This window comes from Pelecanus crispus, chromosome Z (assembly GCF_030463565.1).
Source record: "Pelecanus crispus isolate bPelCri1 chromosome Z, bPelCri1.pri, whole genome shotgun sequence".
NCBI lineage: Eukaryota > Metazoa > Chordata > Aves > Pelecaniformes > Pelecanidae > Pelecanus > Pelecanus crispus.
Window position 1 is genome coordinate 75,948,940 of NC_134676.1, and position 144,179 is coordinate 76,093,118.

The 144,179-nt window shown below is 40.2% G+C and overlaps 2 protein-coding genes across 6 annotated transcripts; both read right to left on the minus strand.

Moving 5' to 3' along the window:
- Positions 1–34,828: 34,828 nt before the first annotated feature.
- SUSD1 (sushi domain containing 1) lies at positions 34,829–84,151 on the minus strand. Its single transcript, XM_075726035.1, is given in 18 exon segments — positions 34,829–35,944; positions 40,888–40,981; positions 43,406–43,448; positions 43,451–43,494; positions 43,902–43,941; positions 48,455–48,710; positions 49,800–49,893; positions 58,658–58,844; positions 59,979–60,073; positions 61,059–61,248; positions 62,822–62,916; positions 73,111–73,290; positions 75,318–75,497; positions 77,954–78,130; positions 79,429–79,581; positions 80,823–80,978; positions 82,194–82,325; positions 84,067–84,151. Coding segments are annotated over 18 exon segments (2,340 nt in total). The 3' UTR covers positions 34,829–35,805.
- A 20,098-nt stretch (positions 84,152–104,249) lies between these two features.
- PTBP3 (polypyrimidine tract binding protein 3) lies at positions 104,250–130,280 on the minus strand. 5 transcript variants are annotated; one of them, XM_009482588.2, is made up of 13 exons: positions 130,241–130,265; positions 127,130–127,299; positions 126,094–126,240; positions 120,532–120,696; positions 117,538–117,648; positions 114,429–114,603; positions 111,135–111,212; positions 110,344–110,483; positions 107,734–107,767; positions 107,003–107,095; positions 106,219–106,435; positions 105,092–105,169; positions 104,250–104,401 (listed from the first exon to the last, which is right to left on the minus strand). In XM_009482588.2, exons 1-13 carry the CDS (start codon positions 130,263–130,265, stop codon positions 104,269–104,271), a joined length of 1,566 nt encoding a protein of 521 aa, XP_009480863.2. In that variant the 3' UTR covers positions 104,250–104,268. The 5 variants fall into 5 exon arrangements, with proteins under 5 accessions (XP_009480863.2, XP_009480864.1, XP_075582022.1 ...); XM_009482589.2 differs by having other exon boundaries at positions 127,130–127,297; positions 130,230–130,265; XM_075725907.1 differs by lacking the exon at positions 111,135–111,212 and having other exon boundaries at positions 130,241–130,280.
- Positions 130,281–144,179: the final 13,899 nt, after the last annotated feature.

Genomic DNA, 144,179 nt, shown 5'->3' on the forward strand with positions numbered 1-144,179 from the left:
TTTTTTATCACAAACCTAGGAGGACACTAAATTATAACCATGCCCAGTAGCTTCATGTTCTTTCAGCATAATCAAACACATTCAGAGGTTATCTGTGCTCTGAAAAGAAAAACACAAGCTTTCTGTTTTTGTTGTTTCTTCCTTTAGAGTTCAAGCTCCTTCTTCTCCAAAGTTGTTGCTACCAAATTACTGCAAGGGATGCCGGGCTTGATCTTGTATTGGCATAATACCAGCTACTTCAAAAGTGGTGGTGTCCTTTCCCATGGGCTCCAGTAAGGAATGTACTCATGCCTTGTGCTTCTTTTCAAAGTTGTCAGCTTAATATGAAGGTCTCCTTAAGCTGTAGAGGCTTTCCCCAAGACTTACTAGGAACGTGTGCTGAAGAGCATCTTAAAATGGAGACTGCCTTCCCTGTCAGTTTCAGTCAGCCTGGTCATCATAACTTTAAATACAGATAATTCAATTACTATTAGCTGGGCTGTTGCAGACAGTGTGGGGCTCCCCTTTTACCCAAACTTAACGGTCCTTGAATTACAGGCAGCGGAGAACTTGAGCTAAACTGGGACTGTACAATCTGCTTGGCTTAACCCTCTGTACCCTATGTAGGTTGCAGTTTTAAATAACAACAGCAAAAAATAAAGCCCAAGGGTGTGGCTTTGCAGTTAGGGAGGCAAAATGGCTGTGTTCCTTCATATCTACATTCGTTTGGATAATAGTGACTGCAGACTGAAACATAAGAGTGACCACTGCAAGCTCCAACTAGTGCAAGTCACAATTTTTCCCGTCTTGTTTCAAGTGAGTTAATAATTTTTTATTTTTTGATCCCTCAGTTTTTACAAGTTTACGAAGTTCATTCCTGCAAGCAAGTCAGTATGGTAGCATAAGGGCAAGCTTGTTTTTTCTATTTCCTGTAAAGTTTAAAGAAATTATTCTCTGATCTGTAAAGCAAAATAAAGCCCCTTTTGGAACTTCTGACACAAACCAACATGTGATCAGCCCAGCAATAATCTTATCAGGCTGCCATTGTACTTTGCACAAGCTCCAGCAAAGAGGGGCAGCTGGCATTTATTTTTAAACTTAAAAATGATCATGAGAGATGGAAGTGCTTTGGGAGGAATTAGTCATGGTTCACAATGATAATCTTTGTTAATGAAGCTCCAAGCAGGCGTCTATCCAGAAGAAGCAAATAATGAGGTGCAGAAATATTTACAAGCCCATAGAGAATGTATTAACGAAGATCCTCTAGTAAAAGAGCTGAAGGAGTCTGCAGGATTTGAAGAGCGATATTTATACCAGGGACAATGTTAAATGCCAGGCTGGCAGTACACGCGCAGGCAGGAGCTCAGCTCCTTAGCAGATTGCTGTCTTGCTTGTGAAAGTCTTGCATTCCCCCAAGTGCCCTCCTTCTCTGCCTGTTGAAGGAGCAGGAACAAGGCAGGCAAGCTTGTGGCTGAAGTTACCTGTGACTTGGAAAGCTCTGCAATTATTTCCTCTGTGTCAATATCACTGTGGTCTCTATGGGTGTCCCCCAGTGCCAACACAAATGCACAACCTCACCTGCAATTGCAAGTCTGCGGTGTGAGGTTTCTCCATGAGAGCTGCTTCCTCCTGCCCTCATTGCTCAGTGATCAAGAAATCAAGCCATCTGTGACACCCCAGCGGCCACCACAGAAAAGTTATGGAGAATTGCCATCTGCAAGTGGATCACCACCCAGGTCAACTGATCACAGACATGCATGAGTGGTTGTTTCTGAATAGCAGCGGCGTACCCACTTTACACAGGCATCACAGAGGCCAAGTGTATGTTCACACCTGGAAGGTTAAAGCTATTCCATGCCCTGGGCTAACAATGACAGAGGGGAGATCTTCCCAAGGGGCTCATGGAATGTGAGGGACAGCACACTGCAGAAGCAAGACATACTACACCTTGGAAAGTCAGTTGCTGCTAAATCACAGCACATAACTATGGACTCCCAAGCCTGCCACAACTGTGAAGGATCATGGAGACAGAGATCCCTTGATGCTGCCTCTGTTTGTGGCTTTGAGGAAAACTCAAAAGCTGTGTGAAATGCAAGGGAATGCATGGATTTCTGTGTTTCTTGCTACTCAAAAATTGGAGGTACTGAGAATGGTTTGGCTGGCACAGACACACAGCACTAACAAATGCCCCATGCTGCATTCCTTCCCCAGGAAAAAACCCTTCCTGAAGTCTAAAGGAGTTTTGTCCGAGGACTGACTGAACACCAACTTCCAGTAATTTCAAAGTGCCGTGGCCAGTGCCTAAACCCTCTCTAGCAGGAGCGCAGTGATTTAGAGAAGCCAGGCACAGCTCTGCCATGTGCAGATGTTGGATCCTGGGCAGGGGAGGCAGGGGAGCATCAGATCCTCTGCAGCTCCTTGCTGAGGAAATGCCTTACAAGCAACATTTATCTTTCCTCTCTTGCTCGTACAAAGGATCTGCCAGCTCCTAAGCTGAGCTGAGACTACCAAGGATTTGAGCTTTTTTTCCTCCTGTTTTCTGTGAAGTCTCTCACATTTTCTAGGCAGGAATGATTACTGTATGCAGGTGACTGCTTGGTCTTGCAGCATGGGTACAGGGCCAGCATCAGCATCCCCTCCCATGCCCTGGCACTGGCAGCTCTCCCTGCTTGGAGGGCTGCTCGTGCTCATGCACAGTGTGATGCTGACGCAGGAGATCAAGGACGTGTGATCTGCCCTTGCTCGCAGCAAGGGACAGCATTGCTTTGACATGTGGGCACTTTCTCTACCCTCCTGAAGGGATGGTACTAAGCAAGGGTATAGACAGGTGCTTCTAGCCAAGGTTGCATAATGTTGCTATCCAGACTTTCAGCTGAGTTTTACCTTGAATATCTTCAACAGTTTTATGACTGTATGAGGGCTGTACAGGCAGAAATACAGCCAGAGGGTTGATGGCAGTGATTACTGCATTCTCTGCTAAACCTAAAGAAGGATTATCAGAAGACAGAGCCAGACTCTTCAGCAGTGCACAGCAAAGGCAACTGTAAAAAGTTGCAGTAACAGAAATTCTGGCTAGATGCAAAGGCAAAATAATTTGCCATGAGGAGGGTGAAGCAGTGGAGCACAGTGCCGAGAGAGGCAGTGCAATTTCCCTCCTTGGGAGCTTTCAAAACCAGGCTGAATAAAGCCCTGATCAATCTGACCTGGCACTGAAGGTAACCTAGCCTTGTACAGGAGGCTGGATGAGAGGTTTCTAGTGATCCCTTTCTGCCCAGACTAGTCTATGTGTCTGCACTTTTCCCTCCTGAAAGTGTAAGTAGCTGCAATAATTCCTCTCAAGAGATCTCTTGCACTGGGAGAGGGGTGTGTTAGGAATTATGATTTTAAACTAGAAATGCCAGCTTGCAGCAGATTTACTTGTTTAGGAGAAGGCAGAAAATTTCCAAAATTTCACAAAGTTCTTGGGGCCATTTCCGTAGCGTATACAAATTCAACATAACCCAGCTGCCTTTTGTTTACTGTGGGTGGAGGTCTGGTCCCTCGGGTTTTTTTGCAAGATTGCTTGCCTAGATTCTGTCTGAAATACACAAGGTTTCAGAAGTCCACCACCACAGTTGTCAATATGCAACTGGTCCTGAATGAAGTATTTAAGGGAGTGATTTGCTTTGCCTTCTTTTTTTCCTTTCTTTCTTATTTCTTTTTTCATTTCAGCCTTCTGAAGAAGTTTCTTAGGCTTGATGGTATTTCAATAAACACTTTAAAATAAAAGAAAGATATTGGATAATTGCAGATGACGCCAAATGGGAGCGGACCAGTCAATATCCACAAGATCAGGGCTGCTGTATGGAGGGGCTAGGACAGGGGGAGGAAGGGGCCAACGGGGCCCCATGCACTTGCACAGGAGCAAAGGGCAGCCCTGCCCTGGGCAGGCAGAGCCCCAGCAGTGATGCCAGTGGGGCTGGAGGCATCTCTGTGCCCTGCATGCAACAAGCCGAGCAGGGCTAGGGAGGTGGGAGGCAAGTGAAAGATTTTTCTCCACACAGACAGCACAGTGAGGTGATGCTACCTCCATCCTTGGAGATTTCCAAACCTCTGCCGGATAAAGCCCTAAGCACCTTCTTCTGATCTCACATCTGACCGTGCCTGGAGGAGGAGGTTAGTCTAGAGACCCCCCCAGCGCCCCTTCTCCTCCCTGCTACTTTTGTTTTATTTTGTTTGTTCTCTTCTTTGCAAGTCTCTGGAAAAGGTCATTACAGAGATACAGAAGATATGTAAGCCTTATCTTCAGGCTGGGGTGGACTCTTTTTTCAAAGACCTTGTTCTTCCAAGGCTTTGTCAGATGTTCACAAAGAACAATAAATTGAGGAAAAAAGGCCTCCAAACTGTGGTGTCCTTCCCCATTCAAGTCTTGTTTGTTTTTCAATAGCATTGTATTGCAGTACTCCTAGTTCACTGGACATCTGGAAGGTGCTAGAAGCAATGGGCTACACAGATTGAATTCTACCCCTTTTCCAGAAATATGCAAAAAGCTCCACATGTAAGGAAAAAGAAAAATCTATTTACTTCCTCCTACAGGAGACCTTTAAGAGCTGCATCTGGACTTCTGTAGCTTTTATGAACAGTTCTTTTCTCCAAGAGAACAATGTTACCTTCACCTTTCTGTTTAAGATTTCCTTTGCCTTGTCTCCCTTAGGATTTTATGCAGAAAATCCATCTTGCTGTAAATCCACTCCTACACACACAACTTTTTGCACAACCGCTAAAAACGCAACAGCAAGTTGCTGGAGCTCTGCAAGTATTTTAAGATTATTTTCAGGACATGATTGCATTATTATCATGGCCTCTGTCAGAAGCGTCTTTGAGGAGTTTTCAGAGCTTTATTCAAAGTGGGAGGGGGAATATCCCAACTGGCTGTTACCCTGGCAGCTGCTCTTTCCATCTGAAAAGTGGTAAGTAGCTTTTTTCTGTCGTGCTTTGTTCTCTTTTGGTGGTTTGTGGGTTTTGTTTTGTTTTCTTTTTTTTTTTTTTTTTTTTTTTTTTTTAAAGGCGTTTGTTTTGCACAGCTCAGAGGCTGAATTGGAGAAGAGTAAGACCAGGGAGTGTTTCTGCCTGGCCACAGGGTGTATCTCCAGCACTACACCAGTTTCCAAAGGGTACCTCCCACTCTGTCCCATGCACTGCCTCTCTGCTCCCAGAACCACTACACTCATATCCTGCACAGCCTCGATGGCAGGGCCAAAACCAGGGTTATCTTCCTGGAATGCAGATACTTTGCAGCCACCAAGACACAGTGACTTTGCCTCCTTATGTGGGTGCTCAGAGCTGCCTGTGCCCTCTTGTGAAATATTTAGCAACATTACCATGAGTGCACTTGCCAGAGCGCTGCCCTGGTTCAGTCCTCCTCAGTACTTCCTACAGGCCACAGCATTTACTCCTGAGATAAGTATGAGCACATGGCAGTCCTCAAACAGCAAAACGTGATCAAGCTAAAAGTGGATACACAGTTTGTGTCAGGAGGAGGGAAAAACTGAAGTGACAGACCAAAGCTAGAAATCTGGAAAAATCAGCTGCAAACTAGCTGAGTTAGCCAACATCTGCTGTGCTGCTGGGTGCTGGAAATAACACTGCTGAAATAAACCGAGTCCAGTGGATCAGCTGGTGTAAGATGGAAGCAGACAACAACTACAATAACAGGATGCAGCACTGGCAGGCAAGCTGTTGAGTCAACGCTTTTCAAAGGTGCAGCCATCACAACCTTGTCTTCATGTCAGGAAACAAAAAAGAAAAGGCTTTGATGTGGAAGCATCAAAAATGCTGAGACAGCTTGCTCCCCCCACTGCGGGAAGCAATAGCAGCAGCGCTGAGATGCTGGTGGGACATAGGAGTGTAGGAAGTCATGGGAAAACCAGAGAGGCAAAACCAAAATTGTCCCTCCAAGCCTTGGCTCTTCCTAGGTTAACAGCTCTCATGCCATGACTGCACACTGCTGTGAACTGGCATTGTATAGTCATTGCATTAAATATACGCTTTGGGACATGACCCCACCAGGAACACGAAGAGTATCTTCAGCCAGCGAGCTGGGTGTTGACAACACACAGCTATTGTTCAAGGGCTGCTAAAGATGCTGCAAACATTCCTGCCTGGCCATACTTACAATTCTCACTTATTTATTCTTACACATTGTAATACTAAGAAACAAAGGTTAAACAGAATATCTGCTGACTCTCCTGTTCAGCCAGTTCAACGGAATAGGAAACCATGGATGTTTTTCAGCTATTTACAGAGCTGAAAGCTCATAGCCTTCATAGCTGCTCCACAAGGTAAATTAGATACTTCATATATTTTATGTTAATGCTTGGTCTGCTGACAGCTATTGGGTGATAATTTGTTAGCCGTTTAATATAAACAGCACTGAAAAGCCATCCCAAGAAGTATGACAACTGCCTCAGCAATTATTTATGCTTTAAATCTCCATTATTTCTGCAGAGAGGAAGTTTTTTTTTTACCTTGATTACTCAGTGGGTGCCTTAAGGTTTGCCTGATCTTCATATTAATCCCAATTCTTATAAGAGAGGATTTAGATTTTTGTTATTCTAAATCTAATGTAGGGACAGCAGCTCTGAGGGTTGGATCAGCTTCTTTGATTTTTTCTGGGAGTTTTGATTCTCTACATGAGACAACACATGAGTTCAGCCGATAACACCGGTTTAAGGCAAAAATTTGTTATGGGACTCCTAACTGCTTGTTTGAGTGTAAGAAGTTAGTTTCTGGTCAGCAGCCAGAGAATTCAAGCTGTCCTGAACACAAGCAACTTTCTCTTTTTTCCCAGTGTATTTCTCTTTTTATCCTCACAAGACATGGTTGAATCACTTGACTGTCTGCAGACAGGAAAGGCTGTCCAAAATACAGTATGATACATTGCAAGAATGCCCCTCCTGGGAGCAAACGGCTGATCCGTAGATCGTTCTGTGCTGGATGTTGTTTGGAAACCTGCTAGCAAAGGCAGGCCAGTTTTGGAGCAGGGACTGCTGCCTCTTACACGACCAGTGGATTGTATAGCTCATAAATTTATAAGCACTGCAGTGCCCAGCTTGAGCCTGAGCTCAAGCTATACTGTGTAAGCCAGAGCTGCCTGGAAATCACAAAATCATAGAATAGAATCATAGAATCGTTTAGGTTGGAAAAGACCTTTAAGATCACCCAGTCCAACCATTAACCTAACGTTACCAACTCCACCACTAAACCAATTAAGGGTCAAGTAGCAATTTCATGTTTCCTGGCTTGGTGGCTGGATGATTTTTAATGAAAGTAAAATCTAGGCATCATCAAGATTGGAAAGGACCTCTAACCATCAACCCAACACCACCATGCCCACTAAACCATGTCCCAAAGTGCCACGTCTACCCATTTTTTGATAGCTTCCAGGGATGGTGACTCCACCACCTCTCTGGGCAGCCTGTTCCAATGCTTGACTACCCTTTCCGTGAAGAAATTCTTCCTAATACCCAATCTAAATCTCCGCTGGCACAGCTTGAGCCCATTTGCTCTCATCCTATCGCTAGCTACTTGGGAGAAGAGACCAACACCCACCTCACTACAACCTCCTTTCAGGTAGTTGCAGAGAGCGATAAGGTCTCCCCTCAGCCTCCTCTTCTCCAGGCCAAACAACCCCAGTTCCCTCAGCCGCTCCTCATAAGGCCTGTGCTCCAGACCCTTCATCAGCTTCGTTGCCCTTCTCTGGACACGCTCCAGCACCTTCTTGTATGGAGGGGCCCAAAACTGGACACAGTATTCCAGGTGTGGCCTCACCAGCGCTGAGTACAGGGAGACAATCACCTCCCTGCTTCTGCTGGCCACACTAGTCCTGATACAAGCCAGGATGCTGTTGGCCTTCTTGGCCTCCTGGGCACACTGCTGGCTCATGTTCAGCCAGCTGTTAACCAACACCCCCAGGTCCTTTTTGGCCAGGCAGCTTTCCAGCCACTCTTCCCCAAGCCTGTAGCGCTGCATGGGGTTGTTGTGACCCAAGTGCAGGACCTGGCACTTGGCCTTGTTGAACCTCATACAGTTGGCCTCGGCCCATCGGTCCAGCCTGTCCAGGTCCCTCTGCAGGGCCATCCTACCCTCCAGCAGATCGACACTCCCACCCAGTTTGGTGTCGTCTGCAAACTTACTGAGGGTGCACTCAATCCCCTCATCCAGATCATTGCTAAAGATATTAAACAAGACTGGCCCCAAAACAGAGTTTGTTCACACTTGTTCTGGAGAACACTGCTCGTGACCGGTCGCCAACTGGATTTAACTCCATTCAACACAGCTCTCTGGGCCACCTGCTGGGTTTTGATTCGGGCTGCTCCCTATACTGACATTGAACAAATTTTGCCCAGTGTTCTTTAGAGTTTACCTCCACAGAGAGTGGAAATCAAGTCATTGATTTACTTTATGCTGGTTATCACTGAATTATTTAGCAAATAGTTGGATATGAAATACAGAAACGTTTTTCTTGAGCTATTATTTCTATTCCTGAAGTTATGAGATTTGCTATTTCTTAGCATCTCCTTGTTGATCAGGAGCTTTATGCTTTTCAATTTTACATGGTACAGACATTCTTGAGCTGCACAACAAGCAAGAGTTCTAGTTCTGTGTGGTTTTTTTCTCTATGTCCTCATCACTTGAATTTTATTTCTGCATTTTATGTTAAAGAAAATATCTAAATAACCTTGGGGATGAATCAAACAAATCCACCTTGACATCCTTAAAATAAGGAAAAGTATCCATGGTCTAGGGAATGTGAATTTAGAATAACAGAAAAATTTAACATCATTTATTACAACTCCAGAAAAAGGAGTGAAAATGAAATCTGGTTTGTTTGTCTGTTTGTTTGTTTGCTTGTTTGTAAATATTTATTTATTTCTAGGTTTGGGTGACATATGTCTTAATTTGGCAAATCTTGTATTTAACTTGAGGCCCAGATGCTGGTTTTTAGAAATGGAAATGGAATTTGGTGCAGGCTTCATATCTCTCTGTACTTAGTAATAAATTAATAAAATTGTAAATAAACACTATCTAATGTATAAAAGGAGTTTTTTTTTTTTCTGACACAATTCACAGTTCTAAGAAATTATTTGATTTAAAAGTGCACTTTTCTTTTACAAGTTCTGTGTCTTCCTGTTAACAGAGCAACAGAGGCAAGGTTTGGTCCTTTCTACTATAACATTTTAATAACTAATATTTAGTTTCAGTAAGAAGCAATGCAAAATAATGTTTTCTATTACTGTTCCAGGAACTAATCAAGTTTGTGTTTGGGCTGCATGTATTTCTTTATGATTAAGCCCTTTCACTCTGAGGAGGAATATGTTTAACAAAAGATGTAGGAAAATTACAATACTGATTTTCCAAGAAACACTAATTTACTGTTACCACTTGCCTGGAAAATAAAGTACAACTCTTTCTCTTTTAAAATCTCTAGTATATCTCCCTTATAAATCTCTCCAGAAAGAGTAGTAGCCATAGCATTAGACCAGCTAATAACTGATATCCCACCTGCTAATAATTTCTACCCCTCTGCTTGAATTAGTCCATCATGAGTTTGATGTACAGCTGGAATATTTATTCCTGCTCATGACAAATATTCTCAGGGGTTTTTTAACTTCAATATTTTTGAAGTCTTCAAAGTCACACCTGACTAGTGAAATCATGTTTAGCACAGGTTTGGACTTTATAAATTGTCTCATGTTGGATGAGAAAATCAAAAAGATGGTTTCCAGAGGATCAAAGCTGCTTTAGACATTCCTCTCACTAGTACAGGCAGTGGTTACAGCATCCAGCTAAATAAAAGCATTTTTCAGGTATCACTATGGATGATTTGTGCAGTAAACTTAATTACTTTTTTTCAAGTGGGCATATAAATTTTATTGACAGCATTACACAGTTTTTCCAACTTTACAGAAGAAGCTAGCCCAGGCTGTGCAATGGCTTTATCAGACAAAGTGTTTTCCAAGTCCTGTCCCTTTCAATACTTTTCAAATAATGATTTAGCTTTCTGAATGCCTCTCTTTGGTCTTTCAGCTACCAGACATCTTAGAGATGGATAACTACCATAGAAAGATATTGACCATTTCTAGCTCACCAGTGGTCAAAATACTCTAGCTCTGAATGAACAGTGCAATCCAGAAGCAGCAGCTGAGGTCCAGCAAAGACCTCAGAAGTAATTTACCCTAGGACTCAGCCTGCAGACAGGAGGCCCTAGTTCTCACCACCATTTTTTTAAACATTTTTTAAGGATCTCATTGGTTCTTTTTACCGTACAAGACCTTTGAAGTCAGTAAAGCATAGCTTTCCTTCAGTGCCCACTAATTGTGTGTGAGATGAACAGATCTCTCTGACAAAGGATAATCTTTCATCAGAGCTAATTTTAAGGTCAAAGTGCCCCTTTGCTATAGGTGAACTCTAGCAATGACTTCTGCAGTTACACTTGATTTCTGCAGCATTATCTTATACACAAATCACCAGTAACACTGGTTTACATTTAATTTCGTAATAGGCAGCTATCTTGCTATTCTCAGTAGCAGTTAAATTTGGGATTCACACTGTTGGTACATTCCTGCAGTTTATTGCTTATTAGAAGCTCTTCTATGATCTTTGTGCTTGTCTTTTTCTTGGAAGTTCTGCTTCAGTATCACCTTTTCCCCAGGCTTTTTCAACACTTTTGGTATAACAAGCTCTCTGTTCTGTACTTTAATAAGAGTGACAGGAACTGGGTTAGCTTTTGATATGGTTTGATTGCCATCTGTATAAAAACTGTCTGGTTTCTCCAAACTCCATGAAAGACTGTATTTTGCCCTGTGATTTGGCAGTTTATCTGGGTTTTGGTGGGTTTTTCTTCCCCACCTTGAATTACAAATTATTCTCATTTACTATTATCTTCTCCCATTTTTTAAAAACAGCCTAAGAGAGTTTTTAGCCAGTTTGTAGCCAGTTTGGTAGAATGGTATTTGCATATTTTATCACTATACAACCAGAGGAGGTGAAGCTAATATGTTACTAATTAGGCAGAAATGGAGCGAGTGCTTTGCAAACCCAGTTAAAATGTGGAAATAGTACTGATGGGTTTTGACATCCAACTGCATTGTTACAATACACATTGATCAACTCAACATAGAGAGGTGACTGCACCTTGAATTATTTAAAATAGCAGTGGCTGCACAACTTTCTAACTATATTTAATGTGCATACCATGCCTCAAATATTTTATTCCAGCATTGTAATAACTCATGTTAACAACATAAAACCTTTTAGCATGGATGAAGATCTGTGAGTGGTGGGTAGGACAAAAATAGTTTTTTTATTTTGGTAAATTAGTACTACCAGCGCCACACTGGAGAGGAATGTCACTGTATAAAATTGTCCTTGGTAACAAAGATGGATTGTTTCAGGCTGGCTTCATTTGTCTGTAAGCTAAAGATGCCATCCAGGAACACAGTCTGATGCTGGCCAGCGATCCATCTTTAACATTACTCAAAAGTACATATTTGATTGGACAACATTGTGTGTAAGTGTTAAATTAAGTATCTAAAGACATACACAAAACCAGTGTGAAAGACTCATGAAAAAAACAACTGTAACACCACCATGTGTTAGCTATGCACCAAACCAGAGCTGGAGGATTAGCAAAACTCTGAAGGATCTTTCCTATTTCCATAGCACAGCGGACAGGAGACTAAACCCTGGAGACCAGGGATACTGAGTGAATTCATAACTGGATTGCTACTTCCGAAAGCATTTTCTAGAGCTAAGGCACTGCAGGTCTCAGCTTTGGGGTCTAATAATTCAGAGAAATCTGGAACGGCAGCTGCAGTCAGATCAAGCACAACATCACAGGGATTGACAAGTGACACCAACCCTTAGTCTCCCATTATCTCCCATGAAATCCTTTTGGTCCAGCAAAATAGTACTCATAAGGGGCAACCTATACTCTTCCATGCTCCCTTGCTGAAACAGTAATCCGGTTGTTTAGCTCTAAGTCCTTTGAGAACCGGTGTGTGGTTTTGGATATACTGGCTATCTCATACACATAGGCTGTATGTGTATTTTACCACATCTATGTATGAGTAGCAAAATCATATTAATTTCCTAGTTGTGTAATGATTCAATGATGTATTAAACATATCCCAAGGATGTTGATATCTCTGCTGCTCCCCTCTGCCCCTCTCTGAAATGGTGAAAAGCATCACAAAATCCTTCAGAGACATTTTTCAAACTACTTTCTGGCAATGATAGGATCACTCTGAACTTACAGAGAAATACTACTATCTCATGTACTTTGATGTCCTGGTGAAAGAGTCAGGTGTGTTTATAAACTGTATCTTCTCAAATACATACAACTTCATACAGCTGAATTACCACTTCTTCAAGGTAAAGCTTTTTATCTTAGATCTGCAGTCATGAAGCAATTTTTCATCTCATGATACAGATCACACAAGCAGAAGGTGTGACCCCACTGGCTCTAAAAAACTAAAATTAGCCTCCTAAATCTGTGCATTATTAATTTACCATGTTTGCCCAATTTAACATAAGCTAGAGCATTATGTGATGAGAGGCAGCTGGTGACATGGCAGCATTTGCCTAAATCTGATGCAGGGAGGAAGCACATTGCTGTGCCAGCCAGGCACTGTACTCATGGGGGACACAGGAGCCACATACTGAACTTTCTTCCAGTGGTTTCATATCCATGTGCTCATACAGTTAATATCATCTGCCTTTCAGTCTCTCCAGCAGCAGAGCAAACTGGAGCAGATGGAAGGCTTTAAACTGGAGGAAGTGAGGGGGAAAAATGCAGAAGCAATAACAGCATGAGAATTAAACTAAAATTGCTCCCGCTCCTGAGCTGGGGCTTGAACTTCATAGCTTGGTCAAGCCATGTGAGATGTGACTAGAGCCAGCATAACAGACATGAAGAACAGGATCTGAAAGTCAAAAGACATGTGACTTGTTTGTGAGATGCAATAATAGCTGTCCTCATCTAGGGCCACATTGCTTCATCCCCTAAAGAGACGTTTTAGGTCTTCTGATTGCACAGTATCTTTAGGATCAACCTTCCACCTTTTATAAGGATGGCTCAGTGCCCTTGTTTTTTGATAATCTTTTAGACAGAGTAATTTTGAGGTGAAAACTGCATAATTTCTATTTATATCTTTTTGCTCTCCTTGAAGAAAGCCTAGATTATTCTGGAGGGGAAAAAAACCCCACTCTTCACTCTGATAGCAACATCCATGGTACAGGTTTCCTAACATTAAGGTAAATCTTATTAGTGGAAAAACACTGTGTTCTGAAGAGAATTGCTAAAAGAGTCTTAAGACTTTGAATTTTAGTAGGATCTTCTTGCTTTCAGAAATATCCTAGTATCTCTAAATATTCAAAATCTGACTCCAGTGCCTACTAGGTCTTTTTATTTCAGAAGAGTTAAGGCTCTCTTAGAACAGTTTGAATAGGAAGTTAATTTGTCTGTAATTGCTTCTAAACTTTCCCTGTAGTTCCTGTACACAGCTTAAATGGCAGCTAAAATGGCAGCTCCTGGGTATTGGGTTTTTGCAAGGACATGATGTTGCAGCTATCAAACTTAAGGTGTGATTTCTTTTTCTAATGCATAAAGATGCTGGCATAAAATTGCAGTGTTTACAAAATCTACTTTTTAGTATTAGCCACAAGGCCCTGATAAGCAGTTTTTCTTCTGGCTGTGCTGAGCTATATGCTGGCGATTGCTGTTCTGATGAAATCTATGAAACACTGCAAGTCCGGGGATGTTGGGATTGGGACATATGCCAAATTGGCTATCTTTTCCCTTTTGGTTTTTTTTTATTTGAAATCTTGAGCATCTGGGGACTGGGAAAGTTTGCTCTCTGCGGTTGGAAGGCACAGTGTTCACTGTAGCAATTAACTGTAAAGTATTACTAACCTCCTCTCTATAGAGAGACTGCTTTCTTTCAGAAATTGGGATGGGAAGGGGAGACAGCCAGGAACTGAATTTGCCTGATTTAATTGGGACTGGTTAAGAGATCAAGGAAGCAGAAATAGTCCTTTTTTTCTACAGTATTTCTTCTCCTGAGCTGAAAACATGACCTGCACTTCTAACGAACCTCCGTCTTGTTGGATCATCGTGGTCCAGCCACCTGCCCCCCGCAGCAGCAGGAACAAGACAAATCCTCGCAGAAATGGGCTGGCTGGTACCTCCCGCATGGTGCTCTCTCACCCGCTGATCCTTCCCACCCACCACAGCACCCAGCGTCCAGGGCCATAGTTACTTGCATTACATTGCAGCGTCCACGTCAGAGTTATTTGCATTAACTCCTTTCTGCACTGTTTTGAGACCTGCTAAAGAAAACCAGTTAATTGGGAATAGCCACTTACAGGGACCTGATCTAACTCGTCATGTACCAGAGGCAAAAAGAAGGAAGTTTCTCTGTGTTGATTTGAAATAGGATTTAAGAAATCTAAACCTTTTTTTGTCCTCAGAAAACACACAATTGTTTTGCTGTTCTCTTTCATTTAACGTTTTAATTGCTTCCAGAGTCAAGAGCCTTGATGCAGCTGGAGCCTGGTGTGCTTGCCCTATTTACCTGAATGGCTTCAGGACAAAGAAAGTCTGCCACTGACTGCAGCACACTCCTGATCTTGTGTCACTACGCTCTGGCGTACATGAGGACTGATCATGGTCATGAACTAAGCATAACGCAATGTTATGGGCTGGAATTTGCTCAATCTCTCCATGGCATTTCAATTGTAATATTAACCTTTCTAAAGCACTCATTGAGTTTCTACTCAGTTAAGACATTTTAAAATAGGTCTATTTGTCTACACCATGTTTCAGAAGTTTACAGTTTTCTTTCTTTTCAGCATCTTTTCCCAAACCGATCGATGCAAGACACAACTAACAAATCCATAAGACTCTCCAAGTTGACCATATTTTTACTTCTCCATCAAAGTTAGAAGTACTGATATTGACAAAACCTTTGGACTGTGATAACTTTTCTGCAGACATTACTTTGGCTTCCTGCTCAACATCATAATTTCTTACAAAACACTTCAAAACTCTGGGGTGTTTTGTCTCTTTTTTTATCATCTCCTGAACTTTTCCTACGTTTGGGATCTTCTGGAAGGGAGCACTCTCATGTGTCTGCTCCAGTCTCTTCCTGAATTATGCCTTATATATTCTTTACAAAACAGGTATCAACTATTAACGAATGCATTGTAAACTGATTTCATTTATCTAACTCAGGAAATAATAGCCCCCAAACGCCACAGAGCAACAAGGACAAAGTACTGGAAGGCCACAAGAAGGTCTCCCTGCAGCCTTCTCTTCTCCAGGCTGAACAACCCCAACTCTCTCAGCCTGGCCTCACAGGAGAGGTGCTCCAGCCCTCGGATCATTTTTGTGGCCCTCCTCTGGACCCACTCCAACAGCTCCATGTCCTTGTGCTGAGGGCTCCAGAGCTGGACGCAGTACTCCAGGTGAGGTCTCACCAGAGCAGAGTAGAGGGGCAGAATCACCTCCCTCGACCTGATGGCCACGCTTCTTTGGATGCAGCCCAGGATACAGTTGGCTTTCTGGGCTGCAAGTGCACATTGCCGGCTCATGTCCAGCTTTTCACCCACCAGTACCCCCAAGTCCCTCTCCGCAGGGCTGCTCTCAATCCCTTCATCCCCCAGCCTGTATTGGTGTTGGGGGTTGCCCCGTCCCCGGTGCAGGACCTTGCACTTGGCCTTGTTGAACCTCATGAGGTTCACACAGGCCCACCTCTCCAGCTTGTCCAGGTCCCTTTGGATGACATCTTGTCCTTCTGGCATGTCAGCCGCACCACTCAGCTTGGTGTCATCTAGCTGATGACTTATACCCCAATAGTTTACTAAAGCTAAATTGCTCACAGTTACACTTTCTGTTTTGCTGAGCTGCTGATAGTCCTGTCTTGCATTGTTTTTAATGTTACCTGTGTAATAAGGCAAGACTTATTAAGCAGTTAAGAATAATAATAAATCTAAAACATATGTGCCCCCCTCCTTTGTGAGGAAGCAGGGAAACACTTTCTGTTTACACTCTGTCTTGCTCTAAAAACTGGTATTCACTCAGGAAGCTTTGAAATGTGTTGTTTTTCAGCACAGAGGAGCGGAGATCAGATTTGAATTCTCAGCAGGGAAGGAGCAAACCATCTGGGCAGTTGTTGCAGTTCCCATGTCATTAGATCTTACCAGCCTGCTTGCCTTCATGTCTGCCCACCCCGTTGTGGAGCAGTGTACCATGGTTTTTCCCTCCTGCAGCTTACTCCCAGGTGTCCCCCTTGCTCCTTGACCCAGGGTTGCTGTGCTAGGAGCTCCATGTCTTGCAGCTCTTGCTGTATGAAAATGCCATTGCCAGTGAGTGCCTCCCTGTCAGTTTGAAAGCTGCAACCAGCAAACTCTTCAACAACCTGCCACTACAAGGAATTAAACTGATTTCCATACTTTTTACTTTGGGTGGATGTTTCACAGACGAGAAAAAAGGAAAAGAAAAAAAGAAGTGGTGTATTTCCTCATGCCTCTTAGTTGAAAAAGCACCTTGCTGAGTTTTCTGTGACCAAATTTTCCTTCTCTCCCACAGCCAGGTACTGTGTCAGCGCCTTTGGCTTGGTGCATATGATCACCTGCTAGTGCCCGGTTCCACAAGTCCCATCTAGCCAGCTCCAAGTGGTGCAAAAGGTGCCTGAGCTCTGCCGAGGCCAGGGTGGAAGACAGTGCTGCAGAGCCATAAGCACAGGCAGGGGAGGTAGGAAGCAACTGCCATTGCAAGGCTGGCTGCTCACCCTGCAACTCCAGCACAGCCTGCACCTCTCTGCCTACCCAGGCGAGGTCCTAACATTGGCTTAGGAAGCAGGGCGGGAACAGTGGTGGCTTTGCAGGATCTCAGCACAGACCTCTTCAGTTGAGGTCAGGATGCTGTCACACCAGGTCCACACCTGTGAAAACACTAAGTGTGCCCCTAACCCAAACACCCTGGGCAAACAACACCCAGCTCCCATTCTGCTGGCAGACCCTGAACACCTCTCACTGGGCCTGCAGAACGGCAGGAATGAAAACTCAGGTGTTTCGTAGGTTGTATTCTATATGTTAGAATTTTGTTCCTAGAGATCACAGTGGAAATAGGAGCCGGCAGTGTGCCCAGGTGGCCAAGAAGGCCAACAGCATCCTGGCTTGGATCAGGAATAGTGTGGCCAGCAGGAGCAGGGAGGTGATTGTCCCCCTGTACTCGGTGCTGGTGAGGCCGCACATGGAATACTGTGTCCAGTTTTGGGCCCCTCCATACAAGAAGGACATTGAGGTGCTGGAGTATGTTCAGAGAAGGGCAACGAAGCTGGTGAAGGGTCTGGAGCACATGCCTTATGAGGAGCCGCTGAGGGAACTGGGGTTGTTTAGCCTGGAGAAGAGGAGGCTGAGGGGAGACCTTATCGCTCTCTACAGCTACCTGAAAGGAGGCTGAGGGGAGGTGGGGATCGGCCTCATCTTCTAGGTAACAAGCAATAGGACAAGAGCAAACCACCTCAAGTTGCACCAGGGGAGGTTTAGACTGGAAATTAGGGAAAATTTCTTCATGCAAAGGGTAGTCAAGCATTGGAACAGGCTGCCCAGAGAGGTGGTGGAGTCACCATCCCTGGAGGTATTTAAAAGATGTGTAGATGTGGTGCTTAGGGACATGGCTTAGTGGTGGACTTGGCAGCACTGGGTTAACAGTTGGACTGGATGATCTTCAAGGTCTTTTCCAGTGTAAACAATTCTATGATTCTGTGATTCTATGATTCTATGATTCTATGATTCTCAGAAATGTGTCACAGGAAGAATGAGAGGAGAAGACAGCAGATGACAAGCCATGGAAATGTTCAGGTAGCAATGAGCTAGGACATATGGATCATACTGGCTCACATAAACACATGGCAGCAAAATTAGATTAAAAAATCTTGTGTAGAGTGAATAGAAACAGGATGACAGACTAGCTATGCACTGGCTTTCCAGTCCTGTATTGGGACTGCTCTGCACCATGCCTCTCCTGCAGACCTGGGGTTTCTGCCTGCTGGGCAGGGCACTCTGCATTTTCCTTTTTTTTCTGTTTTGCCGCTGAATATCAAAAACATGAGCAAGACTTATTCCTGCCTGGCCATCTGTTAGTGTTTCTGGTCATCTCAGGGCAGTCACCAACTGATGCAGTCCGGCTCTGATCTTGCTCTGCTTTTCCTTGGCTGGCTGCAAGCCCCGTCCTGCCTGGGTCAGCTCATGGGCTCTGCCCTTGGAAAACTTAAAAGCATTGCTCTACCTTCTCCTCTGCCTCAAGGGCAACACATGACAACATGCAATCTAGAAATGGCCTGTACAAGGAAAAGCAAGAGGTAGGTGGATTTATTTTTAAGCGAGCTGTCTGTGGCAGCTGAAGCAATGCTAGCAGGCTCCAGAGAGAACTGTTTAAATTTGTGACAAATCAGCAGTGGTACTGTGGCAACTAAACACTCCCTGACTCATCCTCTTTCATGTGCTAGGCACAAGCATTCAAGACTTGCTGCAAGGCAGGCCCTCAGCCTTGGTGCAGGACTTGGGTCAGATGAGGCACCCATGTGTTCAGCTGTGATCCTGTCCCTGACCCTGCATCCCACCTAGGTGCCCCCAAAACATACCCAGCATTTGAAACTTTCCTGCAGCTCCCTGACCAGAAGAGTTGCTGGAAAAAAAAAAAATCTATGTGTGGCTAGGGGTGCTCTTCCCCTCGAGGGAGGCTCTGGTTTTCAGTTTCCCTCTTCAGCAGTCCTGGGTGACCTCCCTGGGACTGGCTGTGGTCCTGGGACCTTGCTGCTGCAAAGCCACAGCAGTGACTGCATGGTGTCATCTCCTCTGGGGAAAGCCTGGGAATGCTCAGCAAGTCACACCATTTATAGAGAAATTGCTAAGAAAGTTCAAATGCCTTTATATAATTATTGTGACATGAACAATTCGGCAGTTCATTTATCTTCTCTTTATTTTTTTCACATAAGCCCATATATTCTCCCTGTTTAACACTGTCAACTCTTCCTTTCATAGGAAAACTCATTAGCTCACTGCCTGCTAGCAGACACCAGTATGTAGCTAAATGCACAGAGATCTGGGTTTTAAAAGACTTCCAGAAAATACACGTTTAAAGCTTTGCTCCTGAGAGATGCTGACTGGCTCCATCTCTGAGCAATTTTAGGCTATTCCTAACCTCCTAGGACACCATGTCCATGAGCCTATGACCTTCTGTGTTAATAAACCCCAAATTATATACACCGATCAATGTATGCCAAGGCAGGCAGGGTCACCTTCTGTGCGCAAAGCACCACGTACTCTGTGCAATCCCTTTCCCTGAAACAAGCCAGCCCAACAGGGTGGCTACAGCTGATGCTCCCCTGGCCACTCCTCTGCCAAGCTGTACCACTTCCCTGGCTCTGCCTGCCCATGGCAAACCCTGACCTGAGGTGGACAGCAGGTATTTCAGTATCCTGGACGTATGAACATCTACATGAAGCTGTGACCCCAGCTTCAGTTTTGCAGCTGTAAATCAAAGGTTCTTGTGTTACAAGCACAGGGGTTAGCCTTGATGTGGAAACAGGACCAGGTGTAACAGCTCTTACTACAATTTAGATTATTTTTCCCTTAGGTGGTTAAATAAATGTTCTTTTCAGTTGTATCACTGCCTGCAGGTGCTCCCATTAATTCAGTCTGGTGACTTAGGCGTTAAACTAGGCTGAAGAAGAACATGATTTGATAGGGCACTGATGCTGCCCTGGGATTTCCCTGGGACACAGAGTTTACTTCTAGCCATAGACCCAAAGAGTCTTCGTTCTGCTTTGCCTTAGGAGAGCTATGCGTGAACAGTTTGTCTTTGCACAGCTCAAGAAAACAGCACCTTTGGCAAATACCGCACAGTATTACTATGACAGGATTTCTGAGCAAAGTCCTTGCAGAGCTCATTCATGCTGCTAAAGGACAGAGAGTGAAAACGGAATCGCTGAAGGGTGCTCAGATGGAAAGCAGCTGCGTGAAACTGAGGCTCCTGCAGGATGCTTTTGCTGTGGCTTTTTTTTCTGCTTCAAAAGGTTTCTCAGTCCTCACAATCTGAGCAAGGGAGACAGTGCAGCCCTAACATGAACCTCCTGTTTGTCTTACCCATGACATTACACAGGAATCTCCACCCCTTGTCAGCCTCACTGCAGCCCCTGGGGCTTTGCAGAAGAAGGAGCCCACAAACCTGTTCTCAGAGCTCTTCCCTACCCAGCATCCTTTCTTATTTCTTCTTGGTGCCCAGATGTGGTCTCCAGCTTGAATCAATACCATTTCAGGCCCTTGCTCTGACACAGAAAACATGTGATGGTGCATAAGCTGTCTTCATGTCTGTTGCACGACTGCAATTTACACTGACTGTGCGCATGGTTGCAGGTCACTTGACAGTATGTTAAAGACTGAGACGTCCCAGTCAAGATCCCCTAAACCACATCTCCTTGCTTTCATGTTTCCTTCCTTCCCTAGGACCATTTTACTTCAAAGACATCCTGGCCTGGGGAGTATTTTCCCTAAGAGAAAGGACCTTTTGTAAAGCACAGTTCAGTCTCAAACAGCACAGGAGCCAAACCCACGGGAGGCAAAGCACACCACTGCAAGCTGAGCTGCGCCTGGCTGGTGGCACAGCACCGGGCGCTAGTTCCCTTTCCATTTTTACTGTCTGCCTCACTGAATTCATACCTTTCCTGGGATGAACAGGATGGCGTGATATTCAGCTGCAGATCATGAAAACAAAGGCCACAGTCAGCAGAGGGAATCACATGAGTGGGATTTCCAGAGATGACCAGTTCTGTTGCCAGATACAACTGAATGTGGGCTGAGCTCTAAAAAAATTATACAAAAAGGCCCAAACAAACCAAATCCATACTGGGTTTTGTTTTCAGATTACTGAAAAAAGAGTTAGCAACTTCTGTGTGATGCTGGACAAACTGATGAAGATACAAGAAGTGTGCTCTTAGCCTTGATGCTGTAGAAAGACTAGCTGCAGTTTGAACGGCAAAACACGTGCCTATGTGATGAGCCTGAGTATCCTAATCCAGAGGGTCTGCAGTGCTGCTTTTACAGAGTTTTGCAACACATACCCTACCCCAAACATGCTTCCTATTTCAGAGTTCGTCCATTGCAGCCAGTGGGCTCATCAGCATGCTTGTATTGTTCCCAGACCTGCAGCACTGAAACAATTTTAAAAATTATGTTAGTGTTCCCAAGCTAGTGTTTACTCTATTAAAAAAACCTACGTAAACGGAAATGCCTTAACCCTGGCAGGGTCTCAGTGGAAGAACAGTCATAATCACCCATATTGCACAGAGGGGGAATGGAGACAAGTGAGGGTGTAACACCCTAAGGAGGTGAAAGCTGAAGACTCATGGAACAGTCCTGTAGTGACTGCTCTGCTGGCATAGGACTTGCAGGTACCTCTTTCTATGTGCTTTAACAATACCTGTCCTCTTCAGTTCACCTTTTTTTAGAGGTTACTTGTAAGACAATGGCTGAAAGTATCTCAGCAACTAAGCTCCCTGTATTCACTCTACCATCCTCCCTCTAGTAAGAGAGCATTATTAAGTACAGTTCTGCATCATATAGAGGTGTTGCAATGAAAAATAAACTACAGGTGCTGTGCAATCAGACATATGGCAAAGGAAGACATAAAAATACATTACATGCAAAGCTAGTACAGGACATAGGTCTGTGATTGCATCCACCATTCATCCCTTCTCCATGTAGATGTATGTCTATTAAAAGGACACTGGAAGGCTAATAATAAAAGAAGAATTAAAAAAAAAAATCACCCCTAAGCAAACATCTCTGTGGCTTGGGCACCATCCCATTGGAGCTGAAGGGAATTGGCTTTTTTATGGATGGGCTCTGGCTCACACACTTCGGGCTGTTCTTTGTTTACTTGACCCTTTCCTGCTGGGAAGTAAGTAATAAGTTATTCTTCACTTGTAACGCCAGAACTTTCTAGTCCTTTTAATTTTCTGGCTTGGGTGCAGTAGCTGTACCAGTTACTGTTGTTTTCAGTTCCTGTAAAACTTTGTTTGTAGATACCATTGCGACTTCCAGCACTTCGTTGAGAAAAGCAAAGACGGCAAAGTGGTCCAGAGGTGATCAAAGAAAAGCTATGCCACGGCAAACTGGAGTGGAAAGATCTTGTGTTTCTCAGCAAGTGTTATGTCAAACAAGAGGCTTTGAATTTGCAGGGGACACCTTCAGGGATTTTCTGGCAAGACACCAAGTTTCCCCTTGACAGCCCTGGGAGGGCAGAACAAAATGTGACGTATCTCCCACCTCCCTGAGAAACCTGCATCAAAGGACATCAGGTAATGCCGTTTGGTGATGATGTGGAGGCATACTGGAACCTGGAGCTCTCCCAGCTACCACTGCACCTCGGCAGCGGTATGCATCCAGCCCTCTCAACGGGCTTTCGGCAGCGCAGCTATGCTCTTAGGGGTGTGGTGCTGTGACGTGCTGGTAAAACACCAACCGAGGAGTTAGAAAGCCAAACTGCCCTTTCTTTTGCTACAGTTTAGATGGGTTTAGGGGTTGAAAGTCATTTTATGCAGTCAAAACCCTGTTTATGTAATGGGAAAACCTTTTATCAGAGGCAAGGAAATGCAGCATCAATATATATACAAATGTACATTTATATATGCAACTCACTGGCAAACACCTATTCTCTCAGTGCCTGTGGCTATAAAGGATTACTCATCTGCCAGCACAAACACCCATTCCTCAAGCACTTCCCTGCATCTCACAGTTTGCCTCTCCTGTTCACCAGAACAGCTTGAGACTCCGGAAACCTAATTTGTAAGGGTGTAGGTACCCAGTTAGATGCTTATGGGCATTTGCTTACTCCCCAGAAGAACTGTTAGCACCTAAACACCTTAGAGAATATCTTGTAGATAAAAAGCCCAAAAGAGCTGCTCAGGCTGGGGGCTTGCCTGTGGATGTGAAGATTAAAGCTCAGGCAAGTACAGAAGTGGAAGCGGGTACTATGAGGTTCTGAAGGGATACTTTCCTTTCTCCAGCTGTTCCCTTACATCGGGAACACTGTGACAAAAGGTGGTTTTAAATCACTTGGCTTTCATAAAGTTTTCACCTGAAAAAATGTCTGTTTAATTATTTCAGCAACCTTTCTGTAAAACTCTGTTCCTCCCTAGGAAAAGGAGTATTTTTGTTACAAAATTATCGTTGTGCTTGACAAAAAAATTCCAAAGCCAGTAGAAGTCCTTGGGTATGTAACTACCAACACTTAAAAGCTGGGAAAATAACATGAGGCTGCGAAACCCAGCTGTATCAGATTTTTATCATCTGCATTTCTCACTTATGTCAACACTTGACTAAATAAAAGTCACAGTCTCAGGGAGACCCTATGTGGTGGGAGCAAGGCCGCTACAGGTCAGTAGTGCCAAAGCAGGAGCTGGTTTTTTTGCTTCACCAGCATCTCTCCAGCAAAACAAAAAAAAAAAAAAAAAAAAAAAAAAAAGAGATACAGGAGATACTTTATTTCAAGTTACAATGTTCTCAAACTCTCTTTTACTAAAATATGTGAGCTGTGAAAGGGGAGGGGGGCTACAGTGCCAGGCACAAAATGGATGAGGGATGGTGGAGTTCCACACAGGAACACCACAAGACATTGGTCCCATGAGTGTCGGAGGCTGCAGCCAGTCTTCCCGTGCTACGCAGCACAGACTCGACCACGCAGCTGCTGTGCAGTTCCTGACCAAGTTCAGATCATGGCTGTGTTTATACCTGCAGATTGCTAGAGCACAAGCACTGGCTGTGTGCTTGGGTATAAAAACGGTACAAACACACTACTTGTTTAAAAAAAAAAAAAGAAAAAAGAAGAAAAGAAAAACAAAACCAAAAGCAGCAGAAAGCCTTTTTTCCTTAAAGGGATCACTGGGAGCTTAGCACGGAAAGCATCGGAACATGATTCACTGGGTGAATGGGGATGCACTTTCTACAGTTACTATGGAAGTGTCCAGGAGTACAGCATTCAGAGCCTTCTGCAAGGGGTGGGATTCAAGTTGAAGTTCTTGCTCTCAGTGGGCCAAAGAGAAGATCTGACTTTTGATGGATACCCAAACAACCAGGCTAGAAAGGCATCTACTGGTGCCTGCTGCCTCCTGAGCTTTGCAAAATTTGTCAAGGGGAAACTTGCCATATTTCTGGAAGGGGAAAAAAAAATCCCTATGTTTTTGGCGGAAACTATGATCTGACCTCTAACCCAAAGGCTGCTTCAGCTGTCCCCACTCCTCCCACTGCACTGCTCTTTCTCTGTATGTAAATGTTTTGCTAGGGAAATAGTTTCTCCTGCTCCCCCCACCAGCACACCCAGAGTGACCACGATGTTGCAATCGCTAGGCTCATGCTGCTGACTTGCACATGATCTGAATGGCTAGCCCCTCAAATTGACAACTAAACATGGCTGGCTATGACGGACCACAAAAAGATGGATATTGCAAAAAACAGCACAAAATGCAGAAGTGATCCATTCATCTCTTCCCAGATGCTGTCTGATTTCTTTTCTTTTATCTCTTGTGCAAGTCATTCCCCTCCTTACTCATGTTCTTGTGATAGAGTTTCTTTTCCCTGGCCTCTCTCCAAAGTTTTCTTCAGTGATAATTGTCCTTTCCCCTAGAAAATGTATTTTCCATCAGCGAGGAAGATGTCTACCTTATTCTTTTCCTTCTCAATCAAGATTTCTCATTTTTTTCAAGGGAAATGAGGAGGGAAGGGTACAGACTTATGAAAAGAACCTGAAGAAGTTAGGAGACAAAGACTCTCCCTGAGCCAGTCATGGCACTTTCAGAAACTGCAGCTTCAAAATAATAGCAGACCTTCAGTCTTCTCGTAGAATGAGACCTATTTGCGCAGAAATGCTTGGTCTTGACATGAGCACTGTTTTTTCTTAAAAAGCTCAACAATTACGCGAAAGAACTCCTCTAACGGGTGTCAGGCCACTTCCTCTTTATTTAGCTGGATCTCTAATTCTCACTGTGGTAATGCTTCCCTACTGACACATATGAAAGTTGCTGGGTGCAGGACAGCCTTTGGCAGCCTGAAATTGGAGTGAACAGAGTGGTTCTGTCATTTGCTCTACATTTCATTTGCTGATCCCTTGATTAAAAATCTATCGGTGAAGATTATCTCAAAAGCAAGTATCTGATAACTCTTTCTGCCAAACACACTAGAAAGATTAACAGCCATAAGTACTACTTGAGTTGTAGACAGTCTGTTAAGAGTGCCATGGAGAAATGCAAAGGCTAGACAAACAGCTGATCCCGTGATTCTGAAAAATAGATTCTTAAATGCAATGGCAAGCATCCTAAGAGTCTACAGGGAACCATGATAAAGGCAGATCCAATCACTGGCAGCAGAGGAAGTAATCTCTTTGCAAAATTCCAACAGCAAAACAGGCAATTCCTTTTGGGATAGTGTTCCCAAGCAGTTTGGGAAAGTTTGCCTCTTCAATGTACTTTTAAAATATGAACTCTCCCAGGATTTTTTCTTAGATCAATCATTTATTGTGAAGAATAATTTTTTTTTGGTGTCAGATGGCAAGATAAGGATTGAAATTACATTAACAGGCACTTTTCTCTCTCTCTCTCTGGTTTTCCTGCTGCTGGACATAAAGTTCCGGTTTAAAGTGTATCCATGCACCTTTTCTGCCTTGATTTGAAATCTGAGAGGGACAGTGCAAAAGAGCAAATGTCACAGCAAGCACATTTGAAATCCTCATCTCTACCTCAGGCCTTTTAAATATAATATATTTCCTAGGGGTTTAACTGATGATTTTTTTTTTTTTCCCCCAACAGAAAAGAGCCATCACTCCACCCTCCCTACACAGAGGGAAAAAATGCAATCATATGCTCCAACAGGATGTTGACTCCTTTGGGGAAAAGACAAAGGGAAATAAATGTAACTTATAATGTAGGAGAAAATGAATACAAGGTACTATAGATAATGAAGTGAAAGTCAAAGAACGGTATGTTTGCTTAAGGTTGTCAAAGGCAGGAAGAGAAAGATTTATATTGGTTTTGAAAGCTGCTTGTTTACTTGGAAAAACAAGGACTGATTATAGTGATTTGCACTGGGGGATGGCTGGAAAAAACCCCTGCTGCTTCTGCAGTTTCAAGACTTGTATCTGTAGCCTGTGATTTCCCAGCAACCGGTAGCCAGATTTCTACAGCTGGAGAAAGGCTAAGACTGAAGTGGAGACTTCTCCCAGATTACTCATTTCTCATTAAAAAACCAGGTAATTTTTGCTAGAGCTAGGCAACAGTGGAATTAGCATATAAACTGTAAGCTGCAACAACAATAATAAATTGCAGCCAACACACACAAGGACTTGTAATCAGCAGCCTCTTAATACAGACCCTTAGAGAGGTAGGTACCTGCAGTTCAGCACAGTTCCTGGAAAGAACATAAATGTGTAAGAGTGTGAATGTGGCATGAAGAGAATGGTTTTAGAGGCCACCTTTAAAAGCCCACTGTAGAAGTCTGAGACTCAAAGGCTTTTGTTAACTGAATGAATCTAATAATGATCTTGCTTCACATTTAAAATCTTCTACACTGCTAAGTTCATTGCAGCATACCTGCATAAACCTATCTGCTTCCTTTATTCATAGGAACACCAACATTTGGCTTGTAAACCTTCTTCTATGTACTGCATGTTCATTGGATTATTTGTGCTGTGTCCATCTTTCCCAGGACACCAAGCACTAGGAAAACATGTTCCTTGAGGAAGCCAGAGTCTGCCTGTAATCTCCTTCTTCTACTTACATGTCATCATTCTGGACTAGCAGCTAGTGGGTAAGACCTACTTAAGCAAAGCTTGCACTTGCATTGATTTTTTTTCTCTTCAGTTCAGAGATGAGTTCAGAGAATGTCACTGGTCTTTGCTAGTGAAAAACACTTCCATGATTCTCTATGGCAGCCACCTTCAGCTCCACTGATTTTTCCAATGCTCATAATGGGTCTTAAGAATTAACAGACTGCAAATAAGTATTGGAAAAAAAACCCATTAACTCTATAATTGTTTTAATCTGTCTGCAGAGAACAGCCTGCAGGCATGCTGGAAGAGTTTAGATAACAAGCAGTTCTACTGGGCTCAACCAAGGCTTGTTTTCCTTGGATTTGTATCTTGTGATTGACCTGAATTTCTAACAGAACTTAAGCATTGCTGTTAAATGAGCTCAGCTCTTTGCAGGCACAGGAGACTAATCACATGCAAAGCAGTAAAAGATTTTCATTGCTGCTTGCATGCAAGAGACAGAGAGAATTGACTGTGCAATGGATTCTTCCTGCATGTTTCCTAAAGGATGGACAGAGCATTTGCAGTATCGTTTACTTGTGCAGTGGCTTCTCTGCTGTCTGACAAGAATAGAGGCTGGATTCTAGTCCTTCTCAACTGCCTGCTTTCACCAAACTCACAACATGATGACTTTGTGATTCCTGTTGCTCCTGAATGTGCCCATGGGCAAAGACATGATTATGGGGAAACAGATGTTAACAGGCTCATTTCTTTAGAAAACAGCAAAACTGTGCAACAGTTATTTACAGTGAGTAATGCAGAAGGAATATTCAACTAACATAAATGAACTTGGACAAACTGATCCCCAGCGTACATATGAGGGCAGCGGAGGGCGAGGTGCTGATCTTCTCTCTCCAGGGACCAGCGACAAGACACGAGAAAATGGAATGATGCTGCATCAGGGGAAGTTCAGATTGTACATTAGGAAAAGGTTCCTCACTGAGAGGGTGGTTGGTCACTGGCACAGGCTCTCCAGGGAAGTGGTCATGGCACCAAGCCTGTCAGAGTTCAAGGAGCGCCTGGATAACGCTCTTAGTCATATGATTTAGTTTTAGGTCGTCCTGTGAGGAGCAGGGAGTTGGACTTGATCCTTATGGGTCCCTTCCAACTTGAGATACTCTTATGATTCTAAATCTTGACTCACATGCCACTCACAGTAAAGCATACCTTAACAATGGAAAGGGATATAGAAGTGAAGTTCAGGGTGAGTGCTCCACGTTCTTAAGAGACTGTAGAGATAAGATTTTCAAAAGGGACTGGAAATGTTAAAAAAAAAAAAAAAGAAAGAAGGAAAAAAAAAAAGCACCTGATATCCAGAACATGGAGGGCCAGTGTTGTGAAATAATGCCTCTTTTAGGTATCACAGTTGCCACACACTGTACCAAAGCACTTCAAACAATTTTCACCAGGCCATTATTCCTATGGAGAAGCATATTCTGACTGCAGAGACTTTACTCATACAGAAAGAGTATTTTAGGATATGACTGAACACAGGAAGCAATTACTCAATACCCAAGGCAGACTTATGAGAAAGATATCTGGGAAGGGAAATTCCAGGTACCAATGCCCGGAGGCAAAAGTGTTTCACTATCATACCAATTTACTATCATCTGCTGGGACATGTTAATGGATAAATGCAAAACAGAATGACATCTAAATGGGATTAAACTGGATCACTTCTCATATTAAGGTAGTATTCTTGCTTGCTGATATTCTACCAAATATTCTGCATTTATCACTTGTGTGATTACAAAATCACTGTCATTTAATCCTTACTTTGTCACTCTAAATGCAATCCCTTAGTGAACCTGGGCAAAGCCAGAACTGGTGCTTGCATTAAGTCATATTATCGGATAAGAAATACTTGCTATACCTTGTCAAACATGGCATGACTTTTCATTGCAAAACACCCAAAGCCAATATGTGAAAATGTGTTCAAACAGTCTGGTCTGTTTGAAAAGAATGTCAGTCCTGCTGTGGCAATTATCAGGATGTGGGATGAAAAAAAAAATTCCCAGGAGTCCCAGCAGAAAGCAGAACAGATTAACAGGATCCTAAACTAACTCAAAAAATCCTATTTAATCTCAAATGCTGTTGGGCTGACCAACAGAAAAATCTTTTAAGAAAGGAAAAAAAAGATGAAATTGCATCTTCGAACAAGAAAGGGAATGTGCAACTGGAAATTCCCATCTACCTTGCTTCACACTGACCTCCCGTGCAGACAAACAGTGGATAAATAATAGTACTGCTTAGAGAGTCTTTGGATACTGCTGTGGCCATACTAGGAAACATTCTTACAGCTACTGCTTTCAATCTCCTCGTGAAAACGCAGAATGTATTCGCCTCTCTAGTCTCCTCTTTCTGTCTTGAGTTAAAACATAAGAGCAGATTCTAAACTAATGTAAATATATATCTTTGTACTAAATTTAGAAAGAACAATGTTAAGTTGCACGGAGTGAGAACCTGGATAATTCCACAATTTCATTAAAATCTGGGGCAGAAAGTTGAATTCAGAATATCTGGATGTATGCCCAATTTTGAGCCTGTTTTATTGCAATAAAAATTAACATCTGGTAGATTGAAGCCATGAAGAATGAAGGGAATAAGGTAGTATTTAACAGAACTGGAAGAAGCCAGATTTCATCTAGCCACAAAACACTCAAATCACCGTTCTGAAACGTGCTGCATAATCACATAATAATAATTTTATTCATTTGCCAGTAAGAGACTGGTATACTGCAAAAATGTAGAACTGCTGTTGAAGCACTACTTCTCTGCCTCTCAGCAGATATTTACAATTGCTACTGATCTGGCATTCCACATTCACCTGGCTCTGTTTTTGTGTGCCTGAATGAATATTCCAGGTTATAGCAAAGGATTGGCTCATTGTACACTGGAAATAAAATACCTAGAGTGTGTCAGAGTTCACAGATATGCAAAACAAAATGGAACTTCCTAACATCTTAATTAGCCAAGAGCCAAACTGAGTAGGTCATTTTACACAGCTAAAAGGGAAAGCTGAGAACTGGCTTATACCACCCCTATATTCTTCTTATATTAGGCTTTATCCAATGTATTGGCACAGCTGATTTGTGCCCATCAGCTTGAAACATCTTCACCAGACTACCGCAGTCCATTTTGCTCTCTTCACTTATTCCAGGGTGGCTGCAGGAGAGACGTTTATAAGAACTGTCATCAAAGTCCAGCTAAAACATTCCAGGCTAAAAACTGCTCAGGAAAATCTGGCTCTCTGGAAATTACGTTCTCTTAAGAATTGACTTGTTTTTCTATAATCCTTTCCCCGTTGCTCACCAGTCTATTAATATTTTTAATACTCCTGGGAGCAGAAACTGAACTCCCCCACCTTTGCTGTGAAACCCTGACTATATCTTCAGTTACTTCTTAAATGAAATGGAAGAAACAGAACTACATATGCATACACATATACATTATACATATATAATGTATATAGTTTTTCACAATGTGGTGACCCAATGAGGACACCAGGGAACATAAAACATGAACTGCAACTGAAATACATCAAATGCACTGCCCCAAGTTGGAAAACACCAATAAAAGGTCACTCATCATTATTCAGTCGTGAGACTGCAGAAACAAAAGCAGTATTTCTGGAAAAAATACACACAAACATTTGGGGAAGGGGGCGGAGGAGGAAAAACAGAAGTTCAGAGCAAGTCCCCCTTTTTTTGTGACCATAAAGGTGCCATTTTTGTTAACCTCAAAATGGAAATAGCTCCATAATAGCCATACCACAAATACTGTCATCGCCCTCTGCCTCCTCAGACCCCACCTCTCTCAGAGCCGAAAGGAACAATCATCTGTGCTGTCCACAGAGTCATTTCTCCTGCTGCCAGGAACTGCAGTTGTGGACGTGCTTTTGCAACGCTGACGCTTCTTCCTTTCCACTAGAGCTCAGCACTGAGATCACCAACTAATTTCACAGAGTATCCTCAGAACGTGATCCGAAGGCACCTGCTCTGTCCTTGAAAGCAATGCAATAGTTAGATTTTTCAGAGACTTTTGTAACTTCCCAGCAATGCTGTCACTAGCAACAGAAGTACTTCCATCTGGGCTAGAGATCATAGATCCTGCCAGCTCACACTGGGCTCTGGCTGAATTCTGCTAGATATGAAATGGCCCTGCGAAATAGTGCAAGACCTGGGAAACAGGAATGGTGACTGAGAACAGTTAAATCTGAGACCACGCGTAGAAACAAGGAGCATATTGGCCCACATATCTGACCCTGTATGTACTATTGATTGACACTATAAATACTGAAACAAACAAGCAAGCCTGGGTGGCTTCTGGCTGTCTCTATCATGCCCAGAACAAAGAAATCTCACCAGAAGATTTAAAGGACTCATCAGTGATATGCAGAAAAAAGTGTATTTTACAATAAAAGGTTTTTCATTTTGACACACCATCACAATTAAATGCATAAATGCTGGATTTTTACAGTAACTTGCATGTTATCTCACTATTACAGAATAAAAGATAAAAAATAGTTTAACTTAAGTTTACACAGAATTGTTTATCCAGGGCTAACAATTTCCTGTTTCCTCTACAGCCAAAAACACTTCAGAGATAATGCAGACATTGGTATGTATCTAAACCACAGTTTCTCAATATAGCACCATGAATGGATACAGATTAGCAGTAAAAGCAGAGCAGCTTCAGCTGGCTTCACCTTACTTGGCCTGGGTGTGAAACACGTATCTGAGGCAGCAGAGCAAAAAACATTGGAAGAAAAAGGAGAATTTCAGTGTTAACTGATGGAATAGCAGTGCAGGATGATTAGAAATGTCTCTAGAATTTCTTGAAGCATGAGGGTTTGATTATATTAATGTTGCAATCAGTTTGGCAGGATCCTATGTATAAAATACAGAGCCACGAGATCATTCCATAAACTTGATTATATGGATTGTAGATCTAAGTAACAGAAGTACCCGTACAGACACACACTTCTAACTCTAAAGCCCCATTCAAAGTGGCACCTGCTAGGACTATCTTCTCCTAAGAAGTATTTTTGTAAATCAGCTATCTGATCAGAAGTCTGAAAGTTCGTATTTGCAGTGAAACCCTTTCTAGCATAATGGCGTATTTCCTTCTAATGAAATGTCAGAGAACTGACCTTCGTTAGCAGTACTTTCCAACCAGATTAATTTCACTGTACAAGCTTGTTTCTGTAACAGACAAAAGTAAGTACAGCCACTATAATCTCATGTTGTTCTTTTTGTTCTGTCCTGTAATAGTTGTTCGGCATAGAACTTTTAAGAACCTTCTCCAACCTTCTTCTAGCTACTTCTTAATTTCCTACTGTTTAAACCGTTTTACTTTCCCTAGAAAAATAATTTTTAAAATGTAATTGGAAAGCTTGGGAGCAACAGAGCAATGTTTCTGAAAGAGAGAGGCTGTAACAAACGGACTGTTAACATTTGCACAATATCTGAGGAGGGCAAGGCTGAATTATTTCTCTATGCTTCCCACATTAAACTGAAACAGATGTAGATGGAAGAAAGATAAGTACATGACAGACGAAGACAGGCTCACAGCCAGAGGTAGGTCTGCCAAGAGTGACAAAGGAGGCAGAGGGAAAGAGGGAAACTTGCAGGACTGTAGCTGTTTTGGAAAATTTAAGATGGCAGGGAATCCTGCCTCATTGCTTCTTCCTTATCGGTCCATTCCTGGGTATTAATATGCTGCACCGCTCTGCTGTGCGGAGATGTCCAAATGAGTTGTTAAATACATTATGCAACTCCCAGCAGAAGTGTGGATGTTTGGTAAGAAGAAACCTTGCTCTGAAAACTTTACATTAAGAAAAGACAAGCTAGGCAAAGAAGAGGCACACAGAAAAGAAATTACTTGTTGAAGGTTACGAAGACCTCCAACTTTACAACTATACCCATTGACAAGATGGACTGTAAGTTTCTGGTCCTGCAAAACGTTCTGGAACACTGCTGGTCTTAGTAAAAGGTGAAAGAAGTTTTCTTTCACAAAGGATGGCATGCCTGTCTCTTTAAATTATTTCCTGCCTCTCCAGCTCTCCCTTATTCAGGAACAGCTGCTAATGAACTCTCTCACAGGACCACAGCAGCAGAATGAACCAGAATGAAGTAGTGCAGTTTGTACGGCTATGCCAAACCTTGGCAACCTATTCCATTGAGAAAGGGAATTACAAGCAGAACATGTGAGAATGAATTCTGCAGGAGAAACTGAAAAATTAAGTAAGAGTAGCCCAGTATGAACGCTTAGGTTTTTTCTCAGTCAGCAAAGGAACACATTACCAACTCTTAGTCACTAATGTAGACAAAGGTGTTCTTACTCAGCTACTACTGAAAACTTTCTAACTTTAAGAGCAGGTTTAGTAAGCAGCAGAAATGCTGGATAACAGGAACGATATCTGCCCATATCTAAAAAAAGCACCCCCCACTTAGATGCAGCAGTTAAAATCTCTCTCATGTAAGTTTGATTACAATCGACTAGCAATGACAAAGTCTGCTCTTACACTTTAAAATCATAGAATGCTTTGGGTTGGAAGGGACCTTTAGAGGTCATCTAGCCCAACCCCCCTGCACTGAGCAGGGACAGCTTTAACCAGACCAGGCTGCTCAGAGCCCCGTCCAACCTGACCTGGAATGTTTCCAGGGATGGGGCCTCCACTACCTCTCCGGGAAACCTGTTCCACTGCTTCACCACCCTCATTGTAAAAAACTTCTTCCTTATATCCAGCCTAAATCTATTCTTCTTTAGTTTAAATCCATTATTCCTTGTGCTGTCACAACAGGCCTTGCTAAAAAGATTGTCCCCATCTTTCTTAGAAGCCCCCTTTAAGTACTGGAAGGCCACAAGAAGGTCTCCCTGCAGCCTTCTCTTCTCCAGGCTGAACAACCCCAACTCTCTCAGCCTGGCCTCACAGGAGAGGTGCTCCAGCCCTTGCATCATTTTTGTGGCCCTCCTCTGGACCCACTCCAACAGCTCCATGTCCTTCTTGTGCTGAGGGCCCCAGAGCTGGACGCAGTACTCCAGGTGAGGTCTCACCAGAGCAGAGTAGAGCGGCAGAATCACCTCCCTCGACCTGCTGGCCACGCTTCTTTGGATGCAGCCCAGGATTCGGTTGGCCTTCTGGGCTGCAAGTGCACATTGCCGGCTCATGTCCAGCTTTTCACCCACCAGCACCCCCAAGTCCTTCCCCGCAGTGGCTGCTCTCAATCCCTTCATCCCCCAGCCTGCATTGATATCAGGGGTTGCCCCGTCCCAGGTGCAGGACCTTGCACTTGGCCTTGTTGAACCTCATGAGGTTCACACAGGCCCACCTCTCCAGCTTGTCCAGGTCCCTCTGGATGACATCTTGTCCTTCTGGCATGTCAACCGCACCACTCAGCTTGGTGTCATCTGCAAACTTGCTGAGGGTGCACTCAATCCCACTGTCTATGTCATCGATGAGGATATTAAACAGCACTGGTCCCAGTACAGACCCCTGAGGGACTCCACTTGTCACTGGTCTCCATGTGGACATCAAGCTGCTGACCACGACCCTCTGGATGCGACCATCCAGCCAATTCGTTATCCACCGAACAGTCCACCCATCAAACCCATATCTCTCCAATTTAGAGAGAAGGATGTTGTGGGGGACTGTGTCAAAGGCTTTACAGAAGTCCAAGTAGATGACATCCATTGCTTTTCCCTTGTCCACTGATGCAGTCACTCCTTCATAGAAAGCCACTAGGTTGGTCAGTAAAGTAAAATAAAATACCCTTTTTAAACACCAAAAAAGGAATTACACAACCTAGAGAGACACAGTATCTAAAATTATGAAGCCATCAGGAATCAGAAATATTCAGAATTCCAAAAACAGGTATAAATTCGAAGTGGTAAACACAAAACATAGCTTGGAAATAATTACAAAACTGAGTAAAAAACAATACTCTCATTTCTTTATTTCACCAGTGAACAGAACAATTTTGCTAATATATCTCAAAGCAACTTCTGAACAGGAGTGGAGGTAATCAAAGGTACCTGACTCTTTCTTACAGAAGGAAAAAATATTAACTGGGAGCATGCCAAAGGAAATTGGTTAACTGTACTTTATTAAGTGACTCTAACCACATGTTACACACCAGCTCATTAACCAGACAATGATTTAATGGCTTTACTCTGCTGTAATTACAGAACAGATTAACAAAACTGCACTCAACACAGGTAGCTCCTTGTTTAAATTAGTTTCACATGCCATTAAAGCTACTCAGCTTTTTGGCAAACTGCAGTTTTATAGATTGGTATATTATTTGCAATTATTGCTAATTGCTATGAGCAATGATTGCAATACCTTTGGAACACATCTGTTGCTGCCACTATTTAAATGTGACAAGTTCATGGCTAACAACTTTGTATGTGTTACTGAAGTACCATTACCCATAAGTGACTGATGAAAGTCTTCTACCTTTATACTTGGAAATACAATAGGCACTTCATCTGATATAAGGGTGATCTGTATTTTCTTTCATAACGGGCCGCTTTATGCGTCCTAAGGTATCTAAAGTTAGCAGTTGATCCTCAGACAATCTCAACTAGATCAGGAGATTATTCATGTAATAAAGTACAATACAGACACTCATTATCAGGCATTCACGTGGCTGGAATAGCTGAAAGCCTGTGGCCAGCACACAGGACACATGCTAATGTCTCTGACACAAACCTGTTTGTGAGGGAAGGTTCTCCTTTACATACCACACCATCTGGAAATAAGGGGAGACAATAAACATCTCACTTCCAGTAACAAACACATTTCAACTGCCCGTGCTATAGTACATATGTGCAGTGCAGACACGCCCATACCCAACAGATGCTGGCTTTGATAAGAAGAGTGCTTTTTCATTATGCTGACTTCAGGGGATAACACATCAGAGAAGAGAAACATTTTCAGTCTCTAGGAACGATGATGTAATCCCTGTTTGTGCCACGTCCATTGTAGCAGATAAATGTACAGCCTCACAGGCTAAAGCAGCAGGCGGGGAGTGCACTGTGCTGTGGAAATAAGAGCTGGAGAAAGACAAAAAATTCCAATTTAAAAAAAACCCCAAACTTTAAAAACCATTCAAGACTTGAGCATGGACCTGACAGAACTGGCGTCACTCATATTGATGGGATAAATGACAGTTTCTAAAGTCTTTTGAAGATCTAAGGTACTGGTATAAATTCTGAACATTACAGCCAGTGTGAGATGGGTAGGAAGCATTTCCACAGGGTCTGATGACTACCTGACCTACATTAACCTTGGCATTAACAACACTCATGCCCAATGCAGATCTTCAGAAAGCTGAAGTTTTGGCACTGTCCTTATGCATCTGAATGGGCATCACATATAAAAGGAAGCAAAGGATTAGGAGGAATGGAGCAAGGTGAATGTGTGACGAGGCACCTTAACAATAACAACTATGGGCTAATGCATTTTTTAAATGAAAAATATTAATAATATCTAAGGACATCAGCAGTCAAACTGTGCACTTTGTGAATCTAGTGTCAGACTTTTACTCACTGAGGAACAGTTAAAACTGCTGTCAGCAACCACGCTAGTGGGAATTCACAATCTGTCCCACTGCGGTAATATAATCCCTGAGGCAGCAGACATGTGGCAAGCTGCTGAACGCTTGAATACAGTGGTTCTTTGTGACAGAAGCTGCAGAACAGTAAAGCTTACAGGGACCCCAGGAAATAACCCAAGACCATTCACCTGACACCATGGCAAGATCAGCTGTAGCTGTGTCATTCCTGACAAATGTTTGTTTAACCTCCTCTTGCAGACCACCCAGAAGCTATGGCTTCACAGCATTTTCAGCAATCTGTTCCCATGCCTCTCTCTCCTACTGTTCAGAAGCACATGGGTATGCTGCCCACGGATGGTACATGTACCATGGGCACAATGGACAGGAGGAAGCAGGTCTTTCTATAATGGCTTTTTGTATATTTATGTATCATGCTTCTTGGCAGTCTCTTCTCTGCCAGGCTAAGCAACATCCTAGCAGATTACCCAACTCGCAGTTGGATCAGACAGATCTCATGCCTCTTTTGTCAAGTTCCTCTGTCCCTTTCTCCAGATGGGCCACATCCTTCTTGGAGTACAGTGCCTAAAACAGGATCACAGCTTAACAACTGGACAGGTGTATTGGGTTTGCGTGGCCAGGTTTTGGTAGCGGGGGGGGGGCTACAGGGGTGGCTTCTGTGAGAAGCTGCTAGAAGCTTCCCCCATGTCCGACAGAGCCAATGCCAGACGGCTCCAAGACAGACCCACCGCTGGCCAAGGCTGAGCCCATCAGCAACAGTGGTTGCGCCTCTGGGATAGCATATTTAAGAAGGGGAAAAAAATACCCCCAAACCAAAACACTGAGACTCAAACTGCAGCTGGAGTGAGGAGTGAGAACACGTGAGAGGCACAGCCCTGCAGACACCAAGGTCGGTGCAGGAGGAGGGCAGGAGGTGCTCCAGGCACGGAGCAGAGATTCCCCTGCACCCCTGGTGCAGCCCCTGCTGAGGCAGCTGTGCCCCTGCACCCATGGAGGCCCACGGGGGAGCAGAGATCCCCCTGCACCCGGGGAGGGCCCCACGCCGGAGCAGGGGGACGTGCCCCAAGGAGGCTGTGACCCCGTGGGAAGCCCACGCTGGAGCAGGCTCCTGGCAGGGCCTGTGGGCCCGTGGGGAGAGGAGCCCACGCTGGAGCGGGTTTGCTGGCAGGAGTTGTGGCCCCATGGGGGACCCACGCTGGAGCAGGCTGCTCCTGAAGGATGGCACCCCGTGGGAGGGACCCACGCTGGAACAGTTTGTGAAGAACTGCAGCCCGTGGAGAAGTTCATGGAGGACTGTTTGCTGTGGGTGGGACCCACACTGGAGCAGGGCAAGAGTGTGAGGATTCCTCCCCTGAGGAGGAAGGAACGGCAGAGACAACACATGATGAACTGATTGCAACCCCCATTTCCTGTCCCCCTGCGCTGTTCATGGGGACAAGGTAGAGAAATTGGGAGTGAAGTTGAGCCTAGGAAGAAGGGAGGAGTGAGGAGAAAGTGTTTTAAGATCTGGGTTTTTTTTATTTCTCATTACCCTACTCTGGTTTGATTGGTAATAAATTAAATTAATTTCCCCAAGTCAAGTCTGTTTTGCCCGTGATGGTAACTGCTGAGTGACCGCCCTGCCCTTATCTCGACCCACAAGTTTTTTGTTATATTTTCTCTCCCCTGTCCCGTCGAGAAGAGCAGTGATAGAGCAGGTTTGGTGGGCACTTGGCATCCAGCCAGGGTCAATGCACCACAACAGGGCAGAAGGCTGACTTCACATGTTTTTTCAAATTACATTCTTACTCAGAAATGCATTAAATCAATGCTTATTTAAAACTAGAGGAGTATTTGTTATTTATGAACATTACAGCTTCTTCTTGTGAGCATTGAATGACCAGAATGAAGCCCTCATAGTCCAGGAGGAAGCAGTTAATGACCTGCTATGCCACCTGGACGCTCACAAGTCTATGGGGCCAGATGAGATCCACCCGAGGGTACTGAGGGAGCTGGCAGAGGAGCTTGCCAAGCCACTTTCCATCATCTATCAGCACTCCTGGTTAACAGGGAGGTCCCTGATGACTGGAGGCTTGCCAAAGTGACGCTCATCTACAAGAAGGGCCGGAAGGAGGACCCGGGAAACTACAGGCCTGTCAGCCTGACCTCGGTGCCGGGGAAGATTATGGAGAGGTTCATCTTGAATGTGCTCAACAGGCAAGTGCAGGTCAACCAGGGGATCAGGCCCAGCCAGCATGGGTTCATGAAAGGCAGGTCCTGCTTGACCAACCTGATCTCCTTTTATGACCTGGTGACCCACCTGGTAGATGAAGGAAAGGCTGTGGATGTCATTTACCTGGACTTTAGCAAAGCCTTTGACACAGTCTCCCACAATACTCTCCTTGGGAAACTGGCAGCTCACGGCTTGGATGGGTGTAGTCTTTGCTGGGTAAAAAACTGGTTGGGTGGCTGAGCCCAGAGAGTAGTGGTGAATGGAGTTAGGTCCAGTTGGTGACCGGTCACGAGCAGTGTTCCCCAGGGCTCTGTTTTGGGACCAGTCTTGTTTAACATCTTTATCAATGATCTGGATGAGGGGATTGAGTGCACCCTCAGTAAGTTTGCAGATGACACCAAACTGGGTGGGAGTGTCGATCTGCTGGAGGGGAGGATGGCCCTGCAGAGGGACCTGGACAGGCTGGACCGATGGGCTGAGGCCAACTGGATGAGGTTTAACAAGGCCAAGTGCCGGGTCCTGCTCTTGGGTCACAACAACCCCATGCAGCGCTACAGGCTTGGGGAAGAGTGGCTGGAAAGCTGCCTGGCCAAAAAGGACCTGGGGGTGTTGGTTGACAGCCAGCTGAACACGAGCCAGCAGTGTGCCCAGGAGGCCAAGAAGGCCAACAGCATCCTGGCTTGGATCAGGAATAGTGTGGCCAGCAGGAGCAGGGAGGTGATTGTCCCCCTGTACTTGGCACTGGTGAGGCTGCACCTGGAATCCTGTGTCCAGTTTTGGGCCCCTCAATACAAGAAAGACATTGAGGTGCTGGAGCGTGTTCAGAGAAGGGCAACGAAGCTGGTGAAGGGTCTGGAGCACAGGCCTTATGAGGAGCCGCTGAGGGAACTGGGGTTGTTTAGCCTGGAGAAGAGGAGGCTGAGGGGAGACCTTATCGCTCTCTGCAACTACCTGAAAGGAGGTTGTAGTGAGGTGGGTGTTGGTCTCTTCTCCCAAGTAGTTAGTGATAGGACAAGAGGAAATGGGCTTAAGCTGCGCCAGGGGAGGTTTAGATTGGATATTAGGAAAAATTTCTTTACGGAAAGGGTGGTCAAGCATTGGAACAGGCTGCCCAGAGAGGTGGTGGAGTCACTATCCCTGGAAGTGTTCAAAAAACGGGTAGATGTGGCACTTTGGGACATGGTTTAGTCTAGTCTACCCTTGATTGGCTTAGAGTAGACTTGGTAGTGTAGGTTAATGGTTGGACTGGATGATCTTAAAGGTCTTTTCCAACCTAAATGATTCTATGATTCTATGATTGTGAAGGGTCTTATCACAAATGACATCCGGGTTTTCCTTTCTCTGCCTTCTGGGATGGGGCAGCTTTAATTTCTGCCAAGGATTCTGTCTGATGTTCTCTAAAACAGGAGAACAGATTCAAGAATTTCTCTGTACTTGGGATCAAGGGCCTAAAAGATACTTCTTGAATTATCAGGTCCTGGCCCCCAGCATTACACCACACTACAGCATGACCCCTGCCAAATGTACTCAATGTACTCAGCTCCCTCAGGATGTCACCTGGGTTTTTTTTGCTCTCACTCCTTCTAAAAGAAGACTGAAATGGAAGTCTGGGACCTAATCTTCTCTACACTCATTCACAACTGGTTCATACTCATACATGATTCTTCCAATACACAGTACTGGAATAGCTTAAATAGCTATTTAATATGCCAAATAGCTCTCCTACCATTGTGACGCTAATTGATTTGTCATAGTTTTAAAAAGTATTTATATCCCTCTCTCACATTTTTGCCTGAGAAACTGAAATAACTCAGAAGCCTTTCACACCATGACAGCCCAGGGATGCCCTTCCTCCTGCAATAAGCCCTCTGCCGGGAGTGCTACTTTAGACACCAAGACAGTTGGTCCTTCTACCATTAAATGAAAACACCTCTGAACTAAATTCCTGGTGCTACTCACTGTCCAAATTCTTCCTTTATTAAGATGAGCCCCATAGTTTTCACATGTTTCACCAGTGATTGCAAATATACAGAGGGCATCAGTTCAAGCAATGGACAGCGTTAGTGGCCACTGAAGGAACTCTTGATAATAGTTTCTAACCACCCAAGAGGCCTAAACCAAGCAGGCTGGCAAGAAAAACTATCTGAAAAGACAAACATGTAAGCCTTGTGCAGGAGGACTACAAAACTGCAGTGAATAACAATACATACCGTGCCGCTGAGAACGACAGGAACAGTATAAGGCAGACAGCAGCAACTGACCCTAATGCAACAGCAGTCATGTATTGCAGAGTGGGTGATAAATCTGAAAGAAAATATCAAACAATTCAAACAACCCAATACCAAATAGTGTAGCTTCAGTCTGGTGACTGACCAACTGAGTCTGCTTGAAGCTAAAGTACTGTAACAAAACTCAGATGCTGGACTTACTGCTCAGTCAAGTAGTAATGGTAGTTACCATCCGGTTCAGGAAGTAAGTTTAAATGGTGTATATCTCAAAAGCAATTATACTTCTCCATCCCTCAGTTTCCTGTTGGGTTTTTTTTTTTTCCGGTTGGTTTGTTGTTTTTGTTTTTGTTTTTTTTAATTTAGATACTCAATGTCAACATTTTTCCCCTCTCATCACTGGCAATTTCAGTCTAAATCATATGCCAAGGTGGTCTCTGGTGCCAGAAAATCCTAGTGCTTTATTAAATAGCTCAATGCATCTCCTTCAAAATTTTTACAATCTGGGAATTATTTCTCTTCCCTGTTCTTTTTTTTCCCCCCCAAGTGACAGAATAGAAATAAACATGGCAATGACAGCCTTACCCAAGCCCATAATACCAGATGCCATGCAGGGACAGAACAGAAGGCCTACAGTGATTTGCTGTCAAAACTAGAATTAGTAAGAACTACTGGTAAAGGTACCGTGACAAAATAGAAACCAAATCCCTTCAAGCCACCTCTATCCCATTTTTAGCATTAGTCAGAGGTTACCTATTTCTTACTGGATTTCCCACAGACATCTGCGATGCCAGGATCTTATTCCTGCACAATTCCACAACACTACTTGCTGTTAAATCTTGCAAGCATGATGTTAATTAATGTTTTAGCAAAAATTTAAACTCTTGCAAACATGGCGCTTGTTCAGTGAAATTACTGTATATGTCCACGATGAGAATCCAAGTGCCTGAACATCAGAAAAGCAACTTCTGTTACTCAAATGGAACTCTTTTGGCTCATCTGAATGTACAGGCACAACACTGGCTGGGTGCTCACCTGAAACACCCTCAACAATGGATCTGAAGCACAAAAAATCATACAGAGCCATAAGGTGAACCTGACCAGTTTACCATCTTTGCCTAATGCTGCTCAGTGAAGCAAGGCTTGTATCTGTGCAGCACCTCTAACCTGTAAACTTACTGTGAGTCTGGCAAAATAAAGAATTTCAGACAGGGACCCTACAAAGAAAAACCGTTCAACATACAGGCATGTTCAGTTTCGGTAAAAGTTGTACCTGTCCTTATATCACTGTAACACCAGTTTCCATAAGCAAGTTATGCATCTCTAGAGCAGATGTCAGCCCTCCATAAAAATGATAGAACTGTCTTCCCTACACATTGTAGAGTATATTTGGCGAAACCCCCTCAAAATTCATTTTACTTATTTGTGACAGAAAGAAGCGTGTTTTTAAAAGCTTTCTACCACTCTCTATGACAATGATTTATCATACAATGTGTAGCTTTGTCTAGACTGCATCTGAAACAGATCCATTTGGTTTAGATATTTAATTTAGAGATTTGCCTTCCACACAAGTTGAATTAAGAAATACTCCGCAAAGGATTCAGTGACCCAAAAATACTCTCAGCCTCTCCAGCTGCAGAAGTACGTTAGGCCAAGGACACCGTTTGGCTAGAAGTCCATTCAATTTACAGGCAAATGGATTTACAACAGAAAGCCAAAGGCCTGACCTGTCCTATTCCCATCTTCCAATGCCCATTCTTTTCATCCCAAAACTAAAATCCACCTATATTTAAGACAGCCTCTAACAATGCTCTATAAGCTGACAAATGACAAATTCAGAAGAGGGCAGTTTTCTGTCTTTTCAGAGTTACTTTACAGCTCTTGCCTATACAGCTCTAGCAGTAGAGCCCTCAAACCTAGGGAATCCTTGATCTCAGCCGAGTCTCCACAACCACAAATTGCCTAAATTATATTCTAAGTGAATGAACTAGGTCATGAGGGTAAGCAACAAAAGGCAACCTAGAAATAAACACACACTTGTCACCAGAAGATGAGTAATAGCAATAGTCAGACATGGGTTTTGTGAACAGTGGAAGCAATGCCAATGCACCTCAAATGCTCCATGCACCGCATGATTTATTATCATTCCAAAGTACTGTCTCACTCCTCAGCGTCACTGCATTTCCTAACTCCTATTCATGAGTCTTTCAAGTCAAAAGCAGAATTTAGCGTTTGCAGGGGACTCCAGTTGTGCCACCTTCTCTGTCAGGAGAGGCAAATGTTTGCTTTTTGCTAAAACATGACAAAATGGGTGAAGAGAGTACTTTCTACCATGGTGGAAAGGAGGGAAACTTGACCTCTAGCGGATTCCAAACTCCTCTAAGGTAAACTCATTCACTAGAAACATTTCATGGTCAAGAAGAAAAACAAAGATAAAACCATGCTGAGAAATTCACTGACTTTTAAAGTCATGTCATTACACTTCTAAGAAACCGGTACTTACAAGTAAAGAAGTTAACCATATTTTTCATTTTTGTGTGGTGTTTTTTATTTTCCTAAGTTCATAGAAGGATTTAATTCTCCAAGGACCACCTGAACATACTGAAATAAATAATGTGGCTTTAATAGCTAGATATTTTTTTTTTAAATCTTTAAGCCAATGTAGAACTATCTTAAAACAGGCTTCTAAAATTTCACATCTTCTGTGCTTCAAATCCTTTGTGCTCACAAATTGCTGTAATGATTTGGATGTGATGCACAGAAAGAGTAATATTGAAAACAGGGAGAAACCAGAGAATGCATTTTAGAATGTGGTACTGAATCCATTAGAATGGAATACTGAAGTGCAAGGCAAATTTTCTGCCTCTAACCTTTCCAACCCTCAAAGTCAACAAACCATTAATGGTAAATGAAGAAACAGCCACAGCAATTATTAGTTTATGCTGCCAAGCAAAGCCATGACAGCTTCTGTTTTCTCATTAAAGGAAAAATTTACTTACTTTTAATTTGTGCCCACACAGCACAGGACTGTGTTCTCACCTGAAAATGAAAACATAAGAATCACTGTTTCTCATGAGAGAAATTTATTATCACTAACACCCTCTGCAAGAGCAGCCATCCACAACATACTGTATTTTATTACTATTGGGAATGGAGACTTTTATTCCCATGGTAGCAGCCTCTAGCTTGTCTGAAAAGATTATAAACTACAAAGATAAGATTAGAGCTAGAGCTTTGATGAAAGGCTGGTGCTAGTCCTTCAGATCATCACTCTTCCTTTCTTTCTAAAACCTCGGCACCAAGTAACATGGAAGGATCTTTGAAGCTGCTTGCATAAGAATTCAGAATTTGTGAAATGCTAAGGTAAGGCTGAATATGCTGTATTAACTCTATCCCTATGTAGAATATATATGTTAAAATAGGATATTTAATGGCATGTTTTTCAAATACCAGAGGTAGGGTTTTTTTCAGTTGTAACAACTTGCTTGTTAAGTTTTAACAATTTTTGTAGAATACTCACAGTAGTTAATGTTCACAGTAGTTGAATAAATGTTTATCAGGGGTCTGCTTTTGCAGACTTGTTTAACAAGTTTGGGTTTTTTTACAGTAAGCTTTGGTTCCTGCAGAGCTTCTTCCCCCAGCATTTCACACTCATACATACACAAGAAGTCCTATTCTAAGTTCTATTGTCTATTGTATAATTACTCTGAAGTCTATTTTTGTAGTGCTTCTATTATGTAGTTTCCTGATAAATTACTTTCACAGAATACATAAACATGTATTTTTCATGTTTGGGCAAAATATGTATTATGTTGCTCTGCATAACAGTATGTTTCTATGAAACTGAAGGCTACATTTTGAAGCATTTGCGCAAAATGACAAAGGCACATTTGTATGCTTAATCTTACTTTTGTGTGTCTGCATACTGAATTGTGGAATCTCAGTGTTTCTTAAACTCATTTTTTATAAGGAATTTTCTGGTTATTTAAAAAGACAAAAACACTGACAAAGAAAATACTCTTAGGAGAGGGAAAATAAAGAACTAGGAGTGGATTTAAAACCTCAACCAAATGCCAGACTCTGGAGGCACTGGTGGGAGTCCCATCATCTGGAAATAGCTACCTCCATGACATACCTAGTTTGCAGGAAATCAGTCATCTCCTGCCTATCAGAGAAGTTACAGAGCTCCTAGAAATCTCAGCAGCAAAGTTCACTGATCTGCACTTTATACTAAATCAAGTTATAAATCCCTTCCTCTGATGAATTAGCACCTTTTTGGAAAGTTATCAGTGAAATTACTCCTCCAAATACTTTAGCATCCATGGATCTCAAATTCCTTATGTCAACCTGGATATTCACAGGTAGCTAAACTGGAGACAGAAACCCCTTCCACAGCTGCACACTTAAAAGAGTTCTGGAGAAAAGAGAAAAGCATATATACTTTTCTCAGATTATTTTTTTATTAGGCTAATTTTAACAGACTTCTCTCACAGTAGGGGTCGTTTTGATTCCAATTTTCCAAAAAGCTTACAGCTTCTTTGCTGAAAAGACTGTATATCATCTTCATCCTTCACAATCCTGCTCTTAGTTCTGTTACATGCACAAACTGATCCAAAAAAGCTGATGCTGACACTGAACAAAGGCTATGCTAAAGAAGTTAATTTCAAATGAGTTTAAATTCCAAACACCTTTTTTAGTTCTTGCCCTTCACTATGAGCCTTGGCTCTCTGCACAGCATGGAATCCATGAAGTAATCACTGGAGATTAAAATAGGTACCAGATGGGTTTGAGTTATTTAATTAGCAGTATCCCTCATGGAGAAGGACACTTCCAAGGGTGGACAATTTGTTCCCCTTAAGTAAGGTTTTCATGATAATGACAGTAAATTCTCGTTTGTTCCCAAATCCTCCCTTGGTCTCCATCATCCCTATATTCCAACTGCTAAATTAATCAATATGAAAAATGGTAATTTCCATTATCTCCCACTTCCTAAGTGCTTTCCTTGTACATCCCCAACAATCTTTCCAGATCATCTGACCAGCCTTTTAACACATCTGAATGTCCTGCACAAATGAAATACGCATTTGAAATCCTCCACCTTGAAAAACAGAAAGTAAAAAAAACACAGCAGACACCTTTCTCAGGACCTCCAAATCTGAGCAGGGGATAAATGAACATGGACTCAATAAAACAAACAGCTTACTTAACTGCGTCCACACTATTTTATCTGAACTAATTTCCCCACCCTTACCACAAAGAAAATATGTCATGTATATTGAGGAATAATGGCAATAAAAAGTCACAGCCAAGCCATGATTTTGCAGCATGTATGACACAAATTGTACCATTCTCAGCATGAAGGGGTCCGGAGTCAGAAGGGACTCTGGAGGATGCCAGAACATAAAAGTACAATAATGAGAACGTTTGTTAGGAGTCTATGGCATACAGTTCTAATGTGTCTGTATTCAAATGGAAATGTGTTCACAAGTAAAACACACTAGAGAAATGCTGATTTCACATGTATTAATAATCAATGGCCAATTAAAAAGCAGATTTTTTAAGAAGCAGACTTTTAAATATTAACTCTTAAATCCAAATTCAGTTACTTAAGTAATCAGATTTTCACAAATTCTCAAAACCCAACAACCCTCAAGTCATAATTCTGAATTTCTGTAACTTTTAATACCAACAATTGCACAAAATACATGGGCATGAGAATTGAAGATAAACCAGTACTTTTGAGCCACAGGTCTAAGTTTTATTTCAAAGCAGCAGAGCTAGGAACCAAAGCTGTTTGGTATTTGCAATCCTAATAGTGATTTCTAAATGTTGTATGTATCTTTGTGTACTTCATCAAGTAACAAAAGCCATACAGGAAAGTGTATATTAAGGAGCTGATGCATTCTAAATGGAAGGAAGCAAACAGTGACTTCTACAAATAACAGTAATAACATTCCATTAAATCAGTGGCCTAGAAAACACATCTGGCAATGCTAGATATGAAACATCAAGAAATAATCTATATGAAAAAGAAAGAATAATGTAACTAAGAAGCAGTTTAACAAACAGCTGGCAGAGATGCATAAGCAATCTGCACTGTTCTGTGCAAGAAAAGCCTCAACACAAGTAACAATAGGAGATGTTTCTTAGTATCAGAAAATATAAGGGAGAGAGCTAGGGAAACCAATGCATAAAACCTAAGGATACATAACTGAGTTCAAGGATGTATTTAGGAGTGCTTAAAGAGGCTAAACTTGTATACATTTCCCTCATTAACAATCTTGCTCCACAGACTAAATTTTTCTGAAAAAATACAGGTTGTTGTCCAAATTCCAGGATATTTTGGGCTAACTTAACATTATTTATGAACTGAATGCCTTCAAGTGTCATTTTCCTACTTATTCTCTCACACAATTAATTTAAAATTTATGACAAACAGACTTGTATCAGGATCAGAAACCACTTCATCTGCGCCGTAAAAACTTCTTAGATGATTGTTAAAGTAGATGCCACACAAAACATACGCTGCACAGATTAGTAGATACCAGTAACAGCTATTACATGTACTTGTCTTATTTCACTCGCTTTGGTCTGTGGTTTGTTACATTTGTTACATTTCTTAATAGAAGCTGTTCTAACTTACTGAGATGTGGGTGTAGGCTTCTAAAGTTGTAGAGAATTATTTGCAGGTGACTCAGAAATCAGTTTTTGCATGCCTCCTTGCTTCATGCTGTATACAGGAAGCCCTAAAACTCTATTTTAATTTTTTTGGCTGGCAGAGTGAGGCACTGTTTAGGTGTTTTTTTATTTAGTAGGGGTTGCTTTGTTCTGTTTTTACATTTGACATTCAGGAACACGAAAAGTCTATCACCTGACCCATATGAGAAAAGCTCCTTACTGCTGAGACTTGTGTTACAAAAAAATTACAAGCTGTTGACCCCTGAGATAGGTAACAACTGGAAAACTAGTGGCATAATGACATCATGGGAGGCAACACACTAGAGCACAAGACAGCTGAGATGTACATTTTAGAAACCTTTTGTTTCTAATTGAAATATGTATGTACTTTAAAATGACAAAAAATTAATGCGAGTAATATACTTTTTTCCACAAGGCTTTCCCAAGGGAGGTGGAGTTGACATTCATTGCTACATGGAAGGTAACACACATGATAAAATATATTTTTCCTTGTCATTTCCTAGCATTTTTCATTGCCAAGGAGTAATTTTCAGATTCTCATAGTAATCTCTCTCACTAAATTCTGGCCCAATAAAGACACCCTCAATTACTGAAGGCAGTGATGGCCCTGCATTTTTTGTTTTTTCCACTGTTAGCCTTTTGGCATTCAGAGTTGCTTCTACATTACAATGACATAAATATCTGCAAGGAATTAAAAGAGTTTTTTAAAGAGCTTCAGATTTAATCTAATTCTGTCAACTAACAGATTCTTGCAACATCATGAAAAATTTAACACAAAGCTAACATTTTCCTTTTTTCCCCAGCAACATTTCGTTCAACAGAGGTAAAGAAAAGGTTTTAAAACATCCATTACCTTATTCCACTCACTTATTATTCGCAAAAAAACACAATACTCTTCTCCCAGCTTTAAAGGAGCGTTATAAAACTTCCCATAGTAATGTCTGTCTCCAAGAGCAATTGACATGTTATCAGCAACATCCTTCGCCCGAAATTCAGCTGCCACATATCCTTTAACATCAGTGGTGTTACTAAAGTAAGTTGCAGCAGCAAAGGAGTCACAAATAAAAGTGCTTTGCAAACCCAGAGGAAGCACAATCACTTGATAAAGACTAGAGTGAAACAAAAAAAGTAAACATTAGCCCTCACTTCAATGTACTAAGCATCAGACATTCAGTAATTCACATTGTCTTTTCTATCTGTAGCCTCTTAACTGCTTTTTATTATCAATGTCCAATATGAATGCTTCTTATACTAAAATATTTCTCTCTGTGTGTATTCCATTGTGTTTTGAACCAAAAGCCTGCATGCACAGCTTAGAGCTGGTTCTCCTCACCACATGCACATTAACTTTACATGTTTATTCATGTTCAGAAAAGCATAAAAACGAGTTATTGCAGGCTATCTCTTGCGTCTCTCATCTAACATGTAAGTTCACCTATGAAGCAATACACCATCGGCCTCTGAAAATGATTTGTCATTTCCCAGAAACAATACTTTTTCTGTTCAAAGTGGAGGACAGATACCATTTATAAAAAATTAATCAAATCTGTCTTCAGACTTCTCAAAACAATGTTTAGTCTATGGTACCAAACTATAGGAAGACCAATTATTAGAACTGTTACACTAGTCATTTCCTGAAACATTATTAGCTTTCAAATATTTTCTGCTTTAGTATAATGTTGGGTTACAATTACCTTTTCCTTCTATCACAAACAACACTTCAGTAAGGTATAAATCCTTTTTCTCTAGAAATGTATTTTGATAGTAATACACTAACATGAAAGCACCACGTCAGAATATGCATAAATACAGACATTGTTCACCATTTCCTCTGGCTCCTAGAAAAAAACCAATGTACTGGCTGCATGAGTTTGTTGGAAAAGAAAACTCACACAGGTGGAGCTGTGCTTGGATCCATCAATAAAAATCTACTGTGACTTCACTATGGATAAAGAAAAAAAAAAACCCAAAACCAACAGTAAAAACTCAGAATCATCAAAACCAGAATTTTGTTCCAGAAAGCAGGGAGGAGTCTGAAGCCAAATATTACTCTGCTAAGGGAGAAACAGGGAGTTACAGCTTAAGTTTTCTCCCATTGCTAACAAAAATAATCTAACCCCCACAAAAAGTTCCAATATGTAAATAACATAAATCTGCAGAATGTTTTTTGAAAGGGTAAAGAGAGCACAGAGACAAACCTGATCGGTCCATTTCGATCTTCTGCTTTCCGGAGAGTGAGCAAGGGTGCAGAACCTTTTACCGCAACAAATTCTACATCTGGGAAAGGGGGATCTAAAAAGTAAACAAATACCAGTGCTTCAGGGAGGTTTTAGAAATATTTCAGGCATGAGGGTTCCTAGCTATTTTTCCCAAAAAACTGAGCCTCAAATGCCTGGCAGCCAAAGTCCACAAACAACGTAAATAGTCTTGTCAAGAAAAACACAGAGCAAATACCTGCAAGATGGCACGGCAGCCCCAACTCAAACCCCTGTGCTGAAGTATATCTGCTAGCTGGGAAAAACAGAGATGCCCAAAAATGATGGTAGACTACAGAGAAATGAGACAGGAAAGACTTGTTGGAAGAAGCAGTATTATTTATTAGACTAACTGAAATGGTCAAGGAGAAGGAAAAAGATGAAACTCCAGGCATACAGCCCACTGTAAGAAATAAAATGGTATAAGTAAAGGAGAATCTATTAGCACCAAAAGCACTTTCAAGAAGGCAACTTCCTTAGTTCCTGCTTACAATCAGCTAGCACTATCTAGCCTCTTAAATTGAATTTCAGTATGGGTACAGAGCTCTAATTTGTTTTAGTGGGAGACTGCGTCAAGGCTAAAACTGAATGAACACTCCTATCTCTAATTTCAACGGCAGTGATGGCAGCTGCACAATGATAGAGACTGGTGCTGTGATAATGGAAATCACCACTACCAGCCTGGAAGCAAAAATGAAAAGAGCTTCAGCGTGCACAACCGAGGGGGAAGAGTGTGAAGCACTGGTACTATCTACCCCAAAAGTCCAGAAGAACTAGCACAGATATTTGCAGATATGGCTAGGCTGTTTGAAAACTGGTCTATCAAGCTGCTGATGACATCTGACTAAACAGCAAGAAATGCAGTCCTTATATACAGAAAACCAAGGCTCCAGAGCACCATTAGAAAGAATAATCAATGTCATGGAGACAAACAAAAGAAAACCAATGCAGACTTGCTGAAGTTAAGTCACATCAGGCAAAATCTTGCCAAGATGCATGCATTTTTCAAACAGCTGGAACACAGCTGCACATATATGTTGAAACACAGAAAATTATTAGTTCAGCAGGAGAAAGGCTTGGTAGCAAAACTGTGAAGTAGGTAAATAACTGCTAAATAGGGAGCTAGCAAAATACAGGATGTTGGAAGCAGAAGTACTAGGGTGCAAGAAGGTTATTGGAGGAGTTCCTCCAAGACTAAACAAAGGTAAGTACTAAGTCTGGCATTTTGTTAACAATCATGGTGCAAGATCCAGGTGTGTACAAATAAGTTTTGCTGCTCAATGTTAGACAGTGTAAAACAAAAGCAGTATGGAGACATTACACTAGAACTGAATCACCTTTACAGCTGCTGCTTTGCAGAAATGGGATGAAATTCACCAGTATAAAGTGCAAGGTGATACACTTGGGGCTACTAACAAGAATTTTTTTCTCTAAGTTCCTTTGAGTAGTAGGAAGAGCGAACTTCTCAGAATGAGTGTTAGTCACTAAAATTGTAATGGGGGCGGGGGGGCAGGCTGCTCTAAAAAGCATTAAGAAACAGATTTCTTTTAAAACTGTTAACACTAGAATAGTACCACCAGAAGTACAGAAGGCCCAGGTGTGATCATTTCACAGTGTTTGAAGTTCCAATCATCAGTCCAACACAGCTAAGTGAAACCAGTGCAGAGGATGACTACAAGAAAGCTCCAAATAAAGGAGAAATTGTCTTATATGAGGGAACCAAAAACTTTTCTTTGTAGCCTATGAAAAAGAAATTTGAAAGCCTACATGATCTCTGCTTTAAACAGATGAAACACGGGAAGGGAACAATTTAACCACAGTATGCCCAAAATAAGGACAACAGGCCATACAAGCATCCCTAGAAAGAAAAACGCTACCTTGCCCTTGGCAAAAATCATCCTCAGGTGAACCTCTTGAAAGCTTACCTAGCTAAATGAATTGCTCTGGTAGTTCCCTTTATCAGGTCCTCTTCAAAACCAGGCTGTGGGTGAACTGCCAGTGAAGAAACTAGCTACAAATGTTTAGGATTGAAATGAGAGTAAGATTTGTATCTAGCAAAGCCTTAATGTTCTACAGTGGCTTCCCTCTAGTTGAGACAGGGCAGAAAATCCTTTCAGATAGTTTTCTGAGTTGCATGGCTGCCTGCAAGAACAGGAGATGTTCTTTACTTTGGAGGGTCTTTTTAATAGTTCTGCAACTGCAAATACTGTAAAATATACAGACAGTATTTCTATCTGAACAAAATAAATGAACAAATATTTGACAGTTAACCTTTATGTCCTTTGCACCTTGCAAACCTAAGCAAACAGAACTTAAGAACTGCAAACCCTCCCTTAACTTCAATGGTTCCTTAGCACAGACATTGCCAGTGGACAGAGTGACACGAAAATACATCTGTCAGGGTAGACTCCCCTGGTATATTTCTCCTATCTTCCTTTCCTTTGGCATCCAATACCACCATGAGACACTACTACTAATTTCTTTTGAGAATTTTCCAATTTCCAAGAAGAACTTGGGAACTTCTTCTTTCCTGCCAGCCAGAATGTGCACTGCATGCAACAGTTTTGCATATTTTTTCCAGATAAGCAGCGCAAGGGGGAACAGGGGACAAAAAGACTGCTGACTAAGTTCATAACTATTACACTTTTTTATTTTCTATAATTTGACAGAAAAAATGCAAAACATGTAAATAGCTATCCAGCACTGACAGCCCTAGTAAGTGGGCTAGAGAGCAAAATCTGAAAAAACACAGAGTACTTTTAAAGCTTGGAGTCTTTTGCTATCTTTACTTGCTGGTAAGAAATACTAATTACTACAAACATCGAGCACACTGAAGACAGTCCGCCTGTTTTAATAAGAAAAGTGAAAAACTTGCAACAATGCATAGTAGTAGTAGTAGTAGTAATAATAATTATAATTATAATAATTATTATTATAAAATGAAAGGAATAGATTTCATTTTTATTTCAGTGACCAGAAAGGAAACTCTGAAGGAGTTATTCCATATGCAGTATTTGGCCACTACAAAATTTTATTAAAAGAACCACCTCTCTAACATTAAAAAAAAAAAAGCCTGCTGTGAGGTCATCATCATTTCCAGATTTAAAAATCCACATGGAGAAAATACTGACTTAATACCATCTTGAACAGGTGGAGGGAAAGGGGGAATGCTACGGAGACAGGAGGACTTGCACTAGGTGGGCTGTGAGAAGAAAGCAAGATCCTCCAGTCTGCTCAGGTGCTGTAAGCACCTGGCCTTTGTTAAAGGTTTTTGTTTTAACTCTTCACCATCAGAACAGACTAACATATCTGTAGCAGCACCAGGAAAACACAGAACATAGCAAGAAATGCAAGAAATGCAAGACTGCCACTCTAAGCACCTCCTTGTCATAGCAGTGCTATGTTACTAACGCTTGGACATTTCATATTCAGGCTCATTTTCTACAACAAGAATCCATCCACTAAGTCTGCCTCTGAACATGAAGGCAGGCTACAGGAAAGAAGCGCATGCCAGGAAGTGCCTGCCATTGCAACTGCACAGGCAAGCAGCACATGCCTCAATGCTGGAACAAAAACCTGCTTGGTGTTTATCTGTAATCATGCTTTTCAGAAAAAGCTAGCATGTTGGAAGCAGTTCACTATTATTTATCATGAAAGCACTTCACAATAGAACAGCCATGTTTCTTTGTTTAATCCTGGAAATGAGCTGTTTACTTCTTGTTTTAAAGCCCTGGGTTTTACCAATATTGTTTATGGATGCAGTCCGAGGGCTTCACAGGCAAACTACTGCAATACAAGGAATATGGCCCTTTTATAACATTCTTCAGTAGAGATAACAGGAATATTTAATGCCTTCCCTGTCATCTGACCTTTTCTACAGCTCTGAAGCTGTAAGTCTGGGACAAGACTGTGCTACTTACCTTTGGATATATAATGCAGGCAAGAAAGGTTGTAAGTTTCCTATACACAGACATGTCAAAAATGAACACACAAATCCATTTCTATCCCACCCTATATATGGATATATATGGATATATATGGATATGCACAAATCCTGTTAAACTGAATGACTTGTACCTTATTAAAAAACCTTTGCTTTGTGCCAGCATAGCCCTCTATAGCTTCCCTTCATCATAAAGCTTTAAAAATAGTAATGGAATTAAATCACAAAGTCCAAAACCACACGGCAACTCTTCCCAAGTTCAAGGAAGTCAAATCAAAGATTCCTTTTAAGGCCAACTTCTAACTGAAACAACCCTTTGTTGAAATAACACCTTTTGCGTGAGCTTCATTTCCTGCAAACAAAGGATTTTTTTAATGGTTATTTGAGGGCTTTATGTTCAAGAAGTTTTTTTACTGAATTTTAAAACAAGGGAAGTCAAAAACACTGCTGTAAAATTAAAAAAAGAAAAAAGGCAGAGATCTTGATACAAAAGAAAAGGTTTTTTACCATTTGTATTACTGCCCAAAAAGTTTACTGTAGATCTTTAACGAAGAGGGAGAAGAGATTTTTAACTTGGAGAAAGACATTACTTAAAGAAGGGAGGGAAGCAAGGAGGTTGAATAAATCAAGACCACATCTACAGAAAATGATCATTTGAATCTTCTTTAAAGATTGTATCTTAAAAATAGAAATACTAGCAGGGTGTGTGTGACCTTTTCAGGTACAAATTCATAGCTGAAAAGAGCTTACAATCTATCTTTCTCCCCACCGCATCCTATTCTTGTATTGTTTTTTTCCATTTTGCATTTCATTCATTTTACTTAATGCTAATTATGCTAACGAGCTGAGGACAACATAAAGGCTGATGCAGATACGTCACTATAAATTTGTAGATGACTACCTGAAGCAACGCTAAAGAACCCCCAGTTCACACAGATGGAAAAGACTAAAAAAGCAAATAATTTTGTTCAGCCTGTAAAGCACTGGCTATAAAGCGTAGACTGTGCCACCTATATCAAGTGCTTTTTAAACAGAATGATAGAGGTGATCAGAATGATCATGACTTCACAAATATTTATCAAAAAATTCTTGCTATGAAGAAGGTCAGAAAAATAACAGAGAAGTGGAGTTCATATGAACTTAAGTATCATGCATTTGAATAGTCTGCACAAAAATACAAAGTGCACTTATGAACATATGTATGAAAGTGTTTACAGGATTGGCAGCTAATTTCCTCCCTATATTAAAAGAAAAAAAAATCATGCTCAGGTTTTAATCACTCCCCTTTCCCCATTACATAAATCAGAAACTCCCTTCTTTGCAATACTAGTGCTCTGAAGCTGCACACTGTAATGGACTGTCTTTCTGGAGGGACATGATGTGCTCTGGGAGTAAGAGCTGTCAGATCACCACATCTCCAACAGTCTTTCACTTCCTCACTGGAAAGTAGATTTGTTTTTTCCCTCCTTTTCCAGACCTTAAAGCAGTCCCTTTACGAAAGAATGAGTATAAACCTTTTCTGTCACACAACAGAGCAGAACAATAATGTATATTTTATGTGTGTTTGTGTATCGGTGGGTGGGCAAACAAATTAGACATCACAACCTGATCTGTAATGTAGTACATTTTCCACATACCAACAGGAAAGTGCAGGGCTCTAGAAGATTGTACTTAGTATGTGATGGAATTGATTCTTCTAATTCAAGTCACTTTCTAGACTCCCGGCTTGCAAGTCTACTTTCTGACTTACATGTTCATACGAAGAAAGACAGGATACACACACAAGTGTGTGTGGCCTGCAGGTATATCCTGGACTAAAACAAAAAGAATAGCAGCTCAGGAACTGCTACAACTTCCTGAGGTACACAGGCTTGAGGTCAAACCTATCCAAACCCACTGGAAAATGCATGTTCAAATACGTAAGAAATGGCAGCATGTGTGACCAGGAAGAATAGAACAAACTCAAAATACACCTTGATTCTAAGCAAAAAATCGAGAGGAGGAAGAGTAGTAAGAAATCATCACTGAATCTAATACGAATTATTTTAGAAAAAGGAAATGTAATAGATAATGAAATTAAGAACAATGCCTTGTCCAAGCATGCCTTAATAAATGATCTTCAGAAAGGGAAAGTAACAGAGTCGTGTGTAAGTAGCATAATCCCAAAAGAAATAATGAATGAGAAAGTACACCCACAAGACACTCCCTTCCTTCCCTGGAAACAGACACGAACTCCCTTCTTGTTTGAAAGACGATCTTGCTACCATCTTTTTACAACTACAATATAATCACTGCCTAATCATTTCCCATAATTGACTCAATTTCCCATCTCAAGTAGACAGGTGCTGAGAGCTTGTCTAAAATAAGCTGACATAAAAGACTGTTCAAGATGCCTGTTACTGGAAATATGAAAGAGGCAGAATTTCAATGATCCACAAAACATTTGCTAGACTATATTTACCATCCACAAGATGCAAAACCAACTTTGTGCTCAGCACATAACTATTTTTAAAGGATGCTACTTGCCAGGGAGGAAAGCAGGCTTCCAGGTCCCAAGTTCTTGCTTTTTTTCTTTAGAAATACTATGGATATAATATATCCACATTCAGAAGATATATAGATACAGATATTCAGGATATAGAAGTAGCTTTCTTGACATGCATTTAAAAATCTTCCTTTTTGAAAAAAGACCCAAACTTATCGCTAGCATTTATAATGCTTATTGTATTCTGCAACAGTCTTTAAGAATTTACACAGATGACTATCCTTGTCAGGAAATTAAGTCTGTCAAAGCAGTGTTCATCCAACAGTCTGGGACATGTCTCTTCACAGTAGTTGAAACGCCACAGTTAAGATTTCCCAAACTCTCAAAATGCAGGAGGTGTGTGAAAGTCAAGAAGATACAACATCTGGATTTGCCCCCAGCTGGGGAAACAGACCAACTGGCTGTGCATTTGTTAAAGGATGCGGTATGAAACCTTAGACAACAAATGAGGCCACCTCCAGTACATTAACAGTAGAACACTAAGGCTCAGCTTCCTTAGAGTCTCTGTGCTTAAAGCATATCTTGCGTTTACACAGTACCATTTAGCCAGAAAACCACCAGAGCCAAAAAAACACTTTTCAGACTTAAGCTGGCAGATAAATTGAGATCATTCCACCCACCATGGAAAAACAACCATCTGGTTTAACAACATACATGATTACAAAATAACTTGACAAATGAAGAAGCAAATTATACACCTACTCTAAAATTATAAATAGTTTTTATATAAATTAAGTTGCCTGTACAGATAATGCAATTCCCAAAACATAAGGCACTGAAGTCAAAGGGACACTGCCAACAGAATTATTTTACCTGTATCCTTTTCATCTTAGACAAGCTGAAATGGCAACAAATTTAACATCTTTTTTAAATTCTCACTATTTGGTGAGCTTTGCAGCATGATCACTGTTGGCTTTTTAATTTTCACTCAACTTCAACCACAAAAAGACCTACTTTTATTTTTTGGCTTCCATTAAAAAAAGCACAACATGGAGTGTTTTGGATGGCAAGTTTTGGATGAAGAGTCCTAATGACAGAACAACACCTACCTTTGAAAAGGTGCTCACTGAAAAAAGTAACTACCAGATATAAAATAGCTTGTGTAGCAGGATCTTCTTTCAAAATGGAAATGATCTAACTTTTACGCAAAGACCTTTTCTGGGGCTATGCACGTGCATTTGTTAAGCACTACCACAGCGGAGTGGGAGGGACACCAGCTGCCAAGGCACAAATACCACTTCACACAGCACCTGCTGCAAGGTGTTCTCTAGAGTCCTGCTGAGTAAGTGACCTAATGCAATCCTGCAGAGTTTAGGAAATATCCCAGGATGACAGAGTAAAAAGCTATGCCTTTACTCTGAGTATGTATTCAAAAACTACCTCAGTCAACCAAATTCTGAGACAGCTTATTAGTTTTTACAAAACTACATGTACTCATGAAGCTTGAAAACCTTAGATTTACTATTAAAAATATTGCAGCACTATCAATTTCAAAACCCCCACAAATGTCCAGTTCTTTCTAAGCTGTCAGAAGAGAACTGGTTCCATCTAGTGGCTGAACAGAGTTACAGACAGAGAGCTTTCATGTTTCTTACCTATTCCAATTTGTGGCCCCAACGGGAAGAATGATAACAGCACTAGACACTGCACTTCACAGTGTAACAGTCATAACCTAATACAGGAAGTCTGACAGTATAGGGATGGTGCAAAACTGTTCTGAACAAAAAAATACCTAAAAAAACGACAGATCTTTTTTATCACAGCATTTTAGTGCCATATAAATATCTTGCAGAGTTTGACTCCTATAGAACCTTATTGGCTCAAATGCCTTTTATGTTTTGTACTCTACCAATTAGAGACGAAGGCATCTGTCTGAGGTACTTTCAGGACTCTCTGTACTTTGGAACCTTGCAGACTTTAGTGTCACCTGTTGTCACAAATACACATATGAAGTGCAGTTGGGCTATTATCTCCACTTCACAGTGGAGAGAACTCATACTGAAAAAGTGACTGAGCCTCTAATAGAACAGGGAATTTAACCCAACTCCCATAGATACCAATCTTGTGTCTAATCCACCAAACTATCTTTTCCCTGCTGTGCCAACACACCATACCCCCTATTTCTCTCCCCCTTCTGCTGCTGGACTGTCAACCCTATGAAATGAAAACAAACAACAACGAACAATTCTGAGCATGGAAAGAGCACTTTGACAACCCACCATACAACACTCAGATCAACAATGCTGTTTCACTTGAGCTTCTTGTGCCCAATAGGTGCTTTTGTAAATACATAAAACAAATGGCAGGACTTACCTGTGATTTGCGTTGTCATGGAAACGAGCAGTGAAAAATTCAAAGCTACCATGGAAATATTAACAGAGTAATTGGTGCCTGGCTGCAAATCAAAACAAACTTCTGGAGCCTGCTTGTGGGTGGTAAGGTTGAAGGTCATTTCATGAAAGAACTCCTTCTGATACCAACGCTGGCCTTGCACATGAAACTGTAACCAAACAATCATGGCATGGAAATTGCACTGTTTTGATATATCACTTGCATTCAGTCATGTCATGCTCTAAATTACAATAGCAGAAAAACACATCACCGCATACAGAGTGCCAAAAATGTTGGCACTGACAGTTACTCAAATTCAAATGCTTCCAAAATTTGACAGGAATTGCAGTCCCTCTTGATCAGCTCTGACATTGTCCTAGTTCTTTCACTTCTCCTCCTTCCAGTCTATCCTTTTTTATTAGTACTCTAATTTCCCACAAGTCTTGATTTCCCGCTAACATACAGGCTTCCAGTAATAGTGGACTTTCACTGTAGTATACCCTCATGGTGCAGAGTGATGAGTTATAAAAGTAAGCTCACATGAACATCTCTCTGCTTTGAGCCTGAGGATCAAGCCAAAATCAAGTCATTTGGACCTATGTCAAAATGCCAAGTACCTGCCAGCATCTGCCTACAAACACCTATGTTTCCAGGCAAATTTATGGACCCACGGGGTTTTTTTTGTTGTTTCAGCTGGATTTTCTGTGTGTTTGTTTTGTTGCTGATGTCCCGAATGATCATGAAGTTATTAACTTAAGGCCTCTCCTGATCATTCCACTGTTAATGAAAACTAAAATGCTTGCTGTATTTTAATCATGTGCTAATTTTCCTTTAAATAGATCCTGTGCCTTTAGATAATCTCTGAGCACCTCTTCACACACGGAGATTTGAGACAACAGCAGGTGGTCAAGAGTCCTGGCATAGATAGTTCATGTAGAAACACCCTGCTGAGACGAGGGAAGATTGAAGGTGTGTCTATCACAAGGCAGAGTGGACTAACTCTGTGCAATTGGAACAGAGTTGTCTGAGGCCTGAACGTGACAAAGTTGAAAGTACAGATAGGGAAGGCAAAATAGAGTAGAACAGGGGAAAAAATAAGCAAGAAACAGGAGACTACAAAAGTGTGGTGGTTTCTTTCTTTTTTGAAGGTTACTATGCAAGCTTACTCCCTGGGTTTTTATGAGCGACATTATCAGAATGAGGAATACTGCTAGCAGTGAGTGTTTGAAAAAATTACAGGTTTTTTTACATAGGTAATTGATATAAATTGTTTTCTAGATTCAAAACACAGATTGTCACTTACTGAGTATTTGTCTTCCACATCAGTTCCCCTGACATTTCTCCTCCATTTCAAGCAGGTATCATTAAAAATTAATATATTATTGAAAGCTTCCTTTACTGTAGAGACAATAAAAAAGGGAACAGCTTATTACAAAAACTTCACCACCTTCAACTTAATTGGAGTAGCTGAAAATAAAAAAAAAAAAAAAAAAGGTTTTATTTTAATTCTCTTCTGAGAAGGAAGTAGAATCTCATTTCTTTTGGAAGGAACAAATATAGTAAATAAAGCATGAACATTTTCCAGAGAAAGTGGCTTTTGGAAAAACCCAAGCATGGTATTCAGAATCAAGATAGGACTTATTTGTCCAGACCTAGGGAGGTTGTAATGACAGAAAAATCCAGGGGTTCAGACCTTCTGATAGAAATAAAGTTATCAGAGAACAATTTGTCATGGTTGATGCCCTTTAGGAAAAAGAACGTGAGAAAAAACATTTTTGTGGATTCCAAAGGCAATTATTCCCAAAGTCGGTCTCATCAAGCATTAGTATGTCAGAAGGCAAACTTAAAGTTTCCATGACCAAAATACTACAGAAACCTGCTGTTAGAACATGCCTTCTCTACAATTACTGAAAAACTGCCAAAACACTGTTAAATATAGGAAGATTATCTATAATGCTCACATCGCTTATATTATCACACAGCTCAGCAACAGGGAATTCTCTGACAGGCAGAGAATCAGTTTTGAAGGCAAGGAATGGAAACCAGTAAGCACCGTACCATGGACTGAAATTGCGGCATATAGCCAGGGATGCCACTGCACCAATCCTACCTCAGCCAGAAGACAAATCCTGAAGAAGCAAGTTTGCCAAATCCTTCTGAAGGGCACTTACAGCCACTGCTCTGTTTGCTTATAGATTCAATGGCCACAGTGAGCAGGTCTTGCAGAAAGAGGATGCTGATGGTGTCTACATGGGTGTAGTCAGCGTAAAGAATGATATAGTCTAGGAGACAGCCTGTTATCCTGTCTGCTAGACTCAAACCAGTAAACTCTGCAGCACAGTAAGTTCTTCTGTAAGCACAGAGAATACAAAACACAACCTACCCTTTGTTTGAACTGCTACTGTAACTGAGACAGTGACGTTTGTGGAAGAGGTGGTAGTAATATTGACCACGTAGTTACTGCCAGGGTTGAGATCTAAACACACCTTTGGATTATCTTCACTTGTAGTGATGTTAAATATCGCATCTTCTGAGAACGTCTTCTCATGCCATCTTTGACCCAGTATGTGAAACTATTGAAGGATTAACAAAAACGATGGTGCAATTGGTTGTGGCTCTCCAAAATTCAGAATACTAGTTCAATTAAGCATCAAGAACCTAGGATTGCATCTGTTCTGGAATATCAGCTCAATGAAAAAAATAGGCTTGTGACTAACTGTTTTGGTGACACAAGGTGGCTTAATAAATTAGTTCTTTAATTTCTTCTGGCTGTTAAAATTATGAATATTTTTTCATGTATTTCTAACATGGACCCTACAAACACCTCCAACACAAACAGTAAGGTGTAAGTAAATATTTTTTCTTGTTTACAGCACACAGATGGAAACTACATCTGCCTGCTACTTTCTCCTCTTTTTTCTAGTTTCCCCCCTTGCCCCAGAGAAGCAGTAGTAAGACTGAATGCCGAACAGTAAAAGACAAGTTTCCCTAAGATTATCCCAGTCCAGTGAAAAAGAAACCTGTTGTCTGTATGAGATAAAGGGACAGACAAAACTTACCTAGTTGAGCTCAAGGCAGTCCAGACTGTGTTCTGAACTTCACTGCATGCACCCTATGCCTACACCATCCTCAGTTTTGACTAAAGTGTCTTGCAGATAGCTGAATTCAGGCAAAAGCACATGCACAGAGCACATCACATCAGAGATCCACAGCTTGCCAGTTACCACTGGGTACGTGAAAAGCACTGGTTTTGAACTGTTAGGGTAATTGGGAACTTGCTTTTTCCATCTCAGCAGTGCTCAATAAAAGCAACTCAAACTAGAAATACATTAGTTTATAACACAGGAGGAGAAAGACAGGTTGTTTTCCAAAATTATCACCCAACCTTGAAATGTATTTTCCACATTAACCTACCCACCCTGGAGATTCTAAATTTTCTTTTTTCCCCTATTTGTACATGCTCAAAAAAACAACTTTTCTTGGGATGTCGTCATTCTCAAAACATGGGTATTCTTACCACGTTGTTTTGGCTGTCGGTAACACTGACTGAACTATTTGTTTCTGAGAATTTGTATCTTAACTTTTATTCTTATGTTTATAGGTGGCAAAAAAAAGTAGTTACCAAGGTTGCTTTCAATTTGCATGAAAAACAGTTCTAAAATGTTCACATATAAGATGGTTGAATCTCTTGAGCAAGGCACAGTATTTCAATATACCTCGCGTTTCTAAAAAGAAGTTACATCCAGTATCTGCAAGTGATACACTGTTTACTTGAAATGTTTGCATCACAGATAGGGACAGAGCCCAAGTTTCACAATGTTTTCTATGTCAATGTAACCTTGAGCTCTACAACGGAATTGCACTAAAACATAAACTTGTGCTGAAATGCTTTCTTAAGAGTTTCAAGCAGATGTTTAGGTGATTTAATGGAATGGGACCCCAACAGCTTTTGAGGTTTTCACCTAACTTTAGGACAGGGATTTGTCTCCTTCCTAACCCAGCTACCTTTAGGTTTCTAGGCAGTTCACTGGGAAGAACAAGACAAATTACCACAAAAACAAAACCCACAAAACAAATCTCCACTGCCAATGCACCAGAATTAATGAGGACAAAACTACTCCCAATCTCAAATACTGCCCCACTTACTGTGTACGCTTCTTGCACTCCCGGTCTTCCAGTTCTCCTTTGCCACTTCACACACGTTTCATTGAATATGGACAAATTACTGAATAATTCCTCCTCTGTGAGCAAAAACATGATCACAGAATGAAAACAGTTATTATTTCTTATTCAAATCTTAATATGTTTGGAGCAATTGTTTATTTTTTTCCTCTTTCTCCGTTTTTTTTTTTTTTTTTTCCAAACAGGAAAAATAACACAAGGTAGGCAGGAATTAGGTAGTAAGTTTTCCCTTAACTGTGTCAGCTCCTAAAATACAAATACAACGCTAACTGAAGAAGCATGCTCTGAGCTAATGACTGTGAAGTCCTTACACACACAGCCAGCGTTACGTAAACTACCATGACTAATGAAAACAAAATACTTTGCTAGGCTTGCATTTTAATGTAGAACAATTTTCATTCTAATGACTTTACAGATCTTGAAGAGGACATTAAAACTACATTAGTTTCCTGACAGTAAAGGAAGAAGCTCATTAACTCCGTCAGACCGCTGATATGTTCCTATATATAAAAGCATACATATACAACAGCATTGTTTCTTACACAAGGATACTCAGTATATACTGTGCTAAAGACTAGAATCTTTCATACTGGGTGACCAATCCAGGCAAAAGAGCCAATGAGAAAAGACATTTTGCTCTGCTTAGGACATTCCTCCTAATCATAGTACTTTAAACTTGTACCATGTATTCCTGTATTCCTGGTCAAAGTCTTTCACTGAAGTGTGCTTATGACAGTATTACACCACCAAAAATGAAGAGCAATAAACAATGCCCCAATTCCACTACTTCTGTCACGCGTTCTATATTCTCCTGGAACTTGGGTACCACCGTCTGGATCTTGTGACATACAATGGTCTGTCTTCTAAGTAAGAAGCCACTCACAAATCAACTTGAAGACTTTGTAGACCATTGGATCCTCATGCATTAGAAGTCTCACTAAACTGCAAGTAAAAAAGTCACACAGATTTAAAAGAGCTGTCTGTAAGAAAGAGAGGCTACCAATAAGCCAACAAACTTAGAAAAAAATTATCTCTGAACACAACAACCTGCATTTACGTGTGTTAAGAAAGCTTCTGTGTTAGACTGGAAAAGAGGGTTTTTGTAGCTGAATGAGTGTTTGGTTCATTATTTGTTTGAATTGCTTTTTAAAAGGTGTCAATATTTTTCTTTGTTTTATAATGAATAAAATTAAGTAACACAGCCACAGTAAAACACTTTTCAGAACAAACACTATCAAAAGAATGAAGCCCAAAGAACTAAGCATGTAGAGAATACAGCTTTAGCAACCAGAGATACATCCCTCAACGTTCCTGAGTCAATTTACACACTTTCAAGAGTTGGCTTATGCCTCAGAGAAAAAGCACAGCTGGGAAGCTCAACTCATCTGTTCTTTTTTTAGGCAGTTCTCTCACTGCTGTCATCAGACACAGAGCAGTTGCCTTCACATGACCAGGTAATCAAGTATCCTCCCAGAGCTAAGAACAAAGCTCCTTCTGGTCACAACTTGGATCAACAGCAAATGTATTTGCTCCTCTTCTTTCGTTCACCAGCCTTCAAATAGCCATTCCTTTGTCCTACTACCATATTTTCTTATTACGTTCACTACATGACCAAGGTCATACAACTCCAAATTCGCATAGATTCTAAGCTGAAAAGCTCTTACTAGCTGCTGAAAAAAAGAAGGGGATTTATAGGACAGCCTTGGTAGATACTTCAGAAATATTCACACAATAGTTGGTGTAATGCCCTGCTGTAAAAGTAAGCACAGCTCAGGGTGCCCTTCCTCCATATGTAAACTTCATTACCATTTCACAGGGCACCCGCTTGTAGCACGTGGACATGAAGCTGTCAAATAAATGAATACATCAGTAGTCTCTAGAATTCCTATATATAGGCAGTTATTTAGAACTGAAGTGTAACTGGTTATTTACTTTACAGCACTTTATTTTCTTTTTCCTTTCCTTTTTTTTTGATTATTAAAACTGTCATAAAACTGTTTTCTAATACTATCTCCCTCTCCCCATATTCAACAAATAGATGTCTCACTCACTAGACCAGTTTCTCTCCCAGCTAATTTTAATTCCCCCATTTGAAACTGTCATTAAATATGGAAATGTTGAAAGCTTCCTCTTCCACAGAACAGAGTAAGAAAAAGAGATTAATCCGCATGTCCTCTAAAACAAATTTCCTTACAAATGGCTGTGATTAATTGTATTTAAGTCCTTATTATTATGATAATCTATTTCACAGTAATGTCTAGAAACTCCACAGTATTAAGACTTCTGTACCAACACAGAGCAAAAGAGTATGTTCACTTGCTGTATTCCTTAAATCAGACATATTTTTATTAAAAGACCGGATGGCAAAAGTGACTCATTAGAGCACAGCCAGACGGAAAATGTTCACACATCCATGAGATCTGAATTAAAATGCTTAACAAGAAAGAAAAAAAAAAAAAGTAATCACCGAGACTGCTCAGCAAGAAAATCAGACACTTGATTCGTGAGTTTATAAAATATTCAGTAAAAAAATAAAGCAGCAGACAACAAAAAAGTGATTATGCCAGGTATTTAGGCAAGGAAAGAAATCTTATACAGTGGCTTCCTTAGAAGGAAGAAGGCAGAACTAGAAGCATTTTTTTCCTATAACTTCATCAATTTTTCTGTCATGCTTTCTGAACTTTTAGAAGGACAAGGCCACCAAGCAATTACCACAGAATAGGTGGCAGACTTTTTCTCAAAAGTTTCCACTCTAAATGGGTAGGAGTGAAAAAGGACAAAAAGCTGTAACACACACAAAGCGAACACCACAACAAAGTCCTGGGCTTTCTGAGGAGACTGCTTTTCCTCCCTTATTCTTAGTGATCACATGCTTTTTGTTTGGATAATCAAATGTACAGTAAGTGCTTGGTTTAACATTAATCCCAGTAGCATAAACACAGTATCCAGTAACAGCACAAAGCTATCTCTGAAAAAAACTATTCTCCCACCTAGAGGGAAACAGGTTCCCTGACAGATTAGTTCTCCTGTGAAATCTAATGGTGCCAGTGACTTCCAGAGCTTGGGAACTCCCAATGTGAAACATAGTATACATGCCTGGCCTCAGTGTGACACCTTAGCAGACAGCGGCATCCAGATCCTTGACATATCTGATTTTGATCAACAGCTTTCACTCAGACTCACAAATGAGAGAAGTGAAGACCCTCCATTTCCCCACACTTCCTGGAAACATTCAAGGTCAGGTTGGATGAGGCTCTGAGCAACCTGATCTGGTTAAAACTATCCCTGCTTTTATTGCAGGGGGGTTGGGCTAGATGACCTCTAAAGGTCCCTTCCAACCCAAAGCATTCTATGATTCTGTGATTCAGCAGTAGAAATTTCAACTTGTGATTAACCAAGAAGGCCACTGGATGCCACTGCTGCTCCACTGATCTCCAAGTTATCCTCACAATCTCCTCCCCATCCCAAGGGAAAGGGTCCTAGAAACACCATTCAAATGCATGGAGACCAGAGCAGAAGGGTGGAAAAAGATCCTGGAGGAGACAAATGCCAAAAGGCAAATCTGGGAGAGGGTAGAGAGATGCAAACAGCACCTAGCTGTTAGCAGCCAGGAAGGACAGGTGGTGGTAAATGGAACACAAATGGGAGAAGCAAGAAGTGAGCAACAAAGTGGTTCAACAGAGCCAGTGTGAATCGGAGGGGAAGAAATCATGTTAAGAAATCCAAAGAAATCAATTCTAAGAAGTAAAACAAGGACTGAAGGTCTCAGTCTTCTTTACTCCACTCTTAAAAGCTCTGCTAGGAAGAAGGGCTTCTCTCTAGTGTTTCAGTGTGTGGGAAAATCTTCATAGTAATTACAGTGAGTGCACAAATGCCTGTACCGTCATGCTTTTCTGCCTTAACTCTGTGCTGTGACGATGAACCTTAATCCTTCACTTATCAGCCTCTGCGAGTTCAGGTCCCAGTACTCAGTGTTATTATTTGCTGATTCAGAAAAAAAACCCTGTAACACATAGACAACTCTATGTCTAAACAGTCATTAAAACCACGACTTCTTCCACATATAAAATCCACTAGTCCTAAATTGAAAGAGCACTTGACTACCACTGACTTCAGCTTGATACATCTCATCAGTGAAGTATTTTTGAACTTGCATGAAAAAACGGTATTTACCAGAAAGCAGACAGAACCAGCTCCAATCTGACATTTCATGTTCTGCAAGCAGCTAAAAGAGCATCCACATGTGCAAATTCACTTACAGAGCTCTTCCCACCAATCCCCACACATACATGCAATTTAAGGGAAAGAAAAAATCCAAGTATTAGCTTTTTTGTATGTTTTGCCTGTTCAATTCTGTGAAAACTGTGAATGATGCTGCAAATGCCATCTGTTACTAATATGCACCCCGCATACGTTGACACAGAAATGAAATGAGAGCAAACAATATTTCAAAGAGAATTTCTGCTCAGACTGTTTCAAGGCACCTGTTGCATAGCATACAGGCAAACTCCTCTTGCACAGTAGCCTTCCCAAGTACACATGGAATTTATTTTACAAAGACTTCAGTATTTATACCTTTTAGGGTAGCATGGTAAGTTTTTATGAGTTTTTCACATTTTGAGTAACATATTTGCTTCCAGCTTAACTAGGATTGCAAAGTTTCAGAAGGTTTTCACCTTCAGCCCCAAACTTTACACAGACGAAATCCACAAAGAAACAGCAAACCTGTAGGCAGAGACAGTCATGCAGGAAGGAGCAAACAGATAGCTAATGATTTACTACTTCCTTTGGTCTAAAAATGTTACCAGGAGACAATCAGGAACAGAGTAATTCATGTATTGAACCAGACTGACAAAAACATAGGAGATGCAATTGTGAGCGTACTTACAAAGGAAAGATATATCATTCAAGGGTGTCAGACTAGATGGGGCTAGATGGGCTGGGGTTAGAAATGCCCACGATCTACTCCCCAGCTGAAAGAGGTTCCCGAGACTGGTATTTGCCATCACAAACTAGATAATTATTGATTCGGTTTCAAACAAGCAAACAAACAAAAGCCTAAATAGCCCTGCAAAAAGCTACACTTTTTTTTGTCACTGGGTTGCAATCACTTTGATCTAAGTAGCAGCACCTCCTGCAACACAGACTTTACCTGTGTTTTTTCAAGGCAATTAAAGAAATTACCAGATTACCAGATATCTGAATTTAACATATCAAATTAGGCCTTTACAAGAACTCAGGCCAATCAGATCCTTTTAATTGATGACTATAATTATCCTAATTGTTTGATGGGGTTCTTATTCCTACAGAACCATAGGTTTTGAATCAATGCCCACAGATGTGAGTGACATCTTTGCTATTAAGCTCATAACTGTTGACATGAGTTATTTACACGTCTGGGAACAAAAATTAGGAGAGTGAGAGCTAAGCCATTCATTGTTGTGTGGAAATTACTGACACTGCCACCACAGAAACATTGCAGCTGCCTTTCTGTATCACCTCTTATTGTACAAGTCAGGATGTAAAAACTGACATCGCAGAGAGATCTCCCCCAGCTAGAGGGGAAATCAGTCACTGGGAATAGGGATAAAGCATAGGAGAAGAAGGAAAAGTGAAAGAAAAGGGAAAACAAGTCTGGATTAAAAAGAAAGTAACTAGACCCTCTCAGCTGCATGGGAATTATCTTTGCTATAGGTCTACAGTTAAATGACACCTGAAGGATGATCCTGCTCTGTTTATTCCAGACTGGATTCATATTTTGCTTTTGATTTTTTTCAAGGTTTGGGTTTGGGGTTTTTTTTGCATTATGAAAGTATTCTTTTCCTCTTCTGCAATGTTTTAAAGTGCACAGTGTGGGCAATATGCTATGCCTTCTCTTCCCTGATTCATCAAACACTCTTCCTTCTAAACCTTCAAATTGCTGAAACATGTATTTAGCAAGTATCCTCCATCCCCTTCAGTGGTTAGGATTTTCAGTCCTGGCATACAACACCCATTTTCTGGGAAATGGCTCAAAACCAACACCTTATTCTCTTGATGCTTTGAAGGTACTCCTCACTACCATAACATCCAAGTTCCGCATGATAATCTCAACAAAATCTCCAGAGGTCAAGACATGCAGCTAAACTCTGTGGATGAGGAGTCACAACACAAAAAAGTGAAGCATGCTGAAACAGAAAATCAACCTTTAGTGAAAGACGGACAGTTCACATTGCATTTAGTAAGAGATAACGTAAAAAAGAGCATGCACACAAAAGGTTATGACACAGAAGCTCCAAGCTTAGGATCAGACGGGATGTGCACTGGTGTGAAGAATGATTTTTTCCCTATTTGAGTTGCAGGTTCACAGTACATTGGGACTGGATCATCTCTTCCTCTATACACCATGCACACGAAGCCTACAATCTGCTGACAGCCCTTAGCACCCAACACTACTTTGGAGGGCTCTCACAACCGACCAGTAAGATTGCTGTGCTGTCAGGCTCAGCATTAAAGGAACACAGAGGTCAATTTTCCCTTCTGACTACAACAGCTATTTCCCACTGCCTGAGTTTTGGAATGCTTTACCAATAATGCGTATTACCTTTCCACACAGGTCAGACTCACTCCCTCCTCCAGCCTTTTTACATATCCGTGGACTTTTTCCACCCATGTGAAGCAGTTGCTCCTTTTGCAACAACAGTATTTCACCTAATACATCAAAAAACACTTTAATAAATGCATCTCTAATAATATAGTGAATAGTGGTACTGGAGACTTATTTGAATACCAAGATGTTATTCTTTAATGCAGACTTGTATTTTCTTTTCCTTGGATAAAAATAAGAAAATTGGACAAACAGATTGTCTTTCTTAAGAGACCATATTGTTGCTACCCACACAAATAAATTCTAAACACATTGAATACTAACAATCTCCTACACTGAACACTAACAATCTCTAAAGAAAACAGATGTAGAGAAAGAGTTTTCTAGGCTCAGAATAATGAGTAGCAGCCAACCCAACCTATGTGCTTATAGCTGGGACTAGAGCCAATTGTTACAGAAAAGGATAGACCAGATACTGTGAAAAAGCTCTCCATTACAAGGATATCTCTAGGACTTGGGACTAGGAAATTGTATAAAGCTTGATGAATAGTAGAAGGGAGTACTCTGCAAACAGGATGAAGAGAGCTGCAGTAGGTAAAGGGACTACTTCCCTCCAAAATATCCGTAACAGTTATCCAATAAGCACAGAAAACTGTAATAGACACTGCCCCTTTTGTGCATGAACCGACTCCTTCATAACTGTGAAGACGACTGGAAAAAGTACCAAAAAAAGTTTGAGCTGCACATGGTATTAAGAGCAAGGAAACCCCATAAGCACCCTATTCACCATAACTCATTTTACCTTTCCCTGGATGCCCAAGTAGTAAGTTCTCAAAAGTTAAGCTCTGTGTGTATGTATGTGTATACATGCATGCACACACACAATCTACACATATTACAAAGGGAAAAGATTTTACCTCAGCAGCTGTGTTAGCCCTTCCTGACCTTTTACTACCAAACATTTGTATCCAAGCTCAATGAAAAACAAACCAACTCATTTACACATTTTCATTTCAGACACTCTCCAGTTCCTCTCCCTGCCCTTCTCAAAATGATACTCTTCATGGACTTGGTAACGGGTCACGATACACATTGCACACTGTGACACTTGCAAGTGCAGATTTAGGAACAAGCATCTCAGACAGCTGAGGCACAAATCACCTTTTTTTCTGGCCTTCTTACAGCCATGATAAAGAAAAAAACCATCCCTTGTCTGTGGAATCCACTCAAAAAGAAAAACGTGAGTGGGAAGGCTTCATTTTATATTTTTCACTTTGATAAAAAAATGCAACTGTAAGTCTTATGTTACCTTATGTCCCATTTTGAGCTCACACCAGAACAACCTCTCGGTAAGAAAAATATTACTACCAAAAAGGCTCAGGCTGACAATTTCTCCTCTGAAAGTCACAATGGGAAAACCAAGCTTCTTGTTTCAGACTGTCTTGTATTCCACCACTGCATGCTATAGTGCTCTATATATCCAAAGCCCTTACCTGAAACAAACTGAAACATTATTCCCACAACGGGGTCTTGTTTTCTACTCTGAAAAAAACTTCCCAGTTTTACCATGAAATCCCACCACAGCTCAACACAATTTTTGCCTGGAATAACAGCACACCATTTCTGCAATGAAAAGAAATGAAACCACACATTCCTACTCTGCAGGGGAAAAAGAAGTTCTTCCAGGAAAAGATGTACAGGACGTCCAGGCTCACACATTAAACATATTGGACAGCAGATATTTAATTGCTGGTACATTCCCTGCACTTCAGTCTCTTGAGTTTATGTATACAAATCAAGGGTTGGAAAAGGAAGACTGTAATCCAGCTGACTATTGCCAGACTGGCTTAATCCAATCAGCATCTCTCAGTAAAATTCATTTTGTTAAGCAATTTTTTAGTATTTAAACGAGCTACTATTAAACGTACTTATTTACACACACACACACAGAGCTTTACTATATACCCCAACAGACAACGCAAATAAAGGGCATTCCACAGTAATCACTGTCTAAGAAAAGAAGTGATTATTTGCCAAAAGGAACATTGTCAGGGGAAATTTTTAACTCCCTTACTTCTGATAAGGTTTTTCAGGCAGTAGGAAAAGACAAATGGTTTTCTGACTTCTGTCATAAGTTATTTTGGAATGGTACATGCTTTTTCTCTCATTTTCATGGGAATTACTGATTAATTACATACACCCTTAAGATCATATACATCTGAAAGGCACCATTACTGAAACAGAAATGTCATTTCCTTTGAGAGTCATTTGTTACCTCCAGTAAGTGTGAAAAATGTACAAGTTAAGAAGCTGAAGACAGTTGTACTAATTTCCTATTCATGATCTTTTTTTCAAAGGAGCCTGGATTAGTCAGGCTGTTTTTTAAAAGTTTTTTTCCATTCTGCTTGACCGTAACTCTAACTTTTTTGGCCAACAGCTAGAGCTGGAGTCTACATTTTTGCCTCTGGCAAAGCTCTTACTGAAATCCATGGTAATCCTCTGAGTGCAGTCTGCAGGTTCAGGCCCTTCAAAGCTTCAGGGTGCTCAAGACAGAACTCTCGGCATTGCAAAAACTGACACACCTGATTAACTTTGCCACTCTGCACAATGCTGGTTTCAAAACCAATTCAGAAAGTACAGCTATGCAAATTGCCTAAATGAAATATGAATTGACTTCTGACAACAGCAGTCCCATTTTTATTAGGGCACTATAAAAAGTGAGAGAACTGCTTTTCTGCATGCTCATTTTATTTGATGTCACGTTTTATAATCTCAGTGAATGCTCAAGACATCAAGTGAGGCAAGAGAGGCAACAAGTGGCAACTCTGTGTAAAGGCTTGATCTGTGAAGTGATAGCAGTCAAAGACACACTTTCAGTCCTTTTGAAAAACATGTGGATGTTACAAAGCTACAGGAACATTACCATCTGCAAAAGACAGCACTGCTACTTAAGAACAAGAGAGGGACAGTTGTAGAGCTATCTTGTGACACCTGTTTCTAAGGACACAGAAGAACAATAAGGAGCACAACAGCCATAGTCCAAAACATCTGTTACTGTTTTTTTGCTATTATTAAAATATCAGTACATCCTGTCTCCAAGCCCAGAGTAATGACAGCACCTCCATTACAGATCTCCCTTCTCAGGACTCATTCTTTTATAAGAAAATCCTTCTGAACTGAAATTCAGACAACTAGATCTAGGCTGGAAAGGCGACCATGAACAAATGTTACTTTGGGCCTTATGAGAGACTAAAAAGAAAGGAGTTTTGAATTCCATTGCCTTTCTTTCATCACAGTGCACTTTATAGTATTAGGCCTACAGCAAAATGTTGTTAAATGCCTTCTGCTCATCTGGTGATGTTCCCCTGTCTTTTAAAGCTGAAGGTTCTCAGTGCAGCAATGAAACTCCAGCTGCTTTAGTCCCTTTCTGTTTGAAATAAAAAAGCAAGGCAGCTACAGAAAGATCTGTGGCACCCACTAGAAATTGCTGCATGGTTAACATTCTGTTCCATGACCTTTCCATTGAAAAGTACCACCATGTTCCCTACATCGTAAATTAGAAAGGGATTTCTTGCCTTCCTCCTTCCTCCTGTTCCTACCTTCAGAACAGGAATGAGAAACTGTTTAAACAGCACACCCCATAGCAATTTCCTACAGTAATATTTACCTTTGCATACGTATGTAATATTCTCCCATGACTGATCTATTGTGCATTCTGAAAAATTCCTGTCTCCATTAAAATAATATCCTTCTTTACATCGATAGTACACTCTGCTCCATAGAGTGGTAGAGTTGTGCCAGATCATTTCTGTGTGTGGAATCACCAAAGGTTTGCCACAGTCTATTTCTGAAACAGAAAAATGGATAACAAAACCTGAAAATGAAAACAGGCAAGGCATATCAAAGTGTTTAAGGAAGAAAGATTAATTGTCCCAGCAAGCAACACTTCACTTTTTTTCACTTCCTAGTGATTTCTAGAAGCCAGGCCAGACATTTAGAACCCAGAATTTTATGACTGGAGACTTTCTAGCAGGGTGGGGCATTTATCCTTCAAAATGAACCATAAAATAGGACAGTGCCCTGTTCAGAAATGGAGAACAAGTATCTCTAAGCAAATTTTTACAAGTGGATCTATCTTACCACAACACCCTCTTACACCCCACAGGCTATTTATTCCTTTATTTTACCTATCATTAGTAACAATAGATCTGAAAAACAACACATGATCCAAGGAGTGACATGGAAGAACAGCATCAAAAAGGTTATGTTCCTTTGCCAGTGGATTTAATTCAAGCTTTTTAATTCAAAAAGGAGAAGCTGCTACAGATAAGCAGAAAGAGCACTTCTAGGGGAAAATCTGATGGATTATTCAGACCACTTTAGAGATAATTAGAAAGCTGGGCTAATGCACTTATAAATTAATTCACTTGCTCAGTTGTTTTCAGGGGCTTCATAATAAAATTAGGGAACAAAAAAGAATAAAGAGTGAACATCAAATCAATGCAAGAATATTATTTAGGGTTAAAATTCCCTTTGAAATCTACAATGAACGTTACACCCCAATAAAAGATTCTGCATCACTTCATTTATAAGAAGAAAACAATGTAAGATTAAAATCTTACCTTCACTAAAGCTTATATGCAGAAAACAAGTGCTTTTAAAACTGTTAAATAAATAATCTTAAGTGATTCTGAAATTCTGCTCAATAAAAGGAAAACAAAGAAGTGAAAAACTAAGTGTATAGAATCATGACCTGTACAACCTCTAAAGAAGTTAAATATATGTACTGCAATGGGCAATACATCCACCATCATGACTACCTTCCTTTTCATATCTCAATGTGTATGAATGTACGCATCTATTATAAATCATCAGAACAAGCTTTAGAATAACTAATGCACATGCAGAGAATATACTTAACTTATAGAAGGACAGTATGTGATGAGATACAAAAATTACTGCTGCTTAACTCCAGCTATCTGCCCGTGGGCATCCTGTAATCAGACTGAAAAGCAGAAATGCAGAAGTACATTTCTGTGTAACACAGCAAACCTTCTATATAGACTGGTGTCCCAGAATAAGAATATTAAAGAAAATTCTAAAAGTAGAGAGTGATTGTGACATAGACATGGCACATTCAAAAAAATTACTAGATTTGATTGCAATGAACAGAAGACTCAACCCTGCTGGATCAAGCTGAAAAGAGATTAATCATCCAGTGAATGGCAAAGTGAAGTTGTGCCAATGTAAAAACTGACTAAAGACCAATTATCCTGAGGTCACATTAATTAATAACATTAGCTCAGAGTAACAATACAGTGTGAATTGTGTTGGGCAAAATACTTTTTTTTAAATATACCTTTGTGTTTCTTCTTATCAAGGAAGTTGTTAGGCTATGTTCTTCCAAATCATAGTAACAAAAGGGATTTATGACTCATGTCAAGTAATAATAGCATGCTTGAACAATCAGTTTGCAACTGGAAACTGTCTGAAAATGGGAATTTTAAGGGGATGCTAACTGCTAGTAGTGGTTCAATTTCTGAGTAGTGGCTTCAACCACAGAGTAGGTATTGAGCTAGAAAAATAGCAGCAATTTCGGCTGAATTTTCATCTCATGGAAATCCCAATGCCTGACATGCATTGGGATTTTGTCCTTAGAAGGTTAACTTTTAACAGTTAATTACAACTTCATTAGCAACACAGATTTTAAAAAAAACCTGTTTAATATATGGCTTTTGTTTTCTGACTGAGCTTCGTATACCAGAACACTATATAAACTGAATGCCTGAAGATGTTTCTATTTGATGACTCTATTTATTATGGTGGCTGAAACAGTATCTACGCTAAATAAATCTGAAGGCAGATTTGATTTACCTTTGCACACCAAATCAGTAACATCCCACTGTCCTTTGGCATTGCAGACTGCAGTCTGGTTGCCACTTGCAATATAGTAACCAGGAACGCAGTTGTAAGTAACTTCACTTCCGTACGTGGTCCCACTTACAGATGCTGGATGTGCATTTAAAACAGTAGGTGGCACCCCACAATCCACACCTATGGAGAGAAAGAAAGAGAAAGGTAAACTTGTTAGTCAAGCAGCAGAAGTAATGACAGCTGCACTCCCATGAGTATTTCTTTCATCATTATCAACTAACCCTCTTCTCCTGTGGTAATCCAACACTTCCTCACATCCTCTGTGACATCCCCACTGTGACTGAGTGCTGTAGCTAGTCCAGAGCTGCTTCCATATAAAATTCCTTCTTTCTGCCTTTCTCTCAATATGGCATGCTAAATCTGTGACTTCTTCCTCAGCCTAGCTGTTAGTATACAGAAGATGTCCTGGGTTTTTTTCATCTTTAAGATTCTCCTGCTTTTACAAACCCAGTTGCAGGTGCCAAACTGGTTCTCTACCATTTGCAGTGAGCAACAGTCAGAGGGAGGCAGATGAGCAGAAACTGCCTTTAGGAAGGAAAATTTTACAAAGTGCACAAGGACCAGAGAAATGCAAAACCATAGAAAAGGTTACAACATAAAATACAAAAGCTTCCTGTTAAAGCAAGAGTCTATGTGGTGTTCAAAACGCATTGTAACAGTTGCTCTATTCACAAACATGCCAAGTTGTCATTTACAAATGCATAAAATGAAGAAGCCTAGTAGCACAAAAAAACAATGTTTGATATCCTGTCCATTTTCTAAGATAAGCAGCCATCTAAAAGGCTTTCATGTTAGCATGACACAACACTCACATTCAACAGTTTAACTACACCTCTTCACGTACATCACATCTTCCCATTAAACTATCTGACTCTTCCTCTCAAGACAATTCTTTTATTAATATTCAAAGGAAGCTATAATCTTCAAAGACACGTTACATCCATACACTTACATTTAAATTAAAAAGAGGGATCTGCTCCACTTACAGTATCCTCATGTTAGGTCACACATCTTACCAAGTTTGACCTACCTTCATTGGCCAGTTCCATTGTGACTATATAAAATAAACTCCTAAATTACCACAGGAAGGAAGACAAAAGACAAACTTACTGATTTTCCTGAAAAAGAAGACATTACACCTGGCCAAGAGAAATTCTTAAATTAGCAACAAAGACTTACCAGGGAAACTCTGAGAGTGTAAAGAATTATTCAAAGCTGCCTTTACCAATAATGAAAAAAAAAAACCCAGACTTGCTGGTTTTACAAAAAGAGAAGTCCTAACCAAAGTCCAGGAAAAGAGCTTGCAATACAAAGGGGAAATAAGCTTGTCATTTCAGACTCATGGGCTGTTTCTTGGTGTTTGATGTATTTTATTTCAATTCACCATGAGAGATGTGCTCAGAAACTCCAACCTGACCTACTGTTTGATTGTAGAAATTAAAAAAAAATCACATGAAAAAGCAATCACTGAAAAATATTAATACAAAACAAATGTACCAACAACTCACAAGGACTGCATTCCACAAGATATCTTTAGGGACGTCTTGAGACCTTGGGCTCCCCTTTTTGTTTTCAAATTCATTGTCCTTTATTTATTTTTGGGGAAAAATATTATTTCAATTGTTTTATTTTTTATGCCAATAATTTAGTATTAAATTGGTTTATCTTTTATTTCTTATGAATTTTCTAGTGGTATTTAATATTTCACTTTTCCCAACCACGCTGATTTAGCATCCTTATTCTAATTTATTCACTTCAGTAGACACACATGCAAACATTACATTTCTATCCACTCTCAAAGAAGTTAAAAAAAAAAAAGGAAAGAATTAGAAACCAATCGGGCTTTTGTATTTTGAGAGAAGGAGCTCTCCTCACTAAGTGATAATTTTCAGGATGACAATTCTCCCCTGTAGCACTGCTGTACACAGTGCAGCTTCTGTTATCTAGCACTTCAAGTGTCATTTAAATATACAGACTTTCTAACCACTCACAGGAACACAAAAATCCTGCATGTAAGCAGTAATATTTCAACAGAATGGGCAATTAGAACACCCAAGCAAGTGGAAGTTTTAAAGATGCTCATGGGAACCTTTACACTTCAGAGATGTGAAAGTGTTTGCTCATGCACAAATGCTCTTAAAATAGTGAACACTGTCCAGAGATGAGCGGTGGTTATGATGCCTCTCTTTTGCATCTGCAGTCAACCTTAGGGAAAAACTTCACAAGCTGTCAGAACAATTGTTCTTTTCATGAAAGGTCACTGATGCCTTCCAACTCAGTGGCCTTTCCCATGCAATGCTACAGAAATCTAGTTGTTTTCTAGGCCCTGGTTCACAGGCACAGGACACATTGCAGCGTCTGTAAAAATGCAAGGACCAGCGTCAAACATGTCATAACACTAACAAGAAGAGGTGGTACAATTTTATAACCTGTCCTTTTTTTTTTTTTTAAACAGCCAGATCTTGAAAAATCATCCTTCGGATTGAGGAAACAGTCTACTGTCTTTCACAAACACACTTCCCCATGCATACATCCCCTTAATGAAGAATTTAAGAAAGATCTAAGAGTCTTTTCACCTTCACAGCTTAAAGTGGCAGGTTCCCAAGTTTGATTTGCAGTGCAATATGAGAACTTTCCCTCGTTGCTGTAAAACCCTTCTTTACATTCATAGTGAACCGCACTTCCTAGTAGCAAGCTGTAGTTCCCCACAATGTAGCCGTGCTTCATTTCAGGAGGGGACCCACATCCAATTTCTGCAAAGAGACTGGGTTAAAAGATCTCACAGCACAAAAATCACATGACCAGTTTAAGATGAGTTGAACTGGATGGTCACATCATAAAATACACCCAATCTGATGAATCTGAGGGGTTGCCTAAGGGGTAGAAGATTAGTGCTGAAGAGTTGTACTGGCCACAGTTGGAGGTACTGAGCTACATCTCTACTCACATATAGCTGGAGCCATTCACAACAGCAAAAAGGAGATACTTCAGTGCGATCATGCTTTGCGTGTGCCAGTCTCGTTACAGCAATGGCTGAATGATCCTTCAACCAGAGAAAATTTCAGGCCCCAATGCAGAGCTTTATTTCCCTGTGCATGGGAAAGGTGAAGCACTGCAGACAGGCTGAAATGAAATGGTCTGCCCCTCAATTCCTCCATCTCACTGAACCAGCCTGCATACAAAAGCTACACTCCTTCAGCAGTGCTGCTTGACAGGCCTCCCCTGTCCGACTCCGCAAGCGACACAGTCAGTACAGACACACCACTTCACCACAGCATGCAGAGGGGGAAGTCACCGAGATAAGCAGGGTTATCAGCAATTCTGGCAAAATGAAGCAGAGCACTCCAGTAGGAAACACTGGACGAACTACATGCAGTGAGCTTTACTGATGGTTCTTGCAATAATTCAGAAATGAGAACTGGATATAATCAAGGCAGTTCCTTCCACCTGGGATGCCTGGGTTCATTACATTCTCTGACAGCTACAGCTTACACTGCTAGCATTTTGCATCTGTGAAAACATACACTAGAGAGGAAAGGAGGAATGGTTTCAAACTGATTTTTTTTAATGGCAAGATAAACAGAACGGTTTATTTATGCAGGTGGCACAGTATGTAATAAATAGCTAAACTATTATTTTATTATTCCTCTCCCCTAGGCTTGTTTCATTCATCTGACCTCTCTTACAAGCGATTTATCCTCTCTTCCCTTCCCCTTCATCCACTGTGATTATACAAGCAAGTGGATGATACCACACTTACTTCCTATTCAGAAACTAACTACATCACCTTCATGGCATTATTAAGCTTCTCTGATCCTGCACACCTGAACCACTGCTGCGAGCCTGCAGAAATCATATCTGGTGTAGACTCTGCCATCCAGACATCACTGACACGAACTGAACCCAAGAAGGAAAAAATCATACTGCAGGCAAAGTCTGCAGAGAGGGCTTCTGCCCTGCAGGCTTAAAAGCACAGGTCAGAGCAGGTACTACAGCATCATGTAAGTACTGACTTTATATGCTAGTAAAACCAGCACCCAAAGACTCTCACCTTTGCATGAAACTATGTTCCCATCTGGATGAAAAGAATGCTCTCCATTTTCTAATTTATAACCATCATTGCAGTAACACTTGTAGCTTCCTTCGGTATTCACGCATCTTGCATTGCGACCACACAGCCCAGACTCCTCACACTCATCTATATCTAAAAATTCAGAGAAAAAAACATGCACTTGGTAATAGGATTTTTTTTTTTTAAATTAATTAATGTAGGACCCAGGCTTAAAACAAATACAGCATTCCATGAAGGGTTCTAATTAGCTTCCGATGGCTTCTCTGGGAAACGAAGGAGCTTATCGTTGCCTGGTGTTCAAGCATCCAGAAGGAGGAGACTCTGAAGTTTGTAGCTAGCTATCTTTAAAGCGTTCCTGTTTTACCTGACAAATAGTTTCCAATGTTATCTCCTGCTACAAAAAATCCCAGAAAAATCCCATATCTGCAAATACCTTAATCAGTTACAACACTTCATTACTGTAACAAGGAACTGGCTAATCTTCTACACTTAACACAAATATGACATTCTGGGGGAAAGGTAAGTAGCATCTTATTTTCTTTAATCTAGCTTCTTTTTCTGGAAAGATTATTGCTTGACTGTGAGCAATGATTTGTAACACAGCAAAGAATGCAAAACGGAACTAATGCATAGCTATTAGAACGTAGATGTCAAGTTAAGTGTTTGCATCCACAGCAGAAAGTACTCCGATACAGTTTGTCCCGGTTTTGGCTGGGGTAGAGTTAATTTTCTTCCTAGTAGCGGGCATAGTGCTGTGGTTTGGATTTAGTATGAGAAGAATGCTGATAACACACTGATGTTTCAGTTGTTGCTAAGTACTGCTTAAGCTAGTCAAGGACTTTTCAGCTTCCCATGCTCTGCCAGGTGCACAAGAAACTGGGAGGGGGCACAGCCAGGACAGTTGATCCAAACTGACCAAAAGGCTATTCCATACCATGTGATGTCATGCTCAGTATAGAAACTGGGGGGGAGGTGGCTAGGGGGGAGCAATCGCTGCTCAGGAACTGTCTGGGTATCGGTTGGTGGGTGGTGAGCAATTGCATTGTGCATCACTTGCTTTGTGTAGTATTATTACAATTATTACTATATTGTTGTTATTATTATTACTGTTTTACTTTATTTTATTTCAATTATTGAACTGTTCTTATCTCAACCCAGGAGTTTTCTCACTCTTGCTCCTCCAATTCTCTCCCCCATCCCACTAGGGCAGGGAGAATGATCGAGCAGCTGCGTGGTGCTTAGTTGCTGGCTGGGGTTAAACCACAACACAGTTTCAGAAACTAAGTTCTAAAGTGACAGGAAAAAAAAAAGATTTGTGCAGTAGAAAATTAAGTTCTGGACTCCTCATGGTCAAGATTCTTTGTGATGTCTACCTGTACAGTTCGTGCCATCATTGGGAATAAATGTCTTGTCGTTGTTGGAGGCTCGGTATCCATCAAGGCAAACACAGTAAAAACTTCCGTGTGTATTATGACACAGTGTATGATTTCCACAGATCTTGCTGGCTCCAATCTGGCATTCATCTTTATCTGTCAGCACATTCAAAACACATCAGAAGCAGATTAAGAAAAGTGGAATATCCTTCCTTCCTCACTCATTCTTGTGTAACCAGACTTCCTGCTACTGTTTTTCTTTCTAAATTATTTGGGATGTAAACACCGCTAGTAAGCTGGAGTATTTAGATCAACAGAGGTTGCTGTCCCTGGATGAAATTGCAAGTAAAGTTTCATGACACAGCTTGAGTTGATCTAAGAGCTGTTGAAACCAGAGAGCCCTGCTCCGGCTGCAGCACCTGATGGAGCTTGTGGTGATCTTACCCAACTCACTCCACTGACAGGGAATTAACATGGCAAAACATGCAGCTCGTCTTCTCCCACAATAATGTGATAACTGAACTCTGTGCAGGGCCCAGTGGCTGCCACTGCTTGTGAAGGAAGGGGAAGAGATGGCAGTGGAAGAGATCAGAGGTGCAGGACCTGCCCCTTTAAGCAGTGGTAAGCTGTTGCATACAGCATTTGACATCATCCTTTGATTCACATATTGATTTTTCATGTATAAGATTGTATTAAAAGGACACTATCAGCTACAGTAAGAAAACAACACTGAAGAACACTTGCCAGGTAACAGATACTTGCAATTAAGAAATCTGTGCATATATGCCTATTAAGAATTGCATATTGCATATGCATTATTAAGAACAGACCTTCAACTTATGGAATTAATTTTTAGTTACCCAGTAATCTGAGATAACTAGTAAAATCAGCAAAAAAGCACTAATTTTAACTGTCAATTTTTTTGACTAGTTTTCAGTTCAATGATACATAGGTTGAGAACAATAATAAACTGAAGCCCACCATATTTAATTTTTTTTTTCTGAAACTAGGATAAAAAAATATTAAATAAATCATTCCAATACATTATATTTAGAAAGTGTTTGACAAAAGCCTACATTTTCTAAGACAAAATTAATTTAAATCCTTCATTACATAGCAGAAACTGAATAAAATAGTTAAGCAGCTAAGTACAAAACAATACTTACATCAAGTACAAGTAAAGTACAGCTCATGGCTAGCTGTTTAAAAAAAAAAAGGAAAAAACAATCCACACATATTCTAGGTTTTGGAAATTCTGCCAGGAAATGGCAAAGCTCTTACCGTGTTCTGAAGAATTCAGTAACATTACTTGAGAAAGAGCATTTTAGGAATGTACACAGTTTCTTGCCATTTTACAAACAGGCAGCCTACCTTGACAATGGGTTCTTCCATTGCCTACAAATCCATAGTTACAGATGCAGACACTTTTTCCTTCAGTTTGATGACATGTAGCATGAATGTGGCAAGTTGCACAGACACCTGGAACTGATCCATTCAGAACTGCTTAAAGAACAAAAACACACAATTACTTCTTTTTTGTTTTAAAAAAAAGGACTATAAAGGTGGTCTAGTGTGGGTAACTGGCACAGAATTTAAAGTGGAGATAAAATCCAGATTAAAACACGTAGAATAAAATCCCATCTCCTCCCATCTCATTTTCAAATTTGCAGAAAAAACACAGCCACAATGTTCAGAGACCAAAGATAAAAAAATAAACAGAAAGGATTAAAGAAAATAACTACAGTGAACAGTTTTCTCCATCCATCTATTCTTTGACAAACAGAACAGCTTTTCAGCAGCTAGCAAGGCTTACGAGACATATAATAAAAAGCTCTCTCCAATATTATTAATCTTTTCTCCACATTCATTTTCTTTCCCTTTTGTCTTTATTTTTGTCTCCTCATTTATTCTATTATTTTATTTCTATTATTTATGCATAGGCATTTGGACTGTTTATCAATCTATTTGTATCTTGCATCATCAACATGTATATGGTATAAATGCTATTCATAAAAACAATGTTAGGAATGCTCCCAGCAGGAAAATGACTTAAAGTCAAGTTGTTTTGGAAATGAATTTATATTAGAAGTAGTTTAGCAGCATATGACATGCAACCTAATCTACTGTAATTTGATAGGGCTATAAACATACATGAAACTAGAATAAAATATGAACTTATTCCCTTAGTTGTATCCATACTTTTAGTGCATTATGTGCATTTCTCTCCATTTTTGTAAGCTCTTGTTATCTTCACACACGCACTGGCTTTCCAAATGATAAACCTCAGAATGGATGGCTCGAATGCAGAAAGCGCACGTATATGCTTACACCCCTTTTACATTTTTAAATAAATAATACTGCACAAGCTGATGTTGTCTCATGGTGCTGGACACAGGAGAGTAAAAAATTCCCCACTACTAAGACAGCTAAGGTTGATAAGGACGGCGTGGCTCTTGGAGAATACAAATCTTAGTGCGTACGTAGCAGCTTTGACAAAAATGTGCGTGCTTTTATATGGTGTCTAAATACTTAACTGTACCTGGAAGTAGAGGGCAGCTGAATGCTCTCGCCAGCTTTTTTTACACACCGAGTTTACCACTGTGAGAAAGCCGCCCTTGCACAGGCACGGCGTTTGCTTTACTCACAGCGCGAGCCTGGCTGCCCTAAGGCTCGCGGGAAGCACCCCAGGTGCCTACACCCAATTCCCAAGCCTTTCATATACTTTTTTGCGCGTGCTCCTAGTAAGGGCGGAAAACAAAAACCATCAGCGCGCAATGGCGGCCAACGTAGATCAGAAAATTAAATGCGCAAACAGCCGCGGCAAGAACTTTTTCACGACGCCTCAATCTTCTGGTAGGAGGCGGGAGTGTCCTCCTCAGATTGCTGCTGCGGGAGACAGAAAAGGGTCTTCCTCCCCCCCGCCCCAGCGCCGCCGATGAGCCTTCGCGCCTCGCCGGCCCTCAGCGCCGCTGGGGTCTCGCCCCGGCCCGGAGCCGCCGCCGGCTTCGGCCCGACCAGGCGCTGCCCCAGGCGCGGCCCCCGCCGGGCCAGGCCCTGCGGGGCCGCCGCCGCCCCAGCGCCCGCCGCCCTCGACGCCCCGCTGGGGCCGGCGCTGGGGCTGGGGCAGGCGCCCGCCGCCGGGCCGCCGTCCTCCCGCCGCCGCTCCCCTCGCCCCTCCGTGCCCTTCGCGCCTTCCCCGCCTCGGCCGCGGGCCGCCGCCCTCACGGCCCGCGGCCGCACTTACCCCGCCCCCGCCCTGCGCCCGGCAGCAGCGCCAGCGCCAGCAGCAGCAGCAGCGGCCGCAGGGCCCGGCCGCGCCCCGGGCTCATGTCCCCGCCGCCGCCGCCGCCTCCGCGCCCCTGGGTGCTGGCGCGGCGCCGCTGCCGCCGCATCCCGCCCGGCGGCGGAGGGCGGGAGGGGAGCCCGGGGGCAGGGCGAGAGGCCGCGGCCCCTGGCCCAGGGCCTCCCGGAGCCCCGAGGGCCTGCCTCCCGGCGGGGCGGGGGCGGCGCGGGCCGCCCTTATCGGGGCCCCCGGCTTTCCCCTCAGCGAGGCCCCTCCCCCCCCCCCCGGGCCGAAGAGCCCTTGCCCGCAAAACCCGCTCTTTTCTTCCTTTTTTTCTGTTTCCCCCCTCTTCCCTGGCACACCCCCTTTCCTTCCCCCAGGACACCGCCTCTGCCCGGCCGGGCGAGTGGCAGCGCTGATAAGGGCTGCGGCCGTCGGTGGCGGCCGGCCCTCGCCCCGGGGCGGGGGAGAGACGCGGGGGGAGGTTATGTATGATCCGTGGGAAAGGCGCCTGAAAAGCTACACCTGTTTCATGGAATCGTTTAGGTTGGAAGAGACACATTTGTACGCGGCAGCTGCGCTGCGCCCTGCCTGCCCTTGGTTGAGGCCCTCCTACCCCAGCAGCGAACGGGGCTGCGCTCCTGGCTGGTGTCGCTGGGACTGAGGGGCACCTCCCGGCTGAGGATGATGAGGGAAGGCGGCCAGCGGCAGGTCCTTGGGCCTGCTGGGGCCATGCCGCAGCCCCGCCGCGTCTGGAAGGGGCCCGTGTCCCACCGAGAGCAAGAGGGAGCGGCGCGGCAGCTCCACGGCATGCGTCCGCAAACTTGCCTGAAGTTGGCACATCGGTTCTACCAATGTGCGAAAATCCTGAACTCTACACCATCAGGCCTCGGCACTTGAAATTAAATATCACTTTCTCCCTGTAGGCCTTTGCTGCAGTACAGGTGAATCCCAAACCTTTGTTTTTAATCCATAGCGGCAGCACTGCCTGAAGGGTTTTCTGCTGTAGGAGAATGGTAATCCTCCTAAAACCCGTGGTCCTCATTCAGGGCTGCGAGCCTGAATTTTAGAAAGCTGCATAAACTTGTATTTATCTACAACTGCCGTTGCCCAGCTATCACAACTACAATAGAGGAGTGCCAAGGAGATGAACGAGGGAAGCCTAACAGAAAGGTAGATTTAGACATCTTTGATATGCTGTAATGAGCTTCCTGAAGAAGTTTTGCTCATGTGCTATGCTGGCTTTACATTAATGCCCTTTAATGCTGACACAGTCGGGTCCTCCATCATGACTGCATTTAAGTGACATAACCTGGGCTTTTACTGCTGTGTCTGCTATGTTGTAACAGCAAAGACCAAACAATCTGTGTCTGATTTCAATGGAAAGAAAACCAAGAAAGTTTCATTAAACTATCAGCTTTATTGATTTACTTTTATTTGTGTAAGTTGGTCTGTTCCAGTGTTTTTTAATTACCATTCTGCCTACTTAAGCATGTATGCATTTTTAACCAGCTTCTGCTAGCCTTAGTCATCGTGACCAGGCCACGAAGTGACCTGATTCTCCAGCAGCGGCCAGTTACATCGCAAGCGACCCTGCTTTTGGATTAACACACTACAGATGTTGGTACTGCGTATTTCTATCTTAAATTACTGAAATTAGAGGCATGCATTCTCAATGGTGGTAAGTAGTTTATCACAGTGGGAGCAACTGTTTATAATTATAAACACCTCACAGGAAAATGTTTTTGGCAGCAAGCCTGAAGAAATACATCATTACATTTATAAAGAGAACAAGTTAAAAAATATAAACATTCTTTAAAGAAAGTATCAAGGAAGTGTATCAGTTGAAGAAAATACAGGACCTAGATTGGAAAGAAATTCCTGTTTTGTTCCAGTCTAGTATGTCTTAAACAGCTGATTAGGTACTTCAGTACTGAATAATTAAACTACACACAAAGGCTACTTCAAATTACACGTATGTTGTTTGCATACCTAAATTCAAAGCACAGTTGTACGAAATAAGTGTCAAAAGGGTGTTGAGAGGTCATCTATTCTGTTTTTCTGCTCTACCACAAGATTGACTCTACATAAATGATTCCTGACATACTTGTCTAACCTGCTCTGTACAGCGACAGTGATGTTGAATTCACAGCATTCCCAAGCAATCTGTTCCAGTACTTTGCTCTCTGTGATCTAAAAATGGCAATCTAAGCTTCAACTTAACTCTTAGTTAAATTGTTAAATATTTTTTCAGTTCACAACAGACTCCCAACAGCCTTCATGACCCAGACCCAGGTCTGAATCAGCCACTGAAGAGTCACCGATCGCTTCTGCTCTGAGGTCACCTGCCCAAGTCCCGAGCTAGTTTATTTAGAAAGACAAAGATTCAGGAGAGTAAGACAAATCAGAGTCCCAACATACTGGTCCTTTCAGGCAAATTTAGTTTATTCCATGCAAAAATCTACCTAGTGAAAATACAGGAGAATATCCACATAGATTTGCTGTTCTGGATAGGATAAGTTTTTTTAGTCTTTCCACTGTCAAACTTAAAAGGACCTAGCTTGTAATTACAATGTTTCCTTTGTCCCTAATAGCATTAAATCTCACTACCCAGAAGGCATCTGTACCAGTATTTTGCTTCCATTTCTTTTCCTTGTGATAAGGAAACAGTAGTGATGGTCAAAGTAATTTAATTCATCCAAGAGACACTTGATGACACATCATCAAGAGACACTTGAAGTTTCCTGTGCAGTTTTTCCTTGCAGCTATCTAAATGGAGATAATTGAAAATCGGAAAGGCAAGCAGGATTAAACATCTCCTCAGCCGTTTGTATTTGTTCTGTCTCCTTTGCCAACAGTCAATGTCACTGTCATCTAAATCACATTTGTTTTGTAAGGATGTTTGGCATAGATTATGTTACTTATTGACAAAATATTTGATACTAATGGCTCTTTCAGCAGATTTTTAAAAACACAGCAAACATCTTCAGCCATGTTAACAGATCACTCAGCTATTCATAATGCAGTTGAATTCTCAAACAGCTTGCTATCAAGCACTTCTTTGCAGCTGGCAATGAAAAGAGTAACTGTAACTTGATGGAAGGTTCCTTCCATCTGAATTCTTCCTCTCTTGCCTATTTAAAATGAATCAGATTAGTAACTGGTTTCTGGTTATCCACTTAATTTCTAGAATAAGCAGCAGCAATTGTTGAAGCAGAAATAACTGAAAAATTGGCTGACCCTCCTCAGCTTCTAATGAAAATGCTTCAAGCAAATATGGCGCAGAAGAAAAGCTTTCTTTTGTAATGACTTTTGCTACAAAGGAAATATTACCACTCGGGTCGTTTGCTGCATATCTGCCTGTACTCTCAGGTGCCCCTATGCCACTGTCTCAACTCCTGACAAATTAAGTCAAGATGAAAAAAAGAAATGGGATTTCTGCAAAAGATTAGGGTGAGAGATACCTGAATGTGCACCTTCAATACTGGATGCTTCTATAGTTTCCCTGGAGGTAGGCCTTGGATGAAACAGGCATCAGAGCGTGCCATACACATCTCATGGCAAGAGCATGGTAGGTGATAAAGCCTGCTGACAGTTGCTGCTAATCAGAAAAGCAGCTCTACAGAGCAAAAGGTCTGCTATCTGTGGGTTTTACCATAGGAGTAGGAGCCCAAACTGACCTTTGCCACAAACTCACTGCAACCTTTGATAAGATAACCCCTATTCTGCCTCTCTTGGCTTTTCCCTCCCACTTAATTGTGAAACTGGGATAATGTTCCTACATCAGTGTGTTGAGGCTTAATACCATAAAAATGGGTCTGAGATGATGCAGTGTAAACTTCTGATAGAAGCTTTGATGTCATTACCCCCCCCCTTTTTTTTTTTTTTAAAACATAAGGACTTATCACCAATCAGTTTATGGGGCAGCATCTTAATGTTGCTAGATCTTGGAATATCATGTGAGAAGGCTTCTCTGATGGTTCCATGCTGTTACATACAAGCTGTGTCATTATTTTGAGGGCTATGCTGACTGAAGGCAATAGTTAAGAGGGGAGATGCAGAGAGTCATAAAGGAAAAGTAAAGAAAAAAAAAAAGAGTAACAGCACCCCCCTTCATACATAACATATATAAAAAAATAGCAGTGTTGTGATTTTCTTAACTCCAGATAGATGGACAAACATCTTTTTGTTTCTGATCCTAGAATACCTGCTAGAATCAGAAGAGAAAAAAGAGAAAATCAGAACTGGGCAATGAGCTTAATGCTTCTTTCTCTGCTAGCCTCCCTGAGCTCATCCACAGGAGTGATGGCCTTACTATCGCAGCTGCACAAAACTTAATAACAACTAATAGCTAAGGCAACAATTAATGAGAATTTCTTTGATAGGTGCCGGAAGAAAACCAAATCCCACTGACTGTATTATCCTTCTCTCACCATTAGCTTTGCTATATTTTGGGGCAAGATCAGTCTAGAAGTCCTATGATCATTAAATGGGAAATATGGCAGCTTGTAAAAATATATTGTCTATGAAAATAAAAAATTCCATACATGTCTTACAAGAAAGGAAAACCAAATATTGGCTAGAGACTATAAAAGAAACATTTCTACTCAAGCTGTTCAGGCTGCTGGGGGTTCTTTTCCCACAGCTTCCTTCTCTACAGACCAACTGTATTTTGTCACCTGTCAATCTTGTATTTGCATCAACATTTATAGTGAGAAAGAAGAGGGAAAGAATCTAATAACCAAACCTTTCATAGTAAATACCTTGACCTTCACTCCCTGAGTTGTTTTGTAAACAATTCAGCTTTCACATGCTGTTTATCCAGTTTAAAAAACCTGTTGTTATCTCAATTAGATAGCACCTCAAGTTACTGTATTTTTAGACTCTGGGAACACAAAGCCAGCAGGATGAGTTGGATTTCAGATCCATAACACTATGCATTCATTTTTGGCAGACGGAGTGCCTTTGTTTGGTTACAAAAACAGCACGAGCTTTGGTCTTTCAAAATTCAGTTAGGTATAACTATTATTTCTACATTTAGTGGCAATCAGAAGAGAAATAGACCATGGGTGATGACATTCGTATGTTGTCATAAATCGTAGTAAAGATTTAAGATTGACATTTCTAGGGAAATAAAAGGTCACCAAGTCTTTTTTTTTTTTTTTTTTTTAATATTAATTGCAAAGTTGACAGCCCTGTTTATCTTCAAATAGTTTACAATATTGCCACAAGACTCTTCAAGACTATCGGTAATGCCGCTATCCAGAAATTGATTGGCAATAAGAGACCACTTGCCACAGTAATTAAAGGTTGAATTCTGTCTAGTACTAAGTATTTGTTATTGCACCATAAAAATACAATAGCTAAATGACAAAATTATTGACCTGTACTGGGACTTTGTCTACTACCTGCTTTTTCCCACCAGAGTTTGTGTTAGTCAATAGGACCTAAATAAAAATTAAGGATCAGAGATATGCTTAAAAATCATGGAAACTTCTCTATAAAAGCAAAAGAAAGTATTTTGGGGATAAGTGCTCACATTCTAAAGGGTCCTAAAAATTTGGAGAAAAAGACTCACACAACTAGACTAGTCAATTGTTCCATTTTATACAGACCCAAAATTACGGATACTGTACATCTCTGATAAAGACTCTGTGCGTGAAAATGCATTTTTGTATGTGCTGGCTTTGGAACGCTGCTTGTCAAACCATAAAAACTCAAGTATTTGATAAAAGTATTTTTTGCCTTTTAGGGAGATTTTTCTAAAGCATTGTCTATGATTAATGTATTTCCAAATATTAAAAAAATTTCCAAAGATATCTCCAAAGTGAAACTGTTCTTTAATCAACCCTGGTTTAACCTGAAAATTTAGGCAGAGAAGTGTCGCTGTAGATGGCTCAATAGCTAGGAAACAGGGAAAATGTAGCTGAACCTAAGCTATTGCTTAATTGTGATCAGTGTATGGTGAAAAGTTTGAAAAAACAAAGCACTGCTGGCAGAAAATCTCAGAGACATCTGTGTATTAGAAGTGTAGAAACATCTATAGGCATTTTTAACTTACCTTGTGCCTAAGGAAAAATAGCTACATCGTGGACATCATGAAATTTAGAAATAACCTGCTCTGCCTTTGTAGTTCTTTTTTCTCCTCTTGGCACAGAAAAAGGACCCCTTAACGACAACCAGAGCATTTCATTGTTGGTTACAATGAAATTAAAATATAGTACATATTAACTATGCTTTTCTAACAGTCTCTGAATTACAGATTTGTCCAGCCTTTCTCAAACAGCAACTTTTCCAAACCTTGGCAATCCAGATTTCTGAGCATATTTTTTACTCAAAACAGCCACAAAGAATTTGTGATCCTTCTACACTTATGACTCTGAACAGAATTTTGCATAAAGTGAACACTTGGACCTATAGTAAATATTTAAGACCCAGAGTCAAAATTCTGGGCATGCTTTAAACTTGTTATAGCTTATCTTCCTGAGGAGTGCATGGCCAACTTGCATTCTAGAATATTCCCCCAAAATTAACCTGGACAAGGCAGTCAATAAGCATACAATGCATGAGTAACTACTTCTCCTAGACTGCTTTTCTGACCTTGTAATTAAAATAAACTTTCCAGTTGCAGAAGAGGCACTGCAGTTGTGTTTGATCATGTGCAATGTTCCTCTCAAAACTCCTGTGATAGTATTATGAAGAGGGAAACTGAGACAAATGAAACTTGTCTAAATCCACAAAATACCCACAGATTAATCTGAGCAAGAAATCCACATTTATCTTACAATGCACTGTCAGCTGTAACCTTTAAATCTGTAGGCAAAAAAGTCCATACAAAAATATAATCTTTACCTAGAAAAATGTATAGAAAACCAACAACCAGATAAACACACACCACCACCACCCCCCCCCAACAAACCTTGATGTAGGAAACATATGGCTGCTATGCATCTCTGATGAGTAGTTAATGAGCTACTCCCACACTTAATCCTCTTTTTGTCTTCTTGGAGAACTTTTATACACCAGAAGAACTTGAGATTCAAATAATGCAAGTCTGTAGGAACTAAATGATGACTGCCTATTTAGTCCTGCACCAGGCTGAGTATTTCTTTCTTGCTGTGTACTCTACTGTCTAATTACGATTACTGAATTTTTAATTCCATACCCATTTAAGTACAACTATTTAATCTGTGACATTATACAGCTACATAAATCAAATATCCCGATCTGTAACTGTCTTAAGAATCTAACACTGTGCATTAACATAGCATTAAGATCCAGGTAAGTGATTTTACACTTCCTTCCAGTCTTTAAAACACCAGGAGGAGTTTTAAAGTTAGGCTGAAGGTACAGTCCCATCACTGGGAGAGAAAGTGAGAAGATGCATATATTTAAGTTTAGCAGTGTAGTTGTTAAAATTGGATCCTAGACTTTGAAAGGGAAAAAAAAAATCAAGATTAGCCAGCAGAATTTCTCAACTTGCATTCAGCATCTTAATCAACCTCATTGTTTTTATGCAATTGATCTGCAAAGTTATCAGCAATTTTCCTGTTAGATTACATGAGACAGTAAGCAACTGAGATATCCCAGGCAAGACAGGATGTTATTGCTGACATCTTATGGTTGTGTCAGACCCTTCAGAAGTAATTTCTTCCTGATCTATTTTCCTGCTGATGAGTGGCAATAATGACTGTGAAAATATTTTTCAGGGGCCTTGATTAAAATCTGATGCATCAAAATAAAAACCTAAGTGAAAAGTGTAATCTTCTCATAATATAAAGTTGGGAGAACCTAAGCCCCGCAGAATAAGCAGCTTGTATAGCAGCTAAAGATACGCAGTAATTGAACACCTTGCTCAAAGAAAAACAATTTACGCAAGCAGCAGTCATAGTCCTGCACCGAGTGCTGAATAAAGGGCTCCATAGAGAGTTCCAGAAAGTTCTTTGGGAATCTTACAAGCATATATAGCACACCCTGAAGGTGAAATTAGCCCAGGCCATCTTGTGACAGGCAGGCTGTAACCAGCAGCGCCAACCCAGAGCAGAAAGACAGAAAAATACATTTATGCCATAAGAAGTCTTAGCATCAAGAAGTATGGTGTTATTAGCTTTTATGTGGTTGAATTACCATTGAAAGATCTTATCTTGGGAGATGCTTAAACCCAACAACTCAAATAACATAATGCATTGTTGTTTACTGTTGAAACGGAAGGCACTCAACAATTGGGATAGGTCTCCTATCAAAATCTTCAACAAGTTCATTATCTGATAGACCAATGAATGCTCTGAGAAAGAAGGTAAGCTTACTGAAACACATACAGGCACGGTGTGAATGCCTTATGCTTTTGACAAGGTAATTAAAGCCTCAGCAAGAGAGAATTTGAAGCTATCCAATCACACTGAGAACAGACACACAAAAAGGGAAGGAGTATGTAACACAACCAAACTTCATATGTGAAGGAAGGTGTAGAAACAACTTTCAGTTAATAGATGTGATAGAAGAGAATACTTAGACAGCAAACCCTTTTCAGAAACATACTGTGCCCTGAAGTAGAAAAACTACTTTCACAGCTTTGTAAAATGAGGAACCTTAAGTTACACAATTCACAAGATATTTCCAAATCTGTTGAGCAGATGAGTCAAGTTCTGCATATACAGGAATGATATTTTGCTGAATGCACTGTGTTGCTACTACTAAATCTCATACTGCTTTTGGGCAATTTGGCCATGGGAGAAAATGGGAAATAAGAGGGGAGGGAAGGAAAGAACAAGTTAGAAATGGTAAAAAATCAGCCAGTGACATTGCCATGTTCTTTGGTAAGAACTAAACCTGGCAATTTTAATTTTTTGTCAATTCTTAACTGAAAGCTTTTAATTAGAGAAGAACCCACAACCCTCCCTCCAAGCACCCAGCCACATTGCAGTGACTAAAGTAGTTTCTGGAGCTACAGACGGTTCTTCCCAGATCATCAACAGAATTCATAGTGCTGAACAGAAGAGTTATCCTAATTTCTTTAGCTTTTGAGATAGCCTTAAATGTAATTTTTTGTGTTAAGATCGTATTTTTAAAAAAAGCTTAATTTCTATTTTTACCAGCAGTGATACTTACTCACTGAACAGTGTTTGCAAATACAGGTGAGTGCTAGATCCCACCACAGTGGGGTAGAAATACAAACTGCAACCACGGAGCTTCAACCCTGCAGCATTATGCAATATCCTTCAGTCAGTCCTCTTTTAAAAAGTTTCCAAGCATGGAATAATGTCGCTTTTCAGACTGAGATGGGCTCTGGAGGGGAGAAAAAAACCCCACGCACAAAACCCTCAATAAAAACTATTATAGACCCCTCATCATACAAGTAATATGCACACACAAGACAACCAGTTAAACCATAGCTGGACACTTTACACATTTAATGCAGGTACTACAGAAGGTATGCCTTTGCTTTTCAACCAAATAATCTTTAATGCTTGCATTAAAAGGTAAGATTCTCTCAGATGGACACTGACTAGCTGTACTCGAAGCAGACTGGAAATAAAAAGCAGGACCTAAAAGCACTACCCTGATAAACTGACTTAGACTAAGCAGCAAATATTAAGGAGTGGCAATGATCACTAAGGTGAGACCAAAGTATTACTCTCCTTATAAGAGCTCTTTTGGAGTCAGGCAACTCATGTTGCTACCCTAATGACAGTTACAATGAGGTTTGTCCTCATTGTCAATGGACAATTTATCTCGTTTTTTGCAGCATCTCAGTGGAGTTTATCGTCAACACTAAAGGCATTGGTCTGGAAATGGTCTCTGGGAGTATTCACTTCTCTGAGGTCTCTTTTCCCCCCTGCCTCTACCTCCCATACTTCCTCTCACCTACGTATTCCACCACATGACTTCCACTTTCATATCTTTTGTTTAGACATCCTTGTACTCACCTGCTACACCCTGAAGAACTCAAGGCCAAATATCCAAGCGCAGTTAAGAAAATGCAGGAGGGAACTTTTATTTTATTTTTAAAACATATATTATCTTGTTTCCAGGTCTGCAAATGGGTGAACCCTGGGGCTGTAATCTTTTGGGACTGATCCAAACCATATGCGATCTTATCTGTTGGCGAATTCACCAGTTACTGCCCTTTCTGTTTCAGCTTGCAAATAACAGAACAAATCCTGGTATCAAAAATTTTATATCCATGCTATTTAAAAGTGATTTTTCATTTTCCAAGGACACTTATATTAACTACTTAGGGAAAAATAATTACTTGTGATTATACTACAGGGATACAACAGCAAACAAGAATTCGAGATAGGATTTATTTTTTGGCTGAGGAGGAAGGGCAGAAGATGACAGGTAGGAATTCCACTCTCCTACCACACTACCTCAGGCAGACTTGGCCAAAAAAAAAAAAAGCCAGATTTTGGCCACCAAGAGCTAGCATTTTCTCCAGAATGATTATCAAATATTGAAGGATCAAGGACAAAATCAAGAGTTACACTTGGGGACTACATACCTAGCCTTTGGAGAATAAGCATTTTGCTGAAAGCTGCAATCCAGTCTAAACTGAATTAGATTTTTCTCACTATGAAAGCATCTACATTCAGAGATTGGTGATAGCATAGTTTGCACTAGATTTGCTCAGTGCTCTAGTCCTAGCCTCGAGAAACAGGCAGTCATTAAGTACCTGTATGAGACTGCAGATTCTTCAAAATCTGCTAGGCTTGAACTCAGTGGCAGACCATTAAATCCTTGCCAGATTGGCTGAGGATTCTAGCTCAGAAAGAGTCACTGCACTCTCTGCATCACCCACATACTTGTACCTATTGCTTTAGACTACTGCCTGTTTACCATCAATCCTGAATTTTGGATGCAATACAAGGGTCTAAATTAGTGTTGTGTAACACACAGAAGGACAAGCAGAAGAGTATGAAAGAAAAGCAATCAACAAGAAAGTTGAGAAATGGGAAGCTGAAAGCAGATCATCTTTTTCAGCGACTATTTACATTTTTTTAAATCTTTGTGGAAATGACACAAACTTGAATCCTAAGGCTAGAAAGAGTATAGCATGGTAAAAAGAATTCTTATTGATGAGGCCCTAAGGCTTGAAGTCTTTCATCCCCATCTCAAAGAATGAAGCAGTCTTCAACTGCTCTATTGGCTTAGGGTTGTAGAATAGATTTCCACCCTACTGAAAATGAGAATTTCTACCCTGCTCAGGGGAAAGTTTAGATGCTGCTGAACTTCAGCTGTTGTTGAAGATGTGCATTAGTCCTCTTAAAATACTTCTGATATAAAAAGCTTTTGCTTAGATGGCCACGTATGCTGAAGAAAAAAAACAGAAAATAAGACATTATTAGCTGCACCATTATAAGACAAGAAAAAACCCAAAGCAATAGACAAGAACACTAGAAAATTTAAGGGAGTACAGCAGTAATGACATTTATTAAAAGGCATGCTACAACAACTAGAGTTAGGAAAAGAGTTAGGGATAGATATCAAGTAATCGGCAAAAACACTAACCTAAAAGAAACAGAATATATCACAGCATAAACAAAATCAAATTAACCATGCCCTACACAGTCAGAAAATAGGTTTCTTTAATATTACATCTTCTTTTCAGTTTTAAGTCATCTCCACAGACATGGAATCCTTTCTATGCAATGCTACAAGGCGCTTTACAAATGAAAGCTGTTGCTTATTAAAATATACATGACAATTGGTTTTTTATATAAAAACATTTTACACTTTCATTTGTTCCCCAAAACACTTTTTGCCAAGTTTAAAAAAAAACCTAAACATGATGTTACAAATATGCAAATATTTACAGCATTTTCTTGTGTTAGAGGAACGTTTTAATAAACTGAAAGGGAACAGATCATGTAAAATGGGGAAATGTCAGCAATTCTTAGCCACGCTTTGTGTGTCTTGAATACAGTAGTAAAAGTAGTCTGCTAACCTTTTGCCTTAGCTCACACCATTTGGTCACATTATGGTCTCTTTTTCCACTGTGCTTCATCCACCAATAGTAGTCTCAAGTAAAGGCCACTTTGCATTGGGTCTTCCCATCAGAAAAGAGTGTGAGAGGAAACACAGGTTTTCCACAAAATATGTCTGTAACGCTAGAACAGTCAGTCTTGGTCAGAGAGTGAGGTGATGTTCTGACGCAAGAATCTGCTTGGTTACCAACCTTCGTCTTGTGCTGCTGTAGCTCTAGGGTGACCTTTTGCAGAACGTGGATAACATAGTCAAAAAGAATTGCAAACTGCTTAAAATGAAGGTGGTAGCTTCCTACTCATAAATAATGCACAGTTTCCAAGAACTGAAAAACTGGTTACAGTGATGACATTAGTCTGCTAAGGTAAAAGCTTTCTTCATCTGTCAAGGACCTTCAACTAAGTAAGCATTTCATTTCTTTGGGACTGCTCCAGGCACAACATGTTATTACTATTTGAAGGTGGAAATACGTGGGTTATGCTTGGATTCCTGCATATTGCAGTACAAAAGAAAAAAACTGCAACTGTAAAGGCAGAGCGATAATTAAATCACTTCTTGTATAGTCAGTGGACAACATTCATTTTTAACAATATAAATATACAATTTCCAGGGAAAAGAAGTACTTATTATACTTAAGACAGCAACAGATATGAAAAAACCCTACATGTAAAACTCCTGAAGGCACATAAACTTTGGTACAATTTTGTTCCTGTCTCCCATTCCACCTGCAATAAACCCCTGAAGTTAAATACCTCAGAAATTTTCCATTCTTTTTTGAAATAATTCACAGTTCCTAACTGTTAGGATTTGCTTTGAAAAGAGCAAGCAAACAGCCTTGTATATAGCAAACAAATCTTCAGAAGACAGTTAGAAGATCAAGCTATTTTAAAAAAAAAATTCTGTGCAATCTGACCAGTGTCCTTTCAGCACAACGGTAACAACACTAAGCCTGGTAGTTCTGCTCTAGTTAACAACATACCAGGGTAAAAGGTAAAAGGCAAAACAATGCTTTCTGTAAGCAGCTGGCTTCTCATTTGTAAAACAGCTGTACGTGCTAACCATATACAATGACAACTAACAGGTCCACATCCCTTATTGAAAAAGAACTCATCACTTTCCTACTGACATGAATCAGAGGAGGACAAGATATTTGATCACATAAACCACACTGGCAGTTTTATCAAAGGCAAATAGTTTTCTTGGCATACAAATGTAGGTTTGCCCTCTATAATCAGAAAATGTCATATATAGGCAAATCTCCTCAGATATGTAGAATACCTTAGGCGTAAAAGGGACCTCAATCTACCAGTGCACAAAAAAATGCAACTGACAGGACCAGCAACCAGACAAGGCAACCAAGTCAAATTATGAACCAAAGTTTCAGAAATTTGTTTCAATGTTCAAAGACATTTGAAGGAATTCATCACAGGTCCTTTGAAAAGGCATTAAACTGCTCCTGGGTTGTTAAAAAGGCTTTATTACACTTTGAACCAAGCGTGCATCCACCAAAAAAAAAAAAAAAAATGGAGCTGGAAGTAACCCAGAGCTGATTTGTGGACTTGACATATATATAGGCAGATAACTCTACCCTCAACCATTTCCAGTACCTGTAGTCAGGATACAACCACTAGTGTTTTGGAGTACAAGTTCCAGGTTACACTATGCACATTATGAGGTACTTCACAAATGATTTAAACAGAAATTAAGAACCTATGTCAAAGAAAATATGAAACTATCTTTAACAACTTAAGGCCACTGTATAGAGAAGATGTAGCCAGAATCTTCTTGGGAGTTGCACAGTTAACAGGACAAAAGGCAACAGACACAGGACACACCATGTTTAAAACCAAATTACATATTAGGGAAAAAAATTTCACAATAAGGGCAGTCAAACATTGGAACAGTGAGAACAGAGAATTTGTGAAATCTCTGTTCTTGGAAATACTGAAAACTTAACTGGACAATTCTCTGTGCAACTACTTGAAGTTGGCCCTAATCTGAGTGAGAGGTAGGATTAAGGCCTCCAGAGGCTCCCTTCCAACCTACGTCATTGTAAGAATCTGTAGAATAATCCCATTCTTTCCCAAATCCTGCTCTTTTCGCAGATATCAAGGGGTCTGCTCATATACGCTTTAGAGAATCCAGAACCAAGATACAACTGTGCTTTTGCAGCCAAGCACTAATGAGTCAAGCACGAAGTGTAAGAATTACTCCTTTTGTCCTGATCCTTCACGAACAATGCCTTATGATAAACAAGGGGTTATGTTTTTTCTTTTAATTATTCAAGGCAGAATACCGAATGAGATAAACTAGCCTTAACTAGTGCCTTCATTCTGCTAAGCAAACACTAAGATGTACTGTTGGTTTTGAAGCTTGTCTGCACTTCTTGTAAAAGCAGATCTCCCTAAGAGGTAGCATCTTGAAGATATATGCAAATCTAAAAGTTGACAAGAATAATTCAACTGCAGAAATAGAACAACAACAAAGGAGAATTAAAAAAAAGATACATGGTAAATGTATCACAAAACCGAAAAGCAAACATCATAAATATCCACCACCCAGATTTTTCTCAAACTAAAAAATTTTAAATCTCTGCTAACTTAAAACTGTAGGCTTCTACATTTCAAACTGCAAACAGTCCAGAGTTGACATTAGTTATACTCTAACATCAAATTCAAACTGAGAAATTATTGTTTCTCTTTTTGAGAGAATGTCAGAGGCCCTCATCCCTTTACGTTTAAGGTTTCCCACCTTCTGCTATCAAGAGTCAAGAAATTAAAATGCCTATGATTCACATGCGTGTATACACATATAACATATTACACAGACAGTGTACATATACTGCTCCTGATATGTGCCCATATTAGCTTTCAAATTTAACGTACCTTTTTTCCTGCTTTAGAGTTACATTCAGATCTAATGTGATTCTTCTCTTCTGTACCTGTAACTCTCAAAGAAAGTGACAAAGTTTATTTTATGGATAATGGCTCAGTATTATCAAACCAATTTATGTGCAGTAAACAAGGAACATTCCCAGTCCAGCATGATTCTCTTCAACTGGTATCAATGTGACTGCCAACAAGGTAAAACATAGATATGAATTAAAATTAAGTATCTTGGTGAAAGAGGGCCTATGCAAATGAACATACCGGGTTAAAACTGCACTTCGTTATAATCATACATGTGTAACTTTTTAATACGGTGCTCTGGCACCACACAATTACTTATTTTCATGAATTTTTTAAAAAAAGTTTTCAAGCTTTACCAAACTGAATTAGCTATTTCAGAAAGGGGAAAATGGAAAGACTATCTCAAATCCCATCACAGAAACGTGGTGGGACAACTCTCATGACTGGAGTGCTGCACTGGATGGCTCGAGGCTCTTCAGAAGGGATAGGCAGGGAAGGAGAGGTGGTGGGGTGGCTCTGTATGTTAGGGAGTGTTTTGACTGTATAGAGCTCGACAGTGGTGATGATATGGTCGAGTGCTTATGGGTAAGGATGAGGGGGGAAGGCCAACAAGGCAGACGTCCTGTTGGGAGTCTGCTATAGACCACCCAGCCAGGATGTAGAGATAGATGAAGTGTTCTACAAGTGGCTGGCAGAAGTCTTGCAATTGCCAGCCCTTGTTCTTGTGGGGGACTTCAACTTGCTGGACATCTGCTGGAAATACAACACAGCAGAGAGGAAACAGTCTAGGAAGTTCCTAGAGTGTGTGGAGGATAACTTTGTGACGCAGCTGGTAAGCGAGCCTACCAGGGAGGTGCCTCGCTTGACCTGCTGTTTACTAACAGAGAAGGACTCATGGGAGATGTCGTGGTCAGAGGCCATCTTGGGCTTAGTGACCATGATATGATAGAGTTCTCGATTCTTGGCCATGTAAAGAGGAGGGGCAGCAAAACTGTTACCATGGACTTCCGGAGGGCAGACTTTGGCCTGTTCAGGACACTGGCTGGGAAAGTCCCTTGGGAGACAGTCCTGAAGGGCAAAGGGGTCCAGGAAGGCTGGGCCTTCTTCAAGAAGGAAGTCTTAAGGGCGCAGGAGTGGGCTGTCCCCATGTGCCGTAAGACCAATCGGGGGGGAAGGCAACCAGCCTGGCTGAATAGGGAGATTTTGCGGGGACTCAGGTAAAAAAAGGAGAGTCTACCACCTTTGGAAGAAGGGGCAGGCAACTCAGGAAGAGTACAGGGATCTTGTTAGGTCATGCAGAGAGGAAATTAGAAAGGCAAAAGCCCAGCAAGAACTCAATCTGGCCACTGTTGTAAGACATAATAAAAAATGTTTTTACAAGTACATTAACAACAAAAAGAGAGCCAAGGAGAATCTCCATCCTTTGCTGGATGGGGGGGGGGGGGGGGGGGGGGGGGAACATTATTACAGAGGATGAGGAAAAGGCTGAGGTACTTAACACCTTCTTTGCCTCAGTCTTTAATAGCCAGACCAGTTATCCCCAGGGTACTCAGCCCCCTGATCTGAAATACAGGGATGGGGACCAGAATGGAGCCCTCATAGTCCAGGAGGAAGCAGTTAATGACCTGCTATGCCACCTGGACGCTCACAAGTCTATGGGGCCAGATGGGATCCACCCGAGAGCATTGAGGGAGCTGGCAGAGGAGCTTGCCAAGCCACTCTCCATCATCTATCAGCAGTCCTGGTTAACAGGGGAGGTCCCTGTGACTGGAGGCTTGCCAATGTGACGCTCATCTACAAGAAGGGCCAGAAGGAGGACCCGGGGAACTACAGGCCTGCCAGCCTGTCCTCGGTGCCAGGAAAGATTATGGAGCAGTTCATATTGAGTGAACTCAACAGGCAAGTGCAGATCAACCAGGGGATCAGGCCCAGCCAGCATGGGTTCATGAAAGGCAGGTCCTGCTTGACCAACCTGATCTCCTTTTATGACCTGGTGACCCACCTGGTAGATGAAGGAAAGGCTGTGGATGTCATTTACCTGGACTTCAGTAAAGCCTTTGACACCATATCCCGTAATATTCTCCTTAGGAAGCCGGCAGCTCATGGCTTGGACGGGCGTAGTCTTTGCTGGGTGAAAAACTGGTTGGGTGGCCGAGCCCAGAGAGTAGTGGTGAATGGAGTTAAGTCCAGTTGGTGACCGGTCACGAGCAGTGTTCCTCAGGGCTCTGTTTTTGGACGAGCCTTGTTTAATATCTTTACCAACGATGTGGATGAGGGGAGTGAGTACACCCTCAGTAAGTTTGCAGATGACACCAAACTGGGTGGGAGTGTCAATCTGCTGGAGGGGAGGATGGCCCTGCAGAGGGACCTGGACAGGCTGGACTGATGGGCCGAGGCCAGCTGTGTGAGGTTTAACAAGGCCAAGTGCCGGGTCCTGCACTTGGGTCACAACAACCCCATGCAGCGCTACAGGCTTGGGGAAGAGTGGCTGGAAAGCTGCCTGGCCAAAAAGGACCTGGGGGTGCTGGTCGACAGCCGGCTGAACATGAGCCAGCAATGCGCCCAGGTGGCCAAGAAGGCCAACAGCATCCTGGCTTGTATCAGGAATGGTGTGGCCAGCAGGAGCAGGGAGGTGATTGTACCCCTGTACTCGGCGCTGGTGAGGCTGCACCTGGAATACTGTGTCCAGTTTTGGGCCCCTCAGTACAAGAAGGACATTGAGGTACTGGAGTGTTTTCAGAGAAGGGCAACAAGGCTGGTGAAGGGTCTGGAGCACAGGCCTTCTGAGGAGCGGCTGAGGGAACTGGGGTTGTTTAGCCTGGAGAAGAGGAGGCTGAGGGGAGACCTTATCGCTCTCTACAGCTACCTGAAAGCAGGTTGTAGTGAGGTGGGTGTTGGTCTCTTCTCCCAAGTAGCTAGCAATAGGATGAGAGGAAATGGGCTCAAGCTGCGCCAGGGGCAGTTTAGATTGGATATTAGGAAAAATTTCTTCACAGAAAGGGTGGTCAAGAATTGGAACAGGCTGCCCAGAGAGGTGGTGGAGTCACCATCCCTGGAAGCTATCAAAAAATGGGTAGACGTGGCACTTTGGGACATGGTTTAGTCCAGTCTACCCTTAATTGGTTTAGTGTGGACTTGGTAATGTTAGGTTAATGGTTGGACTGGATGATCTGAAAGGTCTTTTCCAACCTAAACAATTTATGATCCTATGATTGTATCATCCCAAAGATAAAATTGTCTATTATTCCTAAGCCAATTTAGCTTTCCAGTAAATAGTACATTCTGAATATTTATTTTTTTTGTGTTGTACAGCACTTATTATAGCTACATACGTATGCAGTCAGCATTTTATACACTGTCAAATTGCACACTTTTGTTGCAGTATAGAGGTCTGGCACCATCTTTACTATGATTGGCTGCTGCACCTCTAATTAATTTACATACATTAAAGAAGGCAAGCTAGTATCTTGCTGATTTTGCAAAAACAATTTGGGGAGAAAATTTGAAAAACCTTACGTCAGAATACTCAGATCATGGCGGAAATGCACCCTTTCTTCTAGAAAGATAGAAAAATGTCATACAATTCATACAAATTGAAAAAACAAAATGAATGTGTGACAAAACATTAGAGCAGAAGCAAATTCTGCAGTAGTTAGAAGTAAATAAATGCTACATTTGAGAGTAGTACCTCTTTAAAAGGCGGTTAAGTAAATGCTGGAAAGAAAAATCTCTTAAAATGAAATTTAACTTTTAAAACTACAGTCAGAAGTCACTAAAGTTCATATTTAGTTTCAGCAGAAAAAGTAACTGCATCTCAGCTCATTCTCCAAAGAGAAATAGACATTCAGGATTGACCATTTTTTCATACTTACAAGGGAAAGAATGCTAGCTCTTCATTACTTGAAGCTTACTACTGAGAGAAAATGCAGAAACCCAAAAGAGACTATTCTGATACAGCCAATGTCTCTCAAAAAGTTAGATTAAGTTCCGAAACTGGAGGGAATTTGCTGTTTGGGGGAGGGGGGGGGTTAGTGCATTTTTCTGGGTGTGAAATTTTTTTCAGCTGAGTACTGGTATTGGAAAACTGCAACCAGGTAAATTCGAAGAATCCCTACATCATTATGCAATGAGTTAAACCTCATTCCCACCTCTACCTGATCTCTATACCAAAGCACAAGACACTAGAATTCAGAGTATTGCTTAATGAAAAAAAAAAAATGTTCTGAAGTAGCAAGGAAAAGATTTCCAAAAAGACCAAGAAGAGATTTTTCACAAAGCCCACCATGTATTGTTCAAGATACTTCAGACAACACTCTAATCTATTGTACCATAAGCGCATCGTAAGGCACATAATGAAAAATTAAGGACATACACAGTAATTTAAGTATTAGACATTATAGTGGTACAAAAACCTTGAGGTTTAATTTTTCTTCCCCCAAAGATGACCTTAACAAAAATAACTTCCTAAAAATTTGTCAAACCTTCATAGACCTGAATATTTTCCAGAAGATTGTAAACATTTTATTTTAAAGAAATGTAAAAAATTCTTCGAAATCAGGACTATTTTCTTGTCTTATTTTCTCCAAAGTACTATTACACAACATCACTTCATAGCAAAAATAAGATCTCGAACTTCCATTCTGTGGTTAAGTCAAGCTACGTCTCTGACACCACATCTTGAAGAAACTTGTCAAGTATCTTTTACTCCACAGAGAGAAGGCACTGCCTTTTCTGTAATAATTTAACCCATATGAACAGCACAGACTTTTTGTTTTTAAAAAATGTTATTTGTAAAGATTTGCCAGAGTATGAACACACACCCTGGTAATATAAATACTATTTAGAGGACAGTCACAGTCAATGCTGGCTTTTCTTCAAGAAACCCAAGCACTGTTTCACATTCAAATTAGTGTTTAATCTGTGTAGAGTAGATTTTGTTAGAAATACTCTTTGTTTGGTATACTGTAGAAGCACTCAAAAGTGTTTTGTAAGGCTAATTTGGAACAAAAGCTAAAAGGATGTTCTCAAAATGAATTTTTAAGTAGGAAACTTGATGATAAATATTGTTGCTAAAGCAATTTCACAGAACAATCTTTCTATGGATGAATATTAAACTTTGATCCCATACTGGCAGATAAAAATCAGAAAAGATCATTTAATTCTTTGTGTATGAACAAGCTTTTTCTTTTAAGAGACAGAGCTGGGCACAGTCTCTATTTGAAGATTTTAGTAAAACAGTGACACCATCTTAAAATGAGAGTTCACAGAAAAGTCAGATTGTAGATTTTGAAAAGGAAACTCGGAGGTGATGGTTTTCTCCAAGGTCATGATTGTGAAGCTCAATGAGAGCGTGAACTGCTTCTTCCACAGAGCCCAGCTGGATAAGAGCCATTTTGCAATTTTTCCTGAAGTACAATAAAAACCATTATTAATCCTAACTGAATTGTACTAGCCGACACAGAAAAATGACGCAAGTATTTTTTCAGACACATCAAACACACTGAACACTTGTACAGCAAAGAATCAGAACTAGTTATGTACCTGCTAAAATGAGGAGATAATAAAACTATACAAAATTTGCAGCTCAGCGGCTAACAGCCATGCCATTCTTCCATTACACTGCACTTCAAAAAACAGGGTGGAAACAAGGCTTGAAGACCTCTAAGAAACACTTGTGTTGTCCATATATATGGCATTATTCTAGCAGGTATGATCATGCTAAAAGAATGCTGCCAAGCAACCTTAATGAATGTTAGAGCAAATTCATTGTCATCTTTTACATGACATTCTACATATACACAGCTTGTATTTCTTTTTAAAGAAGTGTTTACTTTCCCTAAATTTATCTTACTTTGAACACATACGAATTTGCCAAAAGGCTGAATAATTTCCATTTAATTATGCTAACACAGCATCCCATTTAAAATTTTAAGATTAGAATTATCATAAAAATTGTCATAGCTGCACAGCTTTTGCCTATAGATACATGCACATGGAATTTTGCCTATAGTTATACACACATGGAATTTCCAAAAAAAGCAATTAGCCATCTTCCTCGATGAAAGCTTGCTCATAATTTTTACAAAAGAACTTACTGGAAGAATCTGAAGGCTTTCACAGTAGATCCAGTACTTGCAAAAAGGTTCTTCAGATCATCAACGGTAACAGAATGCCTATTTAAAAAAAGCAAACAAACAAAACCCCCTCAACTTGTAAAAGAGCACAGAGTTCTGTAACAGTAATAAAATCTCAATTCTGGCTTCTAAATTAAAATTGAACAGCCAAAACTATCTCCACCAACTCAAGCCATGTCAACAATTTATCCCAAGCATCTTGGCTTTGACACTAAGATTTAGCACCACAATGTGCTACAAAAATATTTCAGATACACTCTACTGCTTTTCATCCTCCCCCATTCCTCCCTCAGTTACATTCAGATTGCATAAAAATCACTTAGGATCTTAACTGGTACCTTTAGAAATACTTTCATCTTGTAATTACTGCTAGTGTGCTTCACAAATTTTCAATTTTGAAAGTTTTCTATTTTACTCATAAAGCCATTTTCTAAATGTCTTATGTGTTTTTTTCCTTATTTGGACAAAATGCCATACTATTCCCTTTTCTCTCCCTGCACAGCTGCTGAACAAAAGAATCCTGTAAAAACTTATGTTTGGCTGTCTCTCCACACATCGTTGACAACATTCTAGATAGGAAAAAAGGTTGTTTTAGTTTTAAAGAACACGCTGCTTAATACTTTTTTTGTAAAACAACTTCCCCTCTATGTAAGAGGTCTGAATTCTGTACAAACTGTTCTTTAAAAAGTGTTAGAACTATTAAAAACTGTATCTACATTAAATAACAATGCCAATGATGAATCTGATGTAACGTAACTCCAGTACATTATCTCAAAACCCATGTCTTTAATCTTTGCAAAAATTTGTAACACAGGACTTAAGTGAAAAACAAAAGCATATTCTCAAGAAAATGTAAACTGTATTAAAACTCATAAAGACGAGCATCCTATCAGTTATCCTCTTTGCTAACAATAAAAAAGTAGCAGTTAAAGGATTCACTTACTGTTTTTTACACAGCAGAATGATCCAAATTGTCAGGAAAATGTAAAAGGCCAAGGAAATTTAAAGCTTATGTCAGACTTTGTAACTTAAGAACATAACCTAAAACCCATCATCTTTCCAAGAAGATCACACATGTAGATACTCACGGGATGTTGGAGAGATGCAGGGTGGCAGATGGAGGAAAGATATTTTGGAAATTCTTAGAACCAGGCTTCTTAAAACGATGTAAAGGGCTATTGCTATAGTCCTTCGTCAGACCTTGGTCCTCTTGTCCCTCACGAGGAAGCTGAACTGTCTGATGTTTTGAAAAAGTAGCACGGAGGACCCTTCCATAAAGCCTCTGTCCATTCAAGTGGCTGATAGCTAACCAGTGGAAATATAATTTGAACAGGAATGAAGGGAAGGGAAGACAAAGGATTCTTTGAATACTGATATTGGCTTCTATTTAATGTCAGACTTCACATTCTAAATTTAAACTGCAACTTCCATGTCTACCAGGTGGGCTACGTCATATCATTATATTTAAAATAAGGATGTGATATAGCCTCCAGTCTAAATGCAACAAAAATGCATAACAGCATTTCAATAAAGAGCAGTTGATTATTCTTAAATAGCTAGATATAGGATAAACTAGAGTAAAATCGTATGATGTATTAATAAGATAAACTACAGGAAAATTGTATGTTTTAATTCTAACATTTACTAGATTGAGATTCACAGGATTTTTTTTTAAACCACTATAGGGAAATAATTTCTTTACATGAAAGCAAACAGATCATTATCAACATACACAAGGAAAAGTTTGTACGTAGTAAAGCATCCCAATGATGGATTTAATATGTTTATGCTTGTCACTGACGGATGGCAAATTACTCATTTATATCACACTCATGCTAGTTCAAAACATAACTGTGCCTTAAAAATCAGTACCTAACTGAGCCTGGGCTGCATCTGCCATCTGAACCAAAGCATTTTCTTTTTTCTTAAACATGATCTTCACGCGATGCACATCACCGTACACACCTGTGGAAATCCAGAAAGGAAATTTGTCCACAGCATTACTACAAACAGCACAACGGTAAATCTGTTCCTTTTGACGAACATTAGTGTTACAAAGAATAATCACCTCATTGAACAGGTTGGTTAGAATATTAGTATGAAGGAGAGCTTTAAAGTTTGTGTATTATTTTCTGAGGCTCAGAAATCAGGGGGAAAAGAACAGGATCTTAGTCATAAAACTGCATGCTTATGTTCAGCTTTTAAAAGGTGCAACAGTGTTGAAGTCCTCTTAACAGAGGCATATTAAAATATTACTACGCCAACAAACATTATCCTCTGCAACTAACATATGTGCCAATTCCGTAAGCCATTTCCTCTGACACAGACTTTGTTTTTTCATCTTACTTTGCTTTCCCATTCTTTGCAGCAAACAAATCAGACCACACACTGAAATTCTTCTGACACTGTAACCATTTTGCCTTTTTGGTACCTGTGGCCTACAACTACTGACTCAAATTACCATGATTTTAAAACCAGCACATTCTCTTGTGCATTCTCTGGACAAGGACAGAACAATGGAGCTTGCATTAACCAGCATGTGTCAGATAAATAAAAAGAATGCTAGCCCTGTAGTTTCTCAAGGTATATTTGACATATCTTACCAAACAGGATGAAAAGTCCATGTGGTGTGATGGCCTGTTTAAATGATAAAATGAGTATATTATTTTTAAAGCCATGCAAATAAAGAAATCTATTCCATAAGTGCATGGTAAACAAAAAGAATGGAAGAGATACTGCACACTAACACATAAACCTGTCTCTCCAAAAGCTGTTCCCTGCAATAACTACAGTGTATAGCATCCTTGTTAATATGTATTTGCTATGCACATGTAAAATATTTAAACAAGCTAACACTTCAGCTCATGCATTTTCATCACTCAAGACTCAGCCTGTCATGCCGAAGAAGTTATTAATATATTAAGCGGCTTAATTATTTGAACTTATTCTTTCCAAGCTAGCAGTTTATTCCCTGAAAAATGAAAGCTGTTTGCTAAACTAGAAATAGAAAAGAGCATTCAAGAACTCCTTTGTATTTTCCAAACAGCAAACAACACCTACAAAACTAAAATCAGTTGCTGCAAAATGTGTTTGCTTTGTCTTCAATTTTGTCCCCATCTCTGTATGTGACCATGACATACTAAAGTGATACATATACTATTTAACTGTTTATATATGAAGCATATAGAAAGTGGTATTTAAGTTGTGGTTGATTAGCAGCTGTGAACATAAAGCTAAATATTGAAAGAAATAATTTTTCTTCAGTGATTTTTAATTAAATCCTTGTGTACCAAGCTCCTCAAGCACCAAAGAAGATAATTTACACCCTAATGCAGCCAGATTTTACTCAGCTGAGGCAAAGATTTTGCCAGCAACAAGTACTAAAAGTACCTGGGTATCAGGAGCACTGCTCACACTCTCTAGCCCTATTCCTTCTCAACTCACAACATTTGAAATGTGTACCAAACATATCTAAATTACTTAAAAAAAAAAAATTACTTAAAACCAGAAGATACTGAAGCCTAAGTGTATCCTTCCGACCCAAATATTTTATTCAGCACAGAGTTTATTTAAAGATATTCCTTAACCAAATGAGACACTGCAGTATTTCTACTAAAAAATGGGGTTTGGAAGACAAAACCAGCTAATTCAAAAGTCATGACGGAATGTTCAAATGCACACTGAAACCCTGCAACAGGGGAGAAATATAAATTGAAATAAGGTCAACCAGATTGTCTATACACAGAAAAAGAAGTGACAGGGCCTAGACAACCACTACTGAAGGACAAGTGTTACACAGTTGCCAAGAAACGTATTTACAACAATTTATATTTCCAACAATAAATGTTGTACATTCTTATTTTTTACCTTTTAAGAAGTTGAGCATCATTTAATGCATTTATGTTGTATCATGCATTGCAGCACAAAGTTCTACATGACAACTTCTTGGATATGATTAGTGTTAAGTAAAGCAGCAGTGTCCTAGAAATAGCTTTGACCTATGCTTCACATATACATATTCTTAAAAAAAACACACTCTTTTAAGACTTATAGAATCATCTTGAATAACCAGCTGCAGAAAGCATATCCACAGCAATCATCAGAAATTAACTTATAAGATATACAACAAATCAAAGAAAAATTGACTTGTCTTACAGTCCTAATCTGCATCTGTTTCTTTTGATGCTTACTGTGGAATTCACCTACTAGCACAAAACCAGCAACACAGCAATTACTTAAAGATTAAAGGAACTGGTCAACAGATTTTTAAACCTTGGTAATATGAAGATAACTTCCATTTTGCCAGTAACTCCTAATTTTATCAGTTTTATGGTTAAGTGAATCTAATGAGTGTCTAAAACATGAATTTTACATTGCTGCAGTAGAACTGCTTATCAACAGTCAAGTAGAATTCTGTTTTAAGTCATGGCCTTGGTAAAGCTTGATTTTTGTTTCTTTTTTTAAAAGATGTACATTGCTTTTAATAAAGCACAGATCAATGTGTAATGTTTGAGTAACAGGAGTAAGCTTATAGAACAGTCTATGCCATTTCCACTATAAAAAGAACTATCCAAGTTATCCTTGGCAATTTTACTCCCAACATACAAAAAAGTCTGTGCGGTACTATGAAAAGTTAACATGTGTATTTATTAACTTCTAAAAATGGATTTACAGTGATGAACAGCAAAGTGCACCTGTGTTCTTCCTCTCCAACCTGGGAAAAGTTGCAGAACTAGAAAGATCCTATGAATGTTTTGAAAGCTACTTGATTTGGTATGCTTTTATCTCCTTTTCTCTTCCTTCCTGTATCTCTAACTCCTCATGTTTTGTAACAAATGAAAAATTCTTTAGCTTCTCTAATGATAAAGTAGCACCCAGAGGAGTCATATTAACAGAGATACTAGTAAATTTAGTCACAATATCTGTTGTTTACTTCTTCAAACATTTCTCACATCTGACCATAGACTTTTCTCTAATTACCAGCTACACTGCTAACATCGGTTCCCTAAAGTAAATTTTGTTGGGAAGCTTTTCACTGCTGACTGGAGTTTTTAAACCTCATCGATATTGTAAACTATCTTAAACAATAGAGCTGTCCTGTTTTTTACATAGAGATTTCCTCTCTTATTCCTTCAGCTAATGTCAATTTGCAAGAAGGATTCCAGCAGTTGGTACAAGTTGATACTTGCATCAGTTCCACCAATCAAACTTACTTCAGGGTTGAGGTTCCTGACTAGTAAAACAGAGTTTCCTGGAACACCAGTAACACTGGGAGCAGCCACATGTCCAGACAACGGAGATGTGGTGACTGCGAGACAACCAAGCGCTCCAGGAACAGACGGAACTGGAAGACCTGGAAGGGTATTTATAGTACCACTTGACATCTCAAAGTGGAAAAGACATTTCAGAAGCAGGTTACATTTCACAAAAACATCAATATTGAATAAAAAGAATGCGTTTAAGGAATTTAGTTGTTCCTAGTATCTGACCAATAAAGCAGGAAGCACCTCCCCTCCAGAGATGAAGAAATATTCAGCTACACCAACAGACCCAAAAAAAAGGGGACATAAATTGCACCTCAAGAAAGAACAGAATTCATTTAGCACAGAAGATTACCCTGTGCTAGAAAGGAAAAGATTGTTGAGTCTAGAAGACTATTTATTTTTCATTTTATAGCCAGAAAAGGGGAGACTTCCTGCTTTAGTTTTGAATGTCACTGAAGCCTTACGATTCTTAGAAAAACAGATGCTTAGAGTTTCTTCTCTTGCAGGTAATCTTTATCATGGCATTTAATTTCTTTACTTATTAAATGACAAACTACATCAGCATATGTTTTTTATTACAGAAAGTAATTTTACTGAATAATATGAGAATCAGAATGACTCAAATGAACATTGTGTTCTGACTGCTATATGTGAAAACAATTTGCTCTGAGCATAGGTGCATTCAGATAGACCACTAGCCCCAAATACAAACACCACATTTTTAGAAAATAGAAACTTACCAGCACCTTGAGTAAAACCCATGGCTGGGGCAAACCCAGCAGCCCCTGCATATGATGGGAAGATCATATTTTGGGTGCCTAGAGAGAGCAGACACATCTAATTAAAACAGATTTTAATTTTTTTTTGGAAAACAGAAGGGATTTCCGCAATGAGAATCAGCTTCCAGTGTTGCTATTTTGACTTCAGTCTGTGCTTACATCTTTTATAAAACATTTGGGTTAAACACTCTCATTGAAATCCAAGATTCTACATTTTACAAAGACAATTTTCAGGCACTTTTGAAGGCAAATATTCTGATCAGCCTCAATGTCCCTCTCTAAAATGAAGTCAGGGCAAAATGTAATTTAGACAATTTTGAATAGGAAAGCACAGCATAGATTAGTATCCGTTAAAAGTTAAGATACCTGTGGTGTGCTGTTCAACAGTTTTTATTCACACAATGGAAATATATTCTAGAAATTTTCTGGAAGTAAATACACTCAAAGACATTTTGCAATGATGAAATACCACAATTTCCTAGATACTTCTGAAACCACTATGGGCTAAACAATACAAACAAATACAATGCATCTGAGGTTCTGAATTTTACTAGCTATTGAGATGCATAAACTATATGTATTCTGCTTTTTAAGGAGATATACTTTCCCAGCTTGTGTTACTTCATAAATAACCTGTGTTTCTTATGGTTCTCCTGGCAATCACAAGTTTTAAACAGATTTGGAATATCAACATATGGGGAGCCCCAGCCTCAAAGATAGTTCAGTGATTTTCACATTAGTATGTGTAGTTAAACACTACCGGGGTAGCATACAAACTTGTGTTCTAAGAGGCAGTTAGATACAAGCCTGAGTTGTGGATTCTTTCATATGCTAGCACACTAGATTTTTTTTAAATGGGACACGTATAATCAGCAAATACAACCTGCAAACCTAGCAGTATGTCTGTTTTACTGCTCAAACCTCCACCATTGACTAAAATAGCTACATTCACTAAGTGATACTTGACAGGGATGATACAGTACCATAACAAGTATCTGTTATGAATTACAAAAACAACAAATGAAACAGACACCACAGATTAAGTATTCATGAATACTCATCACATTACACCTCCTCTTATCTGCAGCAACAAAGTGTCTTTCATATAAACAACTGAATACATTTGTCACACAAAAGCAAGTCATTGTGTTCTTGAAATACACACACTGGTGCATTATAGTGACAAGTTCTGGCAATGCAAGTATTAATCACTTATTCACAATCCAAGAATGGTAATGGAAACATTAATGAAGAAATAGATAAAGTGCTTTTATTCTGGCAAATGAGACCTGCATGTTGCACACTGATACCAAAATCAGGCATGTAAAAATTGTCAAACAGAGCTAATGCAGAAAGATCTGGAATTCTTTGTTCCATTTTTTTATGTGTAAAATAATTTGCTTCATGGCTAGCTGCTAGCTTTCAAAGCAAGCTAATTCATGTATCTCTGCTTATGCTCACTGGGTGAGGGAACTCTTTAAATTCAAAACATTCACAAAATCTGCTTTATAGTGCAGTATCTTTTCCACCAAAAGCAAAACAAAAGAAAAAAGAAAAAAAAGGAGAAAAAACCCCAAGTTTCAAGAGCAGTTCAGTTTTGCTATTAAGATAACTTCAAGTTTACAGAAAAAATTGATGTATTATTCTGATAGTTACCTGCTTTATCTTATAATTCTCCATCAAAACTGCATCCACTAATAGTAACATAGGAAGCATAAGCGCTGACATGACTCCCAACATCTTTTCCTTATGCCACACAACTGAGGACAATCAGAACATGCCTATGGCAACATACATATGTTGTTACCACTGACAGAAAGGCTAGAAGCATGCTTCTCCCAGTCTACAGCTGTTTTTTTTTTAAAAGAAAAATATTTATGGAGCTGCTTCACTGTGACTGCACTACAAACAGATTTTGATACAGATGTCAGACTCTTCTTTACACCAGCACCTCTGCTGATCTTACTATTACAGTAAATGTTCAAACTCAAAATGAGATTGCTAGCAATGACAAGCTTGGAAGAGTGAGGAGGAAGGAAATGTAGAAGCATTCATGTGTTACCTTCCAAAAGCATGCATACAATGTTATCTCTGCCCTACAAGCAAGTTTGTCCTTAATTTACTCTAATTGTACTTTCCCCTTTCATTGACATTTCCAATTGTGTAAATCTAATTAATCAGAACATATCAGATCCATAACAGCATGTTTCCATGATACTGTATGGCAAATCCTCAAAAGAATTATAAAGATGGTTGTACATTACGTAAAGATCGAATGCCTGTCTTTAAGGGGACCAGCAAAAACCATCAAGAAAGTAAGCAGCGCAACTCACTTTCTTACTCTTATCTAAGCTACCAAAGCCAGCTATCCAAAAAACAAAACCACACCCAGTATCTGCCCTAGCTACCACAGAAAACTAAAGGAAAAAAGAGAATTCTTCCCTGGCCCTTGCTACTATTCTAACCAACTGGATAGTACTTCGATACATCTTCAACAGCTGAGACAGTTCTTAGCTGCGTATTACTGCTAATGGTGGTTGTTAGAAAGAAAAATAGCTAAAGTTGCTCAAATTGCATTGTAAGCACTTCCACCAGGTCATCAGATTAATCTATCTGATGATTTGCATTATTACCAAAGTTGATTAAATGAGCATGCATGAGCTGTTTATGCCGAAAAGGCTTCTCCAGTGTGGCTTCAAGCAGACACTGCATCCTCTATGCCATGGAATTGACTTCTAAAATTCAAGAAAATTTCTAAAATTTTATCTTTTAGAAGGTGACTACAAAACATACATAAGTAAGTGCAGCACTTCAACTTTCTTATGGAGTTGTTTGTTACAGCAGGCAGTTATCCTAAACTATCAACAAATAAGAGCTAACACCCTTAAAACACGTATTTTCAAGCAGCTTTAGGAAATCAATGCCTATTTTGGATGACTGCCATTGACCATTCTGACATACAATATTTATTATACTACCTGTACCAATGGTATCATTTCACAGCGTTTTACAAATGTAGCTTTTTGACAACACTTTGAATTTGCCCAAGAGCATTCCTCATGTTATAGTTTCAGATACTAGTTTATTTTGAGTAGGACTTTCTGCTTTCCATACAAACTTTACTGGACCTAACAAACAGAAATGTATGCAAAATGTACCCTCCTATGAACCTATTTCAAAGCCAGAGCATAAATGCAACATAAAAAGCATAATAATCTTATTGTGTATTTATCACTAAAACCAAAGGTTTCTTACCAAAGGCAGCAGCTACGCATGGCTCCACAGGCGGCTGGACATCACCAGAAGGAAGGTCAATGCGCGTGAAATCTCTACTTTTGTCATTGTTGTACTTTACCTTAAGGCTAGTTAACTTGGAGAAATCAATACGGAGAGTGCAGGATCCAGTATAGATACTTTGGCCATCCAGAGCCTGAAGAAAAATAATTATATTTTCAGAGAAAAAACACATAATGGCAGCCAACACTGAAAGTTTATGGTATTTTCTGCAATTCTATCCAAACAGGAATTCATGTTCTGTTTTTAAGGTGCTGCTTTTAAACACCAAGTAGACAATTATACGGCCACTACCCTTACCTAAACATCCTGTGTAGGATACTAGTGTAGTCCACTAATTAGTAAGTATTATGTTGCCTTGTGCCAATGGACAAAACAGTTTTAAGCATGACTTGTCTTTCTAGCTGTGCTTCTAATCTTACTTGTCTCCCACTCAACACACGATATCAGATGCTAGTAGCAATACTAATTTGAAGATTTTTATTGTACGGAACTGTCTCGTACATAAACAGGTGAAGGGTCTGGAGCACAGGTCTTTTGAGGAGTGGCTGAGGGAACTGGGGTTGTTTAGCCTGGAGAAGAGGAGGCTGAGGGGAGACCTTATCGCTCTCTACAACTGCCTGAAAGGAGGTTGTAGTGAGGTGGGTGTTGGTCTCTTCTCCCAAGTAACAAGTGTTAGGACAAGAGGAAACGGCTTCAAGTTGCACCAGGGGAGGTTTAGATCTGATATTAGGGAAAATTTCCTCATAGAAAGGGTTGTCAAGCATTGGAACAGGCTGCCCAGGGAAGTGGTTGGGTCCCCATCCCTGAAGGTATTTAAAAGACGTGTAGATGTGGTGCTTAGGGACATGGCTTAGCGGTGGACTTGGCAGTGCTAGGCTAACGGTTGGACTCGATCTTAAGGGTCTTTTCCAACCTAAACGATTCTGTAAAATCCATCTTTTTGCAGCTATGCTCAGAAAGATCACTGAAGTAGTATCTTCTGCCTATACCAGTCATAAAAGAATCATGAGGGGGGAAAAAACATTCAAAAGATACTGGGTTTTTATAATTATTTAATATGTTCTAGACTGCAATTATAATTTCTGTGAAATCTTTAATAAGATATGATTTATTATTAATACTGTTCTTTAAGGAAAGATGCTATTGCTAACAAACAGGCTATAATCCCAACCACCTTTAGTAATTTCCAATATATACTTAACCTCTAAAACATAGTGAATTTATTTACCGGACTAAAGCACAAGTAGCAATAGATAAATATTCTGTGCCTTTAATTTTGAAGCTGAGAATAAAGTCAACTTCAATAACAAAAGTAGGGTGAAAGCTCCATTCACTCTAGTCTTTCAATAATTTTTTGAAAAAACACAACGCTGAATACTACTTAATAATTAGCAGGATCTATTCTTCTATATACCCTCTATTGGAACTTTCAAATTGATTTTATTTATTTACTAATATTCCAGTACCACACAGATTAAAGAGAAATACAAAGTGTCTCAGGCTTAGTGAGTGAACTATTTTATTTTCTGTCTCTATTTTTTACTTCATGGTTCCAAGTATTATAACATGATGATTTGTAACACTGCTGTCCCTTCTGCAAAAATCTTTGAGGTCTCAGCTCTTAATATTTAATTATCAAACTACTCCCCACTGAGGAAATTAACAATATTTTCTAGAAATTAAAATATTTACCTATTAAAAAGAAACAAATTCTAAAAGTTGTTTTGAAAAAAAAAATTTATTGAGTGGGAGAGGGAAAGCAGACCAGGGGCTGCCCCATGCTGGACAGAGTGAGTTCCAGCCGGCTCCAAAACAGATTCACTGCTGCCCAAAGCAGAGCCCGTCAGAACACTGGTGGCGCCTCTGCGATAACATGTTTAAGAAAGGGTGAAAAACACCGTGCAACAGCTGGGAGACAGAGGAGTGAGAAAAATGTGAGAGAAACAACCCTGCAGCCACCAAGGTCAGAGAAGGAGGGGGATGAGAAAGTGGTCCAGGCACCGTAGCAGATAGTCCCCTGGAGAAGTTCATGGTGAGGCAGGCTGTCCCCCTGCAGCCCATGGAGGTCCACCATGGAGCAGACATCCACCTGCAGCCTGGGGAGGACCCACGCTGGAGCTGGAGAAGAGTGTGAGGAGAAAGGAGCAGCAGAGACAAAGTGTAACGGACTGACCGCAAGCCTCATTCATTCCCCATCCCCCTGTGCCACTCAGGGCAAGGAGGCAGAAGGCTTGGGAGTGAAGTTGAGCCTGAGAAGGAGTAGGAGTGTGGCAAAGGTGTTTTTACTTTTGTTTTTGTTCCTCACTATCCTACTCTATTTTTAATTGTCAACAAATTAAATCAATCTTCCCTAAGTTGAATCTTTTATGCCTGTGATGGTAATTGGTGAGCAATCTCCCTGTCCTTATCTCAGCCCACAAGGTTTTTCATCTTACTTTCTCCACCTGTCCTGCTGAGGAAGGGGAGTGAGCACAGCTTGGTTGGTGTCTGGCAGCCAGCCAAGGTTAACCTGCCACAGAAAATGTACCTAAAGTAGGTGAGCTTTTCTTCATTACTGAGAATGTGCATTTTAAAAATCAGGGTACAGCTTGTTTGAAATTAAGAAGTTTTAAGGTGCAAACATTGATTACTGTAAATTTCTCACTGAAATTCAAACAAAACATGTAACATTCACCTAATCTCTGGGCATTCAATTACACTACTCTTAGTACTGAACCTCACTGAAAATGTTCCACTTAGTTTGAAAGGCAAAAGACTTTTTGGTCAGCTACAGTTACCTCATTACTCATCATTACTGACAGCTCCGATTTTTGTTTTGGTAGACTCATGCAGGTCTTGGGGTGTGTGCTATACATTCATGTTTGCAGTTGATGTTAGAGTGTTATCCTCTTAACTAATGAGGGATGTCAAAGTTATTCATGTGCAACAAGAGTGTTAGAATGATGCGAATTCATAAAGTTAATGATCAAGCTATCCCTAATGTTACTCATTTACCTGGGGAAAAACAAAACATACAAACAAAAAAACCAACAAACAAAAAAAATCAAGCTGAATGCACTACACTTACCATTTTGGCATGATATGCATATGCTGGATCAGCATACTGGAGCAAAGCTTGGAACTGATTGTTCTTAGTGAAGGTGATAATCCTCAAGACAGATCCAAATTTAGAAAAAATCTGAGAAGGAAAACACATGGACTTTCAAAAACAATGAATAATACATGCACACTAAAAACTAGCATATTAATACTTCATATAAATTTCTGAAAATTATTTCTTTTGTGAGAGCTGAACAGAAATTGAGTGAACTCAGAATTTTGTTTCAGGTAAAAAAAAAAATTAAAAAGAGGCTACAAAAGATGGGGAAGAAGGATAAAATTTCCCTCAAGTTTTAGCAATGACTGTTCAACTAAGAGCAGGGAAGGCCAGCCCAAAGAGGCATTTGTCCAGTGTCTACAGAGAAACTGTGGATAATCAAAGCTGATGTTTGAGAAATGGACTTTCACAAGTCACTTGACTTTCAAAAACTGCCTTTCAAGGTATCCACCTTTATATTCTGTACTTCAAAAAATTCTGCAAATTTGGTGACCAAAAATACATCCTAAATAGCTGATATGCCTACAAATTAACTACACAGACCCACTGTCCAAACTAGAAGACAAAGAAGGAAAAAAGCAAGACAAAGACCTAGTTTGGGACCTACCCCTCTAATTTACAATTGAATGGTATTTGATTTATTGCAAATGCAAGCATTGCAGACAAATTTTAAAAGTCTGAAATTAATCATATATACTAAAAATGAGAGTGTGCACTCCATAAGGGTGTTTATACAAAAACAAAGCCACAAAGAATGAGGACAAAAGTATAGCTATCACGCAAGTGCAGAAAAACTATGTCCAAATTAACGTGGAAGAGGAAAGGTGAGTTTGGGAAGTACTAACAGTTTTAGAGCACTGTTAGAATCAATGCAAAGTCAGGAAAGCAGAAGCCCCAAGACAAGTATCAAGCCTGGAATGGAAAGAAAGGCCAGAGATAAAGACAAGCATCTCTTGCCAGGCTATCAAATTCTAGATCATTGATACAAGACACACTGTCCTTTCAATCTCTCAGACACAAGATTTTTATGCTGCAGTCATCGTTTTGTGGTAGGAGACAGAACAGAAACCTTTTTCACAGCAACTTAAAATTAGCCATCGAGTTCCTGTTCACAAAGTACTTCCCCTTAAGAAAGGCTTAAATACAGCTTCTGAACATATGCTTTTCCATGTTTAGCCACAAGACCAAATAGACCTTTTTTAAGATAATGAAATTCAATGTATTCCTGTTTGGTTTTAAACCTAAAACCCACTGTATGTATAATTTTTGTTTCTGCAAAAAGATAACAATGAATAGTCCATTTCTTATAATAAATATTTTTAAGGTGAATTGTGTTTAAAAAAAAGGTTAGTTTCTTGACAAACAGCTATAACTTACAAAATAGAATCAAAGTTTTGGATGACAGCTTGCCTACTAGTGTTCCATATGATGCTATACTTATCAGTGACAATTTTCATTTCCATTAACCTTACCACACTTACAAAGTAATGTTACATTATGTGCTATCAGGCACAAAGTACCGCTTTAATTACAGGAGATTGTCCCCTGTTAAGAACTCCAAACAAGCTTTTCAAATGTTGCTTAATTTTCTAGACGTATTGCAAAAGCAGTTGCGCGAGGGTCATTGGACAACTGACAGACTGAAAATATAGTTCTGCTGTAGTGAAGTAAACATTACTCAAATTAAAGTAAATTAGCATGAATCTCCTCTTCTACTGCCTGCTTAGTAAAAAACAAACCACCAAACAAAAAACCCACACAAGATTAGATTCAGGAATTGCTGTTGCACTATTAAAGTAGTACAACTCCCATAACCACAGAAGTTTGTTCTCAGGTTATTCTGAGTGCACTTATAATCCTAAACAGTTGACACAGTATTTGCATGAGCTCAATAATGAGTGAACAATACTCAAAGATACAACCAAAAGTTTAGATCAAGCAAATTGCTACATCAACGTGACAACTACTATACTAGTTAATCAGTATTTAGGAGGGGGGAGATACAGAAAAAGAGGAAATATTAAGAGGTAAGAGGAAAAATAAAGTGTGGGTAACAATCAACTATTGTTTGAGATGCTAGCAAAGCAGCAAAAATCTTCTTCCAGCACTGTAGGTTCTTGTAAAAATATTGCAATTATTTTAAATCACATCAATTCAAGAAACTCATATTTGTGGCATGTTTTTTATTGCATGAATTTACTAGTAATTACAAAAGCTTCAAGTATGAAACCCTTTGCAATATCTGAAAAAGGTATTGACAAATCCTTCAGGCACAAAAAAAATAGTCTCGTAAAGTTATTGGGTTTAAACTTATAGTTCTCAACAGCATAGCACAACCCCTAGCAGGAATTACGGTAATGTCTTTCATAGCTATAGCCCACCACTATTCCAGGCTTTCAGAGCTCGTTAAAGTAAATGGCACTCTAACAGTTGATGAACAATCAAAAATATTTGTCCAAGTAACTATACTTATATATTACATCAACTTGCCTCAAATTATAAAAGTGAATATAAACCCCTAAAATATAATCCAAACTACAGAAGCTACTCAGTACAAAGAATGCTAAAATATTGGTCCACAAGTTTATAACCAGCAGTATTTCACTCGCTCATCATGTGGGCATAAATTAGAAATAACACCTTAAGTCTGTTGCTGCTTCCACAGAAACCAAGGAACTAAAAGAAATGAAAGACAACATGAAAAGCTGAGTACCAAAGCTCTGTTCACTTTGATTATTTTTGTGCAAAACTGATTCAAGCTTAGACCCCTAAACTGCAACAAATCATTTTAATGTGACAGTCCTCATTCAAATGATTAAGGCTCCACAGGTACTTTAAAAAAAAAAAAAGCAAAAAGAAAGCCCAAAAAAAAGCAAAAAGAAAGTCGAAAAAAAGAAGTTAATGGATTTACAATAGCAACATTGGAACAGATTTTAACTATATTTTTTTAGCATTCCTCATTACCTGATATAGCACGTCTAAAGTGACAGGGTAGAAAAGATTTTCAACAATGATTCGAAGAACAGAACCTTGACCTGGAAGGAGCCCACGTTCATCAGCACGAGCACTTGTGACAGCCACGCTTCCAGACTGCACAGCATTCACAGCTTGCAATGCAGTTTGGGATCTCTGAAATCATGACACAGCAGAGACCACAATTATCTTACACACATACAAATTATTCATGTCTAAATTAAGTTCTCATACAAAGAAAAGCATGTAAAATGCATTTAAAACGTGACTTTTTAAAAATGTATTCCCTTTATCTGATTATAGATTCAAATCCCATGTTAATAGGTAATCATACCTTCCATTCCCCCTCCCCTAAAAGAAGTCAGATCACACTTTCACAGAATTGTGATTTCTTTTTTAGTTAAAACTGTTACTACTTTGTAATGCCATACAGACACAATTTTGCTTTGATTTAGTAAGCTTTTGTCATTCTAGAGGTTTTCCAGCAAATCAATATGATGACATTATAATAATAGAGACTAACAACCAGCGGTGCACCTGTTGTGGTTTAACCCCAGCTGGCAACTAAGCACCACACAGCCTGAGAGTTTTCTCCCTTTTACTCTTCTGATTCTCTCTCCCATCCCACCAGGGTGGGATGAGCAAGCAGCTGTGTGGTGTTTAAGTTGCTAGCTGGGGTTAAACCATGACAGCACCAAAACCTATTTGCTCTGCTTTATTAGGATTTTATTCTCTTCAGGAACTAAGTTTTGCTGGGGATAATCTTAAAAGTTGCATACCCTGCTCTTTTTTTCTGAGCCAAGCTATCAACCACAAAAAATACCTTCAAATCCTACTCCTCAAACTGCCTCACTGGGACTTTGGAAGTCTCTACATTTGTTTTTGATGGGCTTTCCTCAAAAAGGTCTTTGGAATACCTCTGAGAGCACTATGAAGAGATGTTGCTTTCCAAATGTAGTGTTGTGACTTGAAGTCATGTCTCAGTAATACTATTTCCTTAGAAGATGGACTAAACATGGCACACGGTAAAGATGTTTCCCAGTTTCAGAAACATGTAACCCTGCGAAATAATCTCCACTTCAGGCCTGAGCCTAGACACTAAGTCACTAATGTAGTGTTCAGCTGCTCTGCTAGAGCCACTTAAATTTAAATAAAACTCAAATGTAAGAGTCATAAGGGCAAAAAATTTTTTTTAAAGTATACAATGTTGTTTTTATAGAAGGAGAATGCAAGTGTCATGCACCGAGTTGAAAATACTCTGAGAAACGGACACAAGGAGTCTTGTTTGCAAATATCAGTACAGTGTTCCAGAGGCTGTTACATATACCACATCCTTAAAAAAAATCTTCTTATTTTATTTATTTGGTATTGCAGATAACAAGCCAATCCAGCAATCTCAGATGAGCAAAGAGACTGTTGTGGTTTAGCCCCAGCCAGCAACCAAGCACCACACAGCCGCTCACTCACTCCCCCTACCCCGATGGGATGGGGGAGAGAATCGGAGGAGTAAGAGTGAGAAACACTCCTGGGTTGAGATAATTGAAATAAAAGTAAAATGGTAATGATAATAACAACAATACAATAATGATAATAATTATAATATACAAAGCAAGTGATGCACAATGCAACTGCTCACCACCCACCAACCGATACCCAGACAGTTCCCTAGCAGCGATCGCTGCTCCCTGGCCGACCCCCCTCAGTTTCTATACTGCATATGATGTCACATGGTATGGAATAGCCCTTTGGTCAGTTTGGATCAACTATTCTGGCTGTGCCCCCTCCCAGTTTCTTGTGCACCTGGCAGAGCATGGGAAGCTGAAAAGTCCTTGACTAGCATAAGCAGTACTTAGCAACAACTAAAACATCAGTGTGTTATCAGCATCCTTCTCATCCTAAATCCAAACCACAGCACTGTGCCTGCTACTAGGAAGAAAATTAACTCTATCCCAGCTGAAACCAGGACAGAGACAAATAACACTGACAAGCTTGTGAGATTTCAGTGACTTTTGTCTCAGCACAAATTAAAAATGAGCACCGATTTTTGCCCCAGTCACTACTTGCAACATTCTTACAGAAAACAAAACCATGATAGACACATCATATTACACAATTTATGTATCTAAATGGCAGGTCAATTGCAATTCATCCAAAAATCCAAACGGATTTAAACTACAATATGATGGTTCGCATACTTTGATCTTGTTGTGCGAAGAGTATTTCTTTCTTTAGAGATTAGGATTTAAATCAGTCATCTGCAATGTTCAATTCATACTCTTAAGAAATCGATGTTCAGTACTTCAAAAATACAAGGAAGAAATTAATTCTGGTGTTTGGCATGAAGTTACACATAAAACTGATGTTTTATCAGTGAAAGTATCCGTTTTGTTTGATTCTTCTTAGAATAAACCATCATCATCAAAAAAGTTAACACTATTAAGAATAAATTTTAACAACTTGAACACGATGATTTGCTATTCCTGAGTTTGGCAAAGCCTTGGAACAGAGCCAACAACACAAATCTTACAAAAGCAGGTTACACGACCCCTCACAATAACATCTGTATCTGATACTTAAAAAGCTTCAAAAGAGCTGCTTTTTGGGCAGGAAGTGGTTCATCATGTATCAGCTGGTTTTGCTCTTGCATGTGTTCTTCAGATAGCATCTACAGACCCATGATTAGCAATTAACTTTAAGAAAACACAAATATATAAAACTGAAGTGGTATGTCTTTGTGGTATTCCTGCTACTATATTATGGACACAGTAATGGGAAAAAAAATCAGGACTAATTATTCAGAGAAAAGATTTACTGGAGAAAGACGTGATATTTTCTTCATATTCTGAAGCTATTGAGAGCTGTTACGTAGTGTTAAAACTTAGGAATGGCAAAACTTCTTTCAAAACATATTGTAAGCAAGTTTTTCTAGTGTAGAATATAATAGCAGGGTCACCTACACAGGGTGCTTAGGACTGTTTCCAGTCAGGTTTTTAACGTATCTGAGGATGGAGACTCCACCACCTCTCAGAGCAACCCATTCCAATGTTTGACCACTTTCACAGTAAAAAAGTTTTTATTAAGTTTAAGTGGATTTTTCTGTATTTGAATTTATGCCCATTGCCTCTTGTCCTGTCACTGGGCACCACTGAAAAGAGTCTGTCTCTGCCTTCTTTACTCCCCCCTCACCACCTATTTGCAGACATTGGTAAGATACCCCCAAGCCTTCTCTTCGTCACACTCTCAGCTCTCTCTGGCGCTCCTTGTATGACAGATGCTCCAAATCCTTAACCATCTCCATGGCCTTTTGCTGGATTTGCTCCATTATGTCCATGTCTCTCCTGTACTGAGAAGCCCAGCATTCCAGATGTGTCTCATCAGTGTTGAGCAGAGGGGAAGGTCACCTCCCTCAATCTGCCAGTAGCGTCCTGCCTTCTGCAGCACAGGAGGCTGCTGGCCACCTTTGCTGCAGGGGCACGTGTGTGGACCCCCAGGACCCCCAGGTCCTTCTCTGCCAACCTGCTTTCCAGCTGGTTGGCCCCAGAGTACAGTGGTACCTAGGGTTACTCCTCCTCAGGTGCAGGAGTTGGCATTTCCCTTTGCTGAACTTAATGAGGTTTTTCCTGTCAGTCTATTTCTCCAGCTTTTCAAGGTCCCTCTGAATGGCAGCATAACCATCTGGGGTGTCAACCAGTGCTCCCAGTTCTGTCTTGTCAGCAAACTTGCTGAGGATGTTCCCCATCGCATCATCCACAACACTAATTAAGATGTTAAACAGTACTGGACACAGTATCAACCCCTAGGGTACTTGACTAGCGACTGGCCCCCAGCTGGACTTCATACCAATGGTCACAACCATTTTGGCCTTTCAGGTCACTTTGCAGTCTACTTATCTAGACAGTATTTAATCAGTTTGTCTGCTGGATTGTCATTTGAAACAACATTGAAAGTTGTACCAAAGTCAAGATAAGCAACATCCATTGCTCTCCTCTCATCCACCAAAACAGTCGTCTCACCATAGAAGGCTATCTCATTGGTCAGGCATTACTTCCTTTTCAAAAACCCATGCAGACTTTTCCCAACCACCTTCTTGTCCTTAGAGTTTGAAAATTGTTTCCAGGATTAGTTGCTCCATTACGTTGCCAGGGACTGAGGTAAGACTGATCAGCCAGTGGTTCCCTGGATCCTCCTTCTTGTCTTTCTTTAAGATAGGAGAGAGATTTCCTTTCTTCTAGTCCTCAGGAATCTCCTACAATTGCCATGACCTTTCTAGCATTATAAGAGTAGTCTTGCAATATCAACAAGCTCCCTCAGCCCTCATAAGTCCATCTCATTAGGGCCATGAACTCTTGTTTACCCAGTTTGTTTAAATGTTCCCTAACAAGATCCTCTTCTACTTCATCAAGACTTTCCCACTGTTCTCAGTTGCTTGGTATTCCCAAGGGCAAGTCTTACCACTAAAGACTAAGGAAAGGCATCCAGTACTTCAACCTTTTCCATGTTTTTTGTCACCAGGGCCCCTGCCCCACTCAGCAGCAGGCCCACATATTCCCTAAATCCTCCTTCTGCTGCTGATAGAGTTTGAGGAGCCATTCTTGTTGCTGTTCACATCCCTTGCTAGAGCCAACTCCATGGGGTCTTTGGCTTTCCTAACCACATCCCTGCATGTTCAGATAATGCTCTATATTCCTCCTGGGTCACCTGTTCATGATTCAACTTTTTCTATGCCTCTTTTTTATGTTTGAGTTCAGTCAGGAGCTCTTTGTTCATCCAAGCAGTCCTCCTGCCACCTTCACTTGATTTCCTGCCCATCAGGATGAACCATTCTTGAGCTTGAGCTCCTCCACAGTAATTTTACAGATATTGAGAAGTCCCTGTCTGAAAGAAGTTACAGCTAGATAACAAGAGACAGAAATAATATCTATCAGAATATGACTATTGGCGTAGTGGAAAGTAGTCTCTTTACGTACGAATGCTGTGGTTTAACCCTGGTAGGCAGCTAAGCCCCACACAGCTGCTCAGTCACTTCCACCCAGCAGGGTGGGGGGAACGAATCAAAAGGATAGAAGTGAGAAAACTCGCAGGTTGAGATACAGACAGTTTAACAGGTAAAGCAAAAAGCTGTGTGTGTAAGCAAGGCAAAATAAGAATACCTTTACTACTTCTCATCGGTAGGCGTTTAGCCATTTCCAGGAAAGTAGGGCTTCATCACGCGTAACAGTTACTTGGGAAGACAAACGCCATCACTCTGAACTTCCCACCTTCCTCGTTCTTCCCCCAGCTTTATCTGCTGAGCATGACATCATGTGGTGTGGAGTATCCCTTTAGTCAGTTGGGGCCAGCTGTCCCAGCTGTGTCTCTTCCCAACTCCTTATGCTTCACACTGGCAAGGCAGTGTGAGAAGCATAAAAGGCCTTGCTATGTAAGTGTCACAAGTGACTATGAAGAAAATTAAGTGTCACAAGTGACTATGAAGAAAATTAACTCTATCCTAGCCAAAACCAGTACACAACTCATATGCAATTCTATCATTTTAAATGGAAATATTATACTTACAGCCTGATTAGGCAGGTTGTCAGTCTTAAGTTCTCTGTGATGGGAATACTGAATATAAACAGGCTTACTGCGGAGCTGAGGTGTAATAGGAGTATAGTAGTTCACCATAGTAACAGCAGCTTCTTCAGAAGCCATTTCCAATAATGCCTGCAACCAATACATAGCGGTTTTTGGTGTTGTTTTGTTTGCAAGAGAGAACAAAGCATCAAGGCACCATTTATTCCCAATTCCACTCTCACTAGAAAAAGATCATGTGAAAGTACAGTACTGATTTGCTCAGCATTAAAATGCATTTGTGTGTGCATGTTTATGAGGATATTTTAGTTGATTTGTGGGTTTTCTTAAAAGGTTTTACATTGTAAATACAGTAAGTCATTAAAGAAGAAGTAGAATAAGTATGACATATGGGAAGAAATGCTGCTAAAAATACCACACTGCTATTAGATTCCTGAATCCAAGCACTATTACTTAGGTAGCACTTACAGACACTGATTGAAAAAGTATAAGAGGATACTAAACATCTATCAGTTCGTGCATTATATTAACCCAGCTCGGGGCTCTAGACAATTTTTGAATGAATGTCTATTATTTTTAGGATTTCAGTGTTTATTCATGATGTGAACTACCCCATCACATCTAAAAGGATTAAAAAAAACCCAAAGCAATTCATTTCACATTAAGAAAAGGACATGCCCTGTTAATTACTTAATCAGGCAGGTTATTTCAAGACATATGTTGACATCAGTAGTGACAATGTAGTTCTTTATCATCTAAATGTTCTTATATAAGGTGGATATAATGTTAAGCAATATTATTAACAAGTTACTAGTTCATGATTTAATCCAAAAGGGTATTAAAAACTTAAAATAAATATGAAGGCATCCTTTCATGTTTGAAAATATGAAAATCTTGAGCTAACAATGAAATATTTAGACATTGTTGCCATCATTTCAGCCAAATCCAATACCAAAAGGGTCATAACATCAACCAGATCTTCAGCTTTGCTGTCATAATTGAAACACTGAAAATTACATACCTGACTTTTTCCTTTCAGCATCAAGACGTTAGTTACTTTGCCAAAAGGGAGGCCTAATGAAATGACTTCTGCTTCAGTAACGTCACTTGGAATTTGACGAAGATGAAGGACACGTGAAGGGGAGCATGGTGATCTGTCTCCTTTAAATTTCTTCTTGTCATTGCCATTATCTAAAATATTTTAGGGAGGGAGATGAACAAGCAAACAAGACAAACTTATTGCAGTATATATACCAAAACCTAAAAGAGATAAACTGCTGTTGCACTACTGACATTGACTTATCTATAGCTCTTTGAATCCTAAGACAGGACAGTTCACATATAACCAAAGAACAGTTTAAGATGACCTCTGCAGCTCTTCCAAATCTCCACTGCAATGGGAGCATGTGGTGTTTTCCTTTGTTTTTTGTTTATTTGTTTGTTTTCTTGGTTTTTTGTTTGGTGGTTTGTTTTTTTTTTTTTTAAACTTTACAGAGAGAGAGGCCTGTAACTTTTTCCCAAATGCTCATGTAACATATTTACAACATGTTACTATCTACAAAATGTTAATTACACAGAAGAGAGGCAAGTAGTAATTGGGAGGTAATACATTCATTTTTTTAATTACTAACTTATCTTCCTGCATGGTATGTTTCTTAGATTCAGTTGCTACCTCAAATAATTTTTTTTTCTTTTATTAAAGAAAGCCTGCTGTCCCACAATTGTAAGTTTTAAAAAGTCTTTGAAAAAAGGACAGACAGCAGTGAGGCATAAGATCCATACAGATTCTGAAGTCTTCCACTCTGGCAAACTGCTTGCTTTTTTTAACAGATGCCTGTTTGGATCCTGTAACAGGTATGTGACCAATGGTTACAATTCAAGGGGATGACTTGGAGTCCTTGAGAGCACTTGTAAGCAGAACACCACATCTGGAACAGGCATATTGTTCTAGAAGCTATCACATTGGAGTAATAACTTAAAGTAGTAAAAATGAAATTCATTAGCCAAACTGCAGATCCCAGTAAGAGATTCTCCTAAAGCAAGCTACAGAGGCTTATAAGACATAGTGAAAAAACATATCCTAAACTGAGAGGAAAGACAGCGTATTTGATGGAAATTGTATTGGAAGTCTAACTGCATACTACTTAAGTTAAAGGAAGAATCTGCATTCTTTTTTACTTACATGCCACAAACAGCTTCACTCCAGCTAGAGAGAGAGCCATAACACCTCATGTGTTGCGTTTAGCCTTCCAAGGATAATCACAAAAGATTAGGAAAAAATATCACCTCTTCTGAATTTTACGCTCAATTGGGTGAAAGCAAAAAATACTTTCAGACAAAGATAAGAGAAGCCTTATGAACAAAGTGAAGTCTGGGGCCTCGTGGTACAAATGGCAGTTCGTCACAATCATGATTCATGACTGGTACAAATGTGTTTTCCAAGTGAGCAGCCTCAGATCAAGAAACCCAAAACATATTTTAGGTAAATGATCCACCAGACAAAAAAACACTGCAGGTGAAGCAGTTGTATTAGGTAAAGGGATGCATCTCAACAGAGATTATATAAACCCAAATGAAGTACAGAGTTATCAATAAGAATTAGAGGGTTTTGGATTTATTAGGAGACAAACATGTCTATCTTATTGTAAAGTTTAATATCATTTAGACACCCTGGAGATCACTATGAAGGATCAGTGGTTGCACTGGTAATTAATAAAAGCCACTTGATATAATACAATACAAATTTATATTCCTTGCCAGCTGGTTTCTTCACACAAAAATACCATCTACACAGGCTTGAAATACATTTCAGCTATTAAATTACTGAGTTATAAGCTAATGCTTTTTCAAGCCAAGCAGAAGCCTCTGGATGTCACACTGAATCAATTAGCAGAAGTTTGAACTATCTGACATGTGCAAGTCAAAGAAAAATCTTCAAGTTAGCTCCTCAGAATCTTCCTTCCCCTTATTCCCTATCAGAAGTATAGCAAGTAAGTCTTAGATGCTTATCAAGAGGTCATCTGCTCTGTCCCTTGCCCCATTATAAAATCAACTACTTGGAAACCACTGCTGACAGGCAATTGTCTATGTCATGAGTTAGTTAATTTACTTTACTTGAAGTTAACTTATGCAACCACGGGCCATTAATACTTCAAGCCCACCTAAGCTGAAAGTACATCTAAAGGAAGCAGTCCCAGCTTTCTCTCACTTCCAGCTTTCTGTCTGATCTAAAACTACAGGTAACCAAATACACTTACTGCACCTTTCTCAACACCAGAGAATTTAGGCAGAGCCTAAATTGCTTTGGATGGCAGTATTAGTTTGACATGTTTGAAGAAACATGTGGCTGTTGTTTCACATGGAGCCATCCCACTGCTTAAATAGAACCAGTTTCCTTACGCTCCATCTGTCTACCCAATTTCCCACCATCTCCCAAAAATCATTCTGCTGAGGAACAATCTGTGCAGATATGTAGTGAACCAGATCAAGAAAACATCTGATCAACGGAAAAAAAATAAATCCTACTGCTTCCCTTACAAAAACACTACCATTCATCTCTAACCATGGAGAGACTGGGGACAAGAACTGGCAGGAAAACATCTGGGGGAAAAAAAAAAAAGAAAAAAAAATCACAGGACTGTCTGTGCTGCTGCTCAAGAAGTTCTGGAAGTAGGACAGAAAGCAGGAACAAGAACACCCAAGGAATCAGCTTAACTCTATCACTAATCCACATAATGTGCCCTGTGTTCCACCAAACTGAAATTGATACAGGATATTCATCTGTCTCTGTAATCCTGACAGCGCTGAAATACTTCAAAACAAATTCCTTTCAAATGCACAACTACAGGAAAATTGAGCAGGCACTTGAAAATCTGTACAGAAGGCTACTTGCTTAATCATGATTATAGAAAATCAATTTTTTTTGCCCATTTCAACTGATCAGTTTTGGAGCTCATCAATACTGTCATTGAATTGGATAGACTCCAGTGGCTCTACTGTTGGAGTCAGACTGCAGTTCACGCTTAGTGGGGCTGCTCACAATGACAATAAAGGATATAAAAAAACCCCGAACATTTACAGAGAAAACACACACTGTTGAAGAACTGTGATAAAAATATTTTTTTATGTATACCTGTAGCTGGAGTAGAATTGCTCATGGTAAAAGGCCTAGTACTGATACCAGAAGAAAGCAGCTCGTCAGGTCCACACTAAAAAATAAAAGACAAGATTACTAGTAAATGCTGTTACAGAGAAAGAGCTTGATATAAAAGCACAACTCCTGTTGTAATTGTTTCTTCCCAGTAACACCTCCTTTCTATACACATCATCCACTATTGCTGTGAACTTATTTTTCAGGAAGAAAAATGCCAGCCACACAACTTTTCCTTCTGTCTCAAGACGTTAGCAAGTTCAGCTGTATTACACTTCTTACTTCTCTTATTATTTGTCCTACTACAGTTTATGTTTTAAAAGATCAAGAATAACAAACACTTATAAAAACAAATGAGCTGGCTGCAGGCTCTGGGTCTGCAATACAACATTGCTTCCAGACATAAGTAAACACAGAGCCACAAAGACAAGGTCAGCATTTGTGATTGGACACAGTGGACCTTGAGCAAAACTAACTCAAGACATATTTAAATATACCTATGGCACTTTGTTTTTTTAAACGTAATCCTTGTCCTAAGAATTTGATGGTGGATCATATGTATTTAGAAAAAATACTGAAAATCAAAGTGTATGCTTTAAGAGTACTGACAATTTGAGGATCTAACTACTAACAGAGAAGAGTTTGAGTGCTACAGGTTCTTCATCAAAAAATCAGCGCCTAGCTGCCAGTTAAGCCTGTTTATTCTTTAAGAGTGCTCTAGTATGTCAGCCAAGCATCAGCTTCAAAATGCCAACAAGAAACAAGGTACCACAGCAACTCTGAAAGGCAGTTAAGGTTCCTGAAACCCTCACCACACTCTTCCATAAAAGCATTTACATGAAAAAGTTGAGACTAAGAGAGTGGTTCGGCAAGATAGAATAAGCTGATCCAAACAGCTCCTCACCAGCTCCTCCTTGATGGAAGAAGAGGTTCCCACTGCCCTTGCCCCAGTATTCCCACCTGCTCATGGTCATGAGCTGTTTATCTTGCACCAGCTCTGGTGCCCAAGAGATTTTCCATGAGATGACTCAATCCTCCAACCTGCCAGCACTCTATGCTGAGTTAGGTTAGGTAGTTTATCAGATGAAAAAGGGGTTGAAAAGTGCCAGGATCCAGTGCGAAGAAAGGGGAAGGGATACTTGAAGAGGAGACAGGACTAAGAAAGCATCTTCTTGGCAGCAGCAAGCCATCATGCTGGCTTGTATTGGCTGTGGAGGTACTATTCATAGAGGACTGGTTTATGAACTGTCTGTGCTTAAAGGAGCAGCTGGGGTCTTTTCATCCTTGCAATTAACCATCTGTTCCTGCTGCTTCCCCAGTGTTGGGAAGGTCATTCACAACAGAAGGCTGTGACCAGGTTAGGATGCTGAAAAACCTTGTCAGCCTAATTTAGCTGCTCATGAAGGAGCACAGGTGTTAGTGTGGGATGGAGGAAAACATGACTGTGTTCAGCAGTACTGACTTATTACTGTTGAACATGAAACTGCATCTTAACACCGTATTTAAATGCAACATGTAATTGGGGCAAACACTCTGCAAAATTATTTTTACATTAAAAGAAATAAAAAATATAAAAAACATTTTAAAGACATTACAATTCTAATTGTTTTCAGTTGCCACCAATTAAATCCATTTGCAATAAAAATATAGGCTGATGTAAAGAGCAGCCTATTTAGCTGAGCAACAGAGTACAGCATATATCATATAGCCTAAGTTATGCTTCTCTGGATGGTCACATTTTAAATTAACCTTGTTAAAATTTGTCAATGAAATGGTTGCTAGATCTTGATACATATCACATTGTATTCGGATGGATACTGGAATGTAATTATCCAAAATCAGTATTAATTTTTAGTTATTAGAAGTACCTCGAGTATGCCAGCATCCAGGTATTGAATGCCTAAAGAGCATATTTTGATTGTAAAATGCATATCCTGCTAACTCAACAAAAGCAGCAATACATGCAGCTAGCAAGTGGCAAGAAAGTATTAAGGATGGTCTCTTGTTTTTATTTACTGGAGGGCAGAAAAACCCCCACTACTGCTGTAACTCCAGTTGTGGGGGCTTTTAGCTTGTTTTTAACTTAGCATTTATTCAACAGAAGAAATCTCTGCATTTTTCAAGAAGGCTGTGAAAAAACTTGGTGTTTTAGCATGTTCGACTCCGGCAGCAGGTGCCTTTTTTGAGCAACTTGTAGCTATTTTGTGTTTTCACTATGAACCCTGGTCCCAAATACATCTATTATTATTTTGACAGATAAGTTAATGTCAAGGACTTAACATTATTCTCACAATTTCATATTTAATTTTATTTGCACTGATATAAAAAAGACCACAACAGACTTTCAGGGAAAAAAAAAATTTCCAATCTCTTCTGTTTCCAAAAGTTGTCTCAGTTGATTCAACTCAGGATTCAAATAAGCGTCTTAGTGCAGAAACCAGAATCTACTATGTTGACAAGCTATGTACTTACAGTTTTTGCAGAAGTTAGGAAAATGTATAATGGCAAATATTCTGCAAATTAGTATAAGTTGTCTATGTATTAGCCTACAAATGAGAAAAATCTGTAAATTATGAACTGTTAGACATATATATTTCACAGAATTTATAATTTACAACAAAAATTATTTGTTTTCAACTTAAATTTTACTGCCCGAATCAATAACTTACAGCATTAGATACTTTGTAGGTTTGGCACATGAAAATCAACTGATAAATTTGATACTGATTTCCAGGCAAAATTCTTAGAGGATACCACAGAAAATATTAACTAACTGTGAGGATTTACAACAGAACACCATGATGAGCAGATAGGTCTTAAAAACAAATTGCAAGGACAGAACTTACTATCACAGATAATAGAGAAAGTCTGTAAGTCAACCATAATCTGAAAGACATTTCAGCTTTCTCAGAACAAGTTCTAGCATTTTCCAAAAGAAAATGTATGTAACATTCTCAAGAAATATTCATCCTTTCCAGGCCACCCCATCACTACAGTTTCATCCAGTAGTAACATTGCCTGTGGGAGAAATTTTTTACAATGAGGGTGGTCAAGCACTGGAACAAGTTTCCCAGAGGTAGTGGAGGCCCCATCCCTGGAAACATTCCAGGTCAGGTTGGACGGGGCTCTGAGCACCCTGATCTGGTTAAAGCTGTCCCTGCTCAGTGCAGGGGGGTTGGGCTAGGTGACCTCTAAAGGTCCCTTCCAACCCAAAGCATTCTATGATTCTATTGTGCTCTAAACCAATGAAGCAATTCCAGATTAAAGAGACACACATGCAGAGAAACAATTCAGATGGCTGCAGCGATCTGTATTACAACTCTCTGTAGAACTGCCCTGTACCCACACAATTGAATCTGTAGCTCGCTGCAGCACAAAATGAACTGCTCTAGATGGGGCACGAAACCCTCTTCAACATGGGAAAAATGATACCACGAAATTACAACCTGCAGTCATGACATGTGCCTGTACCTACACTGATACATCATTCAAACATCATCTCCTAAGACCGCTCCCTAGATTTTGCAGTTTGGCTGACAACCATTAACCTGATAATATAGCAGGCAAAACACAATGAAAGCTCTTTTAAACCCCAAGCTCATCACCTAGTCAACTGTTTCACTTGGTCTAATAAAAGACTAGCAAGGCTTTGAGCCTCTTACAACACAGGAAACCATCATCACTACAAATGTGTAACTGTCTTCATATCTTCAATTTGATACAAAGAGGATTTTTAAATGAGTGTACTTTTAACCGTGTTTATGGTAAAAAAAAAAACCACAATAAAACATTAAATCAAGACATCATAGAATAATCAGCCTGCCACAGTCATGCTAAGTCTAGAGCCCTTATTTCAAGACTTAGTTTCTTACAACCACAACATTTTGATTATACTTTTTGTTATTATTTGAATGCTCCACTGAAACACTATTCCAGTTTATAACTTTTGATACCAATACTGAGTATGTACCTGCTCATACAATTACAGCATATTTATTTATTATAACATGCCCCCTGGAAGGATGTGGTATAAGAGAACTGATAGGAACTCCACTGTTTCTGCAGGTGGATGACCAAGCTATTTCTGAAGTACAAGAACACAGGAAAGATGCTTTTCAGTATCTCATAATTTACCCAGTACTATAACTGATAAGCCTTCTCAGTCATTGATTGAAAGCAAAAAAAAAAAAACCAATGAAAAAATGTTCTAGAAGAATGCAAAGATATATTGACACTGTGACAGTTCTCCTGCAAGTTGAAGTACAATGTGCATATGTTGGTGATATTCTGTATTAGTAAAGGAGATGACATTTACTTCCATCAATGTCTTCCCACACCTATTCATACAGAATCCACAAAGCAATGGCAGAATTCAATTTGTGAAGCCCATTTGTTTAACCTCCTTCTTTCCCAGATGAGGCTGAGATATTTTTTAAATACTTTGAAACATGAAGCATTTAATGTGGTGACAAAGATCTACCACAGACTGCTCTGGTAAAAGCATTGGCAAGGCCCTGAGTGCTGAAAAAGTCCACAGAACAAGTTACTGTGGCCTAGGTAGTGTGTTACAAAATTCTTACTGAATCTTTCTACAGAGGCTAGAGAGTGCTACTTCTTATTCACTGTTTAAGTCCAGCTCAGGAACAGTCAGAGCAGGCAAATCCTGCCTGCAAAGCTACCTTGACATCCTTCCTTGCCTGCTTGACAAGCACTTCTTTCAACAGGGACGTCAGCTTATACTGCCCTTATGCCAAAACTACTGCTTCAGTTTTCACAGCACAACTGTCGGAGATGAGACACTTACCTAACCTAAGTGAGCTACTTGCCCCAGTTCACCATGAAGCCTCCCAGGCAAAGGTGAAGAGGCAGGCAGGACAAGTAAGCATGGCTGCCTAACCTTTCACTGATAAGCACTTCTTCCAGCACAAAGCTACATGCACAGAAAGCAGCACCATAGCTCTGAGTGTCAGAAAGGCTGTACCAATTACGTGGTGAATATTCCTTCTTTCAGACCTGTGGGAAATGTAGGTGAGTGGAACTGTTCAACACAAAGATGGCTACCAGCCCAGGGCTGGAACACCCTCCTCTGTTCCCTTACTCATTCCATCATTCCAAACACATTAATGACCTCCTAACATGTTAAGGCTGCTTTTTCTTAAACGGTAAGACTTCTACCTCTCCTACTTCATGACAATATTTTTTGCATTTGTTTGGGATTACTAAGTGGTGATAGGTAAGGTAAGACCAGTAGAGCACCTTACCTGCTAGTTCAAGTTTATTCTTTCCTACTGAGTAGGAAATAGAAACCAGTTGCTTGGAAAGCATAATTTGATTTTGGACATTTCTTTAAAAACAGGTAAAATTTATAGTGCCAAGTAACCCGTCCAGTAAGGGGCCTCGACAAAGTGTAGCACTCAACGACAGGTAATGAAACAAATTATTCTTCTGCATCTACCATAGCCAATTTCCCTCACTAAATAAGGCACATTACTTCAGACTACAGTAACAGATGCTTTTCCTGAAATTACTTAAGCTGTTCTACGAGTTTTAAATTTCTCATAGTAATATATGTTAATGATTCTGCAAATCAAGTATAAAAAAAAAGCTGCACTCATAGCAATGACATATAGCAAACATCTGAAAGTCAAAAACTCTAGGTTTCTGAAGTCTTTGTTAGTCACATATAGTTGGAAACAGAAGGGTAAGTCTAGTACTCTAAAATACTTCTTTAGAACACGTCCATTTGTCAAAACTATGGCAGGTGTTTATTCAGCATTACTTCTGGAATCAATGAATCCTTAAAATTTAATTTTTAACAAGGCTGTATGAAAACAAAACCACCTTTTTTTCCCCAGCTTTCAACTGCAGTGTTTTCCTCCTCTCTTCCTTGCTAGTCACAAATTCTTCAGTACATTTCAATTAATTACAAATGGGACAGTCTCAGAGAAACTTGTCTTTCATCTGAAATACGTATTGTTTGTTTTCCTAGAATCTAGTCATCTTTCTAGACTACTATTTCTAAGTCAACAACTGGGAATAGTATGATCATAGCTTTTTACTATGAGCTACCTAGAATAACAAAAAAGGGGGCCCAATTTTAAGGGAAAATAATTCTTTCAAAAAGCATCTTTCTCTTAGCATATAAATTAAAGTTTTGTACGTTGTTCTACAAGATTCCACATGGCAACAAACAAATTACTGTTCCAAAAAGGGCACACTTTAAAACATGACAATTTCAAGCTATACCAGTGAAAAATTTTTGTTAAATGTAAATGAACTGTTGTAATGCACACCTGATTAATTTTTATAGAATCCAATTGTGAAAAAAAAGCTAAGGGTCATGAGAAGAGTGAAAATTTCCATTATCTTCTACTTCTGCAGTAAGCTCTCTAAATACCTGTTATATTACTTTATTCTTTCTTCCACAAACTGTGGAATAGAGATGCAACTCCTACTTCCAAAATGAGGATTTAATGTGAAGTGCAATGCCATTGATGCCAAAATAAAAAGATTTCAAAGAAAGTGGAGGTAAATGAAGGGAAAATTCAAAGTCATATATCTGTATTAAAAATAAACAAACTGACCTTACAAAGAAAAAGCTGCGATTTCAGTAAACTGAAACAGAAGGAAATTGTAGGCAATGATGACAAACAAGCAAGCCTCCTTTCCTCTACTGCAGAGACCCCTCCCAAACACATTGGCTCAACAGGCTGATTGTCAGTCATCCTAGAAGCACGTTGTTGTAGCACAGATAGCTGCTCTTATGCAGCCTTGAATGCTGTGTGGCTCTGTCAGCAATACAGCCCACTCTACTGCCTCTGTTATCAATTACTGAAGCTCCCTGCTACACTGGAAAAAAGATACTGTACACTTTCAGAGAGTCATGCAACAATAATTAAAAAGCAAAAAGAAAAAGAATGAATCAAGTTTTAGGCTTGTTGATTTCATTAATGGAAAGATATAGCGTTCTTTATAGAACAACAAATAATTAGTAAAACTGTGGTAGTATATACTGTTGCATAAACTAAACCATCTTTCCTAACAGTGATAGAACAATTTCTTAAATATGAAATTTTTATGACACAAAAATAACTTGAATAAACAGTTCCTAATGGCAGATGCCATACTGAAGTTGGAAATACAATAGACTCCAAAATAGCCCAAAATATACTATATGAAGTATTTAGCAAGAATTTGAAATCCAGCAGTTTCAAGAACTGGACACAAAATAGTTTTAGAAACTGTCTAGTCACCCCATCTTAACTTTTGCAATGTAGATAACAGAACAGTAGAATCATGGAATCATTTCACCATTTTTCTATAAAACAGCTGGAAAAAAATTATTAATAATAAAACTGACTACACACACACACATTTGTCCTCTTGTCTTTCTTTGAACAGCTATTTCTCTTTACCACTAGAGACCATTTTTTACGATTGATGCAACCATTTAAAATGAAGAAATCCAAATTAAAAAAATGTACTTTTTATAACAATGCAAATGCTAACTGCGTTGGTTCAAATCACATCCAGGAGCTATGTGGATTGCAAAGAGTTTTCTCTAGTTTATACATGTTTGTTTTTCAGGTCAGCAGCAGGAATATGAAAAAGGAAATAAACTTTACCAAGCTATGGCATTCATCGTCCACTGGGCAGATGGCAAAGGACAGAGGGGAAGGAGGCAGTGAAAAGCTCATGAGACCAGAGTTGAGCAGCTCCTTTCCCCCTACCTCTCACCATGCCAACTAGCACAGACACATAATACACTTACTGCACTGTACACACCTAGACCATGGTTGTCCGGTTTTACTGTCTTGTTTCAATGGTTGTCTGCTTTTACTGTTATCTAGGTGTTACCTATCTTTTATTGGAAAATAGTTTTAAATGAATCATCCAATTCTACTGTATATCCAAGGTCACATCTTATTAATACAAGAATCATCAATTGTATCTCACATGCTTTAATCAACACTCCCATCCATTCACAAAGTCAGAAACCACAAGCTGTAGTGACAAACTGCTAACTTAAAATAATTTGAAACTAGGGAGACATACTAAAAGTGCAAGGAGGCAAAGAAGAATCCAACTGTTCTTACACATTTTCAGATCATCCATAACGGCAAGTATCCACAACAGCAACTTCTGCATCCATAGCTACCTGGCAAAGCAGGTCACAATCTCCTCATTTTAAATATGTGCCTTGCCACTGTTTAACATATGCTTTAAAAATACAAAACACATGCACTATATAAAAGTTCCAAAGCACAAGTGTAGCACAAAACCAACTCCCTGTCTTTGGGATGCAACACATGTAAGGTATAACAATTCATCAGACTTGGACTAAAAATCAATTAAGAAGCATCAAACTCAAAACAAGTACTCCAATTTTACACATAGGGAGTGAGGAAAAAATGTAGCTCTGACAATTAAAGCCCTGAAGTCATATTTTAAGCACTTTCAATATTTTGCATGTAGCTACTACAGTAGCAGAAACCAGAAACCAGGTACCTGCTATTTAGAGAATTCAGGTTATATTTAACTGAACATTTTTTCTATTCTTAATGGTACTCACCAACTACAATAACAGAAAAAGTGAAAATGTAAATTCTAAAAGGACCTCAGCCCCATGCCCTAAATATGACCTTGGCATTCCTTCTCCACTTTCCACACATCCTAAGAATTTTATTCTCCCCTTCTCCCTAAAATAAAAAAGGCAACTAAATATATGCCAGGTATAAATATCATGAGTTGTCATTAAGCAACAAGGTCAGGAAGAAGGTAAGAAGTCATTTTGTCTGCTTGACTCACCACAAGCTTTTGTCTAGGAATATGCAAGGGCCCAGTAACAAAAAGCACTTCTTAAATTGAGAGTTATTCAATCATTATTTGAATTAAGTAGGATTTTTTATATATATATATAAAAAACATAACTGTAATACTGTGTCGTTTTTCTCTTTTCTAGAGACAGTTTGTGTATGTCCTCACCAATATTAAGGCATGCAATTTGGCTACTCGCTAAAATATTTTCCTAAGAAGGTGAATTACTGCCTTCAGTTTTTAGGATGGAACGTGGGAGAAGGCACACTAGTAGTTTAACTCATTTAATTGCAGAATCTAGTCTTGAAAAGATGTTGTAAATACTACGTAAATGTACCAAGAAAATGTGTATCTAACAATGTTACTATCCCATATACATAAGACTCATAAAACATCTGATCTGATGGATGTAATAGAGACAGATAATTGAGCAGAAACCTAAGAATTAATTCAGACTATAATTCAGAAATAACGGAAATTTATTCATACTAACACTGGAGCTGAATTTTCTGATGCAAAGTCTTCAACAGAAATACCAGCTTAGGCTCCTCTTCCCACACACTTCCATCCTACTTTCCCACTATGAACCAAATGGACAAAATAATTTGATGAAAAAATAATCCATGATCTTATCTGCAGCAGAATCAGAGCTGTGTCTGCATACTTCATGGCATGGTTTCACAGTACCTCCCTGCTGAATTAATGTTTTACTGCCACAAAGATGAATAAGAGGCTCACTGCCTCATTTCCTATCCCTCTAGTCCGCTCCATCTTGCTAAAAGGGAAGCAAATTTAATTTGCCAACCAAACAAAAGACAAGCTCCCCTCCAAAAACCCCTTTTTTAAAAAAACAAAACAGCCTAGTCTGCTCAGATGAGCTGGATCTGGAGGTCAGAGTAACAGAGAAGAGACTCAAACAAAGCTTCACTTTTTCAGCATCATTAAAAGTGCTAAATGTCCTTCATGAAAACATTGCCTCATTAGTGACATGGTGCAAAGGTCAGAGTAAGCAGCAATGCAAAGGGGAGGAAGTTTTGGCTGTATTCTTAGATTTAATAACAAAGAGGTCACAATATACATAATACCTTCCATAGTGGAGACAGGAAGTAGAGTTATTTGTTAAAAATGAGTTACTAATGCCTATTTTTCTCTGAGCAAGAGATATTTACAGTCAATCTGTAACTGATTTCTTCCAAAAAAGAGCTTTCTTCCAAAAAGAGTTTAACAACTGTAATACTTGCATCATTTACTTGCCTACTTCTAACTATTCTTTAAAGAGACAGACTGCATTTTTATTCACAGGAAAACTAGCACCATCCAACTATAAAATTTAGGTGGAGACAAGACATTGTAGTTTTAAGGGGATGTAACCAAAAAAGCTAATACCAGGCTTCAGCCTCTCAGAGTCTGCCTTCTCTCAACAGCATAAAAACTTCTGTGTCCTTTTTCTACTATGACTTTCACAGGAGGATAATCAGAGGAAAATACTGCCACAGATACAAACTTCATAGTGAGCATCATGAATACCATGTCCTGTTTGGGAGATTTTAATAACTCGCACACAAAATCGAATTATTATAGCTTTACTTTTGTATCGAGCCTGTCTGTTGAAGCAGTATCTACACTGCATTCTGAATTTGTAAGACTTTGCTTCATACACGGGTTTACTTGCCAGCTCAGTCTTTCACATTAACACTTTCCAATATCTCCAACTTTAGCATAACTTATTTGTGCTAGGCTCCACTTCCAACATGGCTACACTCTTTCCATGCTTCATCTACTTTTATGCATTCATATGTCACTTCAGGTAAAGCTAGTGAGTAATCCCATAACTGGACTGCCTCTATCAAAAGAAGCAAACAAACAAACAAGATCAAATTGTTCTTGAAAAAAGATCTCCTAACGCTAACTCAGTTTGGTTCATGTATATTCAACAGATTTTAAAGTTGCTCTGTTTAACTAAGATCACTTTATTAGCATTCCAGTTCCTACGTAAACTGAAAATATGAGAATGCACATAATTAGGTGAGTCCAAAAAACCTAACACTTCTAACAGGTGATGCCCAGGAAAGACTTTAAGAAGAAAACAAGTATAAACCAATATTTTCTCAAAATATTCTCCCAGAACCACACAAACATACATGCACACAAACACAAGTTAACTGAAGTAGAAAAAGCTACACGATACATATCCAAAGTAAGAATAAACATTAGAGATATGAACATCTTAAACACTTAAGTAAATGTGTTAATATAGTGTATCCTTCACAGTAATGACAAAAGGCAATGGCCAGCATCCAAGCATCAGTATACAGGCATAACCTGGGCCACTTCCTCTGTAACATTATATCAGTGGCCAGTCTTGTGGCTTGGAGCATGGGGTAACACCTTGGATTAGGCCCCAAAATAATGATTTTTGGGCCATTTTATCAGCTCTTCTATGAGGCCTGGATGTCCCTGTTTCCCCATCTGATCCCACTGGGTAAGCCTGGCTGTCCATTAGGGCAGGCAGAACTTGCCATATGATGAGCTGAGGTAATTTCTCCTTTCAGCAGCCAGTACCAGAAGCCAAGGGGCCAGCAGCAGTTGTGACTCCATTCCCCATCACTGCAGATACTGCCCAGATTCCCTCAGAGATGGCGCATCTCTTTTTCTGTTAGGATATAGTTTTCTCAGGTCGACAGCAGTCTTGGGTCCAGAATCCAAGGAATACTCCTGTCTCTGGGTGCTTTCTGCCATGAACTCCACTGGTTTGACTGGTCCCTTACTGGTTGTGCATAGTACATTTCAGACGTTTGGACCCATTCAGCACAATGGCATGTGCAACTTATTGCTTTATCTGGTCAAAGGCCTGTTGTTGCTTGGGCCCCACTCAAGTGTGGGTTTTTTTCCTGGTGATTTGGAACAGTGGGTTCATGAGCTGACTATCTGGGTATGTAAATTCACCAAAATTCTACTATTCCAAATAAAATTCGTTTCCTTTTTTATGTTCATTGGTGAAACAATTGTCAGTCTTATTAATCATGTCAGTATGAAGATAGTGGTGGCCATGTTGCTATTTGACATACAGAAACTGTATTTCTAGTCCTACAAGTCCCTTCACCTTATTCCTCTTCCATTGCAAGTCCTACATTCAGTTCAATTCCAACTATCCTTGTTATCAACCCCTTGGGCAGTGTTTCCCTATACTATGATGCCATCAGCGTACTGTAAGTGATCTGGGCACTGTCCTCCAAACCATTTGCATAAGTCTGTGACAGATGCTGGAACTATGCTTCCATCCTGATGGCAGGTGGTTCCAGGTGTATTGTGCTCCCCTCCAGACAAGGCAAACTGCAATTTACACTCAGGGGCCACAGGAATTGGTAAAAACAGATTGGCTGTGTCAATGGTCACATACCAGGCAGCATTTTTTTTGCTTTGAGTTTATACTGTAGTTCTAGCATACAGTTACACCAGCACTCAAGGGTGCTGCCACCTCGTTCAGACCTCTATAGTCCGTGGTTAATCTCCAATCCCTGCTGGGTTTTTGCACTGGCCTGATCAGGCTACTATGGCCAAACAGGTTCAAGTAACTATTCCTTGATATTATCTCACTTACTTCCACAGTAAGATAATTTATGGGGCAGGCCGAGTATCTTATACAACAGACCAATATACCTGTTGGTTTGATATTCCTGCTAGTGCACTGCATTGCAGCTGGCACTGATGGAGGTGACATCTGTAGCGGTCCTACTACTGACTCTACTCCTGCAATGACAGGCAGTTGAGACAGCAAAGAGGGGTTCTCACTCATATCCACAGCAGCTATGCCAAATGCCTATGATGTCCTTACGGGTCCTTAGCATGCCCATTCCTTAAAATGGCAATGGCCAAGATGCAAGGAACACCCAATCCCATCCCCACTTTGTGGTGCTTCCAATTTCTTTTAGTAAGACTGTGTTTGGCATCTCCTACAAGGAGCTTCCACTGGCCTCTGGAAATCCCTTCAATGATGACTTGCACCATTCCACTCAGTGTAAAAGGGAACAGGGTGCATTAAACCCCTGTGTCCACCAAGGCTTGATGTTTTCTGGGTGAATATGTGCCAGGCCACCACACTCACAGTCCAATAAATTCCATTATCCCCTGCAACATGAACATGCCCAGCTGGCTGGGGGCAGAACCTCCCCTACTGGATGTTTACCAAAGCCAGTTCTTCTTGGAGAGGGGTGCTGGAGAAATGTTATGCTGGTAGGGCTGATGGTATGAGGCCTTCCTCATCCTGTTGTGGCTTAGCAGCTGTCTGTCAGGAAATGACAAGGGCCAGCTCCCCAACAAAGGATGAGGAGCCAGAAGAGAGCAGTAACAAGGCCAGCAAAGCAGTGTCCTGTCCCACAGTACCCAAGTGAGGCAAGCAGGGCAAGTGCAGGGATGGTAGCCAGGTTCAACTGAGAGTCCAAATCCTCCAAGTCCATAGTGGCAAGGCAAGTCCACAGTCAAGCTGGGAAGTCAAATCAAGATCAGGTCCAGTGAGCATAATCAGCACCAGATACAGTCCAGTGATTGCTGTGCAAGTCCACAGCAACCAGGCAGGACCCAGAACAAGCCACAAGTCAGACTGTGGGTCAGGGTCTGGATCAACAAGGTTCTCAGCCAGCCACAAGCATGTCTGTGATGGAGCTGCAGAGAAGCACGCACAGTGCCTGGGCAGTGTCTGAAGGCTTGGGCCTGGGCTGAAATAGAGCCCATGGGCAGAGCATGTGGGTGGAAGCCCCAGGTGACGCTCATCAGGGTAATTAAGACCTTTTAGTGCACTCAGGGGGCTGACTGTCTTCCTCATTGCTTGGATTCACATTCTCAGGTGGCCAACTCCTTGGCCATCCATGACCGTCACAGGACATAGACCCCAGCCACTATGCCTCCCAGTTATACAGCTCTAAGCTACTGGCACACACACCTCAGCATTGTAATTGTCAAGTTAGTTGGTTTTCCTCTACTCCTCACTTACAATCAGTCTTTAGATCACTATTTAAGGGTCACGTGGTTTCAGTTTCTCACCTCATTAGTGTTTTCTGCAACTTTCCAACCCTTCTCCCAGTCTAGCAGAATCTGCAGCAAGAAA

Excerpts from the sequence above, each read along its gene's own strand:
- PTBP3 (XM_009482589.2), bottom strand. The coding sequence starts at position 130,265 with ATGAGCAATTCTACTCCAGCTACAGGTATACATAAA. Across the intron at positions 127,298-130,229 it reads CAGCTACAGGTATACATAAA|AATGGCAATGACAAGAAGAA; the intron begins AAAATATTTTTA and ends AATATTTTAGAT. Across the intron at positions 110,484-111,134 it reads GGGTTTTACTCAAGGTGCTG|GTCTTCCAGTTCCGTCTGTT; the intron begins GTAAGTTTCTAT and ends ATACCCTTCCAG.